Raw genomic sequence first — 123603 nt, 5'->3', positions numbered from 1 at the left:
TATACCATACTGTACGTCAAATGTAAACCATACCCACGCTAGTTAAAAATACACATGAAGTTACAGTTGTATTCCTTTAAATAGCAGGATGCACCATATGTAAGGTTGGTTATCATCCAAATGGCTTCTGCGAAAAATATTGGGTAAAAACTGGCACAATTGGCAGTGTTTCCAGTAAGGAGGTGGCGAGGGATAATGTCCTTGTTGTGTAGCGGTACAACACTGACCCACCAATGAATCAGAGACCAGGGTTCAATTCCCGGCAGCAGTGACTGAGACTTGCATGACTGGATGCTCCAGTCATGCAGGTGAGGGATCATATTTGTGTCTTTGCACCAGGACTCTGTATTGCTGTTAAAATGACAATTATATGTTCTGATTATTTTTCATTTGATAATACATTTGTAAGCCTATATATAATATATAAACATTTTTTATTTATTCTGCTGGTCACCTAATCTTAGTCTGCTTCTTTTGAAGTATATTGATAATATATATTATTGTTATAATTATGCTGTGTCTTTTTACATTTACATTGGATTAGCCTATGTTATCTCTCTAGCCAAGAAATCTGTTATTGTTATGCCTTTTGACATAGACGAACATTTGTTTGTTATATTGTATTTTCTTGTCTCTGCACCCTAGTACCTAATAGGTACAGGGCTCAAAATGGCACTTTTGTTTTGTGCAGCGTAATGGACCATAAAAACTTGAGAAGATTTCATCCTTAACCCTCAGCCTGACATTCCTTTTGTTCAATGGGCTATAAGTGTATGAGATATGTTTCCCCTATTAATTGATTTGATAATAGGCTACCACATAAAGTAGACTTCATGACTTGAGAGATGTTGTGCATTAGGGCCTATGGCCGTAGGCTATTAAAGGCAGATTTTCTCTTCCAGGGCGAACAAAAACCTTTTTATATATTGTCACATGGATGATGGACAAACTGGACTAATACTGGAGTAAATATAGCCTATGTGTGAAGTGAAAGTGCATGCTGAAATCGACAAATAACATGCTTAACGGCTAATCCTGAACCTAAAGCCCAAACCACACCAGTTGCAACTTCTTAATAGAGGGTATGCATGTGACATAATCATCATACCCGGAAGTTATGCGGGAACGCCTACTGAGTGTCCAAAAACTACTTTCTGACCTTGATAGCCCATACATCCAAACAGAAAAGTCCTATTTGATTGCATTAAATGACTTTAAACAACATTAAATTAACTTTGTCACTCACTTTGCCACTCGATCTGCCATTCACTTTAAGCATGCGCATACCCTCTACGGACACTTCACGCCTTTTGCACCCAAATCTTATTTTAATTATGTTTGGGGTTCCTGGGGTTTGTATGCGTGTAATATGTGTTTTTTTGATATTTTAGTATTTCAAAGTGTCCATGATGTCATGGACGCGTGATTATGTATCCCAACAAAGTTCTAGGAAAGCCCTGGTGTGATTGGCCAGTAGTCGCTGTGATTGACAGTTCTCGTTTTCTTCAGCTGAAGATACTATGTGAGAGTGTCGATGACATCATGGGCACTGTGAAATACTATTCAATATCTAAAAACACATATTACCCACATACAAACCCCAGTAAAGTGTTTCTTGTCTCCCAAACATAATTAAAATAGGATCTGGTTGCAAAAGGGGTGAAGTGTCCCTTTAAGGTCAACCACACCATTGCAACTCAACATTGGTGTGGTTGTCTGACCTTAAAACGGTTTTGTCCCAAGGAGTTGCAACTGGTGTGGTTTGGGCTTAACAGTCACAAATATTGGGTAGGCCTATAATAACGGGCACGGTCAGTAGGTTTTCTTACATTTCTTTGTAGCAGGCTGAGGCTGCAGTAGACAGTAATCTGAGTTCCCAGAAGTTTTATTTTTCGCCACTAGGGGGGCGAGAGAAAAATAAAACAGACCAAGGACTGCGAGCCGCCTAGCTGCTGGCTGTCTCAATCAATGGTGTGATTGTGCCTTTAAGAACATGGGGGATGGGCGCGCGCGCATATGTGTGTGCGGCTGTGCGCGGCCGCGTGTAGAGAGAGAGCTACCGACGCAGCAGCAGCCCTGCCTATTATCCCCATTCAGACGTCCTCTTCCCCTCTCTCTCGCTCTCTCTTGTCAAAGACGACAGTTTTGGGGGGGCCGGGGGCTGCCGCTTTCTGACGGTTCCAGTAATCGCAATGTTTACGAGACAGACAACTATACTTTCTCTCTCCTCCTCCTCGCCCAATGCTTTACTTTTTGTTGAAAGTAAGTTTTAACAAGCCAATGAATGAATTGGAAGCAGGGCGATGGGATTGATACTACAGCCGAGAGGGTCACCCCACCACCACCGCACATCCGTCGTTCCTTTATCCGCAATTTGCCATTGATTTCTCATTTCTCAAGGCCTTTATTAATCTGCACTGAGATGTTTGGTTCCAACTCCTCCTCGTCGTGGTTTAACGGATGAAATCCTGGTGTTTGTGCGAGACTCTACGTCCATGTCAACCTGAAAAATCTTTTCTCAACTAATACGAGTCCATGGTCGCGGCGAGGCGCACGGTGCTTCTGAAAATATTGCTGTGCTGTTGTTTGTTTCATCGATTGTTTTAATCGGTTCCTCTTCTTGATGACGATGTGAGACCCCTCGTTCCTCCTTCTGGCCACTGAGTGAAGATACACCCATGATCATCACGGGTCGAAGGACAAAACGGGAGGATATACTATTAAACACAAACTGAGATGGTACGACAGTCTGTGAAAAGGAAATCTATTTGAGTTATTATTATTTTAATGTTCCAAGATGAGGCTTATTGGTTGGTCTTCTCGACAGCCTCTCCCTACTACTACAACATCAGACAGACATGAAGTGGATGTAAACAGGACGCAATTGTTCAGCCAGTTTCACACGTCTAATTTTGCTGTATCATTTTCACGGTGATCGGCACTGCCTTCAGACTGTGTGACAATGTGGATTGTATAATAAGACATACCTAACAATTCCCTAATAGCAACCCCGGGTTTTACTGGGCTGGAAGAAGAGGCATCGACTGCCCAGGAGGAGCAGTGGAAAGACTTGAGACTTGGTGGTGGTGGTGTGGCTGTTGGTGCTGCTTTGCGGCCACCGCCGTGAACAGGACAGTACTCCTAAAATCCCGTTCATATTGACTATTATTATTGTGGCTGGACAGTGAAGATCACTCAGGAACAATGTCTTCACGCGCAGCACTGCCTGGTGGGATCGAGCGGAATACGGACCATGTAAGTATAAAACTGGGCGTTCAGTTCAGCTCACACACCAACATTACGTTTTATTGTCCCTTTAAAATCTCTGCGGGCCGGGGCTTATAGTCTAGTCTGCCATGTGTATAGAGAGAGCAGCTGTAATCAAGAAAGGCCACGGTAGACCCGTTAATCTCCTCATTTGGGACGATCGAAATGGGCAGAAAGGCCATAGGCTACCCTTTAGTGAATGTGCATTGATGCCTGCCTCTATGGTCGTTCACGCTGAAAAGAACGTCAGTTTTCCTAGGCGTTTTATCCTCCATTAAACTAGCACAGGCATAAAGTACATATTGTCCATGAATGTGTGTCTAAAAAAACAGACCACCTCAAGTCTACCGGTGTCCCCAATGCGCATGTCTGTCTTCAGTAAACGAAACGGTAACTGCCAGGAGGCGATCAATAATTAATGCTTTTGATGTAAGAAATACCTATCTCTATCCACTCATCCATTCCGCCCCCTCCACAAGCTTTCTGTCAATACATCCATCCACCCATCCTTCTTCTCTCTTCATCGATACCCCCACCCTTCCCTCGACCTTCCTCCCTCTCTCTATGTGCCACTGCCTCCACCCACCCATGTCTTTCCCCACTCTCTCATCACCTCTCCATGCCACCCATCCCTCCACACACACCCATGATGACCCATCCCTCCTATCGACATTCGCCTCATCTCTCTTCTGTTGGTACATACATGATACATTATTTATCCACGTATCACCTCTTGATGCAGACCTTTCATCTATCCCTCTCCCCTAATCCACCTATACGGTATCTGTTCAGCCTCCTTCCGCCTGGCCTCCATCTTTTCACCTTTCGTTGTCAAACTCACCATTCTAAAAGGGGAGGAGGGCCTCTTTTTCATTATCGGTCTGTCCTACATTTGCCCAATTTGAACAGGCATTCTTCAATTATTTTCTAATTTGTTTCACAAATTCATGGTGCACCTCAGTGGGGAAACAACGGTGCACAATGTGCTGTGTCAGGCTAGGCCAGCTTGTCTCAAGAACATCTCTCTATAAAATGCAACAGAAATAGGACTTTTGGTTGAAGCACTAGTGGAAGAATTTATCCGGGGGGGACAATGTGTGTTTTGTTTTTATCAAACTCAGAACTGAATACCTCACACAGCTGAGTATGCCTGTTATATGCAATTATGCATACATCACTGACAGACGTACACCCATCATCCTGACTACCACTTATGACAGATAGATGTCTTTATTATCAGCACAAGAACCTGCCAGCCAAAGAGCAGAGTGAAATATTATCTGCATCTCACTGTAGCCCAGCCCCATATATTCTATCCTGCCAAAAATGTTATTTTGTGGTATTAACACTTTCATTTTCATTGACTTGAAAACGAAACCATATCGGGAGGACCGCTGACCATTAAAACACATGCAAATGTGTTACTGCTGTGTGCATTTGATAGGGCTGCATTGACTGGTGATGTAAGTCTGTGTTGTTCATTAATGGGCTGTGTTGGTATAGTCAGTATGAAGCTCAATTAATAGAACTAGTCCTTACCCGTTTGAATATTATGTAAACACCAAATGATGTACAGTGTGGGTAATGCGATTTAATAGATCATAGTATTGATGTTGTTGTATGTATTTTGAGTTGTACTCGGTCGGGGACTGGGGGAGAGAGTTGGGATGAAGTTGGGATGGGCACAACATTAATAATATTAGGCAGGTGGTCCGCGAAGCATGCCGTGACATGCATCAGACGTAGTACTGAAACTCTCCCTTTCACCAGCCAGGGGTATACACAGTATATTAATATTGTCTGGATTAATTGAATAGCTTTGTCCAGTCCCCCCTTTTCAAACCGTTGAGTTTAGGAATCCCCAAACCAACCACATAGCTAACTGGCTTCCCTTCCTGATCTTGCACCAGTTCTGTCTCCATACTCCAGTGTCAGACTGAATGTGAGCTATCACAGTCAGATGTTTATTTCCTATGATCCATCCTGGCACAAACCCAGAGCCATAGCATTTTTAGATGTGGCAAAATCCAGAAGATATTTCATCATCTGATGTGAATCTTGGGGGTGGTCTGTTTGGCCAGTCCAGATACAGCATGCATTTTATCCTAACAACACTCACTGCTATTCCTTACTTGTATGTTTTTGTGTACTTTAAGTCTAGTCTGGAAGTTGATTCAGATGAGGCCAAATCAGTTTTCCAAGAGCAGAGCATGGTCTTGTAGTGTGATGCATTGTAAGAGAAATTATATGCACAGTAGTTGTCTGAGTCATTAAACATGGGAATTCTTTATAAAGCCAGTAGGGGAGAAAAAAAAGCTACGTTAAGCTTTAAGTCAGACAGCAGAATGATTGCTTTGCTCTCTCAGTCACAAGCCACACTTGTTAGCAACCTCACCATGGCAACAGAGGGGGGTCTTCCACACACACACACATACATGCACGCGCACACACGCACGCACACACACACTGTTCCCTTTATTCCTTCTCTCTTGCACTGTCTCTCTCTCTCCAAAAAGACAACCAACCAGACACACACACACACACACACACACACACACGTTTCACAGTGAAAAGAAGGGGTTCTGAGCAGGAGGAAACTGACACTCCTCTCCTGCGAGGGTCCTATCACATTGCTGTGCATAGGCCTCCCAGAAGGCATGTGTGTAATTAAATGATGCTAGACTGTATCGTGTTCCTCATGTATTGTCTCCATGGGAAAGACGCAGTGGATATATGTATGGGAAATGATGAACTAGGAAATAATCTGAATATGTTGTAGAAAAGCGGAACATACAAGTTAATAATCTATTTATTCAGGATTTCAACTACAACTTCAATTTATTGTCACATGATCACATCACAGGGCTATAGGTGTAAAGTTATTTGCAGTTATGTTTTTGTACACTCAACCATCATTTGAGTCACTCCTCTCCTCCACTATTTTCCTCTTCTCGTTGCAACACAAACACACCTGTGCCTGAAGAGCTGAGATCAAAGTCAGACCAGACAGTTATATTCCAAAAAATTTTTTATTTGTCTTGTGTATTCTTCCCTCATTCAGTGGTCTCCTCTCCAGCTGCCAGTGGTCAGTGACTAAGCATACCTACTCTCTTGGTACTCTCATCTCTGCCTCAAAAGTCCTCGTCTTGACCCTACCACTACTTTATCCTAGTGCAAGCTCATCTTGCAGATCTGCTGCAGTATCTACTATAAAGTGTAATTAGTGTCGATGGATTTTTCATGTATAATAAGATGCCCAAAATGGGGAAGCCTTAGTGTCCCTATTCTGGGGCAAACATTTGGCGAAAATATACGATTGAGTTCAACCACAAAAGCTTGCTATTCGGCTATTCACCGACCATATTTGGAAACCAGAAGAAGTGCCCCTCGGGGCACAGGTCTCCACCAGGATTGATATTTGGATAAAATCTGAAGGACTAATATAAAAAAGAGTGTTGGGCCTCCTGGTGGTGCTCGAAAAGGCAGAATTGAAAAATGCCGGCCAGATGTTTTTCCTTGGGCTTTAGGGAGTGTACAGACTGTGCAAACTGTGTTTCGTGCATAGTGCATACAAAGTTTTATTCAGATCGGTGCATGTGACTTGGCCTGTTATAGCGCCACCATGAGGCTGATCTGAAAAAAGTGGCTAGTGCTTCCTCAGCCTAGTGGGAATATGCTTGCACAGTTTCACTGCACTCGGGCCCTGCATTTATGATTTGCAGCATTTTGTACAAAACGGTAGCCTGGCCCCAGCCCTGAATCGCTAGCCACGCCCATTAAGAAAATATATTCTGGCGATTCAATAATGAAGTGAAACGAAATGAAAATTTGTGTCAGGCTAACAAAACGGGCAGTCTTAAACTTTGGAAGGCAATCTTAGCCAATCAGTGTAGAATCTGAGAAATCCAACAGATTCGTCGTGATCACATGACTACAGAGGTCATGTGTACCGATTTGCATGAGATTTGGATGAAATCTGTGCGACTAATATAAACGTGTGTGTATGTGTGCGCGCACATGTACACACATGTAATACTGCGTGCATTTGTCAATAAACCAATGGGTCCTTCCTGGTAGAACAGGACTGTTGTGTTCCCCAACAACAGTGACAGCTTCTGAGGTTCATTAGTGCGCTGCCCTGACTTGTTAGCCAAAACTTGGCAGCCTTTTCCGATAGCCCTGGTGGCATTCAGTTGAGTTCACCTTTGAACATGGCAGTTAGTAGTTGGTCCAGTTATAAACAACTTGGAGCTTTTAATCAAATGGTTCAGCGACTCGAGTTTAACCTTGTACGATCTGCATGATATGAGGGTAGGTGACATTTGCTTTTCTGGCACACAAAGCCAAGCTTCGGTGCATTGTTTTCAAGCCAGCTAATTCAACTGAAGTGAGAGTGAGTTATGGGTGTAACAAGGTTGGAAAAGGACATTTTGAATTGAAGGTCACTCTTTTGCATTCCTGGATTGATGGGGGAAATGAAGGGGGCGATAGTGATGCCCTGCCTTCTTGTTTACTACTGTTTACTGTTTGAGCAAGTCACGCAAACCCTCAAGTTCTCCATTGGAGCTACTCTGTAGCCTGTTCTAATAATCAGTTGGGCACATCACAGCAGGTGTATCCGTAATTGTGTCTAGTTGCTGAAAAAGTGCAACCAAATCCATGCGCTTTACCTGCACATATTAGCAGTGGATGCATGCACAGACACGTTCAGTTTTTAATTGATTGTCATCAACAGTGACACTTATTCACAAAGTTGCTTTGATTTGGATGATATTCAGATGTTATGTCATAAGAGGCTGCTTTCCTGGCAACAATTGTATAATAATTATATAGACTAGAGACTCGCTTATCAGTTCATACTTCTGTTCCCATCTGGACATGTACAAACAAGCTCACTGTCGCATAACATGTAGACATGCACATATAAATACTGCCAAAATGACACAAATGCCCACAAATATACAGATAGACTGATAAACAGGATCAAACATGGACTCATACACATACACTGTTGGACACAAACATAGTTGTGTGCATTGCGTAATGGGGATCTTCCATTCTGTAGGCTCCCAGGTGTCGCCTTACTCTGTTGTGTCTTCACACGCATAAGTTACAAATGTGATCATGACACAATATCTGTGTTTGTGTACATTTGTGCATCTATGCTGCAGCTCCCATGTATGAATATATATGCAAAAGGTCTGCTGACTGAGTTATTTTCATTGTTTGTTGTGTGGTGTTGAGGATATTTTATTTTATTTTGCAAACTGTATGGTGAATCTAGTCTACGCGGTGCACCTAATAAAGGGGAAGAGGGATGTAATTTTTGTTCAAAAGTTCTTTGTTTGAAAGAACAAATTAGTCAACTGTTGACGGACACGTCCACATCAGGAATGTGACATCCATGGTGACGGTTTAGGCTCACAATACTTGGGAATCTGGAATGTCCCTGTGTGGAACTCACTGCACTGGATAGTTATCGGCCGATTGTGCCAGTTCATCACCATCAAAGTAGAGGCCTCAGAGTGTTATAGTGTACGTGGTTTTCTTTGTGCTAAAAAGCTATTGTGATAGTACTCATTGCTATAGAGTGTTTGTTCAGTAACAGGAGTCTCCATGTCTCTCTAGCTTTTTATTAAACAGAAAATGCATTTTCGGAAAATGAAACTGGGATACCAATTTTATCCAATCAGTATAGCGAACGCAGTCAGGAATCTACAGATTAAACAAGTGGAATTGTATAAGTGATGACACAAAGAAATGAGGAGACAAAATTGTAACTGGAAAAATTGAGCTCATAAATAGCTACTCTGTCCTGATCGGCTGAAATTGTGTCACCTACCTGTAAATGTATTTTCTGTTTATTAAAAGGGAAGTGGCCATTTGGTTCTGCAGTTTTTTTCTTTATTGGGACAGACAGTAGAAAAAGTTAGACAGTACAAGAGAAGCAAGCATGGGAGACGAGACTGTAACAGAGTTACAAGCTTTGATGTGTCTAGTATAGAAACCCCTTGTTTCAACCAATTCATCACATTGCCAGTGCTATTATGTTGGATTAAATGTTAGACATGTAATGTCTGGGTCACAACTGTTTTAAAATAAGAAAAGGAAAAGCGTGACAGCCACAGACTTGCAATATAGCCTAGCTGATCTGAGGACAGACATACTGACTTGCTGGTATTGAAGATGTAAGACCATGGGAGACTAGGTCAGTTCAGTGCTAATCCTTGTGTAGACTGTAGAGAACAAAATCCTTCCCGACAAAACGCATATTGCTTTTGGAACGAGGGCGAGGAACCATTGAGGAAGGTTGTGCAGTGGAACATTATGCAAACCTTGCCTAGTCATGGTGAGACAGACAGGCATGGTAGAAGAGTGAGGGAGTGAGATAACACAATCGATGTGTCTCACAGAGAGGGGTGAAGAGATAGACAGATGCGAGAGAGACTCAGGAGTGACTCATCACTTTAATCCATTGCATCTGATTTCAACAAAATAAATCTTTTTGTCTGGTCTGGTGACCGATGCCCTGGGGTGAGGGAGATGCTGAATAACCTGGCAGACCTCCAGAGAAACAGTGAAAGTAGCACTCTGTCTGTGTGCCCACATTTTAGCTCAGTCTCTCTCCGTCTGTCTACAGTTGAGCCCTCTGTTTCTCTGTGTACAGTACTTTTCTCTATCTCGGTCTTCATCTATCGCTAACTTCAATGTGGACGGTTTAGTAGTCTGTATGCACCTCGGATGGACGATCCTGTTGCACTTTGCATACTCGATTCAGGCCATGCCAGGCCAGCCCATCCCAGGGGAGGGAAGTTGTTGTCATTTGACCTATGATGTCAGGTGGTTGTCCTAAATCCTTAGAGTATATATGAATAGAGACGGCACCCGGAGGAAACCCTGAGGCGCAATGGACATAGTGGGCGAATGTATTATTGCAGCGTGGGCCAAACACATGAACGCGCTGGTCCGTTGACTATCATTGCGCACGTTCATGATGACACGTGAACGCGGTTTCAGTGCAATGGCAGCGCGTTCATGTTCTTGGCCCAATCAATCCCAGAATGCACTCTGTTCCTACAAGGAAGGAGGAGTGAAATCGCCTCATGCGCTTTTGAGCAACTTAATGCAAGTGGATGGGAGGAGAACTCGGGTGACGTCTCTATTCATATATACTCTAAGCCTAAATCCCCTATGTTGGCCATGGCACACAAGATTTAGGTATAATAATAATAAGCCAGAAATACAGACACTCTTGACTCCTAAGTCTCCTCCAGGAGGTGGAGTTGCTGGACATGACGAATACTGAGGAGATCATAGGCTTGCCTCTTTACTTAAGGGAAGCCTAGCCATCATCACTGTCTACCTGTGTATATTTAATTTAGCAAATCAGCCCTCAACGGCTTCTGACAGAAATATGAGGAGGGGACCCCTCCCCTATTGGGCGGGGATTCTCTTTCTTTTTGAGTGGTTGTTTTTCACCATTTGTGCGCAACCTAACACACACGCACATATTAACTGTATATATGATGATTTCGGGTGTGCCAGTACAGTACAGTGACAGTAGAGGGTACAGTAGAAGGACCCCCACACGGTAACTTTTTTCCATTTCTCATTTCTCCTGTGGGTCTGGAACTTTAAAAGGAAATTTAAAAGCTGATGGCTAAATATTAAATAAGAGCCACCGAGTAATTGTGGCATTCATAATCTGATTACTTGATTTAATTTCAATAATCGGTGGATTAATATCGACTATCCAAAATAACTTGTTAGATGCAGCCCTAGTGTAGCTATGCCGATAATATTAGACGACTGATAATATCATGTGGCATTCTTGGAATAAGTCAGCTGACCTTTCTTTGGATGCAGAGAAGGCTTAAACAGGGACAGGGTGGAGTAGCAAAATCCTTCTTAAACCCTGGAGTCATTTGATTTCACCTCAAAGTTTATTAACTGGATTAAGCTTTTTTTTTTAACCAATCCTAGGGCCTCCATTATAACAAATTGTGTTATTTAACAGCGTTTTGAGCTGCATAGGGGCATATGCCTAAACTGCCTTTTTCATCATCATCTTGGTGCTTGGGGAACAATATAAAAGCGTACAACTACTGGTTGTCCGGTGTCGGCGGTGTGAATGCGTCACAGCTGTGGTCGTTCGTAAATAAGGCACACTGTGACGTCACCGCCCACCACACTCAACAAACTGACCACATTCCCGGTGCGCATTTCCGAACGCACCCTTAATGAACTGGTGGGTGTGGCCACATAAAAACACAAGTTTAACACTTTCTGTACACTATTTTGAAAGAAATCTTCCTAGTATAATCATAATACCTGATGATCATTTTTTAGGGGGGAGAAAAATCACGGCACTCCATCTTTAAATCTTTTAATGATCTGAGGTGCCATTATGACCTCTGCATCATTTGTTGAAGTTACAGGTTAGACACTTTGTCTACTCTAAATCCTTTGGGTCTATCTTAACACCTCACCCTAGCTAGTATATGCATGTACTGACACAATTAATGGGTGGCTTTGGTAAAGTACAATAGGACTCTTCTGAAAGTCTCAAGGGGGAATAGTAGGATTCTTCATAACTTAAAAAAGATGCCAAGGAACTCAAAACCGGCTTGATTCAATTAAAGCTTTTAAACCGGATTTACTATACCCCAACCAAATGACATAGTCCGATTAACACCAACTTGACGTACAGGATATGCCAAGTTAATAATGAGGATACAATGTGGGGTTTCCTCGCCTCGCCTATCTTGGGCTACCCTGTGCCTTTAAAGGGCCAATGAACCATTGTGGCATGCATTATGGGTACAGACGTCATTAATACTACACTGTAAACTCTGCCCCTGCTGTGAACCTAGTGGAACATTCAGCCGGAGAGACTAGCTGTGATGGAAGACTTGTGACTAGGGTAGAAATATATCATTGTGTTGAAGTCTACTCTGGGTATCCATTCTATCCAACTTTCCATGTACAAATACTGTATATACATGTCAATATTGTGTTGTTGTAGACACACGCTAGTATCTTACAGATTCTGATGGCAGATGTATTCATGTTTTGAACACAGCTTCAGTCCTGAAGCCATACAAACCACAGAAAAATGACATCGTTGTCATTTTTCTGTCAATGTTCACTTCCTGGTCTCGCCTACCAGGAAACGCCTGTGGTGCTTTGTTAGGACAGCATGTGACCATCTCTTACGTCAGAGCAGGAAATGAAGCAAAATTTCAGTTTACAAAGTTTCCTGCAGATGTGACTAGCCTAAAAGCGAGTGCATGTGTTTGGTCTGACATATACTAACAGTCCGACAGGCATTTGTCTGACACCCTACGCAAAACCCAACCCTAAACCTAACCTCACAGTTTTAACCTGCCACACATGTCTGGAGCCACGGGTTACTTGTAACCTGCCACAGGTTAGTTACTTAGTTTTATCAAAGCAAACCAATATGGCTTATTTCACCACCCCAAATAAATAATGAGATTGGGCACTACTCTAAACTTTATATAGAGACAGTGTAGTTTGTAAGGGTGAGATCACAGGAGAGGGTGTCAGGGATGTGACACTATGACTGCAGAACATGTTCGAAACAATACCATCACCCACACAACAGCCTAAAAGTGCTCTTTCTTTTTTTTATATGATTTATGGGATAACCAGTATGAGGGATGTGACTATTAGGGTTTTTGTAAGAGATTTACAAACGTTATGCTGCATAATTTGCACGCCACTGGTTTTTCATCTAGCTTGTCGAAACGCCCTTTACACAAATCCAACATTACACTCACAAGTTGCCAGCAGCAGCCACTTGAGTAAAACACATACACACTGTGTGCTCCTCTCCTGTTTGGAAAACACTGTAGCTACTGTAGTTTTATATTTTGAACATTTTGGAATAAAATGTTTTCACAAAACATCTATTTAAGCAACACACACTGATTTTCTTTATTTTATTTTTGGAACACAGTTCTTCTATTACATGAAGTTAGGACTTTGGTACTTTATTATGGCAGGCTTACAGTCATGGTGTACAATGTTGTTTCTTACTTGTGTGTTGTGGTAATACTATTTTAAGAGGCCGTGTTAAGGTGAGTGACATTGTTAAGAGGTGTTTACAGTGTTTTAACCCATTTAGACCTGAGGACACATTTGATCTCTCACCTTATAGCTTTTAACCACTTTATCCATTATTTTTAAACGCATCTGTTGAAAAATAGCCGATCTACAAGCTCACCGATCCCTGCGCTAAGAGTTTGTAGATCTGCTATATTTGAAAAATTGTTAATGTATGCATGCACATCTTTGAATATACACTCTTTCACAGCAAACGTTTTTAACTCTAGTCCGTGGAACAACATATTTTGAGATGGGGGGGGGGGGAAATACGTATCATACTGGGAGTCCTTGACATGAGTATGTCAGGGGAGAGGGGCTCAGGGGACAGGGGCTCAGGGGACAGGGGTAGAGTGGCTGGTCGAGCGGCCGGGTGGGAACTGAGATTCCCAGTTCGAACCCAGGCTCCCCCACAGTCCCCCAGAATTGGGGGGGGTGTGCCTGGATAAAAGCGCTATATAAATGCACCATTTATCATTCAAGTTGTGTTGTGTGATGACGGTATTACATTTTGTGAGGTGACAGTGGTGGTGTGTTGGGACAGCGTGAATTCCGTTTGTGTCCGAGCATAGGCATGGTAACGCCCCGCCTGCCTGTGATTGGCCTACCGACACTGCCCGTCTTGACTGTCCTCCGAGCTCCGTCCGAGGTGGATATGCTGGATGCCTGGATAGTCCGATGCGAGGTTACTCCGTGGTGGGAAATAATACAAGTAGTATGGTATGATACAAGAGAACGCTAACTTGTACGTTTTATTTTTGTAGAAGAGGCAAACTAATATTGTTTATGCCGTTTGCTTTGAAGGAATAATTGATTGAACATGCACGCCATACTATGATTTGATTTGGGTAAATAAAGTGTTAGTAACACTTTATTTACCCAAATCAAATCATAGTACAACATGCGTATTCAATCAAAGCAAACAGCATAAAGTTTGCCTCTTCTACAAAAATAAAACTTACAAGTTAGTTACAAGGCTGCATTCTATCGCGCGTGCCAAGCTGTCATTCTCTTGTTGTATTATTTATTTCTCAATCTCACCACGGAGTAACCTCGCGTCTCGGAGGACAGTCAAGACGGGCAGTGTCAGTAGACCAATCGCAGGCAGGCGGGGCGTTACCATGCCTATGTCTGCCTGAGTCGGACACAAACGGAATTCACGCTGTTGGGACAGTGTGTGAAGTGGTGGTGTGTTTGTTGTGCAGTGTAGAGAGGCCCAGTGCCTCTAGCCTAGGGCTAAGAGGTCAAGAGTCAGCACAATTGGAGAGAGGAAATGGACTTGTGTGTGTGTGACTGTGTGTGCGAGGGAGTGTAAGATTTTGGAGTTGAATTTCATCTGTATTGATATTGTTACAACTGACGGCCTGGACAAACGGAACATGTTGCGTCTATGTGTTCCGTTTGTCTGCGCATGTGTGTAACTGTATTTGTGTCCCAGGGTTTTGCCCTTTGAGGGCGTAATGATGACTATAAAGTCAACTTTATTTGTATGGCACCTTTCCCTGCGACATACTAGCGTCATGTCCAGGGGGTGTACTTGTACATCAAGCTGCCTCACGCTACAGAAACAGGAGATAGGCTCCTGCCCTATGGGCCTCATGGCTCGGCAAGGCTACTTACTTACTTACTACCTTTCATAAAACAAGTCCTAACTGCCGGGTGCAGAAAGCTTTAGTTTATGAACATCTACAGTATAATCAGTTTGTGTGCCGCAGCCTCTGCCTCAACGCATGGCTTCACGTTGCGGCGTTCAGAGTATGGGATTCATGCCGTTCAGACTATGGGTTTTATGGGTAAGTCTCCATTGGCTTAGAGAGGCAGCCAATCATGAAAAAGTGTCCACTACGGTCGCTACTAGAGGTTGTAGTGAATGTAGGCCAGGATGCTTTTCAAGCACCTGGCAAAAAAAACATGCAGCTGAAAGTGCTTTACATTAAAGAGATTACAAAAAAGATCAACTTAGAAAGAAAGCAGCTACAAATTCTACAATTCTTAAAGCACATAATCCGTAAGAAAGTTTAGTGGTTTAGTTTGTGTTTTGTGTGTGCGTGTCCTACTTACGAATGATTTATAATTCACGTATGATTGAGTGTGTGTGTGTGTGTGTGTGTGTGTGTGTGTGTTTGAACGTGTGTACCTGCGTGTCCGTTCTTGTGTCGTTGTCAGCTGGGGGTATTGTGTAAAGACAGGATGTGTGACGCTGCAGTGTGTGTGTGTGTGTGTGTAACCTTGAGCCATCCTCGAACATATCTCTCTCCCACACACACACACACACACACACACAGAGGACTGTATCCTGGCCACCGCAGATCTCCTCCCTTTGGGTGGAGTCCAGTGTTTTTGTTGGTCATACTGCACGTCCTGACATAACGTTAAGCTCTGTTCCACACTGACAGATATAGAGGACACAGTGATACCTTTCATTGAGTTGTTATTCCTTCAGCCGATGCACCTCGTCCAGAGCAGGACCTTCAAAGGAAGCCAATTGTAAAGCCTGTGTAATATGTTGTTAATGTTGTACAACAGTCTGTATCGCTTGCTGGATATGAATGATTTTCAACTAAATGTTTAAATCAGTGCACACATTGCTGCACTTATTCCAGGTGCGAGATGATGAAGCCAATCAGTCGTGGTGTGTTGGGGTAACTAAGAGACAGGTGAAAAGTATATTTAGGTTACACAGAGAGATACGACCAGTGTAGAGAGTTAAATTAGCCAGTGTGCCAGCCTACAGAGGCATATTTAATGTTTCTGTTCGTCCCAAATACATAATCTTTATCGTCCCCAAATGCCTAATCTCGCATGCTTAGAGACGCCTCTCGCATGATCATTAAGTTGAATGATTAGTACTATGCCTGTTATATGACATCTAACGAGGGAACAGTCAAATTACATAACTTAAATATTTAAGGCCAACGTTTTTTCAACCAAGGTTCATGTTTTAGGTTGTTATTAGAGAAAGATGAGTGTTAATCTTTTTACATTTGCTGCTTTATTTCGTTTCTTTCAACTAATTTTCTTTTTTACAACGTTTTACGGCGATTAGTAGTATTACTATAATCCTACTAGACCCCAGGAAATTTCATCTGGCCACAAAATATCATGGGATGACAAACTGACATTGAGCCTACGACACCCCTTCACATTCAGTAGATCCTGTGATCTTTTGTGGCCAGATGTAATGTCCTGGGATCTAGTAGGACTATAGTAAATAACAATAATGAAATTGCCATACATTTTTGGAAAAAAATGCATAGCCACTTGTTCGAATGCCCTCGCTAAAACAAAAAGCAGCAAATGGAAAAAATAAATAAATACTATTCAATTACACTCTCGTACTTTCTCTAATAACCTAAAACATGAAACCAAAGTTGTCCTTTTCAGGAGGGTGATGGAGCAATCATACTTCTATTCCAGGCCCTAGCTTCTGCTGGTCTACAGTATATGTTTTTGAAACGGGAGGGGATGACAGGAAACATTCCTAATGGACCAAATCATTTATGAGCGAGGGGCAAAAAAAATCCCATAACAACAAGATTGATGAATGTGTCCATTCATAACACAGTAGCAGCTAGCAGAGGCATACACCCACACACATACACACAGATACAAATGGAAGATGGTTAATATGCATAGCAAAGGTTGGATTTCCATACATACATGTTAGTGGGCACGCTGATATACTTAAATCTGTCTGCACTTTTTGATTTATTTGTGATTGGGTTATTTAATATTTTTTGAATGTTAGTACTTTCAGTGAGTACAGGAAGAGCTTATTTGGACATTTCGGGTTCCTTAAATGTTTTCGCTCGACCCAAAACATAGATTTTGTGCCTCTCCGGGACCCAAACGTTCAAAATATATGAACTACTTATGCCCTATTTAAAAAATACAAAATAGTGAAAATGGCCTGCAGCATAAACTCGCATACACAAAAATGGGTCCCAGCCCATTGTTTGGGACACACTGGTTTAAACGACACCGATCCTATGGGTCTCTCTCTCTCACGCATGGAAACGTTTCAACACCTTCCTGCCTTACCCCAACTGAGGTTGCAACATAACAAGAGTGACAATATTTTTTGTTAGCTTGATGGTTGTTTTGGTTGTCCTAGATAAGAATGTGAATGTGGTTGCTATGAGACATGTTAAGTTATTGCTCCACGCTAAGCAACATGGCCTTTAAGGGCAAACGGACAGTACGAGACATTGTGGACAATAGGCAAGGCACTCCATAAACCTATCTTCCTTGAGAGGAGATGTAACTGATAATGATATTTTCCATTTCACATCATGAACATCTCATCTGATTGTCACCCTCGCATGGCAGTTATGGCTCATCTATTCAAACCAGCTTAATGTTCTTTTATTTGCAGTATGTAGAATGTAGAAGAACCAAATGCAAACCAATTAGCTTGTGTTGTGTGCAGGGAATACATTATGGTTATAGAATGATAGATATAGCTGGAGAGAACAGCTCAAGACAGAGATTCCTGGAGATCGCTTGTTGACGGCCTATGCCCCAGAAGGGGCAGTAGGCGTAAGTAAGTAAGTAATGATAGATAGAACTCGTCACACTACATGAGCCTGTGGTTGTTGCCAGTTTTCAGGAGTAAGGAGGGTAAACTTAACTATGATTTGGTGGTAAACACCACTAGCAGCAACCAATATAAAAAGATGCATTCAGTGATATTTATTATTGACAAAACATTTTAACACATTTTGAAATGTGAAAAGACCTACCAATAAAACCCTTTTCTGAGCACAACTGTGGGAACTTTGCCGCAGTGTTACGCCTACTGACATTTTGTTGACAAAAGACATATTGCCAAACACTATTGGATACACTGGTAACAGCCTGATCTAGAACAATGATTGTTTTGGATAGAGGAGGCAGATAGAGCCCTGAAACTAAGGGGATTGTCACGGAGAATGGGATTCTTTTCAATATTCAAGAACAAGGTACGGCTTGTGCGCTGAATGTGCAAATCATTCAGTAAACACCCCCACCCACTTCACTCTCTCCCTCTATCTGTGCTCTGTCCTTTAATGTCACCCACCCTATATGTATGTATTATCACGTAGTCTTAGGGCCGATTCATACTCCTATTTTACCGCTGTTTCGGCGCTGTAGTGCCGAAATGATTTCGGCTCGTCAGAAATTTTCAGTAACACCGAAGAGCCGACTTTAGGACGGTACCCGCCCCCCCCCGAACCTCAAATTACGTCACATTGTAGGCTCTATAGAGCCGAACCGACTTTTATTCGGCTCTAAAATAGGAGTATGAATCGCGCCATAGGGGTCTTCATCCCTCTCTTCAACCCTCCCTTCCTTCTGCCTTCAATACACGCACACATACGATGAGTACAACAGGATGAGCTGAAATTCCTGGATTGCATGACACAACACACCCCAGCCCTCGTATGTATGAATAATACCACATGACAGTCAAGAGGGACGGGAGAGTAAATCCATATAGGCTGTTCTTGATACAAGTATGTGAGGTGGGGGAGGGGAGGAGGACGATGCTGGAAGGAGGCGGCGGCTGTGAGACCTAAATTGATGTGAGGTCACTGAAGACGAAGATACCGTCAGGGGTAGACAAAAGGGTTGGGCGGAGCCCTGTGTGGAGAGGAGAACGGCGGAGAGGGGAGGGAGGCACATCTTATGGGTGGAGGGGTAGCGGAGAGAATGACGCTGTGTATGAGGTTGGCAGCACAACAGAATGCCATGGCAGGGAGTCATAGAATTTCAGGGACAGCTTTTATCCAATGTGCCTGCCTGACAGTCAAACTATAATCTATGGTTGTGGGGGAATTTATCTATGTAACTGTATGCATATAATTTCACGATTCAAATTCAAAGATCTGCAAGCTTGGAACGCGGCGGCGCGAAGCGCTTTGATACTTTTGTATGATCGAGTAGGACATACATTTAGGAAACGCTTTTGGTGAGCAATTATGACTAAAAAGGTTTAATATTATTATTTTTTAGGTAAAAAAATAATGGCTGTATATTGTAGCCTAATGTGAGCACTCATTTGCATACCAGCATGCTCCGTTGTGGACATCAATCGATCACCCTCAAATCATATAGACACGTTATTTGTTCAGTTAAGTGCAATATTGGCTGATTTATAGTAGAAAATGGATGTTTCTAATAATGGCTACATTTTGCATATGCATGTATATGGGGCTCTTTTTTTCAATCTGCATGTTATCCCCTTCACACTCAACTAATTAAGATATACCAGTATATAAAAAGGGAAATAAATAATTAAATCAAATAAAATCATGGTGGTGTGGATGCATATATGAATGGAATGAGAAGGGGAGCAGAAAGGAGAAAGTAGGCAGACTTAAAGGAGTGGGGGTGGTAGATGAGATGTGAATCAGGTCTCATCAGACCCAAGGGAAGCAGGGAGAGAAGCCAGTTCTCCTAAAGGTACCAGGCAGTCAGTCCTCATCCTCTGTCTACTCCGAGTAGACCTCCTGGATAGCTGAAAACAGCAGAGGCACAGAGTGCAATGCAGCGACAGACTGGAGGAAGCATGGGGTGATGGACTACAAGGTGGGGGAATGGGGGGTTGGGGGAATGGGGGGTGTTGAGTGCAGGATGGAAAGAGCTGTCTGACTCTGAAGATCTACTATCTTCAAGGGGCTCTTTCATCTGACTGGCAGATGTTTTGAAGGTCAACGTAAACTAAACGTCTTGTATAACTCTTTATCATGTCAATGATTACTAGACTTTATTCATACATCATCTTTTAAAGAGAATAACATTGCTTACTAGGCCTGTCACAATTAATCTTTTAAAAAGAATAACATTGCTTACTAGTCCTGTCGCAATTCGTAGCCTACATAATTGCCCAATCGCAATTATTTTAGATAATCTCAGTTATTTTTGAATAGATGTCATAATCGTTTCCATGTTGAGAAATATTCATACATTTTCAAACATTTTCCAAAAACAGAAGATATATAAGCTTACAAGGCGTCACATTGTAACTTAAATGATATTTAAGTAATTTGTCATATCTGCCCTGTGAATGTTTTGATAACGAAGACCTAAAGGCAAAAGGAAATGTACATTTTCATGCATGTTCAATGCCCAAAACATAATTATTGTAATTGTAATTATTTGTGGGACAATCGTGACAGCCCTATTGCTTACTAATCCTTTTTTGTTTGCCTCATGGCCATCATGAATTCAATTCATGATCTGATTCTACTTGCATTCAATGGATGCGTCCATTTGGTTACATTTGTACACTTCCAGAGTTGAAGCAACACTGAGGATTTTACTGTGCATGATATGATAGCTTGTGTCTTTTGTCTGATGTGTGTTTGTGTCTGTATGGTGTGTGATTGCGTGGATGCAGCACAGTGAAAAGTGTGTCAGTGTGTGAATATCTGTGTGTGGGAAAGTCACTTGACCTTGTGATCTGAGCTCACTGTTACTGTGTACTGTTCATGCACAGAGCTCTCCACAGTCACAGCGGGGGCATGTCAAGGTGATGTGGTTTTATCAGACTTCAGATCTGTGCGTGCGTGCGTGCGTGTGGTCATCAGTCCATGGGAACCATGTGGGAATAGATAATGGCCTGTGCTGAAATTAATCATGAGAGAGAGATTCCTACTTCCTAGTCGATTTATCTCGGATGAAAGTCTCCCCCTCACCATACAATTATTGCAAATAGAAAAAGGATTTTCATCTTTACAAATTCTCCCTCTACTTTTAAATGTCTAATATGTATTTCCTGTGTGGGGCCCTGTTGAAACGGTAGTGCTCCACCGATGGCTTAACGACATAGTGATTTATTGGACTGAGGGAAGCCTAAATTGATTGTCTGAGCTACTTTTATATCCTCAAGTAGGCCAGTCTTCAGGATGCAAAGTAATCAGCTGATTACACTGATGACAAGCAATCAATCTGGTGTGATGGGACATTTTGGGGTGGCTGGAATAATGCCATTGTAAGATAAAATGTTATACCTGTAACTTACTCCAGTACTGTAGTTCTCAGACCCAGTTCTGCAAACCCCAAAGTACTGCTGGTTTCCATAGCAGTTTCCTTATTCAGGGTCTGGTTTAGACCTGAGACAACGGGTGAATTCAGTTAACTATCTGCATGGTAGAATGGAAAACAAGGAATAGTCTGTATGCCCATCATTGAAGTTGAAAAACCCACTAGTTTGTTAACACCGTGATACCACCCTCTGTCACTTTGCTCTGTCACTTCCCTATTTGGAGCATGTGAAAGTTTGTTTACTGAGACGCAACAGCCTTCTGGATCTGTGATTAGCTGTCAGCATCAGGAAATATCAAAAGCTATATACACTTATACAGTAGATTTATTATGTTTTTTTAATGATATAGTCACAATCAGTATCCTTATTGGCAGGTTGCGTCAGTAAAGACTGGTTTGTACTACCGTACTTCCCTGTGTGATCCTTCCTTGACACGTTCTGGGATGTAGAGCTACTATGTTCAGTGATCAGTAGGGATGTAGAGCTACTATGTTCAGTGATCAGTAGGGATGTAGAGCTACTATGTTCAGTGATCAGTAGGGATGTAGAGCTACTATGTTCAGTGATCAGTAGGGATGTAGAGCTACTATGTTCAGTGATCAGTAGGGATGTAGAGCTACTATGTTCAGTGATCAGTAGGGATGTAGAGCTACTATGTTCAGTGATCAGTAGGGATGTAGAGCTACTATGTTCAGTGATCAGTAGGGATGTACTATGTTCAGTGATCAGTAGGGATGTAGAGCTACTATGTTCAGTGATCAGTAGGGATGTAGAGCTACTATGTTCAGTGATCAGTAGGGATGTAGAGCTACTATGTTCAGTGATCAGTAGGGATGTAGAGCTACTATGTTCAGTGATCAGTAGGGATGTACTATGTTCAGTGATCAGTAGGGATGTACTATGTTCAGTGATCAGTAGGGATGTAGAGCTACTATGTTCAGTGATCAGTAGGGATGTAGAGCTACTATGTTCAGTGATCAGTAGGGATGTAGAGCTACTATGTTCAGTGATCAGTAGGGATGTAGAGCTACTATGTTCATTGATCAGTAGGGATGTAGAGCTACTATGTTCAGTGATCAGTAGGGATGTAGAGCTGCTATGTTCAGTGATCAGTAGGGATGTAGAGCTACTATGTTCAGTGATCAGTAGGGATGTAGAGCTACTATGTTCAGTGATCAGTAGGGATGTAGAGCTACTATGTTCAGTGATCAGTAGGGATGTAGAGCTACTATGTTCAGTGATCAGTAGGGATGTAGAGCTACTATGTTCAGTGATCAGTAGGGATGTAGAGCTACTATGTTCAGTGATCAGTAGGGATGTAGAGCTACTATGTGCAGTGATCAGTAGGGATGTAGAGCTATGTTCAGTGATCAGTAGGGATGTAGAGCTACTATGTTCAGTGATCAGTAGGGATGTAGAGCTACTATGTTCAGTGATCAGTAGGGATGTAGAGCTACTATGTTCAGTGATCAGTAGGGATGTAGAGCTACTATGTTCAGTGATCAGTAGGGATGTAGAGCTACTATGTTCAGTGATCAGTAGGGATGGATCTCGTTCATTTTTATTGATAACGATCACCTTATCAATAAGGCTTATCGAGCCGGGTCCTTATCAAGCCCACTATTGAGCATTTTCTATTATTTTGTGGAAAGACGGGAGACAATACATTCTGAAAAGAACCAGTATCTTTTACTAGGGCCTTCAAATACAGTACATTTCTAACAGGCAATTGACCTTTTTACCAATAAAATAATATTAAAGAAACTGTTAAACTTCAAAGTGTAATTTTGTTTACCCTGGCAGCGCTGGTTGGCAGGTATCAATACACTTTTAGATCGACATGTTTGTGCCAGCATGGATGATTACATTTATTTCTTGATCGCCTCTTGCCACGATTGTTTGAACATGACATCATAGGGTACTCAACATGACATCATAACGGGTACTCAATAAGCTTGTTATCGGATTTAATCGGGTATCGGTTATCGAGCTCCATCCCTAGTGATCAGTGTGCAACATACATTTCAAATTTGCCATACGTTTGTGTATATCAGGCACTGGGAGTCCATGAACCTCAGAAGTTAACTCGGTATATATGTCTGTATAGTTGATAGTTTCCTCGACTTCCTTATGTGTTTGTGTGCTGGATTTCCAAACCCACTGCAGATGCCTGAAATGTATTAGTCTCCTGGGGAGAAATATTTTCCTCTGCTTTAAGCTGAGAGGGAAACAGATGGATGGACTTTAGTTTATCATGTATTCGATGCTTAAAACTGATTGGACCCAGAGGCCCTGGATCAGGCTGTGCTGAACTTGCCATGAGTTAACAGATATTTTTGGAGATTCTAGGATTTGTCATTTTATTTTCCTAGCAAAAGTACAAAGTGTGCCTTTCTGGCAAAGTTCAGAAGAAAAACTCATCAGCTCACCCGGGAATATTTTATAGTTACAGTGGTCTTTGAAGCGGGAGATAATAGAAAATCATGAGAAAAACAACAACAAAAAACGAATTTGTCTTTTGTTAGTTTCCAGTTGTCATAAACCCATGCCACATGGTTTTAGCCCTGCTTTGCATATATTAATTAATTGGAGTCTAAACCAAAATATCCATATATTAATAATATCTCATTTGAGTGGATGCTAAAAAATGTAACTGCCATTTAGTCTACTTAGTTCCTTTTTTCCCTGATCAACCTCCTGCAAGCAGTCAAGGACACATGGAAGTCACGGCCCAAAGTCCCCTTGCTGGATTAGTGAGTATTGGGCAGATCAATGCGGCTATGCCAATTTGCCTCTTTTGTCCCATGTCACGTGTCTCCCACTACTGACCTCACACATGAGAGGAATGCTGGCTTTGTGGGGGGTCATCATGGGTGACATTTAGGAAGCTGTGCACTTTTCTATGTACACTCACTCGTTTCTCTCTCCATTCAGGAGAGAGAACTTTTGGCCACTTTAAAAAATAAATGTTTTAGTTTCTTCACTTCCAATTCCAATTTTGTTTATCTTCTATCCTGTATGAATGCTCTCTCCTTGAACAGGCACTACAGAGAATATGTGTAGAGCTATTTAACATTTATTTGAACAAAAATACAAAATCACGTACAGCACCTTTTTGTCTTCTATAATAAAACTCATCCTAGTTTTCAGAGAAGTATGTTGGGGGATTATGCATTGCTCAACTGTCCTATGCCTTTGTCCTTTTGCCTTTATTTAGGCAATGTTTCGGTCAATAGACCGTCTTCAGGCGTCTATTGACCAAAACGTTGCCTAAATAAAGTTGTCCTTATTGTGCAAGTGTAGAATGGTGGTCAATTATCTAATGTAATCCTGGGCACTACACTTCCTCTGCCAACCTGGGGGGCAGCAGTCTGACCTCATGCTTCCTTCTATGCATGAGTAGTTCAAGCTGCTTCTTTTCACCTGACAGGGGAGAGTTTCCCCAGCCGGATGTAGCGCGTGGAAGGAACACGTTATTCCGACCAGTTCCTTTCCCCTCCATCAGGCGCCCCGGCTGGCCAGGGGGAGGTAGTTTAGAGACCAGAATTACTGCATGTTTTTGTGAGGGTACCTACCCTAGGGGACACGGGGAGAACATGCAAACTCCACACAGAAAGGCCCTTTCGCCAACCCCGCCTCGGGTATGGGCACTGATGACGCGGAGGAGAGAACACGCCCCCAGCACCCACAGCGTCCCCAGCGGGAATCGAACCCAGGACCTTCTAGCTGTGAGGTGACAGCACTACCGACTGTGCCACTGTGCCCCTTGACTCATGAACTCTCTATCTTTCTTTTTTCTCCTCAGCATACCTCCCTGTCGGCCAGCCGTTCAGAGAAAGGTACCGGTTGGTCGAGCCGGTCGCTGGGTGCACGATGTCGGAACTCCATCGCCTTGTGTTCCGACGAACAGCCTCACATAGGGAACTACCGGTTGCTCAAAACCATTGGCAAGGGCAACTTCGCCAAGGTCAAACTGGCACGCCACATACTGACTGGCAGAGAAGTGAGTCTGGTCTTATCAACTGGTGTAACTTTGGCCTGTTGTACATTTCCCTTAATTGTGAAAATGAATGCTATAATTGCATGTTATGATTGACTACTGTTAAGTGCTACTGTTAAGTTGTGTGTGTGTGTGTGTGTGTGTGTGTGTGTGTGTGTGTGTGTGTGTGTGTGTGTGTGTGTGTGTGTGTGTGTGTGTGTGTGTGTGTGTGTGTGTGTGTGTGTGTGTGTGTGTGTGTGTGTGTGTGTGTGTGTGTGTGTGTGTGTGAAGTCAGTGTTGCATAATGTACAGTGTGTGCGTGCGTGTGCCTACCTATCCACGTCTGTGCGTTTCCGCCTGCAACTTTGTGTTGAAACGCATTGTCTGTCGGGGTCATAAAGTCTTGACCTACATTGGCTAAGTTGATAAGTCCTTGAGGCTCAGTAGACTTTTCATCCCCTGCCTATTTGCTGGATCATGTGAGCTCTGCTCTCTGTCATATAAAGAAAAAAGCATAATGGCCTATATTGTTGGTTTACAGTGCTAACTTTGACCCGGCCACAGAACATTGTTAAGTCTATTATATACTACCTGTGTGGTTTCAGTCATGTAAATCGGTTTTCAATGTAATGGGTCCCGGCCCTGGGACCCAGGGGTGGTCTTTTAGATGGGTCGCATTTTATGAGTCTTACTCCATTACGTTAGGTACATTACTGAGTACAGTATTGCAGGCTATTTGCATCACTGCGGTTGGTTCAGTGGATCCCAGCATGGGTTGACTTTGTTGTCGGATTAGATTTTTAGTAGAGCTCTGAGATGTGGACAAAATCAATTATCACAATATTTCCTATTCTGAGGATAATATCGTATTTGTGAATATTGTTTTATTTTTATATCATCTCTGACGGGTGGAATCCTCATGTCCAAAACTGTTACATGACACGTGCCGCTTCTCGCGGCTTTTCAAGCTTGTAGATCTGGTATTTTTGATACTTTTGTGTGATGCTGTAGTACTGTATGGTCAAGTATAAAGCATTAATTTACGAAAAAACACACAATCTTTAAATATGAAGATAAGAGGTTTCTACCCGACAGCAACGATAGAAGATGGTCCTACTGTATGTGATTGGACCATGGCTGTAGTACTGCCAACGTTCACTACTGCAGGCCTTCATTCCACCTCATTCCCACTGAATGTATGTATTCATGTTCAGTAACATTAATTCAGGCCTGACGTCGAAATTTAAAAAAAATCTTCTAAATCCTCCAGTTTTCTAAAATAAATATTTTCACGATTTAAAAAAAATAGCAGACCTACAAGCTCGTAGATCTGCTATTTTTCAATAGCTAAATTACAACATAATGTTTAAAACACCAAAAGGGGTTCCCGCCCAAAATAGGTTAATATGAATTGTCTACTCTTCAATTTGTCATCAAGTTGACAATATTTGCAGAGAAAAACAGATCAACCTGGTGTTCAATGGAGGAAAAAAAACCATAGACTGACGATATTGTTTTCAATATCTGAAATAGGAGTGTAGCACCTTTATTGAAATGCTTCCCGTTATCACAGCCATATGTAGTATGGATGGACTTCAAAATTATTTATTTTTAATAGTCATTGTAATTTTCTATCCTTTTCTGTCCTCAGGTTGCAATTAAGATTATCGATAAAACCCAACTCAACCCAACCAGCCTACAGAAGGTAAGTGTGTGTCTGTATTTGTCTAGGACTGTGTGTGAGTGTATGTGAACAAATTATACAGTATAATGTATGTAAAAGATCTCAGAACACAAGGCAAGGCACAGAATTTTCACACACACACACACACACACACGCACACGCACACGCACACGCACACACACACACTGAGCCACTACAGGTAAAACAGGTCAGACATGCACAGTGATTGCGATGATGATTTATAGCACAATGTTTTTATCAGAATGTAGTCTCACTGATACATGTCACGTTTACAAACTTGCAAGAGCATTGTTTTGGCACTGTGGTTGGGAAGTCTTTACTTACAAAAAATATTTATGATTTAAGAATGTAAGCTTATTGGGTTGCTGGCTGCAGTGCATGTATTATAATGGTGCGTTCATGCAACAGGCTACAAGTCATTTTAAAAGGAAGCCAGCGGCATGAAACTGCGACGTGACGCCCAGCACTTATCGCTGCGTGACAGGCATGACGTGCTGCAATTGAAAGTTGAGCTGGCTTCAACTTTTCTCAGCACGCCAATGACGCAGTGAATCAAATCTGTTTTGTAGTTTTGTTGCATCATTTCCACTTCTCTCCCCACAATTCCTGCTCCTTTCCATAAATGGAAGAAAAACTCATTATTGCTGTTAACCGGTTCCCTGCGCTGTGTAAACCCACCCCTTTCACTTGCAAACTGTAGCTTGAGCAACACTTCCAACAACGATTCGGTGACAGTCAGTATAGCAAGCTGGCAGCACTGAGTCTTTTTGTAGGTTTCATTGCCCTATAGTGTGAATGCAGCATGAGTCACTCCAAATAAAATGCTTTATATTACTGCATAGTCAGCTGACGCTTTTAGCCTAGCGGCTATTAACAGTGATGACATAACATATTTTGTTATGCACATAGACATAGAACCATAAGCAGTCATGTACCAAACACACTGCCCATGGTGTAACTCGTTGGTTCTCAACATTTTATGGACCAGGGCCCACTTGAAAAATCTCAAAAGGGTTGTCCGCATGCATTTTCAGTAGCCTTGCATGGCCAGATTAATATCACTGCATAGATATTATTTCCAAGGGGCGGTTACAAATGTGAAGCTGCTTTTTTCCTCCCGAAAATGTCCCCTCTGATTGGTCACCAATCTGATTGGCAGACCAATCTCCCCAGGGATTTGTTTCCCCTGGCGGCAGATTCATCTGGTTTGGTTTCCAATCTACATTTTCAGAGTATGTTTATTGTAATGATCAATCAAACCATTGTATCAGTTGGAACTAACATAGTATAGTTCACAATGCAAACAGACTTTTAAAGGTTTTAAAGGAATACAAAAATATTGTTTTATATTGTTTTTATATGTCATTTAAATTATTAAATCATTACATTCTTAGTGTTATTTTTCCAATTAATTGGGGGCTCACTCGCAATTTAAACACGGCCTACCAGTGGGGTTGAGAACCACTGGCGAAGCTGTATTTACTGTACATTGCATCAGGATTCCTCGTCATGCATGCTGCAGTAACACTAACCTCAACACCTGTCGTTTCCCTTTTAAAACTTGAACTGTCCAAAGGCGTGTGCAGAAACTTTGACCTTTCTGTGGTCATGTGAGCTTTTAGTTCTCAGGAAGCTGTTTTTGGCATGCTGGACCAGAGACACCAGCAACAACAAGTCGACAACAGTGCAATAAACTATGCAAAATTATATTGTTTTCCATACGCAGTCAAATCCTCAGTGTTGATTCGTCCATGTGTAACGCCAAGAGTGTGCAAACATTTGTACACAGAGTTAAATTAAGACCCAGTATTTTACTGCTGACGAGGTTTAGAATCGGGGAAGCTGTTATTGGTTCCAGCCAGGCCTGGTGTAAACAAGCAGTAAACGTTGGTAACGTGGTGTCTCTAAAGAGAGGGTGGAGTGGTAGACCCTGACCACTGGAACCACCCTGCTGGCCTGTGAATGAATCCCACTAAAACTCCCTTCCTCTCGCTCTCGCCAAGTCTTCCTGTTGTCTTAACAAAGAAGGGCCCTGAATGTACGCACCGAACAGGTTGAGGGGATGCCATGGCCATATTTTAAAAATCTAATGATGTATTTGCATGATTTAAAGTGCACAGAGATAATCTTGTCTGGGCACTATGGCGCTGACCTTTGGCAGTACTCTCTGGGCCTGTTGGCCACCTGACACTAGGCTTATTCTGCAATCACTGTACGTTCTGGATGTGAATGAAGGGAATGAATAACTACATGTAAATGTTAAATGATGACAGGCTGACAGACAAGAGTGTGGGAAAATATCAGGAACTCAAGAATAAGTCAGAGGAGGATCAGGATGATACATACAGGTAGAGTAGGCCTACATAAATTGGGATGCAAAAAGGTCCATGGAAGACGTATGGGACAGATCATCAAGCATCATATTAGCTCTAATCACTGTGGAAAAATGAAAACACTCCATTGTCCCCATTTCAGCCGCGAAAGCGATGCATTGTGAGCTTGTAGATCTGCTATTTTCACTAATTTGGGTCCCGGGGGAATGGGCTAAAACGTTTGGGAACCATTGCTGTATGGAATGTCTTATTGGGTTGTTGGTTATTATGTTATTATGTGTCCTACTGGAACTAACGGGGCCACTGTATGCTTGTCTGGTGTAATCAGGGAGATATGCACTATATACACACACAAATGTACACAGACTGCAGTGCACTCGTTGCTTTAATGAGATTAGTCCCACTGGCACTCCTCTGTGTGTGTGTGTGTGTGTGTGTGTGTGTGTGTGTGTGTGTGTGTGTGTGTGTGTGTGTGTGTGTGTGTGTGTGTGTGTGTGTGTGTGTGTGTGTGTGTGTGTGTGTGTGTGTGTGTGTGTGTGTGTGTGTGTGTGTGTGTGTGTGTGTGTGTGTGTGTGTGTGTGTGTGTGACATAATGAAAATGTTAACAAAGACAGCTGAAAACCGAATCAAACGGTATTCACTATTCAGATTAATTGGTGCATATAATTACCAGTAAGACGCCTGAGGGCGAGAAGCGACCTGAAACAACAGAGCTTCTTAATACGGCACAGTTGAGAAGCAGGAGTTAAACTATTAATCTGGTGGCAGATCGGCGTGTGCACGCATCTGCTTGGGTGACGGCAGACTGGTGGACGAGTGCTGTCGCTTTGGCATGGGATCAACTTTGACCAAAAATGCACAGTGAAAAACAGGTATGGCCAGAGTTCATGGCCATATATAGTGTGTCTTGAGTGTAGAGTGTTCATATGTCAGACTGACATATGAGTGATCATATATGGAGACGTGATGTCATGATGCCTGACCATATATGGAGAAGTCATGTCACGATGTGTGACCATATATGGAGATGTGGGTGACTAGACGTGATGTCACGATGTGTGACCATATGTGGAGGCGTGGGGTGACGGACTGACTGACGGGAAATGCAGGTTTTACTTTTCATAGTAAACTGCGCCTGCGGTCGCAATCAGTGCATAAGTAGTGTACATCTGGTGCAATTTACAACGGCATCACCCAGCTGGCAGTGTACAGTGTTCCCTCAGTACTGGAAATGAACTGACTTTCATCCAATGCAGATTTATGCTTAGTGCATTATTATTTATTATTAGAGTGAAATCATTTTACTTTAGTGTACACTCGTACAAATTCAGTATGATTAACTGCATGCTGATTTCTCTGTGCGTTTGTATTCTAGTGTAAGGTACAGATATCTTGTATTCACAATGGGCTTCTGTGTGTGTGTGTGTGTGTGTGTGTGTGTGTGTGGGGGGGGGGGGGGGGGGTGCATGCAAGTGTGTTTGTGCATGTGTCTACAGTCTACACCATGGTCAAATATTCACGCCTTTTATTCACATTCTCACACACTGTTTGTGTGACTGTTCTTGTAGATACAGTAGTGGTAGAATTGCTCTTTCTTTGGGGTCGACACTGTTGACCAAACTTTTGCCTTGCCTGTGGACATGTCTGCTTTATCAGCAGCCATCATCACACACACACACACACACACACACACACACACACACACACACACACACACACACACACACACACAGCAAGGTTATTGATAGTAACAGCTGCTAACCAGTCCAGGTTATTGACAGTGTCTGGCTTTATATGATGGGACAACATTTCTCTGTCTGGGAAAGATATATATATATTTATTTATTAGACTCGATCTACATTGCAGGCCAGTGCCTCACTGTGACTAAAGGCCTATTCATAGTCCAGTTTTCGGTGAAGAGGTGACGACCGAAACGGTGGTTAGTGGCGTAACGTCATGTGAATATGCTTTTATTGTTTTATTGCCATCTTCAAATGAGTCTGATTAGTAGTATTGCCTAGTCTAGGGTTGAGAGTGTAGGAAATTGCACAGGTGAAAGGAGTTGGCCTCATTAGGCCCACTGGCAGAGCCTGGCCCAGGTGAAAGTAGTTGGCCTCATTAGGCCCACTGGCAGAGCCTGACCAGAGGGGGGGGGGGGGGGGGGTGTGTGTGTGTGTGTGTGTGTGTGTGTGTGTGTGCAGTGCACAGGATGGTGCTGCAAAGCTCAGTTACGTCTGTCGTGGTCCTGTCCACTCAGCATTATCCTGTGAGCACAGGACATATACATAGTGGTGACTCTCTCTCTCATTGATAGTTTAATGTCCCCTCCCTCCGCCCTGTTCACCAGCTCTACTGTAATTGTCTTTACTGTAGCTCTGTTCGCCATTGTCTTGTGCATGTTCCTCGCTTTAGCAGCGGCAGTTACAACTCATTGCATTGACATACAGTATAAGTATGTATAAACAGTTACAACTCAGTGCATTGACATACAGTATAATTATGTTGTCTCTGTCGGATGTTGGATACCTCAAGAACGGTGTGTGTTAGAATATAGAGATACGGGTTACACGCCGGCAGTCCGAAGACCGCTATTCCGACGCACTCAATACTAACCCTGTCCCGAACCCTAACCGCACGCGGAAGCCATGCAGTTGGGATGGCGGTGCGTCGGAATGCCACTCTGTTCCCAGAGATAAGAGGTTTCTGCCCGACAGCAACATTATGTGACTACAGTACAGATAGCGAGGAGCTTTAATCTGCTTCATGTACACATTTACAAAACGCCTCAATTGGAGCCGTGAGAACTAATTATAGATGGATAGATAGACCTTTATTAAACCCGGATACGGAAATTCAGTTGTAGGTCATTTGTAACCTAGAGTCATTTTTATAATTATAACATGTCAATTTGAATTGGGAAGATTAGTATAGATTGGTAGTATTCCTTCCTGTAGCCAAAGCAACCAACATAATACACACGCACACAACATAACACTGTGAAGAGCGCACAATATTATTGCGTGCTCTTCACAGTGCTGTGTGTGCTATGCTAATCTGTTCGACTATGTAGTCTAGGGCCTCATCCAAAGAGGACTAGTGCAACTTTAAGAATAGAAGGATTCTGTATAGGCAGCCGTGTGTGTGTGTGTGTGTGCGTGACTGTGTGTGCGTGTGTGTGTGTGCGCACGCCCCTACCTCATCCAGGCCCCTCAGCCACTAGGTGAATTCCAGACAGGCAAACAAAAGGGACAGCCGAGTCGGGAGGGGGGTCTGGTGCAGTGGGCTCTGTGGGGCCTTTTGAGGGCCGTGGCACTGGAACAGGACCCGGAGAAAGACAAGACACTGAACAGAACCAAAGAGGACACACTGTGTGTGTGACCCACATGGAACAAGTGGATAAACTCAGACAGACTCTGTCTCTTGAAGTAAGTGTGTGTGTGTGTGTGTGTGTGTGTGTGTGTGTGTGTGTGTGTGTGTGTGTGTGTGTGTGTGTGTGTGTGTGTGTGTGTGTGTGTGTGTGTGTGTGTGTGTGTGTGTGTGTGTGTGTGTGTGTGTGTGTGTGTGTGTGTGTGTGTGTGTGTGTGTGTGTGTCCCCACCGAGAGCATTGTTGTCATTGTGTAAAATGTATAATTAGTCAATAGAGGAACAGCAGGATGCAAGACCACAAGGTTTTTCCAACACGTTTGGTCTTCAAAGGAACAAGCAAAGAACAGACAGAAGTACATCTCTCTCTCTCACCCCCTTCATCCTCACACACAGTAAAATCATCAGTGGAAGAGTGTTAAATCAACACTAAAGGGTTTTACTATGCACCCTCTCTGCCTCCTATTGCCCTGTTTAACTGTCTCTCCATCTCCTGCCCTTGCTCTGCTTTCCTCTCCCCCTTTCTCTCTCTTAACAGCTTCACTGCATAACCCGCTAAACACGCCATTTATTCCATTGTCTTTCCCTGCGTAACGCGCTAAACCTCATTTGTTTTATTTTTAATTCGCCATTTTTTGATTACTTTTACCGGAAATCTACCTATAACTGGCTTGCAAGGGCTTCTGGGAAACTGACTCCAATGCAAAGTGAACAAGGGGGTATGGACAATCTTGACTCGCATTGCTCTTTGTTTGTGAGGCGCATCGCGGAAGTGGCGTATGTGTCGACAGGCTAAAAAACGATGATACGGAGCCAGAATTACGACGCATTGACTCTCCAAAGTTAACTGTAAACATCGGCAGCGACTAACTTATTTTATTTTATTTTATTTATTTTTTGGCTTTCGCCTTTATTTTATATACTTTATGGAGGGACAGACAGTAGGCTGACATGAAATGGGGAGAGAGATGGGGGAAGACATGCAGTAAAGGCCGTCAGGATCGGGAGTCGAACCCGCGGCACACTGCCAGACTTGATTACCAGCCAAGGTGCCTGGACCACTGAGCCATGGCCCAGGCCACTTCTTATAATGTTAATGACGGACAACAAAGGTGTTAACTCCTCTCTCTGTCTCTGCTAACCCTTCTTGTGTAACTGTCAGCCCGTATTTAATTTCACTAATTCACTAAAGTGGAGTCAGACTTGTTGTTTATTTATTTTGCTTATCTAGGTCAAACAGTCAGCCGGGAGGCCAGAGATGGACTCCAGCTACTGTTCATCAATGATTCATCTTCTGTCATTGACAGGCCCTATAGCGGCTCCCATTACTGCTATACGGAGATACACTACTTATTATACACACTGTTTCCCAAACAGTGGGTTGGGAGTGGGACTCGGGACCCATTTGGCATTTGTGGTTTACGGACCAATTTTTATGGGTCACGACTCAAGTAAAAATCCCATTTTCTTTTCCTAGATATAGATAGATTTCAATAGAAATGTAAAATAATTGTTATACATTTTAAAACAAACGAATCTAAGAAGTTCCGTTTTTTTTTTTTTTAATACTTAAGAAGTAGTGAAAGTAACTAATGCTTGTAGATCTGATATTTTCACTAGTTTGGGCAAACGTCTAATCTCTCTTCTGGGTCTCGACCTGAAAAGTTTGGGAACCACTGTGACTAGTAAATGCAGATAGGCACCCAGTGATAATAGAATAATCAAATATTTGTTATTAATAAATAATTGAGTTTGATTTTGGTCAGTCATGCACAACGGCACCCTATTATACACGCATTCAGATTTTACTTTTATATTAAAATTATAAAGTAATAATTCTGAAGTAACTACTAAGAGGCCGTGTCCTTCAGAGTTGTCACTTTGAGCCAGCTTGTCACTTTGAAGAACTGCTAGTTCAAAAAGGACACTAGAGATGTACCGTCAAACACAGTTGACAACACAGTTCACTGTATGTGCCTTGGAGGGGTCGGCTGTCGTTTTCAGTTATACAACATGTTAAAGATTGGGGACAGTGACAGAATGGAGACATGCAAGGTAACAGAGCAATATAGCTGTAGTTGAATCAGGTCATACATCGGGGGCTAATTTCATAGCACACAGACTCATTCACACACAGACTATACTATACACGCACACAAACACTGGCTTATTCACTGGGGTTACTCAAATGTGGGTGAAGTTAGAGGAGCCTGTCTTTTCATGCGTCTCTGTCTCTCTCTCCAACTGAGTAGGAGTTTGGATATTTGAATCTGTGGGTATAGTATTTATCCAATGTACAGCTCTCTCTCTCCCCCTCTTTGTTACTTTCTCCTCTTTTTCTCTCTCTGTATTTGTTTATTTATACTGTGTGGGACGTGGGTGAGAGAGAGCTTGGACACAAGGCTGGGATTAACAGGTCAGATGTCGGGACGACTCGGGAGACTGGACAGCCAAACGCATTTAGCAAACACAGTCCAGTGGAGCAACTCTCTCTCTCTCTCTCTCTCTCTCTCTCTCTCTCTCTCTCTCTCTCTCTCTCATTCACTGACTCACGTAACATGCAGTGAGAGAGACAATTGTAAGCTGCTTTGTGTTAATACTCATTCATAACTCAGCAGGTCAGAGCCCACACTAGACGTGCAACATGAGTTCACGCTTTGTGGTCTATTAACACGGAACAAATACACAGACATTGATTAATAAATTGCTGCCTCACCTGGGGGAGAATATTGAGTTGATTGGAGAAAATCAAAGTTGATTGAATTACCTGGATGGAAGAGATAAATGCTCAGCCTCATACTACGTTGATTAGTAATGACTGGATGGAAGAGACAGCCAGCAGATAGGTGATGCTGGTGATGGTTGCATCATTCACAGTCAGGAGGATCTTCTAAACCAGAGGTTCTCAACCACTGGCACGTGTACCACTAGTGGTACTTGAGCCCCCCCTCTGGTGGTGCACAGAGGAGTCGCCCAAATAAGGAGAAAAAAGACACAAGTGGAATGAAATATTTATATTACTACAGGTAGTTCTTCTGACCAAGCAATTGGTTGAACTAGGCTATCCAGCCATGCCGAAATGAGCATGACGGCACACCTAGCCGTTAATAGAACATTTGAGAACGGATTAATCACATTAGAAGTATCATCAGTTGTGCTGATTGCGACCGAAGGTCGCAGTTAACTATGGAATCGCGCATTTCCTGTGTGTTGGTTGGTCGGCCACCATCAGTGTGTTGGTCAGGCATCATATATGGTGCCCAGGTCTCGTGACATCATGTGACATCATCAGGGATGGAGATGTGGAGACCCTGATCTCATAGTAAATGCAACCTGCTGTCTCAGTTAAACCCCATGTATGGAGATCGCTGATGTCATCAATATTGGCCAGGAGTTGACTATGGAATCGTGCATTTCCCGTCATTGTGTTGGTTGGTCGTCATATATGGGAATTCCGCCATATATGGTGACCTGATGTCCAATGTTGTTGATGTGACACCACCATGTACACTCAAGACATTCTCCTTATATGGCCAGTACAGAATTCATTCCATATGTTAATCTGACCCCCCCATGCCAGCGCTCGTCCAGCAGTCTGCCGGCAATGAGGTGGATGCGTGTTACTGGTTAGTGTTTAGTCTGAGTTTTGTCAGAGCAGCAGCATTATAGCTTAGGAATGGAACAAAAAGGGCAGGTATACGCTCCTGTATTTAAAATAAATAATATATGTTATTTATTATGGAAAATGGAGAGCCAAATATATTCTTAGGTGGTACTTCAGTATAAAAAGGATTTTGTGCCAGGGACCCCCAAAAGAGAATATTTATGTTGGAGGAAAATGTATTGTATACATGTATTTGATATTTTTCAAATATTTTCAAAATTGCAGATGTACATTGTACAAGCTTGCAGCGCTCGCACAAAGTAACGCACTGTGAGCTTGTAGATCTGCTATTTGTTGAATAGCCAACATAATTATAAAGTGGTTAAAATGATTGTTTTGGCCCCCTGGAACCCACCCCAAGGACCCCTGGGGGTCCCCAGACTCCATTTTGAGAAGCAATGTTCTAAACAGCCGTGTGAACTAAACTCACTGAAGTGGGTGTGGGCAAGCTGAACAAAATGCATTTTTTTTCCATCTTGTGTCTGGGTTGCTCAGTCTGTAGAGCACACACCTCTTGACCACAAGGTCATGGGTTCCATCCAACTCTGCGAATGAGTAGCACGGTTTGGGTGTGGCAAGTTGTGCGGTAAGTACTGGGAACTGATGGTAGGATTGCGCTCCGCCTCAGAAATCCATCACCCAGTGACAGTGGTTCCCAAACTTCTCAGGTCGTGACCCAAAAGGGAGATTATATGTTTGCGAGCGACCCAAACTAGTGAAAATAGCAGATCTACAAGCGCACCGGGCATCGTGTCACTTTGCGCCGTGTTGCGAGCTGTAGATATTTTCACTGCTTCTTAATTATCATTATTTTATTTATTGAATTTCTTAGATTTGTTTTGTTTGTTGTTTTAAAATGTATCAAAAAATATATGTAGGAAAAGACCCATAATTTTAATTTTCTGTCCAACTTTCAAAGGAAATCATGATTGAGCCAGTGAGAGATGAGAGATGAGTGCCATTTGATTATTGATAAGCAGTCATGGAAAACTGTAATTTTGTATGTGCATATGAGGCCTGTTGCGTGTGAGGTCTTACCACGTTTATAATTATAATTGACTTTGGGCAACTTTGACCCCTCTGTCTGTCACATGGAACTACTTTTTGTGTCCAGTATCACTACACCAACAGCAGCACAAAACCATAGTTCCATGTGACAGAGGGGTCGAAGTTGAATGAAAGTTGCTCTATATTGCAGAAATAGGTCAACAATACAAATTACGCTAGTTTTGTGTATTCATTTATTTTTAATGGGTGGCTCCCAGTGCCCCCACCAAATGACCAGAACTAGGCCTACTTAATATTCACCAAAACCAGACCAGAACTCCCACCACGGGACTCAGGCAATCAATTAATACCTTTGCAACCACTATTATTAATGGCAAGTATTTCCTATAGCTTTAAGTCCAAACATTTGAACTAACCCTTTAAACCAGTGGTGGTTATAAAGGGTTATACTTATACAAGATTTGTAAAATATTCAAATTACCATTTTATTTTTTAATAGATCTATAAGCTCTCGACGCATCGCGACGCGTTCTGAGCATGTAGATTAGCTATTTTTCTCTTAAGCTTGGTTTCATAGACCTGGTTGCTTATTTCTCTCGCCAAATCTGGCAACACTGGTTATATGACTTGCCACAAGCACCTGGGGTGCAGCAGAGCCTGGTACAGGGATTAGTCCCCTGGTTGGCATGGCAACTGTGATGCGAGGCTGTCACCACAGGAGACAACTCGAAAGTGATTTAGAAGGAGGGTGAACAGAACAATATGACTGTTTAAAAGGGTACGTTTTATTTTATTTTGCTGTGTACTAAAGAGGACTGGCAAACGAAGCAACAGGCGTTTAACATGTCGTTTACCATGATTCATCGGTGGCCATTTTGCTGTTACTTACTGTATTACTGGGTGGCGTTTGAGTGACCCCAGGCTTATATTCAGACCTTTGTCGAATGCCATCCTCTCCAATATATGAAAACAAGAAGAAATCCCTAAAAAATAACTAAAGGATTTTGGGAGAAAGTGTGACGAAACATTAGAATGTGCTAGGTGGGTATAAGTGAAGTGAAGAAAAGAGATGGTCTATATAGATAATTATATACATTACAAACTAAATGTGTTTTTGGTACATGCATAAATCAAAATATACAGCAGAGCATATACTGATAACCTTTTCAATAGTCATGAACTGATTTTGACTACATTATCATTATTATATCATATTATATCATACCATTATTATATTATTATATTTTGTACACTTGTACAGTATGATTCAGTACTGTACATGGACCAAGAGTCGGGATGAAAATGTGAATGCGATTGTGAAAGAGGAAATGAGAGGTGGGGAAGGTAGAAAAGAGGAGATGAGATGAGTATGTAGTGGAGAAAGATGGGGTGGAGTGTAAAGGAGAGAGCGAGGGGAGAGGGGGGAGGAGAGGCTTATGTGATTATTCTCTTTAAAGCTCAGGTGAACAGCTGATGCACCCTTCTTTCAATTGAATTACACACTCCCCTGAGGGGGGGGGGGTGTGTGTGTCATATGTGACCATGGGTGCACGTTTGCATGTTTTACATGCGTGTATGTTCTTAAATTCTTTCCTCCACAAGAATTGAGATCACATAATTCACACTTTAGTCTGTAGTTGCTGTCTGAACATTTCTACATTTGAATTGTGACAACGGGAGCCTAGTGCTTGACATAACCCATTTTGACCTGAGATCAGTTTTCTGAAAAAGCTATGTTTCTATGTCAGTGGTTCTTCGATTTTTCAAAAATAGCAGACCTACAAGCTCATAGCGCGCCACTCGGTGGCGCGCTATGAGCTTGTAGATCTGCTATTTTTCAATAGCTAAAGCATAACATAATGCTAACACCCGCCCAAAATGGGTTAAACCTCTCTTAAAGTCTCTTTCTTGTATAGCAAAAACATAAGGGTAACTAAAATGAATTGGACAGCCAACTAGTGCTCAAATTTAGAAATGAGATCGCATGTGTCTGAATCTGGATCGCGATCTTTTGTTTTAATTTTTTTTTTTTTTTATCGTGCAGCGCTACTGTGTGTGTGTGTGTGTGTGTGTGTGTGTGTGTGTTTGTGTGCGCGCTCTGTACATTATCTGTGTGTCAGCAGCACATTATATGACCATTCCCACTGGGAATTGGATCATGCAAACTAGATGGGATTGAAAAGGTGTCTAAGAATGGCTTTCTTCAGTGGCTGCAGAATATGCGGTATAGGGGCGAAGGGAAATTGATTTATGTACAGTAAGGATAGCAATTCTTTGGGAAAAAAAACGATATATATATATATATATATATATATAGAGAGAGTTTCAATGTTCTCCTTTGCAACTAGGCCTATGTATTCCAATTTTATTTATATAACAGCATTTTCTTTTTTCTTTTTTTAATGTTTTTTTTGTGGCTTTCGCCTTTATTTTATATTTTTATGGAGGGACAGACAGTAGGCTGACAGGAAATGGGGAGAGAGATGGGGGGAAGACATGCAGTAAAGGCCGTCGGGATCGGGAGTCGAACCTGCGGCACACTGCCAGACTGGATTACCAGCCAAGGTGCCTGGACCACTGAGCCATGGCCCAGGCCACAGCATTTTCTTTTAGTTGAAAGTTTTCTTTTAGTATTTTTAGTTTCTTTTACGTTTTATTCTCAGTCACTGAGAATTGAGCAATACAAAAACTTTATTTGAGCAAGTTCCGCATGAATAAATGTTATATTTAAATTCGCATTTGTGTGTTTTAAATCAAGCTACATTAATCCAAGACAATGGCCATGGAGTTTGAAACGGCTTTGTTCCTCATGTCTCGTGGCACACGCAAGCTCAAATTACGCCACTTTTTACACACAAATTGTTAAGTATAATAAAGCTTTATTTGTATAGCACCTTTAAGAACAGGGTCACAAAGTGCTTAACAGAAATAAACAACATAGCATAGATCAAATAACACAGCAGACATCAAATACGGTAGGCACAAAATACAATACAAGAAATAAGTCAATAAAACACAACTGAAGATAACTATATATAGTCACAAAATCACATGGGTAAGGGGTTAAAAGCAGCTTTGTAAAAATGGCCCGTCGCCTACAGTTGTTTTTCAACCTGATTTTATGGTAAGAAGGGCCTTGCCAGATCTTAGCTCGCCAGCTGGCTCGCATGGGTCAAGTATGTCTGAAATGTACGATGGTGCAAGACCGGACCTAGCTTTGAAGGGGATAATATGCGAAGGAGGATAGCTGCTTTCCTCACCGTTAATGCACTTGCACGATCTACAGTTAATATAAAACTCCATGACACTGTTATTGCGCAACATTTCAACCGGAAGCACCATGATGAAAAATACATCACTTCCTGATTTTTATTTTATTTTGTTTTTGTTTTCGTGGCCGGTCGAACTTGCTAGTTATTGCAATCAGTAGATATGTTTTCAAATATTAAAACTGCATAATCTTACACATGCTTTATACTGATTTCATGCCCTCATTTGCCACACCGCCTTTCTTAGTGCACAGTGGACTTGAGTAGATCTGGAATCCACCAAAATCAAGAATACATTATTAATCAGTTGAATTACTGTAACGATAATGACCACAACACGGTTTATTTCATAGTCCTAAATCACGCCACGGTAGCTAGTAGCTACAGTACAGTCTACAGTGATTAACTAAGGTCGCTAAACGGATACATCAGACAAACAGAAAAATACAGTATATGTGATGTACAGTATCTGGCTTCAGCTGTGATCTGTTTTCATATGCAAGTGTGGAAAACCTGTTTGAATACCAGTGTGTGTTGTATAATTAAAAATCACACCCATGTGAAGTGAGGGGCGCTCTTATCATTGTACATCATCATACATCATCTCATTCCGGCCAATCACAATTTGTTTCAATGTTTGTTTACACACTTTTGTCTTCAATGTTTGTGTTTACACAGACCCTCAAAGCTAGACATAGGAGGGCTAGCGCCCCTCAAAAACAGAGCAGCTGTGCTGTACTGCATGTCCCAGCTCAAGTCACTCAGTCACGCTACATTCCGGGGGGGTGTGCGTGTGCGCGTGCATGTGTGTGCGCACGTGCGCGTGAGAACATGTGCATTTGTGTATTGCGGCTAAACTGGTCTTTTCCACATCACGGCCCAGTGAAAACCTGGAATCTGTCTCTTGTGACGTCTATGAAAAGACACACAAACACACCCACACATTATGGGAACACACACAAACGCATAATAACACACAAAAACTCAGTGCCTCAGGATACTGTGAAAGTTATGTCACCATTACACTGCTGTTACTTCAGCATGAGGAAGTAAATTCTTGGTAAACATAGTGTACTGAGCAGGGCATTTAAAGACAGGCTCACAGAGTAATGATTAAGTAACTATTCTGTCATTCCCTATTATAACTATTAGTTATAATATTACTCTACCTGTGCAAATGTTGAATTGAACTTCAAAAAAAATTTCACCCACTCTTTAAAGGAGAATTCCGGAGTAGCCGTTTTCTTACCGTAATCTGAAGTTAATAAATCCAATAACGAGTGGTACAATATTAGATAACATCCAGACATCTCAGCGCAGCTCAGACCGGGTGCACTGGGTCTCTTTCACCTTTTTACAGAGGCCCAGTTATTACTGGAACTCAATATTCTATCTTCGACTGAGCTTATTTATACAGTACTGGTGATTTAGTATTCACCCGTGCTCGAGCATACTGTACCCGCTTCTTCATACATCATTCATATTATTCCTCTTAAGGAAATGTGCATACAATGACATCTCCATAACACTTACAGTACGTTTTATAAAATAAAATAAAAAATCGTTCTGTTAGGTTCAGGTTGTCTCAGAGCCATGCGTGTACCAATGTGCAAGCATGGACAGTAGTCGGTGCACATTGACACACCTGAATCTAACTCACCCATTTATTGATTGGCTAAGCAACTACCATGTTTTCACCCTTGCAGTATTTATTTATTTTTTAACATGAAATGGAAAACACACTACAAAGTCAGCCTAGGATTTAATGAAGTCAGATTTGTTCAATAATATGAATAGAATTATGATTGTGGCTTTATAAAGCTATAGAAACACACACACACACACACACACACACACACACACACACACACACACACTCTGTCTGCCTCTCCCCTTGTCAGTCTCGTTTTCTATTTCTATCTTCATTTCCTGTAAATAAATACTCCTTCCTTGCATCCTTGCGACACAGACTAGACTGCTTGTTCCCTGTCCAACACACACACACACACACACACACACACACACACACACACACACACACACACACACACACACACACACACACACACACACAACAAACAGTTTCTTCCCTGAACACTATGAACGTACACACACACAATTGAGCATTGTCACTGTATTGCATTTTCCTTGACTTTGGCAGCACATACTGTAGGCCTAACTCAGAACTCCGCCAAAGTCAATTTTGATTACATTCCCCTCTAAAGAGGCACTTAGCCTCTCGCTTCCCTGTGTATTTATTTTTTCACTAGTTTATAAAAGTACATTAACTAATTAACGAGTGAAGCTATCAGAGCAGCTGTATGAGCCAGCTGTCTGGAGCTCTGTGATGGATGGATGCGGTGAGGGGCGGTGTGGGAGGCTGGGGGAGATCGTGGCCAGGGGAGAAGGCCCTACTGTCGGGCTCTGTCTAGTCAGGGCTGTGGGTCTGGAGGACATGAGCATAAGACTACATCTTGACTACGTCAAAGTTCTCCTTTTACAATTATTCGGGTGTTTTTGACTGCGATTGCGGTGTTGTCTGGACAGACGGAAACAGACTTGATTGATTGACCTGATTGCGTCTTATCACGACACGCGAGTGGCTTTCACTGATTGGTCACATCAATATCACAATTTCCGGAAGAAAACAAACCGCTCAACCTTGATAATGATTGCATTGCCTACCATGCTGTGTGGTTAATTTCTGCATTATATAATGGATAATGTATTTTCTGCTGTTCTTCCTCCATAGTATTTTCTTCAACTAAGAGCACATGCCCAATGTATATTGGGCAGGTGATATTCGTTTTCTGCCATGTTCGTATGGACATAGATCATTTATGAAATGGTGCTAAAAAATACATTTGTTTGAATGGCTGAACAGAGATCATTTTCATTTTATGATGGCATTTTAAAATTAAAACATATGTGCCCTAAATGTAAGTGGGCTGGTGGTGGGGCGGGGGGTGTAAATTAGAAGGAGGGTAGTATGCCTCCCCCTGGCCAGCCGGGGCGCCTGATGGAGTGGAAAGGAACTGGTTGGAATAACGTGTTCCTTCCACACGCTACGTCCAACCAGGGAAACTCCCCCCTGTCAGGTGTAAAGGAGCGACTTGGACACTCATGCATGAAGTAAGCATGAGTTCAAGTCCGTTGCTCTCCCCAGTTTGGCGGAGGGTGTGTAGAGCCCAGCATCACATTAGATAATTGACACAGGGGTGGAAAAATGGGTTACAAAATCGTGGGATAAAAATTATATAAAAAAAAAGGAGGGTAGTGGATAAAGGCAGCAGAGGAGAGGAACAAGGTGTATGGTGGTTTTATGTGCCAGACTTGGGGTCAGTTATTGTTACAATCAATGTTCGGTCACTGAGTTCAAGATGTGAAATTGCACTCATACATTGATGTTTGTAAACCGGATGTGTATATTTGACTTATTTTATTTGAGTGACTAGAAGGTGAATTGAGCCTAGCCCTATGTGGCAGCTGATCCGCATGGTGTGATGGATGGGCAAATGCTGTGGCAACTCGCAAACAAATTGAATTCTGTCTCTCCATCTCACATGCGTGCACACACACACACACACACACACTCTCTCTATTAGTGTCCTGTACTGTGCCGTATTGTACCTGTGCTGTCACAGTCCCATACGTGTATGTTGTTCCATAATGCCATCCACAGCCTTTGGTTTCGTATGGGCTCATAGAGATTTGCGTCATTCATTGTACTTTTTTTTCTACCCATAAAATAGATGCATATTATGTGATATCATATAATATACTCTGAGATGCAATGTTAGTGTGTGATTTACGTCAATGTTGCAGTGCTAGCATTCACCATCTCATTTTCTATGGTTTCAGCTCTTTCGAGAGGTACGCATCATGAAGGGCCTAAACCACCCCAACATAGGTGAGCTACTGTGTCTGTCTGTCTGTCTGTCTTCTATTGTCAAACTGGGAGTGTTTATGTCCTTTGTACAAGGTATTCCTGTACTTCTCATTATGTGGACATAAATACACATTTCAAGTGTGTGTGTGTGTGTGCTCTGTTTGTTGGCTGTCTGTGTATATGTGTCTGTAGTGTACTGGACACCATTATACCTCTATATGTTATATACTATATCCTCTTTGTCTGTTACAGTGCACCTGTTTGAGGTGATTGAAACAGAAAAGACTCTCTACCTGGTCATGGAGTACGCCAGTGGAGGTGAGTGATACCATCATCATCGCTTTCTCTTTTCGTCTAATGGTTCAAACTTCAGACCAAAGATTTGCAGATCTGAAAGTGAATCTGTGAGCTTGTGTTTACCATGGAATCTTCCCTTTCAATCACTATTCACTTCGTGCCGAGCTATGAGCTTGTAGATCTGCTATTTTGGGGAACATTGTGATAATGTGTGCAAATCTTTTGCTTCTGGAGGTCCCTGGCATAAAATAATGTATTTTTGAGATGGCTGTCCGCAGCCAAATTACATATAATCTGGGGGGGTCCTTGACATGAAGATTGAGAAGTGTATATAGTGTGTACATTTTCTGAATGTATTGTAAGTGAGCATTCACCCTTAGATCCTCTACGTCTCTCTGCTGTTCCATGATTTCCATCCCTCTCTCCCTTTTCCCATGCTCCTCACCTCCTCTATTTTTACCATTCGACATCTTTGTTTTTCTTTCTTTTCTGCCCTTCATCCCTAATCCCCCTCCCCCCATACCGTCTCTCTCTGTGGTCTATGAGCTCTCGTCTGTGTCTGTTCAGTCCTAATAAGGAGGAGCTAGCCGGTAACTCTGCTGAACTTGACCTCAGCCACTCGTTCCACTATTTGTGCTCTTCATCAAGAAGCGCACTCACTCACACACACACTCACACACACACACACGCGCGCACACACAATACATGCGTCATGCGTGCATACACACATAAGAATGTTTATTCATTTCAGGCAGATACTTTAATTTTTTACTCTCATACCAGAGAACAATGATATGAAAACCTCACCAGGCAAGAGTGTGTGTCTCACCACTTTGGTCTGTCTTGCAGGGGAAGTGTTCGACTACCTCGTGTCTCATGGTAGAATGAAGGAGAAGGAGGCCAGAGCCAAGTTCAGACAGGTCAGTTTTAAAGCTCTGAAGCAGTGTGGCGCCCCCTGTGGACATGCAATATATACCAAATACTGTGGATGTCATATTTGCAATATTGAATCATTTGTTTCCCGCTAATTGCCTGTGTGGTATGTTGTGGTGATTTTATTTTTGTTTTGTTTTGACTGTAAATGCAAATGAAATTTATATAATAAAGATATTTACTTTATTTACATAGCAATTTGCTGGAAACATTTAGTTTGTTTTGCTTAATTCTTTCTAGATTGTATCGGCAGTCCACTACTGTCATCAGAAGAACATTGTTCATAGAGACTTGAAGGTAAATGTGGGATTCTGATCACACTTGGGTGAAATAGCATTTGTCAGTAATTGTTGGTGTTTGTTTTAAGTTAAATTGTCAATCACAGCTAAGTTTGTCTTTCAAATGCTTTATTAACAATGGAAGACGGGTGGAAGGATTTGAATAGCAACGTACCTAAAGTTATTGTGACTGTTATTTACTATGGTGTGTATCTTTCAACCTCATCTCTTAAAACCTTCAATCTGGGGAAGTATCTACTGTATGTTATTTTAGATAGATATCTCTGCTGTCAGGGAGAAACCACCTAACTCCAAAATATTAATTTTTCAGGAAATGAAAGTTTTCTATAGATGCTTTAGCAGACAGTTTGAGGGTCCAATGGAATTAGGAGGTTTTGTCCAAAGCGCTTTTTAATACTTTTTATTGGTTCAATATTTTTTTAACCAACACACAGACATAACGGGTGTTAAATAGCATTGATTAATGACAAAAAAAAGCTCAAACATGGGAGTTAGGTGCTTTCCTCCCGACCGCAACGAATATAGCAACAAATAGTTTTGGATTTAGATGGCATTTTTAGAATGGACTAAGAGAATTATTCAACAACTGCCTTCACACGCGTCTTCTGCAGGCGGAGAACTTGCTACTCGATGCCGACGCCAACATCAAGATAGCCGACTTTGGCTTCAGTAACGAGTTCACCATGGGAAGCAAGCTGGACACCTTCTGTGGCTCCCCTCCCTACGCTGCCCCGGAGCTCTTCCAGGGGAAGAAGTACGACGGCCCCGAGGTGGACATCTGGAGCCTGGGGGTCATCCTGTACACGCTGGTCAGCGGCTCGCTGCCGTTTGACGGACAGAACCTTAAGGTGGGTGCGAGGACATGGGTGGAGGAGGTGTTGGGTCGTTCTCAATCTGTGGGCCGGCAGGTGCCCACTGTTGGACCGCAAGGGTATTGCAAAGTGGTCCCCCAAATAATTGGCAAAACACAAGATTTTGATGATAATATATATATAACATTGATATTAAAAAGTAATACTTAAAATATACTATGTTCTATTGATGCACGGTGGAACACAATCGATTGATTCATCATTAAAATAAACATGCTGTGAAAATACACGCAGTCGACTCCACACATGACTAGTACTTAAGTGATCAGATCTGGGTGGACAGCAAATGCTTTCAATATTTTTCAGTTGGCCCTGATCTAGAAAAGGCCACTGCCAATGTTCCCACTAACGTGCCCATGTGCGCACGCGCACTGCTCAGGAGTGTGCCGCGCAGAACACATCTATGTAGTGCACATTCATAGTTTTGTGTATTTTAGTTGCAAACTGGTTTGATTATTTTTTTGTTCTCTGTCTGCTTGCCTACCCCCGTTTTGCATAGACCAGACATCTTCATTTTAATTAATTGCGCGCACACACACACACTGTAAACAGAGAGAGCTTAGCCCACATGCTGCCACCCGATCGGACCTGCTGAAGAATGTTTCCCATCACCTAAAACACTTCCCTTTGTTTTGTCCAATGCGCAACAGCGTGGCTACGCCTGTATCAAAGCAAACACGTGTACTTTTGCGTCACGTATGGAAAGCGTCTGAAAAATACCATCTTCTATCTACCGCCTGAGGGCGAGAAACGACCTCTTTAGGGCGAGGTCGCACGCATCCGCCTGGGTGACAGCATGGGGGCATGCATTTCCAAGTAGGCCAGTGCCCAATGGGCACCGCTCTAGTATAATTAAAGACACGCATGGTTCCCCTGTGTACAGCAGAGATAACACGCTCCAGGTACAAACTAAAAACTGCACCATTTCCACTATGAAGCTGGACATTCACTTTCTATTTATGTTGACTGTAGCTATCTCCAGAGTCCTGCAATGTCCAACAATGAAGGAGAGAGAATCTCCTCTCTCATTAGTCCACATCCCTACAAAGCTAAGCCTAAATGTATGTTATTCAATATATTATTTTAGGGCCAATTATAGGCTGTTTCCATGGATTTAGATTTACCCAGTGATTCTCAACTGTTTTACTTTCAAGCAGCCCAAATTTGATAGAAATTAGCCTAGGCCATTTGATATGATTTTCATCTCTGTGACCCCAATCTACATGGTCAAAAGCCAGTGTTAATTTAACTCAAATGGTAGTCCTATCAAATGCTCACATCATACATACTGTTACTGTACATGCATATATTATTGTTATTAGCCTACTGTTCTACTGGGCCTACTGTTCACCTATTCATCGTAATGCCTGTGACTTCTTAGACCTTCGTTAGACATCTGTCAACGTCTATGTCAGTATGTCTACATGGGTTCACATATAATACTGAATAATAATGCATATAGCCTACAGTTTATTAAAAGTAATCTAACCGCAGTGTACATGTGCACTCATCATATGTTGCTCAGCATTTCTCAAGGTACGCTCAGAAGGTTGGAGTGTTTGCTCAGACCGTTGAAAAATTATTAGAGGGAACATTGGCCACTGGTATGGAGTCTGTATAGTAAAGAAGGCTGGCAGGATAGATTGTGATTCCAGTGATTTGAGGTCTCGAGTTTCCCACTGCCCCCTTATCCCATTTAGGCCTGACGTCTGAAAGAATATATATTCAAAGATTTGTGCCACGTTTTTACGATTTTTCAAAAATAGCAGACCTACAAGCTCGTAGCGCGCCACTCGGTGGCGCGCTATGAGCTTGTAGATCTGCTATTTTTGAATATCTAAAGTATAACATAATGCTTAGTTAAAACACCAAAATGGGTTCCCCTGGGCACAATCAGAGTTTGAAGATTCGGTTACATTATTAACCTGGTTCCAGTTTGAACGGTCACATTCTGAATTCAAAACGCACCCCCCTGGGTTCCCGCTGGCCTAGTGGTCCAGGCACATACCACATAGAGTATAGGTGCATGCCCTGACAGTGTGTCGCGGGTTCGAATCCCGAGCCCGACGACCTTTGCTGTGTGTCATTCCCAGTCTCTCTCTCTCTCCCCGTTTCCTGTCTGTCTTCACTATATCCTATCAATAAAGACAGAAAAGCCCCAAAAATATAATTAAAAAAAGAAAACTCACCCCGCTTTTCTTATTAATGTGTGTTGGTGTGTGTTTAGGAACTACGGGAGCGTGTTCTGCGAGGGAAATACCGCGTGCCCTTCTACATGTCCACAGACTGTGAGGGGATCCTACGGCGATTCCTGGTGCTCAACCCCACCAAACGCTGCACCCTGGAGGTGAGGGGCACTACATATACGTACACATAAATATGAAGGCTTCCTTATAAAGAAAATAAAGAACATGTTTTGGAAAAGCGATTATAATATGAAATTCATTGGTAGATTAAAATACGGATGATTCAATTATTTTCTAAATCATTTTGTCAACACTGGCTGTGAGGTGTTGTTTCAAATTTGTTTATTCAAGGTGGTTTATACTTTTCTCTTATATTACAAGTGACAAATAGTTGTTGGATATTTGCGCATGAAAGTTTATGTACACTATTGGTGTATACAGTACAACTATTTTCAAAATATGTAGTTGATGACATTTTAACCTGTCTCCCCTTCATGCCTGTATTTAATCTGGCACGTTGTGATTAAACCTTACTGTCCTTCATCCTGTGTCTTCTCTTCAGCAAATTATGAAGGACAAGTGGATAAATGTAGGCTATGACGGAGAGGACCTTAAGCCCCATGCAGAGCCCGTGGAAGACCACAATGATGCCAGCCGCATTGGTGAGGAACACTGCAATTCCCAGAATGCAATAGGTTCCCATGTTGTTTCACTAGCTCATGTTAAAGGCCTGTGTATTATAAATCATGCAGACTTTTGGAATAGCAGCATTCCAGCGCATGTTTCTTTTCTTTCCATTTAAACTATTGTACACATTAACCCATTTTGGGGCGGGAACCCCTTTTGGTGTTAGCATTATGTTATGCTTTAGCTATTGAAAAATAGCAGATCTACAAGCTCATAGCGCGCCACCGAGTGGCGCGCTAGGAGCTTGTAGGTCTGCTATTTTTGAAACATCGAAGAACCAATGACATAAACATAGCATTTTCAGAAAACTGTCAGGATGTAGAAGAATTTTAGAATCTGATCTCAGGTCAAAATGGGTTAACATATGTTGTTATTATATGTTTATACATATACATGTATATCATATTTACATGTAGGACCCTTGCACACAGCACTTTCAAAAGCACCTCTAAGTGAGGAACAACATATTTTCAGATGGGGGTCCGGGGCCAAATACAGATAATTCTGGAGGTCCTTGACATGGAAAAGGTTGAGCACCACTGACATGACATGGGGGTTTCAGAAAACCGTTAGGATTGTAGAATCGTCCTGTGGTCTAAATGGGTTAATCATGTCTGTTGTGTCTCTCCACTCCAGATATCATGGTTGGCATGGGCTACACCAGAGATGACATCAACGACGCCCTGACTACTCAGAAATACAACGAGGTCACCGCCACATACCTGCTGCTTGGGCGCAAGAATGAGGTCAGATATTCAGTCTTATTGGCTTGTTATTGGTCCTCACGTTTCACCACTGTGTCTCTTTGGTTTGGTCTGTGTCCACTATAAAGTCTTTGTTAACCGCCACAGTGCCATCTGGTGGTTGGCTCAGATTTGTTTGAAAGCCGATTTGGCCTGAAACTGCGAGGAAGTAAAAATCCGCTATGCAACATCATGTCCCGCGGTTGTCATTTAATCCACCCATAACATACTTTTTGTAAGCGAGGATCATATCGTTGAAACTTTAGAGAAATTAACCGCAAATCAAGCTTGTTTTGACCCAAAAAGAAAAATCAGAGATTCTAAAAACTGCTTCGCCATTGATAGCATAAGACCAGCGGATTTTCCATTTCCGTTTTTTCTTCTTCACCGGAACCGGAGTGTTATGAGCGTGTACAGGACACAGTTGTGAACCGTAATCAATTGTTATTAAAAGTGAGGATTAAAGGAGAATTCCGGACTGATCATTTTCTTACCTTAGGTACAGGTGAAAAATTGCACTGCAGCTCTGTGTGCTCTGGGTCTTACGCTAAATCGCTTATTTTGAACATATTCTACATTTATTTTTTCCTCTACACATGTCTTTCAAAATGACCAGATAAGCTCCACAGTGTTTTGTCCCAAATGGGCTGCCGTAAAAACACAAACTAGCGTAAGACCCAGCGTGCTTGCTCTGAGCTGCTGTGCGCTCTGGTTGGAGTTGTGTAATGTTTCACCTGTACCACTCGTTATTGGATATATCAGTATATCAGATTACGGTTAGAAAATGGTTATTCTGGAATTCTCCTTTAGCTCTTAGTGTACAAACAGTTAAATACTCTGAGAGTGTGGATAAATTAGCAGTTGTACTGTGTGGGAAAAAATGTGAAAATACAATGAGTTTGATTTGATGAGTTGCTCTCAGTGTCTAATAAATATGTTTATATGTCATTGGTCGTTTAATGAAATTAGGCCAAACAATTATTTTGGTGTAATATTAGGATTCGATTCAATCTCTTTAACATTGCAAACAATCCCACTGAGAACATAAACGTATCTTTTAGATGAGAACCTTGTGTTGTGTGTACACTGTCAACCTGCCACATCAGATTTCAGATATTTCAAATAAAATAGAACATGGTATTGGTAACATAAAGCAAAAAGAAAGACATTACTGAAAGGTGTGGAAATAGCCTCAGTCTTTCATTGGAACACACATGTGGGCATTCACCGTAATGTCCTTGGTATGTGTTCGCATGTTGGCTCCAGCAATTTTCAAATTCTTCTCTACTTCAAGGTTCGAGGTTGGGCTTTATTGTTACGTTGTTATGTTGTTATAAACGTGCATAATTATGAGCTTGGTATACACCACAGACATTGTTTTTTCAGTAGCTGATACATTACTTTATTTTATGTCGCTTGTCTCTTTAAATAAGTCGTACTGGAGGTGGAAACCCAATTTGTTGAAGCCTAGTACGTAATATGAATGTAAATTCATAAATATATTTTAAAACATTTTTACACCATGTTGTGATCGGTCGTATACCCTTCTGTTCTGAAGAGCCGATGACAGCTTTCTGTTTCAAAGTTTACGAGGTGGAATTTCATTCTGGAAGAGAACGGTCTGGCTGGAGAGACTTGACTAGAGTGTTGTATTTAACGTCTCTGTCTGTCTCTCTCTCAGACGGAGACTGGCACAGAGTCTCGGACAGCCAGCAGTCTGAGTTTGGCCAGGGTCCGACCAGGCACCATCACCAACGGAACCAGCAAACACTCCACTTCCTCCTCCTCCTCCTCCGGTCCCTCCTCCGCCCACAAGACGACGACGCAGCGTAGCAGCACTAGCAGCACTAGCAGCTCAACGTATCAGCGCCAGAGACGACACTCTGACTTCTGTAAGAACATCAAGCCTGAATTAAACGTAGTTTCCCGCCAGTGTTGTGCTCTGAAAATGCCAGCTCTGCAAGCTCACAACAGACAACACCTCACATTGCGATGAGTTTGCCTCTTGCTGTTGTCCGTTTGTGGTGAATGCTGAAATGTAAACTGACCGTGATTAGGTCAAGTTACGCAATCTGGTGGGAACCCATCAAAAAATAAATAATAATAATAATTTGAGCTCATCCAGTGCCACCGGGTGAACACCAGTTTTGGCCCTCGTTGCCACCGAAGCCCATTATAAATAAAAGAAAGAAAATGTAATTCTATTGTGCATGTAATGTGCATGTCATCACCTGACATGCAGATTAGAGCAATTTTCAAAATATGGATTAAAAAAAAAGAGAATATTCAAAAAAAAAATATATTTGCTTTTCAAAAAGGCGTCAAAGGCGCCAATGGCACTCGCGGCCACCAGGGGCAGGCGTCCAAAGGCGTCCTGTGGCACTGAGACAGTTAATCTGTTTTGAGAGATTACTTACTAAGTACTGTACTTTTGCTGTCTTTCTTTTTATATCTTTCTATCTTTTCTTGTCATTTTCACCATCTCTTTTTTTATTGTTCTCTTCTCGATCTGTGCCCCCACTACTCTCACTCTTTCCGGCTGTCCCTCTCAGGTGGTCCTTCGTTGCCAGGGACGACCCACCCAAAGCGTAGTCCCAGTGGAGTTGGTGAGGCGGCAGGGCTGAAAGAGGAACGCACGTCCACGTCCATCCGAAAGGCGAGCACCAACGCGGTTGGCTCCCGTAGCATCCCGCCCCCCTCCAGTCCCATGGTTAGCTCCGCCCACAATCCAAATAAGTCAGAGATCCCTGACCGCCGAAAAGAAATTAACTCGACGACGGTAAGTGTGAGTATATATATATTTACCATTTTTATCCAAATCCAAAAAAACTTGCGTCACCAGGATTTTCCAAACAGCGATGAAATGTTGACTCGGTTGAATGAATATATCAAGGATTCGTCAGCGACACGTCACTGACTGTGGTTTATAAACAGCTTCGAGTCAGTGATACTTCCGTGTTGCATAGCTTAACAGTGACATCACTGTTGAGTTGAATCCTTGTTATCTTTACCGTTCACATGTATTCAGCGAGCAGCAGCATAACAACAACAAGCTGTAGCCTTTTGTCACGCTCGTGCTAATGACACAAAACACCGCCCTGGGGACCCCCACACAGAGTTGCACCAATCACTTCACACGGGTGTGATTTAAAAAATATATCCTTGTTGATATAACGCCATTTAGGTCAATGATTTAACACTATGTTGATATAATAATATAGCAGCGGGTAGGCACGTTGGTACGATGATGCGCGACCGCGACGCACAATCCACCCCCTCCCTCCCCATGCCGGTCTGTGAACATTTTATGAAGTGTCAGCCGGTCCGTGGTAATAGAAAGGTTGGGAACCCCTGCACTACTAGAGCATACAGTAGGCAACCCCTGCACTACTAGAGCATACAGTAGGCAACCCCTGCACTACTAGAGCATACAGTAGGCAACCCCTGCACTACTAGAGCATACAGTAGGCAACCCCTGCACTACTAGAGCATACAGTAGGCAACCCCTGCACTACTAGAGCATAAAGTAGGCAACCCCTGCACTACTAGAGCATACAGTAGGCAACACCTGCACTACTAGAGCATACAGTAGGCAACCCCTGCACTACTAGAGCATACAGTAGTGTAGTGGGAACCTTAACTCATAATCAAAGTGTAATGAAGTCGAAGTCCAGAACCAAATAAAGGTTTAAAAGTGTTGGGAACACAATCACGGATTTAATCAAGAGCGCTCCTGGAGACTGCCATCCACACGAATGTATCATGACATCTCCCAATCACAGGTTGACACCCTCTCTTATACAGTTCGAGAGTTCTCAAAATAAGAAACACATGGTTGGAAAAGAACAGGACACTCCTTTAACACATGACTTTATATGGTCTTTTCCAGTCTGCTAGAATTCACACAAATAGGCTTTTGACTGCTGGTAACAGGTGGAAGATGGCTTCCTGTTCTACCTCTGTGAGCAGTTGCCTTACATGGATTGAAATGTCATTTTCCCATTACAGTAGGCAACCCCTGCACTACTAGAGCATACAGTAGGCAACCCCTGCACTACTAGAGCATACAGTAGGCAACCCCTGCACTACTAGAGCATACAGTAGGCAACCCCTGCACTACTAGAGCATACAGTAGGCAACCCCTGCACTACTAGAGCATACAGTAGGCAACCCCTGCACTACTAGAGCATACAGTAGGCAACCCCTGCACTACTAGAGCATAAAGTAGGCAACCCCTGCACTACTAGAGCATACAGTAGGCAACCCCTGCACTACTAGAGCATAAAGTAGGCAACCCCTGCACTACTAGAGCATACAGTAGGCAACCCCTGCACTACTAGAGCATACAGTAGGCAACCCCTGCACTACTAGAGCATAAAGTAGGCAACCCCTGCACTACTGGAGCATAAAGTAGGCAACCCCTGCACTACTAGAGCATAAAGTAGGCAACCCCTGCACTACTGGAGCATAAAGTAGGCAACCCCTGCACTACTAGAGCATAACGTAGGCAACCCCTGCACTACTAGAGCATAACGTAGGCAACCCCTGCACTACTAGAGCATAAAGTAGGCAACCCCTGCACTACTAGAGCATAACGTAGGCAACCCCTGCACTACTAGAGCATAAAGTAGGCAACCCCTGCACTACTAGAGCATAATGTAGGCAACCTCTGCACTAGAGCATACAGTAAACATTCTGCTCACATATAACTCACTCACTCAGAAGCTCACTGACACACACATACTAAAATACTTTCACTCTGTCCTCTCTCGCCCTCTTTTGTGCGCGCACACACACACACACACACACACACACACACACACACACACACACACACACACACACACTGCCTTAATAATACACAGATTCATAAAGAGACATAATCCAGACAGTGAATATGAATGGAGTTCACCGCTAGTCAAATTAACATTTTGACATAGCAGTTACACAATAAATGGAGTCTGACATACGGCAGATTAACCCCAGATTACCTCTTTTAATGAGATGCATGGTGAACAGATATGAGCAGACATTACACCACATGGGGTCAAATGATATTTTCATATTATTTTATAATTTTGGAACACCGGGTCAGAACAACTTTGTGCCAGTAGTGAGGCTGGTAAAATAAACACCTAGAGACATAAAACACTGCTGCTTGTTATATCATCATATGTGAAACCCTCCAGTTAACCTTGCAAAAACATGCCTACTCTGCTCCAGACTTTTACGTGCTACTCTGTTTCTTGTTTGCAATGTGAATACTAATATTTTGAGAGATGATTGGCGTTTCCTGTTTCCTGTTCTCCCCCCCCCACACTATGCGTGTGACATCATCATCATACCGGAAGTTATGCAGGATTGCCTACTGAGTGGCAAAAAACTACTTTCTGGCCTTGACAGCCAATACATCCAAACAGAAAAGTCGTATTTGATTGAATTAAATGATTCAATTTGACTCGATCTGCCATTCACTTTATACCCTCTATTACACAGAGAGGGTATAAAGTGAGCCTTGCATTTTTGTGTCACATTCCTAAGCCAATAATCTGATGACCGGGTGGCTGCGGATGGACTCCGCTGGTCATCAAATTGTTGGTTTAGGAATGCGATTAAAAACAAAAATAAATCTCCATGAATTAAAGGCTTCGTGAGGTGTGTAATTGATAAGAAATAAGTTTAACATTAAACATAAGTGAACAACTCCTTTAAGTCAACCAGTATGAGCTGTTGATTGGTTAGCAATTTAGCATTAAACTGAATTGATCTGTAACAATGGGATTTGCTGACGGTAATTGCTAAAAGTTTCAATTTTTGTGTCTTCCAGAACAATATCCCAGCCAGTGCCATGACTCGACGGAACACCTATGTGTGCACGGACCGATCCAGTACAGACCGACACTCACTACTACAGAATGGCAAAGAGAATAGGTGTGTGTGTGTGTGTGTGTGTGTGAGGGGGGGGGGGGGGTCTGCTTGTTATCTCCATCTCTTTACCTCTCATTCTCTCTGTTATGCTTACTTCTGTCTGCCTCTGTCAGTGTTCATTGTAGCTGGTCTGTGTTCTCTCTCTGCTAATCCTGTCTGTTGGAGGGTTGAACCAGAATGTCAAGTCACCTCCAGTTTTGCGTCCCTGCAGAGATGTGGGTGGGTGGGGGGGGGGGGTGCACACTTAACTTCACAGTAGGAAACGGATGAGGTGATGAGGCAGGATTTGGGGCTGCTGGGGCTTGCAGGAGGGAGTGAGAGAAAGGACAGGGAAAAAGGTCAAGCGAGGTAGGGGGAAGATTAAAAACAAAAACGGAGAGGGGTTGAGCGAGCAAGGGAGGAATAGAGTGCAGAGCTTGATAGACTTTGTTGTTCATGGTGTCACGCACCGAAAATAGATCTACAAGACACGTTAAAGCGCAACCAAGTATAAGGCCTGGGACCGCTGGTGGGCCGTGAGGGTATTGCAAGTGGGCACGCAAATAATTGGTAAAATGCAAGATTTTAATGATAATATAATATTAAAACAGTGTAATATAATATTAGAGATGCAAATAAATAAGAAATCTTACTAAAAAATAAACCTTACTTCATTTGATTGGTTGTTAAAATTAACATGCTCCGAAAGTGCAGTGTGATCCGTTTAACCGGTTTTAAATCCATTTCATACTTAAAACTAATTTTCAGAAATTGCGAAAAATAGATTTGCCTCTTTGCTTATGGGGATTCCCTGGCACAAAATATTTTTGAGATGGGGGGGGGGGGGGGGATTTTTTTGTAATTAAAATTACAAAAGTGATTCACAAAAGTTTGAGAATCACTGCGGTACTGGACATGCAAAACATGAATGAATGAATGATTCACAAAAGTTTGAGAATCACTGCGGTACTGGACATGCAAAACATGAATGAATTCCATCATAAGCAGAAGGTACAGTACACTCTCCTCTCCTCAGTGTGCTGAGCTCGTGTTCTGCAGTAGTCCTCGTTCCCAGTTGAAGTTAACTGATTTAGCTCTGCAGCGGCTGCACATCAACGTAACCCACCTAATGGCTCTGGCCCTCTTGAACTCTGTGTGCGTGGGTGTTATCTAGAGCGTTATGGAAAGCAGCCCCCGGCCCGCGTGCGTGCGTGCGTGCGTGCGTGCGTGCGTGCGTGCGTGCGTGCGTGCGCGCGCGTGTGTGTGTGTGTGTGTGTGTGTGTCACACATGTCCCCACAAGTCCAGAACCAGCACAAAAGCCTTTGCCCGGGTCTGGACCTGATCATCCCTATATCTCCATATATGGAGCTAAAAGGGACACAGACATAACTGGGTGGGTAGTGCATTTTCAACTTGCATCGTTCCAAGTAGGCCAGTGCCCAACGGACACTGCTCTAGTAGTAGTAAAATAACTGTACTGTAGGATGGTAATGTAAACGGTAAAATCCTGAGTGTTTAAAATAACACTCAGAATTTGACAGTATGAACGGTTTCGGCTTCAGAGAGCTCTGACAATGACAACATTCTGGGTCATTCGGCGGACAATAGAAATGAGCTGCTGGCCACGTCTGGAGGGCTGTCCTCTGTCTCACTACTAGCTGTTGCTTTTCATTACATCTCTCTCCCTCACCCCAGGCCCCCTCTGCATTATATTCCTGGGTCTTTCCATCCAGCCAGTGTTCTCCTTTCTCTTGACCTCTCTCAGACAGTCAGACTGGTTTAATTAATTTGTGTTTTTCAAGGAGGAAATGTCTCTTTCCCCTTGTCACATTTCTTTGTGTCACAATTCTTTGGTTCCCCTATGCTATGCTTGCCTTCCCTTCTCTGCCCTTGTCATTTATTTCAAGTCATTTATTTATGCTATGGCACTCTGGACCAGTGCCGGTCGGTCACCCTCTAACCATCCATCACATCAAATGGGCCTGGCTTTACCAGACGCACAATATTGAGTGTTGAATGTCAATATGTGGACTGATATGTATAGTGTACACTATTATGGACAGTCACATAATGCACTGTATGTCAAGGTCCCTTTGTCCTTCGCTTGTCGTGTGTGTGTGGGTGGGTTGGGGGGGGTGTTCGGTGTGTGTCTCTATACCGAATGAAAGAGGTTCATACCTGTCTGGCATTGTCTCTAGACATGTTGACATGCAAGCCTCTATAAAAATATAAATATCGTATCGGGAAAAATCGATATCGGCAGATACTCAAAATCAGAATCGGATCAAGAGCAATATAAAATGTGGGACGTCCCTACTTTCTGTATGAAATGGGATATATACAGTTAAACTTGCCCTGCCAGTTGCAGCATTCTTCATTTTTATGCCTGTGTCTGTCCCCTCTAGCTCCATGTCCCACCGCCTCCCGCCCGCCTCCCCCTCTACGCACAGCATCGCCGGGGCCTCGGGGGTGTCGTCCTCCGCCTCGGCGCCTTCCTCCCGCCTCACGCGGGGAACCACCGTGAGGAGCACCTTCCACGGCGGACAGATCCGTGACCGGCGGTCCACGGCCTCGTCCCACGGCCCACCCACCTCTCCCACCCTGTCCCACGACGCCAGTCCGCTGCCCCACGCCAGGACCCGCGCCACCACCAACCTGTTCAGCAAGCTCACCTCCAAGCTGACCCGCAGGTAAGAGGAGAGGCTGGGTAGAAGGGGGACGAGATGGCAGTGCTGCAGAGCATGTTTTGACTTATTTTGTCTTATTTTAGCTGGTTCACGTGTCATTTTCTGATTTGGTGGCTTTGGTCGTGGTGGAGCAGCTAGTGAGGCAGATAAAATAGAATGGAGAGCGGGGGAGATAAAAAATAAAAATAAAACATTGCTCAGCCACAACCTCTACTATGTTGTGGTGTGTTTAAAAGATGAATTTCATTAAATGAGACCCATGCTATGGTTGTGATGGCTAGAGAGTTTTATGAATGGGAACAGAAAGAGATGATAGGAGTGTTCTCACCCTACGTACATGATTCATATTCACTGTTGGATAGTTGTAGTTAGTTCAGAGGCCAAATATTAAGGTGTTTGTTCGCCTAGTTGTTACAGCATATTCACAGCCTCATGACTGGAGCCTGACCCCTAATCTTATTTCTCAATTGACCATATTCACACAATGACCATTTTGTTCATACTTTAACAAATTTAGTCAATACGGGTATGTTGATATTATGGTCTATTAAGGTGTTTAAGGGAAAGCCTATATCTACTCTTGCAGCCTCTTCACAACTTTCTTTCCTTAACATTGTACTAACCTACCAGGCTTCCTTCTCTAATTATTAACCTTTTACAGGCTTCAACCCCCTCCTTCACTACACATTTCCTTCCTAACTGTCTATTTAGAAGACCTGTGTCAAATAGTATGTACAAATATTTAACGTTGATCGCATTCGTCTGCTTGAAGTCCTAGATGGATGGGGTCTACCATTATAGACCAATGCGATGAGAATCAGTATGTTAGATTGTAACATACTGATTCTCATCGTATTGGTCTATGATGGTCACGAGACATGCCCAAAGCATTCCCGGGGGTCCCCAGCTAAACATGGTTGAGAACCCCTGTGTCAGAAGTTCAGAACAACAGAGAAGTACTGGTGATGCAATTTCATGTACTTTCGGTGACTTGACAGCTTAGCTTACACTGTCAAATCTTGAGTATTCATTTAACTTGAGTGTGTACAAAGGTATGGATCCATTTGGTTCCATTTGTACATTCTCCGAAAAATGGGCCAGGTAGCTTATTTTGGGCCAGCAAAGTTTGGAATTGTGGATTTCGTTCAAAACGAGCTGCTCCTGCAAACGTTGAAAGACAATTTTAGACAATCAGGATGTTATATGAAAAATCAGCCAGATCCGTCTTGATCACATGACTGTAGAGATACTGTGTACCGATTTTTTGCAACGTTTAGACAATATCAGGCGTCTCTGCCACGCCTTCGGCCTGGCGGAGACAATGAGCACTCCTAAATGTATAGTGTACATGACGCAATCGATTGCCCCACCCCTCTGGTACTCCAAGCAGATTATAACAAAACAAACTGTACCCAACAATAATTTGCAAATACTGTTGGACTCAGGCATGCTGTCCATTGATCTTAAACTGGGCTGTTTATTGGAGCTTTACATGTTTGTTTCTTTCTTTCTTTCTTGCTTTAACTCTTTTGCTTTTCCGTGCTGATCACCTGCCAATCTTTTGTCCTTCCTTTTCTTGTTTCCATCTGTTTTTGTTTCCATCTATATTCTGTCATTACTTTATTCTGACCTCTTCATCTTTCTCTATCCTCACTGTCTTTCACCATTCTCCCATCTCTCTCTCTCTCTCTCTCGTTCCTCTGTCGTCGCTAATCGTTGTATGTTTTCCATTCTTCTCATCTTCATTTCCCTCTCTTCTTCCTCTCTCTCTTCCTAGGGTCACTCTTGACCCCTCTAAGCGTCAGAGCTCAACTAAGTCCATCTCGGGCTGCACCCTCCCTCAGGGGACAAAAACAGTTAGTAAGTCTTCCTTTCCGCTGTTTTCTGGCTGCTTCTGTCTGTCACTCTGTCAGTTGTTCTGTCTGTTGTTCTGTCTGTTTGTCTGTGCCTGCCTGCCTGTCTGTCTGTCTGTCCACCGTCTGCCTGACTGCAGTGCCCTGTCATCCCTCCTCCCACATCGGCTTCCTGTCGTGACAGTATGTCTCTCCCATTGGTTGTCTGTCTCAGCTGACTGACTAGGCTCCGTGCTGTATCTCCTCCTAGAGGCTGTAGGTGGAACAGCAGCATTACCTGGTAAAAAGACAAAATAACAGATGGACAACAGACAACAAAGGGCGGGCATGGTTCATCATCTGATATTGGATTTGCTTTTATTTGTAGTAATTAAGGCAATATTAGATCTCTGACTGTAATTCTGAGATGTAGGACAATGTAGGACGAAGAAGAACACAATTATCAGCCTAAACAAAATTACGTAATTTTAATTGATTTAAGTGCATTACATTTTATTGAATGGATGTACATTAGCTAATGTAGACGGTAATGGGCCTCTTTGAGACATACGCACACACACACACACGCACGCACACACACACACACACACTATTCTCAGCATGGAGAACATCAGCACAAGGTTAAAACTGAATAACAGAGTGCAATCAGGGTAATAAAGTAATACATCTTTTCGGAAAAGTGCATTAAAATTTGACTTGTCCGTTGGACAAGTGACTCTTGGTTTCATGTTTTTTTTGTGGCACTCCTAGTGGCCAACAATATTGTCTGGCATTATTGTCTGGCGTTCCTAATAATCACCTTTTCTGTGTATTTTGAATACATGAAATGTATGTAAGATCAGACATTCTAGGGCTATTAACTTGTAAACTGAGAATATTCATCTAATGTTCAAACATGTATTCACCAAAACCAACTTACAGTTAGGCTAGTTGATTTAAAATGTATTTGTGTGTGCTCGTGCTCAGGATAAGTTACTTTTGTGCCCGGACAAGTGAATGGGAAATGTACTTGTGCCTCAAAAAGTTCATGTCAAGCCCTGGCAATAGACCACAGTGTACAATATTTTAAATGGATTCGAGTGCATTAGGTTTTATTGAACGGATGAACGGTTGAACGGAAGTACATTAGCTGATGTAGGCATTCATGCAGCTCTCGTACACACAGTTCTCGTACACACAGCTCTCGTACACACAGTTCTGAGTTGAGTGTTGCTCTGCTCGCCTCCTGGAGTCCGAGGGTTCACTGCAACCATGCATCACTATGAGTCATGTAAACACTAAACAGTACAAAGTATATACAGTGTTCAAATAAATAGGCTTATGGCTTATATGGTTAATTCATAATATCCCTTGGTAAATTTTGGTCCCAAGACTCATGTAGCGTAGTGAAAGTCGTCAGCCCATTTGAAAATATCTTGTGCCAGGGACCTCCCAGATTCCCCCAGATCTTATTCAGATCTAGAAGCTCACAGCGCGTCACATCGTGAGTGATTTAGTTATAGGGTTGAATAGGTTAAACTGATTGTAATGCTATATTGACTCATTTTGCCGTGGATCCACTGGAACCCCTTCAAGGAACCCTGGGGGTCCCTGGACCCCATTGGTATACCACTGCTCTATACCGTACTGGAAGGATTCACTGACTGTGTATGCTTTGTTTGACTAGTAAACATATGACTTGCTACTCTTATTCATCTGCGTACCTTCGCACCTAATGTCGGACACTGAGGCTCTGCATTCTTTGGAGCAAAGTACTTCCAAGCATTACCATTAACATTGCCCTAAGATCACCTTTGGCGTAAGTAGGGCAGACACATCATTCTGGCCACTCAAGCATGTTTCTTTACTCGGTCATCAGAGTTCAGCACAAGCTCTGTAGTCTAGTCTGTTGGTGGGAAGATCCACAGTCTGCTGAAGTTATCCTGACTTGACACGCTAAGCATCATTGACATGTTAAATCAGGATTAGTTATGTAACCCAAGGATTTTTCTGCTTCTTAAAGAGGAATCTTACTCGAATTATCTCTCTCTCTTACTCAAATTCTCTCTCTCTTACTTGAATTATTTTGTCTCTCCTCTCTCTCTCTCTCTCTCTCTCTCTCTCTCTCTCTCTCTCTCTCTCTCTCTCTCTCTCTAGAAAGCATATGTCCTTTTATGCTCTCAAGAAGCGAAACCTTGGGGGCAGAATACAGCACAAAGAGTATACCTACTGACTGTAATATATTTGTGCACATACTGTACTGTATGTATGCACACACAACCTACATACATACTGTAGTTCATTGTTCACTGATGCTATGGTCAAAGGTCTGGCAAAGATGCATAGTTTACTTGTCTCAAAGAAAACATGTACACTGTACATGAAACGAATAGAGCGATGAAGGCTACTTGCACGTACAGTACAATCGGTAGCTTGAACTTTATCGTTGCTGTCGGGCAGAAACCTCTTATGTCAATATATATATTTTTTGTTTTTTCTGCAGACATTGTTGTACAATATTGAGTGTCACTCAAAATGAGTGAGAATAGCTGATCTCAAAGTTCATTTGTTGATCTGCTATGTTCACTATTTTAAAATATTTTAAAATAATAAAGGAACGGTTTTGGACATACAAGGTTTCCACCCAACCGCAACGATACAGTTTACTCCCCCTTGATGAAAGACATAACCTCACTAAAGACCCAAACCATAACTGTAATATCCCGGGGGCTAATTTAACCCTGAGAGTGTACCGATGGACATGACATTTACAAGAGATTTCCTTTTTCAAAGACAGGAGTTAAATCTGATCTACTTTGTCTGTGTACCACCTAAAATATCTCTATTGGTGGTAGTCCCTTATTAATCCCAAGGGGGGAATTCATTTTCACCTTGACCCAGATGAGGGCTGTTCAGATGGTCAGCTCTCGGGGGGAACGGTTAGGGGCTAAGGGTCTTGCTCCAGGACCCTTCAGCACAACATACGGTATACCTGGCAGACCTGGGGGGTACCAGACTTTAATCTACTCACTCATCTATAGCCGTCCCTTATTGCTTCCGGATTAAGATTTCCCAATGTGTCACAATCTGTCAATGAAACTTTTACATCTCCCTCTCAGGCCAGAAACATAATGGTAATAATAATAAACATAATGGTAATAATAATACACATAATGGTTGCTTGAGTGGCTGAAACCAATGCTATTAATTGTTGCAGAATGCATAAAATAGGGACACCCGCTTGAAAGTGGTTAAAATCTAAGACGTCACAGTAACAATGACCCCTGGTGGTAGGTTGCAGGTAATGCATTATATTGTGTCTAAAACGATACCTTGGGTGGGTCGGCAACTTGGCATTGTAGTCTAGTTGGAAAACACATATTGAAGTTGAACCCTTTGATCTAATAAAGTAGCCAAACCATGAGAACATCATTTTTTTGTAATTTATTTTCCCAACAATTTAGAGTAGACAATTATTTTTTTCTCCTAATTTGCTTATTCCAATTAATTTGTCCCGAGTGTTGCCACTGCGGTTGTACCCTACTAGCCTCTGTACCCAGGCTTTTGTTTTGGTTCGCATTTGGCTCAAAAAGAAAAGTCTGGGGAAACGCATTGGAAGATATGGAATACAGTAGGAGGCCCAATTCCTTGTATTTTGCTAACCAATAACCAACCAATAACCACATTTGGTGATGTTAGTGTTCTCTGATGTTTGGTGAAGCGGTTTGACCAGAAATCTCACAGACTGGGCCAGGTGCTACATACTAATTCCTACACGGGTTGTGCTTATAACCACGAGGTTATGGTTAGGTTTAGGTATCAATCACAGCGCGTCGACTGCACAACCCGTGTAGGCTTTGGTATGTCGCGGGCAAGGCTGGTACCCTACTGGCCTCCACCAAGAGGATGTAGCGCCTCCTCCGTCCTCCTAGCATTCAACACCCCCTGCTGACAGACAGGTGCTGCCCCAGCCAGTAGGGACATGCAGTGACAAAGATCGCCCGCTGTGCCCGCTGTCCCACCCCTGAACACGGCCAATTGTGTTCGTGAAGAAGCTTGGCTAAACCGGTGGCAACGTGGTTGGATTAGATTCTAATCGACATTAGGACACCTAGACTCCACTGTGGTACATGGTGTACAAGTTTTTTTTGGTACATGGTGTACAAGTTATTTTTAAATGGGGTGACTACAAACATTGGAATTTAAAGCTCATGTCTTATATCTCACATTGCCCTAAACAAGACAAGGCTGGGCACAGTTTGAACGCCCTTGTTATGGAAGTCTTTGTCTGACAATAGAGAAATGCCATTCTAGAGTTGCTGTAGTTCATTAATTTACAGAATGGTGTCATTGGAGCAAGGAAGCTTCTAGGCTTCCAGACAGCCTCTAGTCTCCATCCCCTACATATTCTAGGCTTCCAGACAGCCTCTAGTCTCCATCCCCTACATATTCTAGGCTTCCAGACAGCCTCTAGTCTCCATCCCCTACATATTCTAGGCTTCCAGACAGCCTCTAGTCTCCATCCCCTACATATTCTAGGCTTCCAGACAGCCTCTAGTCTCCATCCCCTACATATGCTAGGCTTCCAGACAGCCTCTAGTCTCCATCCCCTACATATGCTAGGCTTCCAGACAGCCTCTAGTCTCCATCCCCTACATATGCTAGGCTTCCAGACAGCCTCTAGTCTCCATCCCCTACATATGCTAGGCTTCCAGACAGCCTCTAGTCTCCATCCCCTACATATTCTAGGCTTCCAGACAGCCTCTAGTCTCCATCCCCTACATATTCTAGGCTTCCAGACAGCCTCTAGTCTCCATCCCCTACATATTCTAGGCTTCCAGACAGCCTCTAGCCTCCATCCCCTACATATTCTAGTCTTCCAGACAGCCTCTAGTCTCCACCCCCTACATATTCTAGGCTTCCAGACAGCCTCTAGTCTCCACCCCCTACATATTCTAGGCTTCCAGACAGCCTCTAGTCTCCACCCCCTACATATTCTAGGCTTCCAGACAGCCTCTAGTCTCCATCCCCTACATATTCTAGGCTTCCATGCAGCCTCTAGTCTCCATCCCCTACATATTCTAGGCTTCCATGCAGCCTCTAGTCTCCACCCCCTACATATTCTAGGCTTCCAGACAGCCTCTAGTCTCCACCCCCTACATATTCTAGGCTTCCAGACAGCCTCTAGTCTCCATCCCCTACATATTCTAGGCTTCCAGACAGCCTCTAGTCTCCATCCCCTACATATTCTAGGCTTCCATGCAGCCTCTAGTCTCCACCCCCTACATATTCTAGGCTTCCATGCAGCCTCTAGTCTCCACCCCCTACATATTCTAGGCTTCCATGCAGCCTCTAGTCTCCACCCCCTACATATTCTAGGCTTCCAGACAGCCTCTAGTCTCCACCCCCTACATATTCTAGGCTTCCAGACAGCCTCTAGTCTCCATCCCCTACATATTCTAGGCTTCCAGACAGCCTCTAGTCTCCATCCCCTACATATTCTAGGCTTCCATGCAGCCTCTAGTCTCCACCCCCTACATATTCTAGGCTTCCAGACAGCCTCTAGTCTCCATCCCCTACACATTCTAGGCTTCCAGACAGCCTCTAGTCTCCATCCCCTACATATTCTAGCATCACATACCTTCTTCATTCACACGTCCTTTTGTTTAACCCTTTCCTTTCCGTTCTGTTCTGTTTTGTTGGTGGTTCCCATATCCTCTGTTTCCGTGTCCATTCGGTATTGTAAGCGTAGGTTGGTGATGATCCATCTGTGATTTGAAGTTTGCATTTATATCGTGGTGTCCTGTGTTGTGATTGGGTGATTGACTGATGTGGCCTTGCTGCTGATTGGAGCATTGATACAGGATGTGGTCTGTAGCGTGCTGTGATTGGCTGATTTATTCCTAACGTGTGCCTTTGTCTCCCTCTTGAGGGTCACAGACGAACCTGAGAGACTCAGCAGATCTCCGGTCACAAGGTGAGTTTTTATACTTGCTACTATAATACGTTTTTTGTACATTAACATTTCATGGGATTGAGAAAACAGCCAGGACTCTGTCCTTTTCACATGGACTTATTTTTGCCTCACCCAGGACACGTTTGAACCTAATCGGTTGAGGAAGACCTATTGGCTTAGAACGTGTCCGTTGCAGTGCTTTCTCTTAAATACATCCACACAGAACTTAAATATTACCTTGTGATAAAGTGACACAATTCTTATTCAGAACGCAATTTTACTGCATATAAAGGCATCAACCTGTATGAATGAGGCATCAAATATATACGGGTACATTTTTGGTTCTATTTGTATTCTCTTGAGCTGAATTCCAATACCCAAAATCTCCACTCGATGACTCGCACTCGGTCACTCCAGCATGGTGGTGTCATTGTGAAATTGTAGCCTGGATCCAGCCCATAGACTCCGCTCAATTTCTGAGTGGACTGCGTCTCTTCAAGAAGCTTCAGAGTCAGATAATCAGGCTAGTGAAATTGGTGACTTGCTGTAATATGTGACAATCTTGTAGAAATCACAATGTCGGAACGTAAATCATTGTGGTTTGTTTATGAGCAGAGTTCAACCTAGCGGTATTTTGGCCACATGTCTCTGCTGTCGGGAAGAAACCACCTAACTCCAAAATGTTCATTTATCAGGAAATGAATAAAACAGTTTATTTTGAAAACAGCTCAATACTGCCTCATTAAAGTTGGTGTTGTTTGTGACTTTATATATTGTCAATTAATGAGGGGGAGAGGTGGTGGAGTTAGTTGCTTTAGCAGACAGTTTGGGGGTCCAATGGAGTTAAGAGCTTTTTAGTATTAATTGGTTCAATATTTTCTAACCAACAGACGTAAAGGGTGTTCAATAGCACTGATTTATGCAGAAAAATCTCAAAAATTGAGTTAGGTGGTGGTTTCCTCCCGACAGCAACGATGTTTAAACACCTCTGTAATCAAATCAAATGTAAGTTATGTGAAGTGCACAAGATGGTCACATATTTCAGCAGGTCACCAATTTCACCGTAACACTGCGATGTTGGAGTGGCCGAGATTTGGGGTATTGGAATTTGGCTTCAGAGTTAACCCATTTTGGGTGGGATGTAGAAGACATTTTTAGAATCTGATCTCAGGTCAAAATGGGTTAAGTTATCTCTCAGGATTTTACTGTGTGTCTGCCCTCCTCCCAGCCACGGCTGTGACCCAGGCTCTAGCTTCATCTCAGTATCATGATAAAACCAGCAGGTAAAACAACAGCATGAATGGACTAGCTCCGCACCATGATGCTAGCTATAGTTGATGAGTGTGATGTCAGTCCTACTGTAGATGATAGACAGTAAACATGGACCCATACATTTGACTGTGTAGACGTGGTGCCCTGTGGTAGATGATGCCTGTGATTGCAATGTGTCCAGAATTAACTTGTGTTTAATAATAACAACTTCGTCCCTTGATGTACGTTTGCCCCTGTTCACCTTCATTTGTACCCTACTCCTCGTGGGTTGTTTACATGTAGAATAGAAAGGTGAGTTGACAAAGTCAATCTTGTGTCTGCTGATCGATGTGATGTGAAACTATCAGAATCAGAAGCCTTTATTTGCGGTAGTAAACAGTAATATAACAGTAATATAGTAATATATTGTGTGTGATCATAAGTAAGAGACAGAACAATTACCACCAAACTGTAATATAGCTGATTGAGTATCCTTACCCAAAGTTTAATTGTCTTCAGTAAATACAGCACAGAGAGTGTTAATAATATTGTCTATCACTTTGCATAACTATTCACAGAAAACGGGTACAATTTTAATTGTCATGACTTTCAGGGTCACAGTGATGAATCCCTGACCATTTATCGACCTTATTCTCTCAAATTCTCAATCATACTAGGTCGTATCCCACATTGATACATTCACACCTACATTTAACAGTGCATTCACACCTACATTTAAAAATGGTAAATAAAATAATCAAACCCACTAATATATTATATATTAACTTGTTTTCTTCTTCTCCCCTCTCCCTACTCCCCTGACCTACTCCACACACACACACACACACACACACACACCCCTCTCTCTCTCTCTCTCTCTCTCTCTCTCTCTCTCTCTCTCTCTCTCTCTCTCTCTCTCTCTCTCTCTCTCTCTCTCTCTCTCTCTCTCTCTCTCTCTCTCTCTCTCTCTCTCTCTCTCTCTCTCTCTCTCTCTCTCTCTCTCTCTCTCTCTCTCTCTCTCTCTCTCTCTCTCACACCCCTTCTTTTCGTCTTCCCCACAACTTCTCTCTTCCATTCCATACACTCCTTTGCCGGCGTGTCTCCAGTCGCCATCTATCTGGGCATCAGAAAACGGCCGAGCCCCGGACCCCCCGATGCGGCTGGGATGTGAGGGTACGGAGCCAACGGGACCCTGCCGAGGTGGTGCTGGCACTGCGTGAGGCGGCCCAGGGCTGCGGATGCCAGGTCCACCTGGCGGGGCCCTTCCTTCTGTCCTGCACCCACGGTGCGGCCGGCGCCCGTGTGGCCTTCGAGGCCGAGGTCTGCCAGCTGCCCAGTGGGCCAGGCCAGAGCAGCGGCGTGCGATTCAAACGCCTGTGGGGGGCTCCGCTGGCCTTCAGAGACATCGCCACCAAAGTATCCAAGGAGCTGGAGCTCTGAGGTCGGGGGAGGGGGGGGCGAGGCCGGGCCAGGCTCTGCAGACGAGGAGTGGATCGATGATGGGGAAGGGGGAATGAGGACGATGGGAGTGAGGAAGGATCAAGGAAGCTCTGAGAAGGAAGGGAAGTGGTCACGTGACTGGGTTGTGCCATGACACTTTCATGGACACTTTCATGGGAGCCAAACTCACACCGTAAGTGCAATGAATACATGGCAGTGAATGGAGCCGGCTGGACCAGCTCATAACAAACATTATTTATGAACAATTGAGACCTTTTGTAAAGTAATCACTTCTGGAAAATAACAGAAGACATATCACAGGTTGTTTTCTAATCACTTACTTTTCGATGTGCACAGAGTGCACAGTATATAATTTTATCTGAGCATCTAAACAGCAGCAGGTATCGTTTCACACAGCAGACAATAATGTGTTACATGTCTTCTGTTATTTTCCAGAAGTGATTACTTTACAAAAGGTCTCAATTGTTCATAAATAATGTTTGTTCATGAGCTGGTCACTGAGCTCTCATTGACTCCAGTGCATTCTGCCAAACTTCCGGGTAGTTTGGCTCCCATGAAAGTGTCCATGAAAGTGTCATGGCAGCCCAGTCACGTGACCACTTCCCTTCCTTCTCAGAGCTTCCTTGGGAAGGATAAGGATGTGGAGAAACCACCACTTCTTCTTCCTCACCCCCCACCCCCCCCCTCACCCTCCCCACTTCTGTGACTTAGCTGGCTTGGCCTCGCCACGCCTCCATTTAAGACCATTGGTTTGCCTGTTGATGCCACCATTAATGGACACACACACAGACAGATGGATGCACAGCCAGACATGCATAGACTGTCACCGGCACACTTATGGATGAACCTTTGAACCCCTGCTTTAGAGTAAGCCACCTCCTCCATAATCAGTGAACCAGAACCAGTCAAACTGTTATTTTTTAATGATTTCACATTTGATGACAATGGATGATTATGGAGATGCTGGTGGCAATGAAGACTGATAACTTGTTGTGTCAACATGGTTATTCCTATTGTATCATATTTGTCATCATTCCTTTTTAAAGAGCTGCTATTTAAATAATTGTCTCAGATTTAGATTTTTTTCCCTCCTAATAGGTTTTTTTCTTTTTCTTATATGCTTTTCAAATGGGCGGTTGATTGGCCCCCATTTAAATTTCCTTTGGTTTGCGTCAAACAGATTTTGCCACAAATATTTAAGAAGTGAGGCTGTGGTCTGACCTCCAGGCTCCAGGGGGAGACATGCAGAAATGCAGACACTTGACGGACTGAAAGAAGCTGTAGAGTAGATGGGGTGCTACAGTTTTGCCCATCACTCAGCTGACAATGCCCATTTCTCTGTTCAGTTGGACAGTTACCGTGCTTGCACATTCATACCATTTCTGGTATCGTTTTGACTCGTGTTTGGCCACCATCCTAGCTGAAATCTGTTAGTTGTACCAACCTGGCTTCTGCGTTGGTCACCGACGTTCAAAGCTGCCTAATGTCTGAGTCCTGAGCTGAGATGATTGTGAGGAGTACTGCTACTCTGAGCCATGTGTTAAGGTTGGAATGTTTTTGCTCTGATCCTGTGCTCTCCATTGTCACGTTACCTTATTCTCTTCCTCTGGAATACAGTAATAATAATGCTATTGACCCTTAAAAGCCCAGTGCCCTCACAAGTAGAGCTATATGATCTTTCACAGATCTGGCACACCCGGTTCATGTTTTCCATCTTGTGTGCATGCAGACACTGAACCAAACAGTATTTTTTTAGGGTTCATTTTATCCTACTTATGTAGCAGAGGAGTGGGGTTCAAAACATAAAACAACAGTGACAAAAGAGTGAAAAAACTAATCACAGCATATTAAAAGGCAATTAACTATACTATTAAGTGATGTACTTGATTTATGTTAGCTGTATTGATGCTGTAAACCCCACCACCTTGGTACTCAAGTAGTTTAAACCAAACTCTAAGTCTTGATTTATAATTCCTTGCGCGCTGGCTGTGAGTCGTGTTGTGAGCTTGTAGATCTGCTAGTTTTGGTGTGTGACACTGGCAAGCAACTAAGTATAAATCAGGCTTAAGCATTTGACTATTTGATTCAGGCATGCTCATTAGATCTGTAGAATGGGGTTAACAATGCTACAAAGAGGGATGCACCTTTTATGGGAAGTGTTTTATGTCTTACTATGGAGCATACCAGGAAACAATTTATAAAGTTTTTTATTTTATTTAGTGGTTGCCAATTCCCACCATGTTTGTATAGTCCCTGTTACTGCCAAGTGCCAACTCCTACTATTTGGTCTGGGAAGGGAGTAGACGACCACGTATTTCCTGGATGGATGGAGTCACCACCTGATCCTTTTCATCCGAGTCTCACCGCGACCACCACGGTGACACGTGCAGACTGCAGAGGAACAACCTCTCCCTCCCAGTTCCACTCCCTGCTGAACAGGTGCTCTGACCACCCTGTAGGAGTCACTAGTGTAGCGACAGAGAATGCAGCCCTGCTGGCTTCCCACCCAACCCGGCCAAGCCGGAGTCACCGTGGAGGAATTGAACCCCAGTCTGGTCTCCACTGTGGTTTAACAGGTTATTTGACCTCTTTGCCACCTGGATGTCTGAAGAACAGATTGGGCATTCTAGATTTTATCCTTATCTCTCTTTTATTTTTTTTTATGTGCCGGCCGGCCAGCAAGACTTGGGCATGCAATGCCAAATTCAGGACACTCATGGTCAAACTGCAAAGGCACAAATCGGCGTTGTTAGGCACGCAAATCTGCCTTGATAGGCACGTTGCCTATGTTCATGTTGTTGATTTTTTTTCTTTTACAGCAATGTAATGTTTTCATTCAATGCCCATCTGCAACTGGGTGCCTTGCTAAACAGGGATGTTTCCTGCGTGTTTAGACAGCCTGATCTGAGATCACATCAGTGCCACAACAGGTTTCTAATGTTGCTGTTCCTATTGTAAACATAGTGTTTGATTACTGGTCGGATGGTTTGTTCATGTGAACTCCACTAGTCTCCTTATAGAACCACTATTTGGACCATAATGTAGTATTGTGTTTTTTAGGATCCTGTCTTTGGACAGCAGAGCATACACCAGCGTTGAATGTCTGCATTACAAGGCCATCATACTAAATAAAATACAAACCGTGATTAGTAATATTCTTGGGAAATACAAGTTGAAAGGCATCTGGCTTCAGTTCACAGTAGATGTGCTGTAATTGTATACAACACCGTACATAACAGTTCTCTACTTGTAGGTTTGATGGCTCTAGGTGGCATGAAACATGCCATCTATTTTAATTGTTCTACTATGGACTTGCAGCCAAATAACGGTGTTTTTTCTTGTCTAGAAGATCCCTTCAAAAAATGATTTTGTAACTACAGTTCCTCATCCACTTAATAAAGAACATTTTCTTTGCTGATATGGTAACATAACAGTAGGTTTTTGTATCAAACGGTAAACCAAAGTTCAGTTAACTACCTTTTCCTGATTTTGTTTTACACCAATGGCATCTTGCCACCAAAAAAACCCAGATGCCCTCTGATTTTCTTTTAGTTGCCCAATAAATAAAACTTGGTTAATTTTATAATGAACTCATCTTTTTATGTTTTTCAGTTGCAGCAGTCAAATCCGTTTCTGAGAACTTGCTTGTTATTCACTGACCCTTTGGTTGCATTGATTGTTACACTTCTATTTTCTGGTCAACTATCTAAACCAAATGATCATGTCCCAGTGGGACATGATAATTGGGACAGTCCCACACTCAAAAATCTTTAATTATTGAGTTCCACAACATTTGCCCTATGTTTTAAACCTTCGCTCTACAACACCATAGTCAGCCTCAAGCCTGATTTATTCTTTGCTCAACATGTTTGATAAAACAAAGCATCAATCAGGCTGTATAAAAACAGGGCACCACCCCACCCAAATGATTGCTTGCTCGGGCTTTAGTATTTGACTGTTGACCAATCAGATTCCACTAGTACTGAATGGTATATGACTGTTAACCAATCATGCCAGTGAATGTCAAGCCATTCTAAAATGTTGAAGTATGTTCCCAGTGTGAGAGAGAGCTATATTGAACTGCTCGAAGACACTGGGTTATGTCAAGAATGTGACTTTGAATGACCTGGCTGTCTTTGGAGAACTTTCTGTAATTGACTGATGCCCTCAGCTGCTCATAGGACATAGCTACTAGACAGAATTACTTATCCAAACTCTTAAATTAATCCTAATTTTGTTGCATACCATCAACTGGGATTACTCATTTGGAATGGAAATACATGTGTTAGCAGACTTGTATGATATACAGCAGTAAAAAACAACAATGATTTTGGTTTGCTTCATGGAACGTCGCAACAGTTAGCCACCAATGTCTTAAAATGGTGAAATTGACTGAGGGCTAATATTTTGCAACATTTTGTCTCACCTGGACCCAACTTTCTGAACTGTTCCAATAGATACATACTGTTAGGGCCATGCTTAAAGAATTCACTAGAGAGTTCTTATAGTGTTTTTGAAACAGTTGCTATTATCAGTGAAACATACTTGTGGGCTGAAACTGCAGAAATGACCGACCTGCAATCCTGCATGTCTCCGAGGATATATTGTGTGAAGCAAAAATAAAGACTTTCAAATTCTTAAATGTTTTCTTCTTAGGTTGTTTTCCTGGCTGTAGCTATGTTTTGATATCGTAGTTTTTGTTTATGTATGCATATGGCTGTGGGCGTGCATGGCCCCAACAAGTCAAAGGAAGAAAACTGTAAATGAGTTTGTTTCATGGGGCATGTTTTAATTGTTCAATTCAATTTGTACAACCAAAACAGTTGTTAATTTAGGTACATACACATAGCCATGACCAGACTATGCATAAGGTTGATCCCAGGATGTTACAAAGGTGAATAGAGTGGGAGGAAATGATAAAGGAGGAAAGATAAAATAGGAAAGGAAAAGATAAGCTTTTAGGAAAGGAAAAGATCAGCTTTTAGGTTAAGAGTCATGAAAGTAAAAAGTCAGGATGGAATAAGAAAAGAAGAAGCAGAGATAAAAGTGGAGTGTCTTTCTGACGGAGTATAGTAGCCAGTCGGCAGATAACCGGGAAAAGAACTTTACAACGAGGCTAGATCATATAATATATATAAAAAAGCACAGAATTATGCGACAGTGATTCAGTCAACAACAGAGTAGAAGTCTGTCTGGTCTGTCCACTTTACTTCTGGGCGGGGATCATGCCGTCGATGGCCTCTCCCTTCTCCAGCTTCTTCTCCATCTCAACCATGAGCTTGACGCCATCAACCACCATCTGGACCTGAGCCACCTCGGAGGAGCCCAGACGATCAGCGTTGGAGATGTCGAACACACCACCCACGGAGGCAGTGTCCACACCGCCTGGAGGGAGGGAGGGAGAGAGGTTTACCATCAAGAAGAACAGTGGTGGTATGTATCAGATTAACAAGCTCATAAATTCTTTGTCTTTATGTTTAAGTACATTTACTCAAGTAGGCAACTGTACTTAAGTACAATGTTGAGAAATGTTTTACTTTACTCGAGTAGTACTTCCAATTTTCAATAATTGTACTTCCACTACATCCCAAAGCCAAATATTGTACTTTTACTCCACTAGTTATTTGAAAATTTCATTATTAGATTTTAATTATTACAAAACATACATTAACCACTTTCAGCCCTACTGTATATAATTCGGCTATTTGAAAATAGCAGCTCCACAAGCTTTTGATTAATTTTGAAAACTTTCAATTGGACATTTTTCATATTCAATAGTTTTACTTTTGATACTTTAACTATATTGTGATGCCAATACTTTTGTACATTTTGAATACCGAACTTGTACTTGTAAGAGACTTATTTCTGTTCAATTGACGCTTTTACTTAAGTAAAGCAAATGTGAGTACTTCTTCCATCACTGCTTGTGATTTGCACAGTAGCCAATAACGGATAAAAAAAAGAATACAAAAAAAACGTTTCCCCGTACCTGTTCCGCGCTTCTGCAGACGCAGCCTGGTGAGGACCTCCTCGAACTTGGCGTGTTTGCTGAGATTTGGCAGCTTGACATGCACTCCACCGCGCAGGCCGGTTCCCAGGTTGGATGGGCAGGTGAGCACGTATCCCAGATGCTCGTTCCACATGAAGCCGTGGTTGTGCTTCTTGAAGATCTCCTCAATCTGGCAAGAGAACATACACGGGGTGAGGATTCGTTTGTTTTTGTTATTTGAATTTTTTTTATATCGTCACAGGAAAAAATAAAACACTGTATATACAAGGAGGGGTGGGTGATCATCTGAAATGTGGTTTTTCAGGTCTGTTTTAAAAGCTGCAAGCGATCTATCATCTGCATTATTTGAGGGAGGGTGAAGGGCATTGATTCCACGCATGGGTGGTGGTACTGTGTACATGTAACATGCACATACCTTCAGCAGGCCAGTGCAGAAGCGTCTGAAGACCTCCTTCATGTTGCCACCCTTCTCCATGGAGATGACGCGGAGGTGATCCTCCTCGTTCACCCAGACAAGGAAGGACTTGTTGTCGTTGTGCCTGATCCAGAGAGAGAGTTTCCACTTTAGTTTCAAGACATTAACCATGTGCAGGACATTTAAAATATTTTAAAAGGGTATAAAACATACTATGTGGAAAAAAGAGACAAAGACAGTTGCCCTCTTTTACTTAGATATTACATAATCGGTTTCTCATTCTCTCGCAAGTTAAGGCTGGCAAGTAAGTGAAATCCTTTGCTAGCACAATGACACATCTTTATATTTTAGATTATACTATTGTCATAAGATATTCTGAATGACACATTTAAAGTAACCCCCCCCCCCCCACACACACACACACACACACAAACACTTCCCATCCAAAAATATAAGTATAATAAATATGTTTGTCTCACCAGATGCCTCTGCCGTCGGGCCAGTCACGGGCCATACCAGCGCAGGTCAGCAGGGGAGACACAGGCTTGTCAAACAGGAAGTGGTCGTTGATGAGCTGGTCCTGCTCGGCGTCGGTCATACCGTTCAGGGGGTAGTACTTTCCCTTGAACTCACCATCCAGAGGAGCCAGGGCTGAGGATCCAAACGGGAAAGAAACAAACACAAAAACACACACGCAGACAGACAGACAGACGCAGAGAAATGTGTATCGATTAGAATTAGTCAGAAATCATTTACTCTCAACGTCTGTTAACGTCTATCAAACTGCTAAATGCAGATGGCATCTTAAAAACGTGTCACCCGAAAATAAACTAAACGTATTTACTATTTAGAGTAAGAACATTAACCGCGTTGAGTTATTTTACAACTCTATGGTGAGCATTATGATGTAATTCATAGATAAAGGTGTTGTTTGCAGAGTGTCGTCGTTTCGTACTCACCCTCAATGGACAGCTTCTCAATGGCTCTGCGCTCGCCACGGCTGTTGTGGGGGGGCAGGGTGTATCCCTTGATACTACGTCCGGTACGCACACGGCTGGACAGCACGTAGGCGGGGTCCAGGTCATCTCCACCCTGGTGGGGAAGCGTGAGAGAACATTAAGGTGTGTCATCATTCACTACGACCACTGCTTAAACCTCACGTGGCCTCCAAACGGCTCATTGAGTTGTGTATATGTAATAGGATCTGATTCCGCCTCCGTACCTTCAGGTTCTCGAAGTTGAGGTCGGTGGCGTGCTTGTCGGTGGGCTTGTATCCACCATGACGGTCTGAGATGATGGGGTCGAACAGATCCTTGAAGACCTCGTAGGACTCCTCATCACCAGCAACACAGCCGACGGTCATGATGAAGGGGTGGCCTGGAGGGGACACAGATAAGTTAAAAACACCCGTTAGCAACGCACGAACCACGAATATCTGCACACTTCATATTTCCTTTGTTATAGCACTTGTGTACCATACACGATTCCTCTGGCATCATCAGTGGCATTGATGGCATTTGTTGCCTTGTATAATGCTATAATGTGAAGTGAGGTGAAGTGACTTTATTTGTTCTTTCCGTCCTGTAATATGTGACACAAGTGTATAGTGATGATTTAGTTTCTCACCGGGGTTGTCGACACCGGTCTGGACGCAGTCGTCCAGGGTGAAGCCGCTGGGGGTAGACTTGCTCCTCAGCTTGGCGTACAGATCCTTGGTCAGAATCTGGAGTACACATCACATCAGTATCAGTATTAACACAGCTGCATTGCATTAACCCTCCTCTGGTCCTGAGTGGTTTATAATGAATGCAACAGTAGAAAATGCTACATTTCTTAGCTCATCTGTACATTACAGGCAAGCTATACTAAGGAGCACATGGATCAGACATAGACTAGTGTCCAGTAATAGAAGAGCTAAGAGCTATGTGTGGCACAAGGATTTACATTTTATTTCAGTTTGGCAACTAGCACCAACATCCTCTTGTGAAGTGTCATGCATTCTAGAATTGGAAAAATAGTTTTGCGAGTTTTTTAGCATGTCTACAGTATGTAGTTTCTGTCTTGGGGAAAGGTAATGCCTTGCCATAACCATAACGCATAATGCTAATGGCTTTTAGCTGTCTGGTTATTGTACAGGAAGAGCTAATGCCTTGCTAAAGGGCATAATGGTTCTGGGGGGTTAAGCTCTCTGGTTCTTGTGCTGGAGGAGGCTAATGCCTTGCTAAAAGGTGCAATTGTCACTGTGGAATTATGGTACCGATCCTTGGCTGATACAATTGATGCCTGGCTAAAGGGCTCGTGTCGATCCATACCTTGGCCATGTGGTTGTTGTGCAGAGACAGATCGGGGAACTCCTCGTCCGCCCCCAACTTCATCTTGTAGTCATTGTGAACGTTCTTCGCCATGGTTGCGCTTTTTACTCCGCCTGAGGAGAGCGAGGAATTGTCATCAGAACCACTATAATTGCCAAGTGTAATAAACATTCAGAAAGCTTGTCTAGCCACAGTATAAGAGAGGTACATAAGATGTATTAAGTTGTTTTAAGTAACAATAGATGGGACCAGATCCAGTGAATACCATATTTCACGTCAGATGTTTCTCCAAGAGCCTCAAGTGCCTTGTCTATGAGCCTCCTGGTGAAAACCAGACACCTTCTCACACCACTTCTCATCACTTCTCAAGCTCTGTCCACCCCTCTCTCTCTCTCTCTCTCTCTCTCCCTCCCTCCCTCAAAGTTCACCAACAGCTGTCTGTTGTTTCTCAGTGTCTCCCCTCTGTGGACCCGTCTCCCTGCCTTGCTGACAGCTGTGTGGTCTCCATTGCTCGCCTGTCTGCCTGACCACCTGTCCTGTTATTTATAGCTTGCCTTTCCATGTGTCTACATCAGAGTGTTCTTCCCACCATGAGTGCTACAGGCTTCAGCAGACAAACCGAAGCACACACTTTTCTCTCTTCCCTTTCTGCTAGAGATGCTCGGTAGCTATTGTATAATCTGATTCCACAGATTATTCAATATCTGTGGAATATTCTGTGATCCCCCATACCATGGGAATCACCTATAGTTGCTCTAGAAATCATTTAGTGCATTCTAGAAGGAAATCAGATTTCTGGTACAACTGAATTCCAGTGCATTTCAGAGCTGCAAATGTCAGATTACGCATGCGCTGCACATTATGAACAGGGTGATAAACGCAACAAATGCTAGGCATACCAATTGTATCAATTTACATGTCTCTCTGCCTGACTCGCCTCCCATTTCTCTCCCCCCCCCCCCCCTCCCATCCACCCTCTTACTGCCATGACTCTCCCTGCCACACCAAAAGGTCAGCATGTGCATGCATCTCCGATGGTGCCAAGAGTTCCAAGACTAAATCAAGCACTCCTAAGTATGCCATGGGCTACTTCAACCTGACCTGCTGCCGTCAGCAACAACTGATACTGTAGGTGTTCACAACTGCCTTTGTGACAGCTGTGCTGACATGATTTAACAGACAGACAAGATGTCCCAAACAATTCAAAGGAAACCATGCATTTTGTTGCTCTAAGTAGTCTAAGGCTGTTAGAAAAGTTGATTTGAGTAGTTCCCATTGATTTCCCATAGTTCCCACTGCAGAGAAGTCCTCAAGTGGAAAAAAAATAGAAAAGAAGAATATTTCAATGCTCCAGTGTAGAAAACACCAGTGGAGGAATGCATTTGACAGAAGGAGGAAATTCTCCATCATTTTCTGCTTTCCTTTTCATGAGGTATTGTCAAAGTTTAGTTTTTTCCATATTTCTACGGTGAAAATAAAAATAAATCCCATTCCCATTGAGTTATGGGTAGAGGCTTAGTAATAGTTTTTTTTACCTGCTCAGGAGAAAAGTGAATAACAGATCCCGGGATCAGAGCCTGTTATGATGTGTGTAGGAGTTGCCCAACGATTTCCAAGTGACTGACTGTAGGTTTTATACTCAGAACTCTGTCGCTATTGGCTTGTCGACCCTCACATCCCTCCGTGTGATTGGTCATTGGAGCCCCTCTGTGCCTGGTTGAGTTTCTAAAAGGCAAGAACCAACACTCGAGACAAGGCAACAGCTGTGCCCCCCCCTGGTCAACCAAGGGCCCAACCCTTCACCTTTTTCCCACTGATAGATGTGTTCGCAAAAAGCAAAAGGTAGAATGAGGCTATAACGCCCATTGACATTTAGGACTTAGGAGTGTGAAGAAAAGCACATGCATTCTCCTGTAACCAAGATGTGAGAGCAAAGGTAGAATGAGGCTACAAGACACACATTTAGGAGTGAAAAAGACACGTGCATTGTTGTGTATCCACAGGGTTCTCATTCTCCACACAAACATACTGTAGCTCAGTAGCTGTGAATGAAATCAACATACAATTTACTTTTTAGGCATTTAGCACACTCTTTATCTAGTGACTCACACTAAGGTAAACACATACAGCACATCAAATACAGAGAGCGAGTGTAGTGCCTCAGTAATGTTGGATTATACTTATAGGTAAACCGAGAACCTAGCATCAGTCTAAACGACATAATATAAAATAACAATATTAATAATGTATATAATATTACATTGAAACAACATGAGTTAAAATGCACCAAAATCGGATGCATTAGAATGCATGCCACTCACAATACCACTGCAATTTACAAATGACAATTTAGGCATAAGTGCAAGATCAGAAATGAATGGCAGTAAATCTCATGTGAGCCCACACCATCTATTGGCACAATGGACAGTCTTAACATCACGTCCCGTGTTTTATGATTCTACACACCGTAAATGGTCAACACAATTGGTAAATTATTTAGTGGTATGCATTATCACCAACTTATCCATATCACCAACTTGTCCCCTCACTTTCTGTATCTCACATAGCTTATTGTGATTGTGGCTTATATCAGGTGAAATCAACCAGGTCAAGATTCCTATACAGGATCTCCTCACTGGTCAACAAAAACACCTTGAAGACCCTAACAGGAGCCCTTGTACAAGGTTTCTTCGACTATGCATGCACCTCTTGGTACCACAGCACCTCAAAGGCCCTTAAAACAAGGCTCCAGACTTCCCAAAACAAACTGGTCAGGATATACTACTTGGCCTCACTCCCCGAACCCACCTCACCCCTGCCCACTTTGACAGGCTGGTATGGCTTAGGGTACAGAGTACAGCATCTTGCAATGGGTCTGGTCCACAAGATTCAATACACCACCAAGATACCCATGTACCTATCTAATTACTTCCTTAATGTCAACGAAGTCCACACCCACAACACCAGAGGGAGTTCAACAAACCATGTGCAACCCAGATTCGGCACAAACAAGGGACCAAATTCATTTCCACCAAAATGTGGAACGCCAAGACATGCAAATCCCTTGACTCCTTCAAAACCGCTCTCAAAGGGCACCTACGGACGGCTGCAATTCGAAATCTGAATCCCCCACCCACCCCTCACTGTATATGTTTTTTTCTTGTTTTTGGTGTATATTTGTACGTCTCTAAATGTTATGATGAATTGAACATGGTGGACCCTATTGTAAACAAATTTAATGCGTTATGGTGTCGTCCACAGTTAACAGTTTTGTATTGAGTTGTGCTTGAAATGTACTGTCATTCTCCAATCTGTTAATAAATACTTCAATCAATCAGTCAGTCTATTTTAACTGCAAACGCAGATGGCCCTGTTTTATTTTTTGTTTACACCTTATGTACAGATAGATGCATGAACACACAGACCCTGTGACGCTACAGTTTGGAGAATGATAACACTTACTGGTTTACTTGTTATAGCCTTCCATGAATGTATAACCACTTTGTCTTAAGCCCTATATTGGCATGGGGCTACATTATAGCACATCAGATCTCATTAGAGACATAACTGTCTTATGTGGCTGCTTGTGCCTAGCTGTTTGTGGTCTGTGCATGCCTACCAAATGATCCATTTGGGTCTAACTCTGAGGATTCTACTGTGTAAAGTAAAGAGAGAGGCAGTGAGAAACCAACAATATAAATGTCATATATTTGTCATGGAGAAGAGCTGAGTCATACGAATGTGTTGTTGGTCATTGTCAAGATTAAATTAGTCTTACTTATAATTGTTGCTTAGATTGTTTGGCAAGATTCTGCAAAAATGAACAAGTCTGTTGCAAATTAATGTTTTACTTGATTTAAAAATTGGCAATTAGATATTGTGGGCAAATCATACATTATTCTCAATGAGAATATATATCAATATCAATGAGGCCATTGACAAATATTGGGAAGAAAATAAATCAAAGACAATAACGGTTGTAATAGTGAAACAAAGGAAATAAAGTAATAGTTGTCAGTGACTTCAAATTAAAATGTTTCACTCTGGATAAGAGTGTCTGCTAAATGCCTCAATTGTAAACTCACAGGTAAAGTACAGTAGGGATAATTGCGTGTTTTTATGTGTAATTACATCTGCATTTACATGCATGTGTGTGCACATGTGCTTCAGTGAGGCTGTATGCCAGCACAGCGTTGCCGTTAGATAAAATAGTATAGTATAGTGCATGCATATCTCCATGTCAGCCAGTCTGTCATTCAATCCCACCTCCTGGCTGAGGTCTTTCAGGTTAATATCCCTTTGTGTCTATTTCTAGCCACTCTTTAAGACACAGCTGCCGTGCCAAGACAGATACAGCCTGCTAGGCTGCTACATATATATCCAAGCAGTGTGTGGTCTATATCAGTGGTTTTCAACCCTTTTCATATCATTATTTATTCGGCATTTGAGAACGTAAAACATAAGAATATTTTGTTGCTGTATTGAACTTGGTACCATAGGACATGGCAACAGGCAAATGTTGAAAAAATATTCTACATTCTCTCTAAAATGTGTAGACTTCTTGTAAATTAAGTAATGCAGATGTTTAACAATAATTTAACTCTTGAGAGCGTAAAATGAAACCAAATGGACCCATTTGGTCCATTTGGTTTCATTTTAGTTAGAGTTAAAGATCTATAAGGGTCCATTTGGTTACCAACTCTCCATAATTTAGCTCAAGGACCACTGGTGGTCCCCGGACTGGTTAGACATACCATTGGTCCGATAACGACAACCTATCTCAAACCCTCACCCTAACCTCCCACGGGGCAGCACACCTAAACCTAAGCTTAACCCTCTCTCCCTTAATCCGGTCGTTTTAACGCACCCCTCACCAACCTTAATCCGGTCGTTTTAACGCACCCCTCACCAACCTTAATCCAGTCGGACCAATTCTATGTCTAACCAATGCTATGTCTAACCAAAGTATGCCTCCCGAAAAGCACGGGTCTATATCATTCCCTTTTCACACAAACTATGACCGCTCATGATGCTTTTAGACTGTTTGTTACTGGAGTTTTAGCACATTATTTGTGATACTTAATTAAGTGGGTGAATTGCTGAGCTTTACTGTCATATCGTCTCTTTCGTTTGGAAACCTCCCATGTCCAAAATTGTTACTTTTGTACCACCCCAAAAAGGCCTCTGCCCGGGCTCTGGACAGGGCCGGTGTCGTGTCATTAGTCCGAAGGCTCATTGTTCCGAAATTACTAACCCTATCCCTATCCCTAACCCTAACCCTAAACATAACCGCAAGTACGGGAGCAGCGCATGTTCGGACTAACGGGACTTTGGAGTTTACAGGGCCTGTTCTGACATCATTCTGACCTCTGCATAGACTCCATATTTGGGCATGCCTGACAAAGAATGGGCATAAAAGGGACCCAATATCTGGGTGGGGGATTCATTTCCAACTTGCATCGTTCCAAGTAGGCCAGTGTCCAACGGGCACCGCTGTAGAGGCCCTACGGGCACCACTCTAGTTCTATTTTAAAAAATGTGAAGTGAGGGGTGCTAATATATTAGAGTCTAACTCATGTTGATTAGGTGATGTAATGGTGATGTAAAACAAACAGTGCCAACACAAACATTAAATGCCATTAACAATAAAGAGACAATATGACGTAATGAGTTACAAAATGACGTTTTCCCTTTATTGTCAATGGCGTGTATTAAACAAACATTGAACTAAAGACAAACATCAAACCTGTATATAGGAAAACATAGCAAACGTAGCAGATCGACAAGCTCAAAATGTGCCGCTTTGCTCCCTGCTTTGAGCTTGCAGATCTGCCCATGTAGGGCATTCATTTATGAAAAAACGCAAAAAGTTAAAATATAGGAGGTTTCTGCCCAACAACAGCAATGTTTGTTTTTTTATCTGCAGGACAGAACAAAGGAGAACACCCTTCAGTTGTCCAATGACAAGTCATTGGATCACAGGACATTATCATCAACAGTTCTTGAATGTATTTTCGATGAGGTTGCCTGCCCACTATTTCTAGCTCACAATTACATTGAAGTTACTGTTCTAATACCTAGAATGGCAATGCTATTTTATTTCAGACTTCTCGCTTTCTTTGGACATCCATATGATCCATATTTAAAATGTAAGTATAAAAATGTCAGCCTCTTAGTCGCTATTGTACAGTTGTTAGCTCAATTACCCTCATCTGTGATACAATTGACATCAGATCTGCTCTCAGACGCAAATCCACAACCACATCATGTGATAGAATAGAGATCCTTGGGGGCGGTGCAGACACACACGATGGCACAGACAGCAACTAGTAACCAAAGCTGCTATTACGTAAGACAGCAGGCTTTCCCACAACATAACGAGATCTCTGGAGTTTAAAATAGTTATAATGTGGGGTTTGTTTTTGTAGTTGCTAGTAATGGACAGTTGTTGTGCATCGATCTCACAAGATACCAAGTTTAAAAAAATAAATCAGAACTATTGACACATATAGTATAGACAACAAGGATTGTATTATTTGGTTATGTATTGTGTCACATAGGAGGGATATATTGCCAAGAAGCACCCTTACTGAGACAGGTGATGTGTCAGATGTATGTCAGTACTGTGCATTTAAATGATAAGCTTGCAGATGGTGCTGTTATTGTGATTGTAGATTGCTTATGCCCCACACCTATCCACCTGTTGCTTCTGCTTTGTGTGAGGGGGGGGGGGGGGGGGGGGTGTCTCCCATCACTCGTGTTGTGCTGTCGGTTTTACAATGAGCAGGGAGTGACACAGGAATCAGAACTACTGATGCCATTCAATACTGTAATCCCTGTAGGTATCTTCGTATGGTTTGGGGGAAAGCCAAATCATGCAAGGATCAATTCAGGCTCCACTCTTATCAGCTGCCTTACAAACCTGCAGAAGAGTTGAGGAATGAGTGGTCAGAACATTATACTCTGTCCTAGTGCCGTAACTCTAAATCAATACACAGGGTCCAGTTTCACAGCTGTGACCTGCCTGTCCACAAACTGCACTTACCAAATTAGCCTCTGACCAAGTGACCATGTCCCCACATGTCCCCATCCCACAGTGTACAAATGCACAAAACTGCATGCACACACAGTAGGCATATGTATGTATGTATGTATGCATGCATGTTGCAGATCATATAATGCACAATGTTGCATGCACGCATGCATGCACGCATGCACAAACATGCATAAAGTACGTACACACTGTCCTTTGCATGCATGCAAATGGTGAAAGAGAAGGGGAATTTAGGGATGTGAGGCGCAGATGTGAAAAATTCCAGGCAAAGGTTTTTCCTTGGCCTCTAGGGAGTTGCCATACAAAGTTATTCACAAATCCGTGCAGTTGGAGGTAAAAACACTTTTCGGCCAGTTATAGCGCCACCATGAGACTGAGTTGAAAATGTTCACGTGGCATTTCTTCCTCGGCCTAGTGGGAATGTGCGTGCGCAATTGCACACAAATCAGACGATGTGTTCATGATTTGCAGCATTTTGTTTGAAACTGAGCACTCCTGCGAACTTTGGAAGCCAATCTTAGCCAATCAGGATGGAGTCTGAGAAATCTGAAAGACCCATTTCGTTGAATGGCTCTAGAGAGACTGTGTACCAATTTGCGTGATGTTTGGACAAAATCTGTAGGTGTACTGTCCAAAAACTTGTTTTGCACAAAGCGGCCTCCTGGTGGCGCTATAACAGGCCGTTCTGAAAATTTTGGGGCAGAGGTTCATCGTTGGCATCCAGGGAGTGTGTGTGCAAAATTTGGCATCGACCGGGTTAACGGTGCCGGAGATTAGCTGTTCACAGACGGACGGACGGACGGACGGACGGAGTGCAAAACATACTCTCTCCCCATGCCTTCGGCCTGGTGGAGACAACAAGAGGGATTATTTTATTATTAACACAATACAGGAATCAGAACTACTGATGCCATTCAATACTGTAATCCCTGTATGTATCTTCGTATGGTTTGGGGGAAAGCCAAATCATGCAAGGATCAATTCAGGCTCCTCTCTTATCAGCTGCCTTACAAACCTGCAGAAGAGTTGAGGAATGAGTGGTCAGAACATTATACTCTGTCTTAGTGCCGTAACTCTAAATCAATACACAGACAATCCCCATGCCTTCGGCCTGGTGGAGACAACAAGAGGGATTATTTTATTATTAACACAATACGAGTGTGAACATTTAAGTTTGACAGGTGCACTGCACACCTGATCATTTATTTTCTTTGATCAAATTTGATCCCTGTTCATTCCTGTCTACAAATTACCAGGAAGATACTTAATTCGACCCCCTATTGCATAATGCATGTTCTATTTGTGTTAAACCCTCTATTCTTAGTAAAACTGACCCCAGTTGCAACCTTTTTCCCGTCTACAATATAGAGGGTATGCGCGTGACCGCGTGTCATCATCTTACCCAGAAGTTATGTGGGAACGCCTACTGAGTGGCAAAAAACTACTTTCTGGCCTTGACAGCGGCCCATACATCCAAACAGAAAGGTCCTATCTGCTTGCATCAAACAACGTTAAACTCACTTTGCCACTCACTTTGCCACTGGATTTGCCACTCACTTTATGCATGTGCATACCCTCTATTGCAGCAGTTCCCAAACTATTTTGGCCATGCACCCCCTGTTGCCTCACGACCTAGCTGACGCACCCCCCCACAAAATGAAATATATGAACATATTTATTTGTATATGTGCAACATATATGTGACATATTATTCGAAATTGGCCGCCTGCATACGTATGTCGCATATAGAGCATAATATGTCTCTAGCTATATAGAGACATATATATTTTATATCCACATATGTGCATATAGCCACATATATGAATATGGCATATACTCTGCATATACTTGCCATATATTGGCATAATATGTTAATATATTTAAAATAAAACCATAGCACCACCATTAGCCTTTTCATGACGCGCACCCCCTAGAAGGCGCTCGCGCACCACAATGGGTGCACGCACCACAGTTTGGGAACCACTGCTCTATTGCGATGCGTTGTGAGCTTGTAGATCAGCTATTTTTGGGGACCCCCCCCCTAGAATAGGCATGCTGGGGTTCAAGTGGTTAAGTCTTCTTTAAAATGGCTCCACCCCTTTACTTCTGACACACACACACACACACACACACACACACACACACACACACACACACACACACACACACACACACACACACACACAAAAAGCTCCCAATCAAATTCATGCATTCATAAGGAGGTGATGTTTTATTGTTTAATCCATGTCATATATTTCACAATGATTCACCTGATTTGTCCAACATAACTGATAGTTGTACAATTTGTACATTAGCTGCACCTTGTGTGTGTGTGTGTGTGTGTGTGTGTGTGTGTGTGTGTCTGTGTGTGTGTGTGTGTGTGTGTGTGTGTGTGTGTGTGTGTGTGTGTGTGTGTGTGTGTGTGTGTGTGTGTGTGTGTGTGTGTGTGTGTGTGTGTGTGTGTGTGTGTGTGTGTGTGTGTGTGTGTGTGTGTGTGTGTGTGTCCTCTGCTCATTCAAACCAGTTAGCACTCTGGGTCATGTGGTCTGGCATATGTCCAGTCTCCCAGATTAGAGTGTCACTCTATCCCTCCCTATTCACCCTTAGGGGGCCACACGGCCCCATGGACTCCCTCGGCCGCCCTAGAGGCAGCACCCAGCAAGGACACTTATGTAAACAGGAACAAGGCGTGGTCACATCGACGGTACCAATAGAGAGGGAGACGAGGTGCGACATTCTTCTGATCTCTATTATCTGTCACTATAGTGCTAATGTAGGGCTCCACCAAAGAGTTATATGGGCTCCACTTGTTGCTCTCGGAGGGTAGGGTGACCATGAGATTGAGAATGTTGTAAGAAGAGTGTGAGAGGGGACATTTGAATAGAGAACTGGAGTGATTCAAAAGTCAATTAAGAGACGAGAGTGAATGGTGCTGAAACCTAAATGAATTAATCAATATCGCATACTATACATCCTCATATGCATATGCTCACAATATAGCACATACAGTATGCATAAATGCAGTAGGCTACATACAGTATGCGTACATGTCATGTAGTATACATACAGTATGTATATGCAGTAGGCTACATACATACAGTATGCATGCATGTACTATGTACATGTGTGTATGTATCTTAGAGAGCATTTTATGTAGACTTAGATAGCAGTTTATCATTTTATGTAAACATAGCATAACAACATAGCATATAGTGTATATATATACACAGTATGCATAGTTTCATTATATAGATATTCCACTGTTACGTTCTTAGCTTACTCATGATTCATGATAACTACTTTGTATGTATATGATGTATTGCCATGCTTTTTTTTGGTTCTTGATTAATGTAAATCACTCTGGATTAAGAGTGTCTGCTAAATGCCTAAATTGTAAATTGTACATAGCCTACCGTATGCATAGTATGCATTTCCCAAAGGGAGTGAGCACACACAGTCCCCTGGCACCTCAGGAGCTGCATGCTTTAGGTTTTGGTGCTGTGTTCAAGGGCACATTAGCAGTATGCTATGCACCATCAGGGTGATCTCTACAAAATTGGTCACATTGGTCACTCGCATTCACTAGTTAGTTAGATTTACTTGAGGGTAGATTCAGTGTGTGGGTAATGGGTATACGTTTTCCTTTTGTTGACAGATGCTGATATTCTTATCCACAAGTGCAACTGTAGATCCCTACTGCAGATAGCGAACATTACAAGTAATTAAAGGGGCATTCCACTCATTTTCAACATTTTACTATGTCATTAATATACCTTAGAGCTGTTGTGTGGAAATAATAAAAAAGGAAACACATAATGGGGGAACGTTTTTTATTATTTCCACACAACAGCTCTAAGGTATATTAATGACATAGTAAAATGTTGAAAATGGGTGGTTTTCCCCTTTAATAGTACACATGCAGTTGATAAACTCAAACGTCTTAAGTTTTGAGCCCTGAGATAATGCACAAATATGAATACACAGTGTGAGTACACCGTGCACGCTTTTATGTCTTTGGCAGGCGGTTCCCATGATGAGGGCATTCCCCCATGACAAGGTGGGATCCGTGGTGGGGGGCAGAAGAAGAGAGGTAGGGAAAGGATGAGAGAGAGGGGTCTCAGGGGGAGGAAGCCTTTACAGCAGCTGTTGAGGGTTTGACTGCAGTTGGTAAGGTTTGCATAATTTCTTATCGCATGTCTGCAGTCAGTGCTTGTTTATGGCTAAAATGCACCTGTTATGCTGTGACTTAAATCGTAATATGACTCGGTTCTAACAAGTTAGGCTACATCTTCACTATTTATTCTCCTTCACCTACTGACAGACAAAAGCAGGGTATTAGTGGGGATCAGTGACACTCATTGGGTGTTAACAACACAATGATAATCTAATTTTATCCTGACCAAGGCAATATCATGTAAAAGCATGCTTGTCCTTATGAGAGTCAGATTAGAACTGGATAAATGAAGACAATCCATGTGTTCATATAGTGATTACTTTCATTATTTTAAAAGGTGTGTTTTTGATTGATTGCATACTTTATTACAGTTTGCAAATAGTTCAAAAAGGTACGATTTTACAATGATGCTAAAAGCAGAACAAAGCAGAGAATGTTTACTTGGACGCAATTTTAGATAGATAATTAGATAGATAATTATGTGCACAAGTTACATGTGTGGTAGTTAGATTGTAGTGAGAATAGCAAACATATTTTTGGCTGCTATCAAAATAGCTGTGGACATTTACATCAAAACGTTTTCTAACTTGACTAAAATGAGTCCATGCAGCCCCAGATGATCAGGGAAATCAAATGTTACTTTTCCATGACCGTAAAATCTGCTTATTATTATTCCTATTAATTGTCTGTATTTATGCATTATGTATATCTGCATATCCAATTTTATTTTACTTTATTTATTAAACAATACAAGAATTCAAAATATTCAATCTTTTAAGTGTCCTGTCCATTCATTTTTGGCTTTTTTTTGCTCAATTGCCGCTGGGAGAGTAAGTACAAGGAGAGGGTGGGGTACTATGCATATGTATATTGTATACATAAATTCACACGTTGCTACAATCATTGCTGTCGGGCAGGAACCTTGTATCTAAATATTTCAATTTTAATGGTATTTTCCAACCTAAATGAATGCCCTACTTTGTCGTATGACACTATTGCACATAAGTAGTTGTATGCTATTTTATTTTGTAAAAGTTTAGACAGTTTTCCAAAAATAAAATCCCTAATAATAACATGCCCAAAATAGGGACACTATAGATTGAAGGTGTCTGTCTCTGGAGGTTATAAATATTTAGCCAATGACTTCTATAACAATAGCATGTGACTACAACAACATTGGATCCATTGAAACAGGTTCTTTGTTTTCCATTTCCTGAAAAGTGACAGTTTGGAACATGCAGTACAAGGTTTCAACATTACATCCTCACATGTACTATAAATGGTAAATGGTGCATTTATATAGCACCTTTATCCAAGGCGCTTTACATAGATTGTGCATTACATTCACCCATTCACACACACATTCATACACCGAACTTCATGCATGAGTGTCCAAGTCGCTCCTTTACACCTGACAGTTTCCCTGGTTGGACATAGCGCAGGGGTTCTCAACGTTTTTGGCCGGGGACCCCCGGAAATGCTTTGGCAATGTCTGCTACAATAACCTTAAACCATTTTGGGCGGGAACCCCTTTTGGTGTTTTAAGCATTGTTATAATTTAGCTATTGAAAAATAGCAGATCTACAAGCTCATAGCGTGCCACCGAGTGGCGCGCTACGAGCTTGTAGGTCTGAAAATAAAATGTAAAAATAAATCTTTTTTTTTTCTTTTTTTTTAAATAATTTGGGGACCCCCTAAAATAATTTGGCGACCCCCCGAGGGGTCGCGACCCACGGGTTGAGAACCACTGACATAGCGCATGGAAGGAACAGTTATTGTTAGTTTTGAGGGAACATACTGTAGGGCTTTTTCACTTCAGAACCCATATTTAGAGGAGACAGAAGGGACAAGCTCTAGTGTTGTCTGTCTGTGGAGGAACTGACAAAAGGTGTCAAGATGAGGTGTTCATTTTAACACGTTTACTGTATATACTTTAATCAAATGTGTCGAAATGAAACTAGATTGGCAGACCGACAAATTTGACATGTGATGGAGGTGTTGCTTGAAACACTAACTCAAAACACATTTGAAATTCATAGAAAAAAGGGGGACGTGATAACAACTTCGTCACTTGAAATGCCTGTTAATAAAGCTCCACAACTTCAAATCCCAAAGCTGTGCTTTAAATGTCTGACATGCAGGAGACGCGTGACCACAGGAAGTTGGAGGCGGTTCTCACACCTTCTTTGGAAGTCCTCACACATGACCTTTGACCCTGGACTGGCTTTGTCAGACATACAACTCCAGTGCCAGAGCAGGGAAAGAACATGTTAGAGCCCGCAAATAGACCCACTGGGCATTTTGTAAGATGATTCTGTCAACCAGTGTCCGTGCCATGTTACATATGTCACACACTCACACAAGCAAAAAGCATGCAGGCCTGTATGTGGTGATATAGTGATCTTTTATTCTGCTAATAAAGAAGAAAAAAATTCTGCAAGGCATAGTGTTGGTTGGTTGTTATAGGCATATTGTTAGCATTCTAAGTTGCCCGGAAGTGAAACAAAAACAAATTCATAGTTCCACATCCTGCACACACAGTAATCATTGTATAATATTGTTACATCTATGCACATGGTTGCTTGTCTTCTCTGTTCATTTTTCGTTTATTCCCAAATGTCTGTCATGCACTGGCACAACCCCCTATATCACTCATTATTGACCTGTGGTGGCCAACCAGAACCCACCTTCCTATTTGTAACACCGCTGCACTTCCTGGTCGATCTCTGTCTCTCTTTGTTCCTGAGCTTGCTGTGATTAGTCTGCTGTTCCACCCCTAGGGGTTTATGCACCATGACCACCCACAAGTCAACCATAATTAATACAAATCCTCATTGTTAATTGAACTATGATGTAACCCGGCTATCCGGTTACATTGATACACTCGGAGGTACAACTTACGTACAACACTTAACTTTCCACACATCAACACGTTTTACAGGTTTGTGAGTTATGGGTAACCTGTGAGCTTGTACTACAGCAGTAAGGACTGGAGTAACATGCATGGGGTTGTTGGGGTGTATGAGGGGGGGGAGGAACCCCATGTTGCTATGTTTAGTTCAGTTCATTACCAGGTTCTCCAATGCCAGCTCGCCCGATTGAATTGCATCGAGTCAGCTGTCAGACTGTCCTCCTCCCTTACCTCCATTCCAACCATCCGCTCATCCACCTTTATGTGGCCTAGCTGTGACTAGTGAATAGGTTTTTATTTTTGTTTTGTTTTTGAAGAATGGCCTCTCTGGTATTATTTTTCTTTACTGGGGCTGCAGGATTCAAACCACGACCTTTCAGCCATAGACAATGAGCACTCTGGTTCATTCTGGTTCTTTTTTGAGTGGTGTAAACCACTCCTACAACTGGCTTTGTTAGTTTGTCTGTCTGTCTGTTCGTACCAAAAAATGAGCATGGTTGCCATGGTCACCCAGTTCACACGGGTGCGATTTCATTACGTCAGACATTACGTCAGACCACAGCTGATCAGTCTATATAAGACCTTACACCACTCAGTTCACACAGGTGTGATTTTTTTTATTATCACTGTTAGTTTTTTGTGACGAATTTCCAATGCCAACAACTAGAAAACTATTAAATTAATCTACACATGCATAGCTGAGAACCTGACAGATTGTACTGTAGCTGTGTGTGTGTGTGTCTGTGTATAGCTACTGTGTGTTGTTGCGTAATCCTTTGACCGTGTGTGCATACTGTAGTGTACTGTATGTGCATGTTCCCCATGAGATAATGGCAACTATGAACTCCTGTGTTCTTATTAAACCCACCCCCATCCATTTGTGACAAATGGATACAGGCATGCATTTGTGCACGCACGTCATCCCGTTCCTCCCTATAGTGACAGCTGTATGTTGGGTGTCATTAGTCTGGCATTGCCAGTGTAAAACGTTACCACCATTCCTGTCACTAGCGTATTGATCTCATTCCCTGTGATCTCCTCCCCTCCCTGTGCTGCTTAACACCTGCTCATCACACTCCCCAAAAAGCCACACCCCTTCATTTCATAATGCCAGTGACCACTGGTTCTCAACATGGGGTCCTGGGATCCCCAAGGGTCCTTGTGGGGGTCCCAGAGTTGTCATTCATTTTAGTCAATATTTAATAGGCTGCTAATGGTTTGGGTGCATATGAACTCTATCATTCATGATCATCAGACTGGACAAAAATTTAACTAAACCATTTTAAAAAACAATTTAAACTTAACTTAATGAAAATGAAAACATGAAGTCAAAATGAAATAAAAACAAATCAGTCAGTGTCTCTGATGTACAGTTTACAGTGCAATATATAATCTGATAATCCAAGAGCATGATTATACATACTGATATTGCGATGATACTGTTATTTTGAACACTGCTGCTGCACTGATAGGTAGTGACAGTAAGACTTGATTTATACATGGTTGCGTGCCAGTGTCAAGCACTGCACATAGGCCTATCAGATCTACAAGCTCACAATGCATTGCGCTGTAACGTGTTGTGCAAGTATAATGTTGTCACTAGAGACTGCCGCAATCATCATAACCCCTTGCACCGAAGTAAACACACCAGAGGCGTATCTACAATAAGGCGAGGGCAGGCGTCCGCCTGTCCAAATCCATTTCTGGCCTGGCCAAAATCCATACAATGAGTAAAAAAGACGACAAAAACAAGACCTGAGAACTATGAATGGACAGCCTTTCAGCCTTTGTATCCTACTCGTCTGGCAGGGATATCTCTTTGAAAACCTTTAGTGCTACGATTGTGCGCGGGGAGACGACAATTAACACTTATCTTGCCTGCCCAAAACGTAATTCCTGGATACGCCACTGAAACACACTGCTGTGATTCATGTTTTCATGGTCATAGTCAGTTGTAATAAAGGTGTTTAAGGGTTTTAATGTCAGAGCACCTCTCTGCAGATGGAAGAAATGAAGAGTGCATCAGATGGATAATGACATTTTCTTGTCACTCTTATAATTAATTCATTTAGATTTTTTTTTAATTACTATTGATAGTTAGTGGTAGAGCAACAGGAAACTGGGAGAGAGCATAGGAGTGACATGCAGCAAATTGTCCTCTTGGCCTAGGAATCGAACCAGGGTCTGGTGCCAGGCATTAGAGCCCGCATGGCATGCACCCCAACTATTCAGCTATTGGGTCACTCTGTCATTGGTTCATTCATTAATTTATTGAGATACTCTTTGGCAACTGGTTCACAGAATCACAATAGCATGTATTGTCACATCACAGGTTTACAGGTGTAAAACAGTGGCATGAAATTCATTTTTGTGCAAGCTCCATTTCCATAAAAACTGAAAGGGAAGAAGGGGGGGGGGGGGGCAAGGAGAAGGGAAAGAGATCAATAAAAGCAACAATTCATATAAATATGAAATACATATTTACACATTGTTTGTTACACAAGAGTCCTGGGGATAACGCATTGAAGGGTTTTCTGTGTGGTCTTCTGCAGTACCCAATAAGTAACAAGAGACATAAGAATCATTAGCTAGTAAAATGTATATGAAATAGTTTTGACACAAGCTAAATCCCAACCCTTCTGCAGTACGGTACTGTTCTTCTGAGAGTTGCACACTCTCAAAACAAAACATGGTCCTATGTAGGAACCTTACTATCTGACCCCATGATTGACCCCAATTCCTCCCTAGATGGGGACAGCGGTAGACCCTAAATGACACTGATATGGAACACGGAGGCCTACAGTACTATCTCAAATAGCTTAGCTTCCCTTATATGGTTTGTTCCCGCTAGTCTGTAGATCCCAGTCACTTGCTGGTGCTACTCTACCGTCCCAACAGCTGAGCAATCCATCAAGTTACTACTCGTATAACTGTCTGTCTGCCACTATGTGCCTGCAAGAGCACTAGCAATTGTGCATGCACAAGTGTGCACAACTATATGTGCGGGTACATGCGTACATGCGTACATGCGCACGCACGCACGCACGCACGCATGCATGCACGCACGCACGCACGCACGCACGCACACACACACACACACACGGCACACGCACACGCACACAACATCTTTATTTGCATTCACATTTAACAAGACATTCTTGAACACAAACAATAGAAACACGTGCACACGTGCACACACGCACGCACGCATGCACACACACACACACACACACACACACACACACACACACACACACACACACACACACACACACACACACACACACACACACACTTGACAGACCCACTTGGCTAGTTGCTCTCTGTCTCCCCCTCTCTAAATGATCCACTCATTGTTTCTGATAGTAAAAAGCCTACTCTTCTTTCCCTCTCCCACTCTCCTCTCAGGATAGTAGTGCAGAAACAAGGATTTATGATTCCTACAGTAAGGAGTATAAGTTATCTTTTGAAAATGAATCATGGGTCTAGATTAGAACAATCTGACCCACAAAATGGAAATCATTGTGTTGTATTTTATTTTAGCTAACCTTTTGATCTCTTAGAGCATGTGGCAGCGGTGGCCGAACGGATAGCGGCGCGGTCTAGATACCGGAAGGTTCCCAGTTCGAACCAGCCGTCCGACACGTTAAAATTACCACCGCTGAAATGCCTACTCTTCTTTCCCTCTCCCACTCTCCTCTCAGGATAGTAGTGCAGAAACAAGGATTTATGATTCCTACAGTAAGGAGTATAAGTTATCTTTTGAAAATGAATCATGGGTCTAGATTAGAACAATCTGACCCACAAAATGGAAATCATTGTGTTGTATTTTATTTTAGCTAACCTTTTGATCTCTTAGAGCATGTGGCAGCGGTGGCCGAACGGATAGCGGCGCGGTCTAGATACCGGAAGGTTCCCAGTTCGAACCAGCCGTCCGACACGTTAAAATTACCACCGCTGAAATGCCCTTGAACAAGGCATCAACCACTACGATGAAATGTGTTCTATGAGCAGGGCCTGGCTGGAAACAAGTTCTTGAGCTTAGCCCAGATACCCTGGGTAAATATAGATTTCATTTCATTTCATTTCATTTCATTTCATTTCATTTCATTAGAGGGTATGCATGCATCATCATCATACCTGGCAGTTATGCGAGAACGCCTACATTAAACAACGTTATAAACTCACTTTGCCACTCGATTTGCCACTCACTTTATGCATGTGTTTGATGAACATTATGACATACAGTTGGGTGCCACTGATATTGTCCCTTATCATTTGACCCATTTAGGCCTGACCTCAAAAAATCCTTATAAATCCTCCAGTTTTCTGAAATAAATATTTTCACGATTTTTCAAAAATAGCAGACCTACAAGCTCGTAGCGCGCCACTCGGTGGCGCGCTATGAGCTTGTAGATCTGCTATTTTTCAATAGCTAAATTATAACATAATGTTTAAAACACCAAAAGGGGTTCCCGCCCAAAATGGGTTAACTGTCCTTTTGCGCAGATCACGCAAACCTCAGAAAAAAAAGAAAAGGACAATATCGATGGCCTCCAACTGTATACTGCCAATCACAACACGGAAAGTTAGAGCAGGAAAGAGAGCAAGATTGAAAGAGATGGGCGATGGAGAGATATGGAGACAGTGATAGAGAGAGGGAGACACGCAGTGTGTGTAATTGTGTATATCTGACACCATGCACCACACCACAGCACCATACTCTCTACTACAATTAGTCAGAGGAGAGAAAGAGAGAGAGACAGAGAGAGAGAGGCTGTTCAGGTCAAGGCAAAGCCCATGTCTAATTAACACCATCATACATTTATAGATGTGACAACACACCCTGTACACCTACTGTATGACGCCTGCACACATACGGTTAAGTTCCCATGGTGGAAAGTTTACATACCATGTATATATCATGTCGTGTTCGTGTTGCAGCATCATGGTGTTGATTTTTAATAAAATAGTCCTTATCTGGGTACAATTAAGGTGCTGTCTATGGTGCTGAAACAGCTTTCCTCCTGGCTGGGGGTTGGGGGTGGGCTTTAAGCCTGGTCGTAGCCCAATTGCATATACCATATAGGCTACTTCATACTAGAAATTGTACTTTTATAAGATGAATATTGTGACCTTTACTTAAGTATTTGTGTACTTTTGTACATGGCCCTTTCATGATTGCTGAGGTGTCCCACCTGAGATTGTGAGGTGCAATCTGGGACATACCTAAGACTATAGACAAGTTCGAGCTTGTAGATCTGCTATTTTCAAAAACCCTAGCACAGAATATTTTCAGATGGAGATGGTCGAGCAGCATGCGCATAAAAGATTATGCATAAAATATTAGATTTTTAGGTTAAACCAAACGCGAACACTAGATGGCTGCAAACTGCCTTAATTCCCTGGGACCCTGACTGTCGCCGTCTGTCCCTGTGTGTTGTTTGATCTGGGCCCAGGCCAGTGGCAGTTCATCTCCGCGGCAGATAGATGGCCTCATCCCGGGACGACCATGCAGGACCGGCGCCGCGCGGTGCATGGTGGGAAGGAACGCTTGGATCAGGTAAAGCTGTAATGACAGAAGAACCGTCTGAGCCGGAGGAAGGCAGCAGCAGGTGAATGATTTACAATCCGACTTGTACTTCACACACATCATCACTCCTTATTAACACCGCTTTATTATCACTGTATTATTTATACACCCTGGATTGGAAATAACGGAATGTTTCTGAGTCTTCTGACCCGTTATAAAGCGTCCGTGAGTTTAACGTGGCCCCATGTTAAATATAATAACAAAGCGGAGTGATTCTGAATACAAGGAGTCGAAGCCAGGCCAGGAGTTTGGTATTAATATAAGAGGTGAGCAATAAATAACCTTTTATTTATGTGTGTTGACAACATGAATTCACGTTTGTTGTGAACATCATGACACCGTTTTTCACCTCATTGTCGTAGCGTCATTACATATTCATTATCAACATGATGTTCAAAAGGCTAACGCGCAGCTTATTGCAATGTTGTTTTACCGCGACAGTTTATTAGGACAAATACATGATATGTGAACTAGTCGTCATTGGATTTGTAGCCAATATGCATTGTTTTACACTTAATTATCCTCTTTGCTCATCTTCATCGTTGGTCGGACATGCATGTATTGCATGGAAACATACAGGCCTGTTGCGCCGCCCATCGTAAACAAAACGCATGGAGACGGGCTAGGATGACAACAACTCCGCTGTGTGTGTTCATATCGATGGCTTTAGTTGAAACGCCATCGATCGGAGTAGGCTATAGATTCATCTTGGTCCTCTCTCATCCTTGTCCTGCACTTCTCTTCTTCGTGGCAGGTTCAATTCTGTATCTTTTTGAGCGATTAACGTTTTGGAAGTCACTGTGGGTGGCAGGCCACCCACCACCACTAGGGATTAGAGGGCTACACGTTGTCAATGGCCAGGACTCATGGAGTGTCACTCGCCTCCAATATCCCTTAGTTCATGAATCATGATGGTTCATCAGATATGTCGTATTCTTCAAGAAAGACGACAATGATACACTTGTTCACTCACTGTTTTAGTTGACCTGAGGCTATAGGGTTGGGCTGTATGTAGGCCTATGTTGAAAGAAACAATAAGGATGAGGTCACCTATTATATGCAGCTTCAAACATACATTATGCTAATCTGACACACTAGGCCTGCTATTTGTATTGATTCGTGAAGTGATCGTCACTTACATTTGATCTGTTTATTTTGAAGTCTTATTCAGGGGTTATGATTGATATTGCTTCCAGAGTTGGGGAAGTCAATAATGTAGGCCTATAACTAGCCGCAATTTGCAACTCTAAATTTTTTTATAATGGGATGAATCTAGAGTTGCAATACCCTCCATTGACTCCCCACTCATCCAATTTGGTTTGTGATCTGCTTGTCTTAAACAACGTTAAACTCACAAACATTGCAGCTGTAGTCCAAGCTTGAATTATCCTCTTTCAATCTGCCGAGCTTGTTTTTCATAAAAATCCCCCGTAGACATGTTATGAGCTACTTTCTGTCAAGACATCCTCTGCAGGTGATTCTTTTTCTAAGTGTTGCAGTTTGGAAGCACTCGTTTTTGTTAACGGGTCGCGCTGCTGCCTTTATGTGCAAATTCGAAACAGGTGGTACGCAGGGCCGTTCAGTGACTTATGACGAGTGCTTCCAAACTCCAGCACTTAGAAAAATAATCACCTGCACAGAATTTCTTGACAGAAAGTAACTCATAACATGTCTACGGGGATTTTTATGAAAAACAAGCTCGGCAGATTGAAAGAGGATAATTCAAGCTTGGACTACAGCTGCAATGTTGGTGAGTTTAACGTTGTTTAAGACAAGCAGATCACAAACCAAATTGGATGAGTGGGGAGTCAATGGAGGGTATTGCAACTCTAGATTCATCCCATTGTAAACAAATCTAGAGTTGCAAATTGCGGCTAGCCTATAACATGAGTAGCCTAGTAATTAGCCCCAGGGCCCACAGGCCCCAGCACAGCTGAAACCAAGCTTTCATGCATGTCTAAATCTTATGTTCTGTATTATGTTTTACTTCCCAGTCTATCTGCAACATCTTCCCCTTCTATGTCCACTTCCCTGTTGGTTCCAGTCTCATTTACTGTTCCTGTTACTGTAGCATTACAAAGTGATCAATTATCTGTTTAGAAGAGTACGTATGTCCTCCGTGTGTGTTTTTCCTTTCTAGCCCCTTCTAGTCCTTCCTCTGTCCAGTCCTCCCTCCGTCCTCCCCCAGGTTAGAGTAGAGAACAGAAACCAGAGAGGTGGAACCATGTTGTTATCTGGGGAGGAGATCAACCTTGCACTGAAACCCTGCCGCACTGCAGGCAGTGGTATTTTTTTCCCCCTGCTGTCAGGTGGAAACCTTGTTTATCCAAAACTGTTACTTTTTATTTAGTCACACACTCTTTTACTTTTCATTGGTTCAGTCATGTTTAAACCCCAAATAATAAATCTAGTAATCTACTGTAGTCAATCTAATCTAGTGTGAGTTTGAATTTGCTTCTTCTTTGCCCTTCCTCGAGGAAGGGAAAAGAAGAAGAGGAAGCGATCACTTCCTCCAAATCGGCAACCTTTATTAATTTATTTCCCATGTCATCACTTTCCAATTCTTCAGTTTTTAATGTTTTACAGGATGTCCTATCACTTTGTAACTTGTTATGTCATATAAAATGATGTATGTAAACTTGGGTTCATTGCATTTGCCATTGGGTCCTTTCACAGCAGACAGAACATTTGACAGGTGAACACACAGCTGAAGTTTAATTCATGGGTGTGTTTAATTTAGGTATATTAGGTTACTCTTGTGTTGTTAACGGTATGCTGACATTCATAACATTTATGAATGTCAGCATACATTACTGCCTAAATGAAACACACCCCGCAATTAAAGTTATTATCTTCAGCCATGGATGGATTTTGGACAGGGCTAGTGCCCATGAGCATGACCCCTTGACCCCTTGCAGGTTAACACTCAAATATTTGATCCCCTCAGCCTATACCGTACAAGGTCCCTTCTATATGGCCATCTAACTAACAAGAATAATGTTTTATTAAGTTGTATTTTTTTTAAATGCAAACAAATATGTAAATACTGTAGGTGTGGGATATTGAGTTATAGACCGTAAATACTGTATGATAAAGTTTCTACAGGTGCTTTCTTGACCCACACCGTACAACTCAAGTAGTCTGCTTGTATGCCCAGACCGTTCTGGGTGGCACATGGAGGGCTGGGCCTCCTAAAAGATAATTGGCCCAGGAGCTCCCGTGAGTCTTCTTAATCCATCCCTGCCTTCAGTTGTCAAAATGTCTGCTGCGAAACGGGTCCATTATTCATTATTCATTTTTGTTACATTGTTCTGAACCACAGATGGTACTGGAAGTGGGCTGGGTACATTAGGTTTAACAAATCAGGACAAATCAGATTGACGCAGAAGAGCAGGATATACTAAATTGACATTCACTTACTTTCCCTGTGATTGTCTAAACTTAATAATGCATATTGTCTCTGTCGGTAACTTTTCAGGATACAAATTCAAAGACAGCAAAAGTAGCAGATCGACAAGCTGAAAACATGTCACCTTGCGCAGTTTCGAGCTTGTAGATCTGCTACATTTGATATTTTTGTGTGACGCTCTAGTACAGTGATGTCTGAAGTCCAGCCCGCGGGCCCAATCAATGTACTAAATGTCCTTAAAGTCACGCATCCAACGAGCTTTAAACTAGTCTAGTATGATCAAGTAGGTAAGGTGTTAATTTATTTAAGTTCGTTTAAGTTATTAAGAATATGAAGATAGGAGGTTTCTGCTGACAGCGACAATATGCAATGTATTGTTCTGCAAGCCACAGCCAAGATGATCGTTTCCGTTTTAAGGCCTATGGAGAAATAACAAAAACTCCTTGATCTTGTCACTCGTTAGTCCGAGTGTGACTCTTCACTTGCCAATGTTAGTCCAAGGAGGTTCAAACAATTCCTTTTGCGTTAAGGGGGATAAAGTCTGTTTATTATTATTACAATCTACTGGTACTGATACTACTACTTCATTCATACCAATTTCCAGGTCAGAAGAGGAACTCTAGACGCTGAACCATGTTATCTGGTGAAGAACTTCTTTGCAGCACACAGCAGGTGATAGCTGGGCTGGAGGCGCTGAGAGGAGAAAACCGCACTCTGCTGGACAAACTGCAGGGTGCGATGGAGAACAGATCAGCGGCAGAAAGCGGCAGTGTGGAACAAGAGAAAAGCTGCATCATCAGCCAGTCACTGGAGAGGATAGAGCTGGGACTGGGGGAGGCCCAGGTAAAGATGGAACAGAACCGAACAGCACAACTGAATCATAGACACAGCAGAAAGGGGCCAAGAGCCAAGAGCAGATCTCTTTACTACAGTAGAATACATTTCTTGTAATGGATTAGAATGAATAGTTTAGAAGAAATTAGAATAGTCATTGGTCTGTCTGTACCCATCTCTTTCACTGCTCCCATTAACATTGTCCTCCCTCCCTATGTCTCTCTAGTCTATAGCACATTACTAAACCGAAGACAGAATCTCTACCTGTTTCAGATCATTTCCCTTTAAAAAAACAAGTTGACTTGAACAAGTTTCAGACTAAACTCTTTTGAGTGTCCACTATCCATGGTTGTTTTTTGTTCTTGTGCATTACTTTCTCAAACTAAAAGGTTTCTCTATAGGCTGTTTGCCCTCACTACATGCATTGTCTCCACCCTCCAGGTCATGATGGCACTGTCAGCCCACCTGAGTTCTCTTGAAGCAGAGAAACAGAAGCTTCGTGCACAGGTGAGATGACTCGGAAGAAAAATAGATATGGAAGAATCTGATTGATTTGAAAGTGCCCAAGGGACATGTAACCGAATATTAGCATTGCTGCATGTATATTTGTGACCCAGCAGATTTGGTCACATTTTCAGAAAGTCTCTCTTATCTAGGTCGTCCTCAGACGAGCCCTCCATCGTCTCATGATTTATTTTATTTTATTACAGAAGCATTTCTAACTGCCACTGTTACATTTTATTACACACGCACATCATTAGTCATACCACAACTTTTATAGCAATGTAGTTATTGTTTATGAGGTGGTTTGTTGCATCATCCAGTTCCTAAATTGAAACTCAAACTCAAAAGAGTCTCCTACTGACCAATAACCCAGTCATCAAATGATTGGCTTAGGAATGCAACAAAAACTAAAAAGGCTTAATTCTTTCACTTTTTTGGGTGAACTATAGTGTCCGGGTAGCTCAGTAGCTCGTCTTTGGACCACAAGTTCATGGTTTTGATCTCGCCAACTCAGCGTATGAGTAGCACAGCTTGGGTGCGGCAAGTCATGCTGGAAGTACTGGGAGCTGATGGTAGGTGTGGCGCTCCACCTCAGCAATCCATCTCCAAGGGGTCTAGCGCATTGTTACGGGGACAGACTCCCGCGTGTTACCGGCTGATACCGACAATAAGGCACTCCCGACCTACTTCTTGGGTGAACTACACCTTTAAGTGTTAAAAACAGATAACATATCACTCCCTCTTTCTTGTCACCTGCTGCTCCTGTGTGTGCATGAGACACGGGGCATTCTCTGTAAATAAAGTTTTTTTTTTTTTTTTTTTTTTTTTTTTAAATCTCTTCCTCTTCAGGTGCGTCGGCTGTGTCAGGAGAACCAGTGGCTGAGAGATGAGCTGGCTGGAACCCAGCAGCATCTACAGGAGAGAGAACAGGAGCTCGTCGCCCTGGAGGAAAACAACAAACACCTCCAGTTCATGGCTTCCATTCGTAAATATGACCAGGACGACCCACCACTGGTGAGACAGACAACATGATTAGTTTTATCCTATATTATAGTTTTATGTCGTACGCACTTTAAGATGATTATACATTTAAAAATGTTTGATTATCGACACACTATATCATAATATGGGATATTATAGAATATGGGCCCAAGCCTAGTTTGCACCAATATTATGAGTTTACTAATATTATATGCAAACATCAACAATCATGCATAGATAGATAGCATAGAAGCATGCATAAAATGAGCTGGTTTATATATTGTTACTGAATTGTGATTGTATTTGTATTTATTTATTCAGCACAGTATAAAAAACAACACAGTGAACATATAAATATAAGAAGGGTAAAGTGCTAGGCTGAGGCAAAAAAGCCCAAAGGGCGTATACGAGGCCTCTACCTATGTAAATCACAATGAAACATTGTACAAGAGATATGAAATATCCAGAAAACATGATTGCAGCAGTGTATAAAACAAGAACAAAACAAAAAAAACAAGAACATGATTAGAATTCTTGGTTATCTACATGATTAGAGAAAAGAAGAGATTATACAAAGAAATATAATTAAGTGATCTGGTCAATTAAGTGGGTCCTAAACTTATGTTTGAAATTATTTAAAGGACCACTTCACCACTTTTCAACCCATCTTCATATAATTGGTTCTCACTAATAATCATGATAAAATGGCACCATTTTTTTCTACTCAGTCTGCTTCTCATAGGAAGACTGTGGGCAGTTCAGAAACCCGTCCACCAGTGACATCATCGTTAGGCAGATTTTTTTTAAACAATATATTTTTACAAAAATGTTTAGATTTGTATTATCGTGAGAACGATGGCTTCCATTTTCGCATTGCAACTTTTCAGGACTAGAAAGCCTGCAGTTTCTATTAGCTTGTATTCCCCATCGATGATGTCACTGGTGGACGGGTTTCTGAACTGCCCACAGCCCTCCTATGAGACACAGACTGAGTAGAAAAAAATTGTGCCATTTTATCATGATTATTACCGAGGACCTATTATATGAAGATAGGTTGAAAAGTGGTGAAGTGGTCCTTTAATGAAGTAGAATTTGATGAGATTGCTGTATAGGTGTGATGACGAAGTGGAGTTTGTTTCTTTTCTTCTCCAACAGGATGATAAGGACACCTCCTCCACAAAGGAATCTCTAGATGACCTCTTTCCTACTGAGGAGGAGGAACAGTCACAGAGTGAGTATTGTATTACATTACATTATGCCGTTTGATTGCGTCTCAAGTTGTTTTGTCCTGCCTGTCATAGTTTCTCAGTGTCGGTAAGCCACTCTCTGTATCAGTGGTTCTCAAACTCTTTTTATGTCAAGGACCCCCAAATGAATTGGCCACGGATCCCCATCTGACAATATGACCCCCAAATGAATTGGCCACGGATCCCCATCTGACAATATGACCCCCAAATGAATTGGCTACGGATCCCCATCTGAGAATATGACCCCCAAATGAATTGGCTACGGATCCCCATCTGACAATATGACCCCCAAATGAATTGGCCACGGATCCCCATCTGATAATGTGACCCCCAAAATGAATTGGCCACGGATCCCCATCTGACAATATCTTGTGCTAGAGACCCCATACAGGATTTTAATTTTAAATTACTTTTTTGAAAATGGCAGATCTACAACGTTGTGAGCTTGAAGATCGGTCATTTTCTTTACATATCCGATTGGCCACGGACCATCTGACAATATTTTGTGCTATACATACAAGATGCATACATACAAGATACATACATACAAGAATAGTGTTTTTGAAATGCTACAAAAATGTTACATCATATATTTTAAAATGGCAGATCTACAACGTTGTGAGCTTGACGATCGATAATCTTTCACATATCCGATGTATATAGGGTTAAAGTGGATGAACTAATGTTGATACTATATTAACTCGTATTGTTGGGGACCACCTGGAACACATTCAAGATCTCCTGCGGGTCCCTGAACCCCACTTTGAGAGCCACTGCTGACACAGTGGAGTTTAGCCTCTCAAGACTTTATGAATGCTCTCATGATGGAAAGGAATATTTGAGGCAACAGCTCTTCACAAGACCTAGGGACAATTACTGTAGTGATGTCACATTTTGAGCGTTGCTGTTACATGTGGTGAGGAATAATCTACTCCGTGGGTGAAACGGCACATTACGCAGGCCCTACTTTTCAGTTGATCTTAAATGCATAGTTTCTTTTAGAATAGGCCTGTGCTAATGTGTATCCCTGCCTGGTCTATACTTGTTAGACAGACATGGAGGCACACATGCACACAGTGAGCCTACATTCTGGCACTGGGCCTGTGCAGGCCTCCTGACTGACTAGGCAGTGGTCACCTGGCTTGATAACCGTTTCGTAGGAAATACCTGCACGTTTGTGCGGGTGTTTCTTTGTACAGTGTCGTATGCGTCCGTGTTCATCCCCTTCCATCTTCTGTCCTGGTTCAGTGTCACAGCCCCACCAAAGCAGTGCCGTGGCAGCAGCACAGCAGGGAGGGTATGAGATCCCGGCCCGTCTCAGAACCCTCCACAACCTGGTCATTCAGTACGCTTCTCAGGGACGCTACGAGGTGGCGGTGCCACTTTGCAAACAGGTGTGTCCGAGGTTTTTATATGTTCACATTCAAGTCAGTTGAGTTCAATAATGTATACATTTATACATTATGTATACATGATGTATACATTTACATTTTGGCAGAAGCATCTTATCTCCATATTCACGAAGGCATCAAAAGTAGCAGCTACTTTTGCTATTTTTGAATTTGAATCCATGCCCGATGAAGCTTAAATAAAATTCTGTAAGTGAAGACAGTGTGCGGGATTCCAGTTTTTTCCTGCTCTTCCAATTAATTTATCCGACACACCTGTCCCTCGTAGGTGTGCATAAGGACTCCTTTCTTCAGAATTTGAATCCTGAAAAGTAACAGTTTCGAACAAAATATATCCTACATTTAAAGAGAATAACATTTCATCACTCTTCAACAGGCCCTGGAAGACCTGGAGAAGACCTCAGGACACAGCCACCCAGATGTAGCCACCATGCTAAACATACTAGCACTGGTTTACAGGTGAGGCTGCATTCATTCATGGTCTGGAGAGGGCAGTTTTCTTTTACAGACGGGTAAAAGGGCAGGGGCTCAAGCTCCCTTTGATGTCTTATGTGTGCACGTGTCATGTTTGTGTCTGTTTCCTGCAGGGACCAGAACAAGTACAAAGAGGCAGCAAACCTCCTGAACGATGCTCTGGCGATCAGAGAGAAAACACTGGGAATGGACCATCCAGCTGTAGGTTATCCACCCAATACCTTTGATGAATTGAAAATGGAGGACCCTGATGTAAACAAGTCTTAGTCTTAGTGTTTTTTTCTGGTTTCATCCGCAGATTTTGTATTGACCTGTACCTTCCTTGGACTGGTCCCATTCTGCAATATGTTTATAACATTTTCAGTCAATCAATCAAACCTACTACCATCCATGCAGCTGTAGGTTATCCACCCCAACACTCACACCTACTCGGATGGACAGCAATGACGTCTAAGGAATTGACTTAGCATTGTTCATTTTAAATTCATTTGAGCATCGTTTACATCAGGGATCCTCAAATAGCGATTATAGCAAATTATTACATTTTCCTAATATATTATTTGTATTATCTAAGATATGCTATTGTTATGCAACAAGCCGTCTCCACTTGACATCCACGTTGATATTTTCAGGCACATTATGTAATTGTAAACATGGTCAAAATGTCTTTTAAAATTGCATGAAACCAACATGAGAATGAGATGGATGTAATGGGCCTTATATGACTGGTCTTATGGACCTTTGTCTTATTGAAAATGTTCCTGGTGGACCTTCCAGAGTTATATTTAGAGTACCCCTGGTCTAAATCAACCTCACTGAGGGTGTGTGTATTCATCATTTTGTGCATCCATTATGTGTGCGTCTGTCTACAGGTGGCAGCAACACTGAACAACCTAGCAGTGCTTTATGGGAAGAGAGGGAAATATATGGAAGCCGAACCACTCTGTAAGAGAGCTCTGGAGATCCGAGAGAAGGTAATAAAACAGAGTCAAACTTCATATGTCCAAAACTGTTTTAACATTTTTTTTAAAAACTGGATTAAAATTGTAAAATATTTCAAAACGCAGCGCTTCGGACAGAGTTTTGAGCTTGTAGATCTACTACTTTTGATGCTTGCGTGTGATGTGACGCTGTAGTATGATCAAGTAGGACATTAATTTACGGAAAAACACAGAAAGCTAATATGAGGTTTCTGCCCGACAGCAACAATAGGGACTTTAAGCAACGACTGTTTTCAGGACGGCTCCGCTACGCGGAAGTACGGCGGCTATGACGCCCACGCCGTAGCTGTCAAAATCGTTAAGCAAACAGCCTCCAGCGACGGCGACATTGGTTGCCATGGTGAAGCGTCCATGCAGCATGTGTCAAACATAAACACATTATTATTATTTTTAAAACACCCCGTCGCGCGTCAGCTAACTTGCCGATATTGCTTAATTCTTACATGCGCTGGACATGATCAGCAGTGGAAAGAGGAAGGTGCTGGAGAAATCTGTGTTATTCTAAAACCGTTTTAATAAACATGGTTAATATGACATGGTATTAGTGTTATTTCTTCATTCGGAGCATGCCAACACATTACACAGCATAAGAGAGGTGATGGAGCAATCGGTGTAAATGTATGACAGCTATAATTTCAATAAACATGGTTATGACATGGCGTTGTAGACACTACGTGTAAGTGTAGGTTCTCCCGTAGTAGAAAGGGCTGCGACGGAGAGCAGGTTTATGTATCGAGCACTGATCCATTTCCGGTTGCCGTAGCCGACTGCCGTATCCGTCGTTGCTTATAGTCGCTAATATGGTTTATAGTGCAACTAACTTCTATCTGAAATGTACCTATAGGTCCTTGGCACTGACCACCCAGATGTTGCAAAGCAACTAAACAACCTGGCCCTACTGTGTCAGAACCAAGGAAAGTACCAGGAGGTGGAGCAGTACTATGAACGGGCCCTACACATCTACCAGAGCCGCCTGGGACCAGATGACGCCAATGTAGCCAAGACCAAGAACAACCTGGTGGGTGCAACAGAATGGACTGAACTAACCCAACTGAAAGGGACAATTTACAGTGTACACAGAATTATGAAGCATTATTTAACAGAAAATGCAAAGTAGGAACAGGAAAATCATTAATACAATGTAATTGTAAATGTTCAATTTTGTTATTTAGCAGATGCTCTTAGCCAGAACGACAAGATCAGAGTAGAAATTTAGTGGAAATGTTGACAACCAAGTAAGCAAATGGTCATTGTAAACTGCTCACTTAGTCACCACTATGGGACAATTAATGCACAGGTCATTGTAATGAATTATAAATAATGTTCAATATTGATCCTGATACCTGTGTTTGCACCTACAAGACAACGGCAGACTCGGCCACTCACCCAAATACCTGTGTGTGTGTGTGTGTGTCTCTCAAAGGATAAAAAATTAAATATATCTTTCTCCATCAAGGCATCATGCTACCTGAAGCAAGGGAAGTATAGGCAGGCTGAATCTCTCTACAAAGAAATTCTGACAAGAGCACACGAAAAAGAGTTTGGATCTGTTGAAGGTAAAAATTAATTCAATCTTTCTGTTTGCCTATCGGTGTGTGTGTGCGTGTGCGTGTGCGCGTCTGTCTTTGACTTTGTCCATCTATTTGTCCTGTAGGTGACGGTCGTCCTACTTGGTCCAGTACGGAGGATGGGCTGGGCACCCTGAAGCGCAGCGGCTCATTTACTAAGCTCAGGGAATCCATACGACGCAGCAGCGAGAAGCTGGTCCGCAAGCTCAAAGGAGTTGGGACACAGGAAACAAGCTCAATGAATACTGGGTAAAAAATAAGTAAAGATATAAGGTCAAATAGGTTGATGTATGACCATGCTTTGTTCACATTTACTGTACTTATAGTAATAGTCCCCCCTTCTGATAACATATATATTTGCTTTCCAGAATGAAGAGGGCCAACTCTCTGAATGTGTTGAATAGTGGAGCCAGAGAAAGTCAGGAGGGTGCACAGGTGAGCAAAATGATCTATCCATTATTTTATACATTTGTCCTGCCATCCATCCAGTCATAAGCTAATGTATAACGTAAATATGTCTTGGCGTGATCATGACAGTTGTTTTGTTTTGTATTGTTTTTCAGCATACAATAGGCATCAGCTACTCCGAGAGCTGTAACAGCTCCTTGAGCCTGCAGTCTAGACGAGGATCATTTGGTGGGAACAGCTAGTGATGGTGCACACACACACACACACACACACACACACACACACACACACACACACACACACACAAATTGCTGTCATTCTTTGCCATGGATGGTGATTTCAAGTTATGTGAGTACTGTAATCTGACCCTCTAGTGATCAGATTAGACTATGCAAAAAGCAGGCGAATGCTTAATTACTCAGAAAAGGGGTATTGAACGACAATGCCGTCCGTTTCTTTTCTAAGAATATTGACACTTTTGTTTTTGTTTTTTAAGGCACTGTATAGATTTCGTCCATCTATATTGGTATAAAGTACGTTATTCTCAAATTGAGTCCTGACAAAACTAAGCACTGCTGATTCACAATTTGAAATGGTTTCCTCTCTGAGGAGAAATGTTTCCATTTCATACGTTTCATAGATTACAGGATTGACTAATTCATTAATTAACCTCGCGAGTGATCAAATCAGATTTTAAACTGGACTATATCATTCATTTCACTTCATATTTTATACAAAACCGTAATTCAAAACACACTTTTAAGTACCGTGCTGAGGATAGTTTGTTAATGTAATCCAACACATTACTAATTACTTGATGCAAGTAGATCATATTGTGAAAGCAACTTTTCTAACTTTTCTAATTCACTCTCAACAAAGATATATTTTGAGGTAGACTTACCTTTCTCAGGTAACAGTTGACATATATATTACTCTATTGGTATGTACATTGAAACACTGAATACACTTGGAATAATTCTATACAGTGTGTTACAGCAGGAATCTTGATCTTAAAGTGTATACTGTATGTGTACTTTTCATGCTAATTTTAAGAATGTTGAAATATATTTTCCACAATGTTGCACATTCCATTTGTAGCTCATTGTTTACTAGCTAATGTTAAACACGTTTTACGTCCTGCAATATCCTCTGAGAGAACAATAATTTGGAATGAGACAACAAAGTATAAAGGTATAATAATTACTAGAAATGTTTACTTCTGTATTTAAATTATGAGTGTATTGTTTTCAGGACACCTTTTGCTTATTCAGAATTTACCATGTCAACCTTGAGCTGTCAAAACAAATGGAATATGGTACAATAATGGTACTTTTAGTTAAATATACTATACTGTGCGGTTTTATTATACAGTATGTAACAATGCAATCATTTTATAAGCTATCTTGATACTTCAAAGTGTTGTGTGACTGAGTGAACAATTCAATTCACTTTAAAACAGGACCTAGGTGACCAAATACTTCTGGGTTTAAAAAAAAAGAAAAGCTGTATATGCATATGAACATTTAGACTGTAACCCAAGCCATTTACAGAAAGGTTGTTGTTAATTTGATCAACTGATAAGATTTTATTTTAAATAAATATATATTTTTAATCGTGGTTAGTGGTTACCACCCCACAGTCTTTTGATGAGGACAGGAGAAATATTGGTGGCCGTGGCCCATAATGTAATCTGAATTTAAAAGTAGACCAAAATGATTCTTTCAATGTATTTTTAATTTTTTAATTAAGTAAAGCACTATAATACAGTATGTTCAGTAGGTTGACTGGGGTCTCGAGGGCTCTAATTATCTCCTTTTTTGTATCAGCTTGCAGAGCTGATCACTAATTGGACTTTCTAGTCTAGTAACGTGGTCTAGTAGCCATGTAGTGGCGAGATTTTCATGATTGGCTGGCCTATAAGCCAATGGGAGACTAGCCCTATACGACCAATGGGATATTTCTGGCAAAAGCCCTTGATGGCTGATTTCACCCTTCTGCTGGGACACGCCAAGCCCGCTCTCCTCTTCCCCACTCCCCCCCCACCGCACCATGACTAGAGACTGCAAACGCTATAGAAAGACTACAGAAAGCCCCACTACGGTACAATATGCAAGAAATCTACCCCAAATCTCTTCACCGAAAATAGCACAATGTTTATCCCAGAATATTATACCAGACGCTAGGTTTCATACGATTAAACTGACAGATTTTAGTATGAACTTTGACATAATGATCTTTTCCTATAAAGAGAACAGCTCTCATCATAGCCAAGAATGAACTTGTCTCTCTGAAGGCCCCATCTGGTTTGTAGCCCCTTGAAAGTCCTCCCACTAGCAGTAACCCTGCTAGCTGATCAATAATTCTGTCTGTTATTAATAACTACTGAATCTGATTGTACATTTACTTTGGTAGAATGTTTGTGATGGCTGCACTTGCACAACCGCACTAATCAATGTAAAAATGAATCTGTTACCAGCCTAGCTGAACCAGCTAGAAGAAATGTTACAAACTGAGAAAGGAGTTCATGCTGTACTCTTTATACCTGATCTATGTACTCTTTTGAGAGTGCATCAATCTTTTTTGTATTTTGTATCTGGAAACCTGGAAGCTGATATGGAAAATAAAGTATGTTACTTTGAGTCTTGAAGACTTTGTCGGCTTTTATACAGTTCACAATGCCATTTGTGTCTTTGTTTTATTGTATTTACAAATGTCAGATTCTATCTTTAAACTCAAAAACAATAACTACTAAATTGTGAATGTGAATACAGTTTAGTGAAATTTACTGCAGTGCATAGCATGTTTTCTGTGCTGGCCTTTTACGTCCCTTCAATTAACTAAATCAAAACCACAAGTCAAAATTCATATTGTATATATTCCCATTGCATTTAGAAAAGACATACAAGCAAAAACCATGAAAGACAACATGCCATAGTATGTTGTTTCTCATTGCTTTCGACCATAAAAAGAAATGATGAAAAACAACATTGTTTTTCATGGTTTTAGACGATAAAATCATGGGTGGTATGGCCGACTTGGTACTGTAGCCTAGATAAACAACAGCACCTCAAACGATAGAAAAAACTCCTGTTATGTTTAATTTTTTGTACCAATGTTGTTACTCAAAGGCAAAGGAAGACTGTGCTGTTGCAGGTAGCACATAGGTCAGTGAGTTAGGTCATTGGCTACATTATCTGGAGGTTGTGGGTTCAAACCCCACTCAAGTCTTACTTTCAAGACCGATTTCTAGAACAACTTCAAAACTAAAAAAAGCAGCATGAATTGACTGGTACCAATGGTGCAGTGGGCTGGTCAAATGGGACACCACAGGATACCTTGACGGTTGGGTTTGTAAATAAACCATTGATGTGTGAGCATTAGTAGTGTGATTATTTGATGTGCAATTGACCCCCATTATAAATTTGAAAGCACTATATTTATAAAACTATGAAACATTTCAAAGATTCATATTCAGGCTAACATATCCACCATAAGATGAACATAAATAGGGTTGAATGGGGTTTCTGGGTGTAAGTATGTAGGACTAGTAGCATGCCAAAGTTTGTGCTATTGCCATTGAGAATGCATTGGGAGTTTAAGTTAAATAACTCAGAAACTACAAAACATTTCAAAGTAAAAAGTTCCAGCGTGTGTCTCCATAATAAGCTGAACTAGAAAAAGTGCCCTTCTGGGCACAGGTCTCCACCAGGAGGATAGGAGTGTGTGTGTGATGCTTGGCAAAATGTTTAGGAGCAATATAAACGTGCGTGTGTGTGTGTGTGTGTGTGTGTGACGCGGCTTGGCCTGTTGTAGCGCCACCATGAGGCTGATTTGAAAACTGTCAAGTGGCATTTCTTCCAAAGCCTAGTGGGAATATGCATGCACAGTTTCACCACAATCAGACGCTGCGTTTAGTAGTTGTGGCGATTTGTACAAAATAGGTACAAGGCGGGCTACTCCTGAAAAGTTTAGAAGCCAATTGTAGCCAATGAGGGTGGATTATGAGAAATCAAACAAACCCGTCTTGATCACATGACTATGGAGAGCATGTGTACCGATTTACGTGAAATTTGGATAAAATCTGAAGGAGTAATATTAGAAAATGTGTTTAACATATGTCGGCCTCCTGGTGGCGCTATAAAGATATAAAAATTCCAGGCAAAGGTTTTTCCTTGGCTTCTAGGGAGTTGGCATACAAAGTTATCCACAGATCCGTGCAGTTTAGAGGTAAAAACACTTTTTGGCCAGTTATAGCGCCACCATGAGGCTGAGTTGAAAATGTTCATGTGGCATTTCTTCCTCGGCCTAGTGGGAATGTGCGTGTACAATTTCACGGATATCACACGATGTGTTCATGATTTGCAGCATTTAGTTTAAAACTGAGCACTCCTGTGAACTTTGGAAGCCAATCTTAGCCAATCAGGATAGAGTCTGAGAAATCTGAAACACCAGTTTCGTTGAATGGCTCTAGAGAGACTGTGTACCAATTTGCATGATGTTTGGACCAAATCTGTAGGTGTACTGTCCAAAAACTTGTTTTGCACAAAGCGGCCTCCTGGTGGTGCTATAACAGGCCGTTCTGGTGTGTGTGCAAAATGTGGCATCGACCGGGTTAACGGTGCCGGAGATTAGCTGTTCACAGACGGAAGGACGGATGGACAGACACACACACACACACACACGGACACACGGACGGAGTGCAAAACATACTCTCTCCCCATGCCTTCGGCCTGGTGGAGACAATTATAAAAAGTGTGAATGGAGTTTCTAGGTGAAAGTGGTTTTTTGACGTGCCAACATCTGCCATTGAGCCCCATTATAAATTTGAAAGCACTATATTTATAAAACTATGAAACATTTCAAAGATTCCTATTCAGGCTAACATATCCACCATAAGATGAACCTAAATAGGTTGGAATGGGGTTTCTAGGGGTAAGTATGTAAGACTAGTAGCATGCCACAGTTTGTGCTATTGCCATAGAGAATGCATTGGGCGTTTAAGTTAAATAACTCAGAAACTACAAAACATTTCAAAGTAAAAAGTTCCAGCGTGTGTCTCCATAGTAAGCTGAATTATAAAAAGTGTGAATGGAGTTTCTAGGTGAAAGTGACTTTTTGACGTGCCATAGAGCTGCCATTGAGCCCCATTATAAATGTCTCAAATTTGAAAGCACTGTATTTCTAAAACTATGAAACATTTCAAAGATTCCTTTTCAGGCAAACATGTCCACTGTAAGATGAACCTAAATAGGTTTGAATGGGGTTTCTAGGTGTAAGTATACAGGAGTAGTAGCATGCCAAAGTTTGTGCTATTGCCATAGAGAATGCATTGGGCGTTTAAGTTAAATAACTCAGAAACTACAAAACATTTCAAAGGAAGAAGTTCCAGTGTGTGTCTCCAACAGTAAGCTGAATTATAAAAAGTGTGAATGGAGTTTCTAGGTGAAAGTGATTTTTTATGTGCCAACATCTGCCATTGAGCCCCATTATAAATTTGAAAGCACTATATTTCTAAAACTATGAAACATTTCAAAGATTCCTTTTCAAGCAAACATGTCCACCGTAAGATGAACCTAAATAGGTTTGAATGGGGTTTCTAGGTGTAAGTATATAGGAGTAGTAGCATGCCAAAGTTTGTGCTATTGCCATAGAGAATGCATTGGGCGTTTAAGTTAAATAACTCAGAAACTACAAAACATTTCAAAGTAAAAAGTTCCAGCGTGTGTCTCCATAGTAAGCTGAATTATAAAAAGTGTGAATGGAGTTTCTAGGTGAAAGTGACTTTTTGACGTGCCATAGAGCTGCCATTGAGCCCCATTATAAATGTCTCAAATTTGAAAGCACTATATTTCTAAAACTATGAAACATTTCAAAGATTCCTTTTCAGGCAAACATGTCCACCGTAAGATGAACCTAAATAGGTTTGAATGGGGTTTCTAGGTGTAAGTATATAGGAGTAGTAGAATGCCAAAGTTTGTGCTATTGCCATAGAGAATGCATTGGGCGTTTAAGTTAAATAACTCAGAAACTACAAAACATTTCAAAGTAAAACGTTCCAGCGTGTGTCTCCATAGTAAGCTGAATTATAAAAAGTGTGAATGGAGTTTCTAGGTGAAAGTGACTTTTTGACGTGCCATAGAGCTGCCATTGAGCCGCATTATAAATGTCTCAAATTTGAAAGCACTGTATTTCTAAAACTATGAAACATTTCAAAGATTCCTTTTCAGGCAAACATGTCCACCGTAAGATGAACCTAAATAGGTTTGAATGGGGTTTCTAGGTGTAAGTATATAGGAGTAGTAGCATGCCAAAGTTTGTGCTATTGCCATAGAGAATGCATTGGGCGTTTAAGTTAAATAACTCAGAAACTACAAAACATTTCAAAGTAAAAAGTTCCAGCGTGTGTCTCCATAGTAAGCTGAATTATAAAAAGTGTGAATGGAGTTTCTAGGTGAAAGTGATTTTTTATGTGCCAACATCTGCCATTGAGCCCCATTATAAATTTGAAAGCACTATATTTCTAAAACTATGAAACATTTCAAAGATTCCTTTTCAAGCAAACATGTCCACCGTAAGATGAACCTAAATAGGGTTGAATGGGGTTTCTAGGTGTAAGTATATAGGAGTAGTAGCATGCCAAAGTTTGTGCTATTGCCATAGAGAATGCATTGGGCGTTTAAGTTAAATAACTCAGAAACTACAAAACATTTCAAAGTAAAAAGTTCCAGCGTGTGTCTCCATAGTAAGCTGAATTATAAAAAGTGTGAATGGAGTTTCTAGGTGAAAGTTACTTTTTGACGTGCCATAGAGCTGCCATTGAGCCCCATTATAAATGTCTCAAATTTGAAAGCACTATATTTCTAAAACTATGAAACATTTCAAAGGTTCCTTTTCAGGCAAACATGTCCACTGTAAGATGAACCTAAATAGGTTTGAATGGGGTTTCTAGGTGTAAGTATACAGGAGTAGTAGCATGCCAAAGTTTGTGCTATTGCCATAGAGAATGCATTGGGCGTTTAAGTTAAGTAACTCAGAAACTACAAAACATTTCAAAGTAAAAAGTTCCAGCGTGTGTCTCCATAGTAAGCTGAATTATAAAAAGTGTGAATGGAGTTTCTAGGTGAAAGTGACTTTTTGACGTGCCATAGAGCTGCCATTGAGCCCCATTATAAATGTCTCAAATTTGAAAGCACTATATTTCTAAAACTATGAAACATTTCAAAGATTCCTTTTCAGGCAAACATGTCCACCGTAAGATGAACCTAAATAGGGTTGAATGGGGTTTCTAGGTGTAAGTATATAGAAGTAGTAGCATGCCAAAGTTTGTGCTATTGCCATAGAGAATGCATTGGGCGTTTAAGTTAAATAACTCAGAAACTACAAAACATTTCAAAGGAAAAAGTTCCAGTGTGTGTCTCCACAGTAAGCTGAATTATAAAAAGTGTGAATGGAGTTTCTAGGTGAAAGTGACTTTTTGACGTGCCATAGAGCTGCCATTGAGCCCCATTATAAATGTCTCAAATTTGAAAGCACTATATTTCTAAAACTATGAAACATTTCAAAGATTCCTTTTCAGGCAAACATGTCCACTGTAAGATGAACCTAAATAGGTTTGAATGGGGTTTCTAGGTGTAAGTATGTAGGACTAGTAGCATGCCAAAGTTTGTGCTATTGCCATTGAGAATGCATTGGGCGTTTAAGTTAAATAACTCAGAAACTACAAAACATTTCAAAGTAAAAAGTTCCAGCATGTGTGCCCACAGTAAACTGAATTATAAAAAGTGTGAATGGAGTTTCTAGGTGAAAGTGACCTTTTGACGTGCCATAGAGCTGCCATTGAGCCCCATTATAAATCTCTCAAATTTGAAAGCACTATATTTCTAAAACTATGAAACATTTCAAAGATTCCTTTTCAGGCAAACATGTCCACCGTAAGATGAACCTAAATAGGTTTGAATGGGGTTTCTAGGTGTAAGTATATAGGAGTAGTAGCATGCCAAAGTTTGTGCTATTGCCATAGAGAATGCATTGGGCGTTTAAGTTAAATAACTCAGAAACTACAAAACATTTCAAAGGAAAAAGTTCCAGCGTGTGTCTCCACAGTAAACTGAATTATAAAAAGTGTGAATGGAGTTTCTAGGTGAAAGTGACTTTTTGACGTGCCATAGAGCTGCCATTGAGCCCCATTATAAATGTCTCAAATTTGAAAGCACTATATTTCTAAAACTATGAAACATTTCAAAGATTCCTTTTCAGGCAAACATGTCCACCGTAAGATGAACCTAAATAGGGTTGAATGGGGTTTCTAGGTGTAAGTATATAGAAGTAGTAGCATGCCAAAGTTTGTGCTATTGCCATAGAGAATGCATTGGGCGTTTAAGTTAAATAACTCAGAAACTACAAAACATTTCAAAGGAAAAAGTTCCAGTGTGTGTCTCCACAGTAAGCTGAATTATAAAAAGTGTGAATGGAGTTTCTAGGTGAAAGTGACTTTTTGACGTGCCATAGAGCTGCCATTGAGCCCCATTATAAATGTCTCAAATTTGAAAGCACTATATTTCTAAAACTATGAAACATTTCAAAGATTCCTTTTCAGGCAAACATGTCCACCGTAAGATGAACCTAAATAGGTTTGAATGGGGTTTCTAGGTGTAAGTATATAGGAGTAGTAGCATGCCAAAGTTTGTGCTATTGCCATAGAGAATGCATTGGGCGTTTAAGTTAAATAACTCAGAAACTACAAAACATTTCAAAGTAAAAGTTCCAGCATGTGTGCCCACAGTAAACTGAATTATAAAAAGTGTGAATGGAGTTTCTAGGTGAAAGTGACTTTTTGACGTGCCATAGAGCTGCCATTGAGCCCCATTATAAATGTCTCAAATTTGAAAGCACTATATTTCTAAAACTATGAAACATTTCAAAGATTCCTTTTCGGGCAAACATGTCCACCGTAAGATGAACCTAAATAGGGTTGAATGGGGTTTCTAGGTGTAAGTATATAGGAGTAGTAGCATGCCAAAGTTTGTGCTATTGCCATAGAGAATACATTGGGCGTTTAAGTTAAATAACTCAGAAACTACAAAACATTTCAAAGGAAGAAGTTCCAGTGTGTGTCTCCACAGTAAGCTGAATTATAAAAAGTGTGAATGGAGTTTCTAGGTGAAAGTGATTTTTTATGTGCCAACATCTGCCATTGAGCCCCATTATACATTTGAAAGCACTATATTTCTAAAACTATGAAACATTTCAAAGATTCCTTTTCAGGCAAACATGTCCACTGTAAGATGAACCTAAATAGGTTTGAATGGGGTTTCTAGGTGTAAGTATGTAGGACTAGTAGCATGCCAAAGTTTGTGCTATTGCCATTGAGAATGCATTGGGCGTTTAAGTTAAATAACTCAGAAACTACAAAACATTTCAAAGTAAAAAGTTCCAGCATGTGTGCCCACAGTAAACTGAATTATAAAAAGTGTGAATGGAGTTTCTAGGTGAAAGTGACTTTTTGACGTGCCATAGAGCTGCCATTGAGCCCCATTATAAATGTCTCAAATTTGAAAGCACTATATTTCTAAAACTATGAAACATTTCAAAGATTCCTTTTCAGGCAAACATGTCCACCGTAAGATGAACCTAAATAGGTTTGAATGGGGTTTCTAGGTGTAAGTATATAGGAGTAGTAGCATGCCAAAGTTTGTGCTATTGCCATAGAGAATGCATTGGGCGTTTAAGTTAAATAACTCAGAAACTACAAAACATTTCAAAGTAAAACGTTCCAGCGTGTGTCTCCATAGTAAGCTGAATTATAAAAAGTGTGAATGGAGTTTCTAGGTGAAAGTGACTTTTTGACGTGCCATAGAGCTGCCATTGAGCCCCATTATAAATGTCTCAAATTTGAAAGCACTATATTTCTAAAACTATGAAACATTTCAAAGATTTATTTTCAGGCAAACATGTCCACCGTAAGATGAACCTAAATAGGCTTGAATGGGGTTTCTAGGTGTAAGTATATAGGAGTAGTAGCATGCCAAAGTTTGTGCTATTGCCATAGAGAATGCATTGGGCGTTTAAGTTAAATAACTCAGAAACTACAAAACATTTCAAAGGAAAAAGTTCCAGTGTGTGTCTCCACAGTAAGCTGAATTATAAAAAGTGTGCCATAGAGCTGCCATTGAGCCCCATTATAAATGTCTCAAATTTGAAAGCACTATATTTCTAAAACTATGAAACATTTCAAAGATTCCTTTTCAGGCAAACATGTCCACCGTAAGATGAACCTAAATAGGTTTGAATGGGGTTTCTAGGTGTAAGTATATAGGAGTAGTAGCATGCCAAAGTTTGTGCTATTGCCATAGAGAATGCATTGGGCGTTTAAGTTAAATAACTCAGAAACTACAAAACATTTCAAAGTAAAAAGTTCCAGCATGTGTGCCCACAGTAAACTGAATTATAAAAAGTGTGAATGGAGTTTCTAGGTGAAAGTGACTTTTTGACGTGCCATAGAGCTGCCATTGAGCCCCATTATAAATGTCTCAAATTTGAAAGCACTATATTTCTAAAACTATGAAACATTTCAAAGATTCCTTTTCGGGCAAACATGTCCATCGTAAGATGAACCTAAATAGGGTTGAATGGGGTTTCTAGGTGTAAGTATATAGGAGTAGTAGCATGCCAAAGTTTGTGCTATTGCCATAGAGAATACATTGGGCGTTTAAGTTAAATAACTCAGAAACTACAAAACATTTCAAAGGAAGAAGTTCCAGTGTGTGTCTCCACAGTAAGCTGAATTATAAAAAGTGTGAATGGAGTTTCTAGGTGAAAGTGATTTTTTTATGTGCCAACATCTGCCATTGAGCCCCATTATACATTTGAAAGCACTATATTTCTAAAACTATGAAACATTTCAAAGATTCCTTTTCAGGCAAACATGTCCACTGTAAGATGAACCTAAATAGGTTTGAATGGGGTTTCTAGGTGTAAGTATGTAGGACTAGTAGCATGCCAAAGTTTGTGCTATTGCCATTGAGAATGCATTGGGCGTTTAAGTTAAATAACTCAGAAACTACAAAACATTTCAAAGTAAAAAGTTCCAGCATGTGTGCCCACAGTAAACTGAATTATAAAAAGTGTGAATGGAGTTTCTAGGTGAAAGTGACTTTTTGACGTGCCATAGAGCTGCCATTGAGCCCCATTATAAATGTCTCAAATTTGAAAGCACTATATTTCTAAAACTATGAAACATTTCAAAGATTTATTTTCAGGCAAACATGTCCACCGTAAGATGAACCTAAATAGGGTTGAATGGGGTTTCTAGGTGTAAGTATATAGGAGTAGTAGCATGCCAAAGTTTGTGCTATTGCCATAGAGAATGCATTGGGCGTTTAAGTTAAATAACTCAGAAACTACAAAACATTTCAAAGGAAAAAGTTCCAGTGTGTGTCTCCACAGTAAGCTGAATTATAAAAAGTGTGAATGGAGTTTCTAGGTGAAAGTGATTTTGTATGTGCCAACATCTGCCATTGAGCCCCATTATAAATTTGAAAGCACTTTATTTCTTAAACTTTGAAACATTTCAAAGATTCCTTTTCAGGCAAACATGTCCACCGTAAGATGAACATAAATAGGGTTGAATGGGGTTTCTAGGTGTAAGTATGTAGGACTAGTAGCATGCCAAAGTTTGTGCTATTACCATAGAGAATGCATTGGGCGTTTAAGTTAAATAACTCAGAAATTACAAAAAAGTTCCAGCATCAAAGATGGGAGTTGAACCTGTGACCTCCAGATTCCCAGGCATGCAGGCACTTTACCCAGTGAGGCATTATGCTGGTTGAGTACAAAAAGCCAAATAGATAATGACAGAAAAGCCAGAGGCTTGTTTCCATTGTGATTTAAACATTCAGACGTCTAGAATAGGGGATATTTCTCATGTTATTTTAACAATACATCTAGCAGGAAAAGAGACAACAAGAAAGCTTTACAACAGAAACCCAATTAATTAGGAGACTAACTATTAGGGCATTTGAACATTGATGCCTGCCAGTCACAATTTGGGACAGGGTCCCAATTGGAACACTGATGCCTGCCAGTCACAATGTGGGACATGGTCTCAATTTGAACACTGATGCCTGCCAGTCACAATGTGGGACAGGGTCTCAATTTGACCACTGATGCCTGTCAGTCACAATGTGGGACAGGGTCTCAATTTGACCACTGATGCCTGTCAGTCACAATGTGGGACAGGGTCTCAATTTGACCACTGATGCCTGTCAGTCACAATGTGGGACAGGGTCTCAATTTGTGGGACGCCTGAAAAGTCTTGGAAATGAGGGACTGTCCCAAACAAAGGGGGACATCAGGTCACCCTAGTGGCTGGCTGGCTGGCTGGCTTGCGTTTGGTTAATTTTCACAACCAAGTGTCACTGTTGCGCAGCCTAACACACACACACACACACATGTCGTATATTACAAAGCCACATCGCGATGAAATATCCATATAATGTTGTATAATGTCATATGTTGTTGTGCTCAATTGAACCGTGGATACCATTGTGTTAATAATCTATAGAAGTGACCATCTACTTAGTATGCGGTGGTCTAGCAGACATTTGGGGACGCACATGCACGTGCGTACACACATACAAGGGCTTTGGGGTGCACACCCTACATGCACTATTTGGGAGAATTATAAAGAGGGTCTCAAATGTGCGGTGATCCAGAATCCAAGGGAGAATCCAGGGAGAATCCACAGAATCCAGTCAGAGAGGTCAGTCGAGAATCCAGTCAGTCAGAGTGAGATCTATAGCCAGGTTCCAGATGAGATCGGGGACAGCTATGATGGGACTGCTCTAGGATGGCTCGGGAGTGGACTGATCATGAATTTGGTAACTAAGCTTTGTCCTTAATAAAATGATACAGAAATAAGGACATGCCTGGCCTCTCCAATCATTTATGCAACAAGGTAAAAAGTGCTTCCTGGACACTCAATATACGACAAATAATGGCAAGACACTACACACACGCACGCACGCACGCAAAAAATACATACAATAGTATTGTTTTTCATAATTTCTCTCATCTTTTTTATTGTCAAAAACCATGAAAAATGACATACTATAGTCTTAAAGGATGTTTTCAATCAATTTGTTTAGATACAGAAGAAAGATTTTCAGTTGATCCTAGCTCTGGTCCATAGCTTAATGACTTAAGGAGAAGTTTTTATGGCTATGGGCCAGAGCTAAGTTGATCCAAATGTATAATTGTATATTATCAATTAATTCTTGCAAAATTTCATATTCATTGTACCAAATGTGCTAACCAACGTCCAAATGTTGTTTTTAATGCCTTATTGCTGTCATACTTAGAAACCTTAAAACATTGTACAAACACTAAAGCTATGAAAACCAGAATCTGTGAAGAATATATAGCCTAAATATCTATAACCTAGAACTCCTTCAATATTTTATGGTGCCAGCATTAATACTGCATTTTGTCCTGTTATTATTTTGTCAAGAAAAAATAAATCCTTGGAGTTGACGTCAGCTATCTAACTGTCAG

At 41.9% G+C, this 123603-nt stretch overlaps 3 protein-coding genes across 7 annotated transcripts; 2 read left to right on the top strand and 1 right to left on the bottom strand.

Moving 5' to 3' along the window:
• Positions 1-2033: 2033 nt before the first annotated feature.
• mark4b (MAP/microtubule affinity-regulating kinase 4b) lies at positions 2034-74763 on the top strand. 3 transcript variants are annotated; one of them, XM_079513397.1, is made up of 17 exons: positions 2034-3255; positions 25230-25427; positions 27055-27108; positions 44609-44657; positions 44889-44954; positions 45783-45853; positions 46107-46163; positions 46777-47013; positions 49265-49384; positions 49786-49885; positions 50547-50656; positions 52335-52545; positions 53206-53432; positions 56481-56584; positions 58967-59251; positions 67013-67057; positions 69394-74763. In XM_079513397.1, the coding sequence occupies exons 1-17, from the start codon at positions 3205-3207 to the stop codon at positions 69725-69727; spliced, it is 2319 nt and encodes a 772-aa protein (XP_079369523.1). In that variant the 5' UTR covers positions 2034-3204; the 3' UTR covers positions 69728-74763. The 3 variants fall into 3 exon arrangements, with proteins under 3 accessions (XP_079369523.1, XP_079369522.1, XP_079369524.1); XM_079513396.1 differs by having other exon boundaries at positions 53206-53438; XM_079513398.1 differs by having other exon boundaries at positions 53206-53438; positions 67021-67057; positions 69394-69480.
• ckmb (creatine kinase, muscle b) lies at positions 74517-80156 on the bottom strand. The gene is made up of 9 exons (XM_079513399.1): positions 80021-80156; positions 78486-78598; positions 77800-77896; positions 77396-77550; positions 77133-77265; positions 76653-76824; positions 76174-76297; positions 75738-75927; positions 74517-75133 (listed from the first exon to the last, which is right to left on the bottom strand). Exons 2-9 carry the CDS (start codon positions 78576-78578, stop codon positions 74955-74957), a joined length of 1143 nt encoding a protein of 380 aa, XP_079369525.1. The 5' UTR covers positions 78579-78598; positions 80021-80156; the 3' UTR covers positions 74517-74954.
• Positions 80157-98116: 17960 nt separating this feature from the next.
• klc3 (kinesin light chain 3) lies at positions 98117-112699 on the top strand. Of its 3 annotated transcripts, none has more exons than XM_079513462.1 (14): positions 98117-98187; positions 102231-102469; positions 102902-102967; positions 103814-103978; positions 105101-105176; positions 106441-106586; positions 106978-107060; positions 107189-107276; positions 107948-108049; positions 108921-109094; positions 109533-109632; positions 109731-109893; positions 110013-110079; positions 110208-112699. In XM_079513462.1, the coding sequence occupies exons 2-14, from the start codon at positions 102260-102262 to the stop codon at positions 110292-110294; spliced, it is 1527 nt and encodes a 508-aa protein (XP_079369588.1). In that variant the 5' UTR covers positions 98117-98187; positions 102231-102259; the 3' UTR covers positions 110295-112699. The 3 variants fall into 3 exon arrangements, with proteins under 3 accessions (XP_079369588.1, XP_079369587.1, XP_079369586.1); XM_079513461.1 differs by having other exon boundaries at positions 98132-98239; XM_079513460.1 differs by lacking the exon at positions 98117-98187 and adding an exon at positions 98209-98483.
• Positions 112700-123603: the final 10904 nt, after the last annotated feature.

The sequence above is a fragment of the Electrona antarctica genome (genome assembly GCF_951216825.1).
Source record: "Electrona antarctica genome assembly, chromosome: 11".
Taxonomy (NCBI): domain Eukaryota; kingdom Metazoa; phylum Chordata; class Actinopteri; order Myctophiformes; family Myctophidae; genus Electrona; species Electrona antarctica.
The sequence above is the reverse complement of the archived record's forward strand: the minus strand, read 5'-3'. Positions and strand labels throughout refer to the sequence as shown.

What these genes read in the sequence shown, in the direction of transcription:
- klc3 (XM_079513462.1), top strand. Translation starts at nt 102,260, where the DNA reads ATGTTATCTGGTGAAGAACTTCTTTGCAGCACACAGCAGGTGATAGCT. An exon ending in TGGGACTGGGGGAGGCCCAG is followed by an intron (nt 102,470 to 102,901) that starts GTAAAGATGGAA and finishes TCCACCCTCCAG; the next exon opens with GTCATGATGGCACTGTCAGC. An exon ending in AACAGAAGCTTCGTGCACAG is followed by an intron (nt 102,968 to 103,813) that starts GTGAGATGACTC and finishes CTTCCTCTTCAG; the next exon opens with GTGCGTCGGCTGTGTCAGGA.
- mark4b (XM_079513396.1), top strand. Translation starts at nt 3,205, where the DNA reads ATGTCTTCACGCGCAGCACTGCCTGGTGGGATCGAGCGGAATACGGAC. An exon ending in ACATACTGACTGGCAGAGAA is followed by an intron (nt 25,428 to 27,054) that starts GTGAGTCTGGTC and finishes TTCTGTCCTCAG; the next exon opens with GTTGCAATTAAGATTATCGA. An exon ending in TTGACGGACAGAACCTTAAG is followed by an intron (nt 47,014 to 49,264) that starts GTGGGTGCGAGG and finishes GTGTGTGTTTAG; the next exon opens with GAACTACGGGAGCGTGTTCT.
- ckmb (XM_079513399.1), bottom strand. Translation starts at nt 78,578, where the DNA reads ATGGCGAAGAACGTTCACAATGACTACAAGATGAAGTTGGGGGCGGAC. An exon ending in TCAACTTCGAGAACCTGAAG is followed by an intron (nt 77,266 to 77,395) that starts GTACGGAGGCGG and finishes CTTCCCCACCAG; the next exon opens with GGTGGAGATGACCTGGACCC. An exon ending in TCTGCACTGGCCTGCTGAAG is followed by an intron (nt 75,928 to 76,173) that starts GTATGTGCATGT and finishes TTCTCTTGCCAG; the next exon opens with ATTGAGGAGATCTTCAAGAA.